This window comes from Accipiter gentilis, chromosome 6 (assembly GCF_929443795.1).
Source record: "Accipiter gentilis chromosome 6, bAccGen1.1, whole genome shotgun sequence".
Taxonomy (NCBI): domain Eukaryota; kingdom Metazoa; phylum Chordata; class Aves; order Accipitriformes; family Accipitridae; genus Astur; species Astur gentilis.
Window position 1 is genome coordinate 36,654,781 of NC_064885.1, and position 121,896 is coordinate 36,776,676.

Here is a 121,896-nt window from a genome sequence, read left to right on the forward strand (position 1 = left end):
AGTAGTTGGGATGACAGAGCTGTGGAACATGAGCAGCCATGTTACTGAAGCACTTTGAAGGCATGCTTTTATTTAAACACATGGATGAACCAGGACCTCAGCTCTGCTCCATTTCCACATCCAAAAGCTAGGGTTTCTTCCCGTCTTTCTTGCTACTAGGAGACTTTGGGAAAGGAAACATAACAAGGGCTATTGTTTAGAAGTGCCTCTCCCAGCTCAAGGCAAAGCCAACTCCCTAAGCTCGGCTCACTCACTGAACAACCTGCCGTAGACCATAACCTGCTCAACTGCCCTGTGTTACCCAACATCCGTTCTTGGAAACCTCCAAAAGCGAGAACCTCCTTCCCGTACGCTCTGGAAGTGGCCCCGGTAACTCTGAGCCCAGCTGTGTATTCGGGCAACAGAACTACAAAGTCTAAAGCTTATCACGGAAAGTAAGGCCTTTCTGCAGTCCCGTGGGGTGTTCGCCTTTGTAAAGAAAGAGAAACAAGAACAAAACAAATGGGGTAAAATTATTAAAGTGTAAATCTGCCAGAACGCACTTTGTAGATTCTGCAGAGCAGAATGTATACTCGGGTGATCACCCAGTCGAGTACATCATCATGTTAAAAATGAGAGCCTGGCACACCGGAGTCGTGACTGAACATTTGCAGAACACTAGACCATGGAAACCTTCAGCCAGATGACTTCAGTTCAGCACGTTGTCACTGCTCAGCAGATGGATGGGAAGATGGCGTTCGTAGTTCGTGTGGGCCAAATAACGCGCACTTGGGGGGGGTTTCCCTCCTCCATTTCTCCCACGAGCTTTTCTGAATGTTATACCTCCCGTTCCTGTTTCATGGACTTCTCACAACTCCTCCCATACCCTTCTTCAGGCCCCGGTGTCCCACAGTCCCCTGTAAGAGGTCCCTTGTCTTCTTTCCTCTTGCCTTAGGCTATGTGCATGCTCCCATTCCCCCTTCCTCCACCCACGGCTATTGCTTATCTTCTTTGACCTGGGAAATAAATCATTCAGAGTATCAAGAGGTTGAACTCCTTTAGAAGCACTGACAGAGCTGAGGTTATAATGCAGGGAGGTGTTAATGAGTCCCTTGCCCATTTTTTTGCCCCTTTTAAATTTCCCCACTTTCAGCAAAGTGGTCGAATTTTGGAATTGGACCAGATACGGTCTTCAAAAATGATCGCCTCTTTACGTACCTAAAGCAGACAACCTACACACCATTACTGAGAAGAGAAAGTTGCTGACTTGGGCCATCAAAATCATTACAGAAATAAATGTTGAACATCTAGTGGTTTGCAATTACAAATATGCTCCCTGGCTTTCTAGAGAGACTTTGGTTTCCTCATGTAACTCAGGCCTCTTCAAGCAAACGGATTGCAGGCCCAGGGCTTTCTCAGAACCAAATGATTTTGCAATGCAAAAAAAATCTGTCTCCTGCCAAGTATTTAAATATTATTCTTCATAAAAGAGGGAAAAGTGCACGGGCCTGACCCTGAAAAAAAATGAGCACTGTGAGGTGATCCTACACCCAGAGACCCACCCAGCTACTTTCATCGAGGCTTTGTGGAGTCGAGGGGTCCCATCTGCTTGCGAGATGAAGCTCAGGTAGGTGAAATCTGCCTATGGCACTTCCCAGCCGTTAGGCTGAAAGGAAAACGCACCCTTAACTCCAGAACTGCCGCCTTAGGACTAGCGTAATTCTCCAGCAACGCCGAGCTCTGCTCACAAACAAACAAACACAAAAAGAGAAATAAGAGCTACATTTGTGGCCCGTCTCTCCGCTTTCCTGTTCTGCCGGCCGCAGTAAAAGCAAGTTCTGCAGAAGGGTGGTGATGCGGAGGCCCCATTCGGGCAGCACCAGACCTGGGCTTACGTGCGTGGAGAGCCTTTGGCACAAGCAGGAATGACATCTGATGGTGCCGTCCGATCTGTGCATGGTTTGTGGTCACTGCGACTCTGCCCGAGTGCCAATGTCCGGACATGAGAGCGTTGGACCAACGCCCGAGAGCATGAAATGCTATTGCAAAAACATTTTAAGATGGAAAGGACTGCCTAGCGACGAGTGTGGTTTCGATTAACAAAGCTCGCTTTAAAAATTAAACCGCCCTGCGATCTAAGCGATAAATAGCATTTCAGTCCCAAAAACGAACAGCACCCAGGTAGGACACAACATTATTGCTGCAGAGGATTATTTTCATTAAATAAAATTACAGGGTACACGCACTAACGGACCCAGGCGTAAGCGCCAAGCCGTGCCGAACCCCGCACCCGCGCAGGACTGGATCCCCGGCACCGCTGGTACCGTTGCCAACCGCGGCGCGCTACGAGAAAAAAAAATAAAAATAAAAAAAGTAAAACCACCACGTTAAATCCTGCATTTACATAAGCGCTTTTATCAGCAGAGAGAAATTAATGGCTTTCTTGGAAAAAAACCTTCCAGCCCCGCGCCACGCCGCCGGGTCGCGGGGGGCCTGCCGTGCCCCACGGCCCTTCCCCGGCCGAGCTCCCTCAGGCTCCCAACCGCCTGGGCCCCGCAGCCGCCGGCAGGCCCGGGCGGCCTCCCTTTCCTGTCAGGGCCGCGGGCGGGCGGGCGGCCTCCCCGCAGCCCGCCTCCCCTCACGCACGCCCGGCCGCGGCTGCGCCTGCCCGGAGAGCGCGGGAGGGGGGCGTCGTGTCTGTGTGTGTGAGGAGAAGGGGAGGGAAGGAGGGAGGAAGGGGGTCCCCCCGCCCCGGCCGCCGACCCCCGCGCCGTGCCCAGGCGGCGGGTTTGTTTTGCCGGGCGGCCGCAGCAGGCCGGCCCCGCTCCTCCTCGCCTGGCCTCGCCTCCCGGCTCCGCTCCTTCCCTTCCCTCCCTTCCCTTCCCTTCCCTTCCCTCAGCGGCGGCGGCGGCGGCGCTTTCTCTGGCGCCCATTTCCGTGCGGCTGGCCACCCTCTCCCCGCGCGGAGTGTCTGAGGGCCGCTGGCTGCTCCGAGCCGCTTGGCTCCTTCCCTTAGTAACAGCTTTTACATTCTGCCTCAATTCCTCCTCAATCTAAATCACACACACACACACACACACACACACAGAGATATTACTTTTTTTTTTTTTTTCCTCCCCCCCCCCCCCCCTCCTTCCTCGGGACTTAATCTCTAACCCCCCCCTTCTCTCCCCACCCTCCCCCTCCCCCCGGCCCCTGGCTCGGGATATAATTGAATATCACAGCACTACTCGCTGGTTATTTTTTTTTCTTCCTCCTCCTGTGTGTGTGGTGGTGTTTTTGGTTCCCCCCCCCCCCTCCCCCCCGTTGTGTTTTTTTTTTTTTTTTTTTTTCCTCCTCCTCCTCTTGGTGTGGACACCTCAGCTAAAAAAAAATATATATATATATTATCGATACATATACGTGTGTACACACACAGACACACAGACACACACACAGATGTGTATGTATATATATATGGCTGTATAAAAAAAAAAAAAAAAAAGGAGGAGAGACAAACAAGGGTGAATTTCTTGTGCCTCCATTCCCAAGGAAGGGGGGAGCAGCCGCTCCGCCGACACTCGCAAGGTAAGGACCGGGGCCGGCCCGAGTGCGGGGCGGGCAGGGGCCGCGGCCGGGCCGGGCCGGAGCCGGGGTGTGTGTGGGTGTGGGTGTGGGTGTGGGGGTGCGTGGGGGGGGGGGTGCGTGTGGGTGGGGGGGTGCGTGGGTGGGGGGAGGGCGCCCTGTTTGTGGCGGTTGGAGGCGGGCGGGGGATGGGCGCCCGCCTAACGCCTGCCGCGGCCCCCCCCCCCCCCAGTTTTTGTTTTTGTGTTTTTTTTTTTTAATTAATGTTTGTGGGGTGCGGGGGGGGGGAGCTCTCTGTGGGTCTGGGTGCGGGGAGGGGGGGGGGGTATGTTGTGGGGTTTGGGTTTTTTTGAAGCAAACGGCCCCCCCCCCCTTCCCCTCCCCCCTCCGCGCCGCTGGCCTCCCCTCCCCCCACCTGGCTTCATTTAAAAAAAAAAAAATTCTTTTTTTTTTTTTTAAGGATTTAATGGGGAGGGGGGGGGGGGGGGCACCGGCCTCGGCAGCGAATGGCACACGGGAGCCATGGCGAGCGGCCTATTTTTAGCCCGATTTGTGTGGAGAAGTACCCTCCCCTCCCCCACCCCGCATATTTACTTATTGGGGGGGTGGTAAAATTTTGGGGGAGGGGGGTGGCCGGACCGGGCTGGGGGCGAACTCCGCCGGGCGGGGGAGGGGCGGCCGCCCCTCCCCCGCCCGGCGGAGTTCGCCCCCAGCCCGGTCCGGCCCTTGTTTTTTGGGGGACACACACACGGGCAGTGCCTGACATGTGTCCCCCCCCCCCGTCCCCCCCCAGGGCAAAGCAGCCAAGTTATTGATCAGTTTTCCTGCGAAGTTCTGGGCGGAATGGGAAATAGCCCGTGGTGGCAGGGAGCGGGCCCGGTTTTTTGGGGGGGAATAAAAGCTTTTTTGCACTTCATAGGGGGTTCTCTCCGCCTAGGCTTGTCCCCCTCCCAAACCCTGGTGCAAGTTGTGCATTGCATCTTCTAGACAGGCTGGCAGGGTTGATGCAATGTATACGTTTTCTTGGTAGAGGGTATAGGTCCTGCAATAGTACAACATGTGGCTTGTTATTGTACCCCCGAAAGGGTTAAACTTATCGTGTTGTTCCAGGTGAATTTAATCTTTCATCACCGAATTTCCTTCTAAGGCAGCTTGAGAGAATAAAAGTCTCCCCTCGCTTGTCTTTTGCTTTATCCCCCGAACAGCAAACTTTATATGTGCTTTATGGCAGAGGCTTGTTGCTGCAGATGACACGTGAGTCTGGAGGAAAGTTTGGTTTGTAGGTCGCTGTGTAGGAAAGTGAAGTTTGCTGGTGAAGTTTTTACTACTCTCCAGTGTGCTCAACTTCCTCGTTTTCCTGTCTGCGTAAATCAGATTCCTAACTGATCTATGGGGGGGATCACAAAACGTACTCCTTCTTTATTATTGAAGCAGGAGAGGTATGATCAGGAGAACCAAGTCTTTGTCGTGTAAAAAAAAAATAATAATATTATGGGCTTGTCTGATTCTCTTTCCTGTTCTGCAGTACTAAAATAAATGTCTGAACACGTTGAGCATACGAACAAGGTCCTTTGGTGTTGGCAGTCTCTACCCTTTGGGTGTTCACCAGGGCTGTGGTTTGTGCCCCTTTGAGGGAGGGGGCACCGTTTACAAAATTGATGTTTGGGTTTTGAGTTGTACCTGAGCTTTTGGGTGCGCCGGGCAGTTTTGGGCCCTCATCTTGCTCTGAGCAACCTTAAGGCTTGTCCGCATGAGGCTCATGCTGGATTTGGGGCCTTCCTTTGGACACACGCGTGTTAACCGTCTTCTCGGAATACATTTCAGAATACATTTGATCCTGCAAACTCTTTTGTGTGTCCTTGAATTTAAGGAAGTGGGTACGTGTTCGTGGATGAGCGTGTGAAGGGTTTTTTTTTTCCTCTTAGCCACAGGAAAAAAAAAAAAAAAAAAGGGCCACGCTGTTATGGTGGTGGTGCTTAGGGTGCAGGTGGTGCCCTGTAGATGATCGTAGAAAACTTTGTGGTTTCTCATAGTGATCTTTTTTCTTTCTTGTTCTTTGGTTAAGATCTAATGGAATGTAATGTATCGTATTATTTACTTAAGATCACCTGAGCCTGTACACTGTCACTGTCATAAGTTTTCTTGGGGGAAGGTGGATTTCTCTCCATGAGAACAGGGTTCATGTGGAACTGTGTCTTGGGAAGTTGGTGGCATGCCTCCCAAACTGTTATTGAGAACACCTGGAAAAGACTTAGTTCTCACTCCACGAGGAAAGGGGAAGGAAATGTAATTTAAATGTATGAAAGGAGTTGGGGTTTGGCTTTTGGGCTTTTTAATTTTTTTTTTAAGACTGTGCAAGAGTTTATGATTTTGTTCATTTAAACGTGCACAGCCATAATGCATGTGCGTAGCATAAAGAATGCAATAATTACAGGAGATTCTGTTGCTTAAGCTTTTTTCCCCTTCAAACAGGTAGTTATGATTTTTTTTTTTCCCTGTGAGTTTTTTTTTATACGAATACTTCTTTCAGTTTTACTCTATATATGGTAATTATTGATGTTTGTGTAACGCTTTGAAGTTGTAAGGCATGATATAAGTGCTAAGTACCCAACAGCAGTACTTCATAGTCATTTTCCCATCATGAAAGAGTTGGATGCTAAAAAGTGCTACAGCCCTGAGCATAAAGAGGCTCTGGATGGATTAGGGGAAATGGTCAAAATTGCTTATAATGTTGTTTTCGGGTAATATTTTTTAGTTAGGAAGAACAGATCTGAATAATGTAAAGCAAACTGAGTTATTTTACCTAACTTGATTTTGGTTCTGGAATTTAATTTAACATGGGCTTCACATTTGAGTCAGAACGTGTTTGCTGTTACGAGTTTTGTAGTGGCAGTAAAGACCCACATCCTACAAGGATGTAATCGTGCAGAAGTCAGGAAGTCCTGTAAAGAAACACACACAACTTTGTGAACATCAGCGGTCTAGTTCAGTTGAATAAGCTCTGCAGATGTCTGTGAAGTTGCTCGCAGAAGTTAAGTGTGTTTTGTATTAGTGGTGGGCAATAGGATGTGAATCTTTCATGACAGCGATAGTCTTTTGGTATCACGGCGCTGTTAAGCATTTTGGGGAAAGCTGAGGGAGAGGCAAGCGTGACACCTTTCCTTCACTAATCCTGTTCCTTTGCTCATCTGGAGACCCAAGAGATAGCCACCTCCCCACCCCTCCCACCCCCCCCCCCCAGTTTTTGCTTGCTTTGCCTGTCTCTTCCCTCCCCGCCCCCCGGACCCATAGCCGCTCAGGATCCTGGTGCCGGTGTGAATTCTGACACCTTGCTGGAGAGGACACTACTGGCAAGCGGAGAAGAACAGACACAGACCCGCCGCCAGCTCTTCCCCTTCTGAACTGGGATAGGGAGGTCGTAAAGCGGTCCGATTTCTGCTTTGGAGAGGAGGGCAAGGACCGGGTGTACTGCAGGACTGTGTTGTGTCAATACTGCAATATTGTGATACTGAAATGTATCATACTGAAATACAACTCGGTTTTAATCTAATGCATGTTGTTTATATTAAGACTTGTGATACTGTTATGTGTACTGACCATGCTTAATGTGTGTGTTTGCGCATGTGTACACACACAGAGTATAGGGTGTAATAATGACTATATTTAAAGCCCTAAACATCAGCTCATGCAAGTAGCTGCAGGTTGGGAGAGAAGTGAAAGTGTGTATGCACACTCTGTAATTATGCATGTTTGGCTCCTACAAAAAGTGAGTGCTGCGACAATATACTCATTGCAGGTTCATTTTGAAATATAAATGTTAAGTGTTTGTGTTGGGTGAAGAAGTGTCAGAAGTTTTCCATTAGGAACTATGATTGACAGCTTTTTTCAGTGTTTTTGAGTTGCGTTGCAGGATTAAGATAGTATCTTCAAATTAACAGGTGGTGAAGAAAATGTTCCTATGTTCCTGCTATTGATTTAGCTACCCCTGTCCCAAATACATGCAGCTTTCTAAGCACTGCAGGTAGACCATGGGGTTAGATGGTCTTAATTTCTGTAAAGTAGCTTAATGAAAAGAGTGTCTACTAGAAAAAGGTTCATCCAGTGATCCCAGGCAGAGTAGATGGAGACCACTTTATTCGTCTCATAATTGGTTTCCTCCGAGATAAAGTATGACAATGAAATGAGGAATAAGAAATATCTTTTCATATGAAATTGTAGGGGGATATTGGCTTTCTTTTAATTCGCAAAATTGAATTAGCTAACTTGAGGTAAGAAGTAGTGAAGACAAGGCAGCATAGCTGTCACTTCATGGGAGTTGATAGGTTGAGTGAAAAAGTACGGAAGTCTGGTCTAGAAATCACTCTGCCAGTTTGGGTGAAAACTGTGAACTTCTTCCCCTCATTAGGGTTCTGTCTTGTGGTGGTATCTCATCCAAGATGAGAAGGCCCTTCTCATAATGAAAACAAGGCTGAAATTGTTTGTACAAAATGCCCTGGAGTCTTAATGACCGTGTTTGAGCTTAAGTTGAGTTTGCCTTTGGTTCTGAAGGATCTATAGAACCGTAAGTCAGCTTGCTCTCTGAGACGTTGATTTTTTTAATACTTTACCACAGTTTTCTGTGACATCCTTTAGACTCTCCTTTTTATATCGCTAAGGAGCCTTACAAAAATTCTTCCTTGATAAGGAATAAGTGGTCATTCCAAGCTGGAGGGTGTGTAACTGCAGGGGAAAACGCACACGCCGGTCGGGTGCGTAGGATCGCGCTGGCTTGGCTAGCCACGGAGTGAAATTGCAGGTGTTGCAGCTTACCCCTGCTCGCTCGCTTTCTTGGATGGGCCGACTGCTAGAAAGACTTTGGAGAATACTTTATTACCTGTAGAAATAATAATGAAAAGGCTTGGTGAATTGGTGTAGCTTTCTGAAAAACATGCTGAAAGAAATTCCGAAGTGATGAGGAGGAGTTTTACAGAATTGTCTCAGCCAATGTACACGGCATCTTTCAAAGAGTCCCCTCTTGGTCTTTGAACGTAAGCGTACGTGGCGTAATTTAGTGCTACATAGAGATACTAAGGTCTTTCTAAACAGGTTAGCTTGAATACCAGAAGTAACATACCTAGATATGCTATCAGACTAATACGTCCTTTTTTTCAGGACAAGTAACGCATGCAGACCGGGTATCAACCTGGCAGCGCTCGGGCTGGTTCAGTGCCGGCATGTGGCCCTTCATGGTGCTGTGTACCGCCCGCACAGCTCCGAGAGAGCTGCCCAGCACGGTGTGGTGGGAGCGGATAGCGAGCCCCTGGATTTAGGCTGTTGTTCTGCTTGGTGCAAATGTGACTCTTCTTAAGAAGAGTCTGCATCTGTAAAGTAAGATATTCATACAGTCCTATTTTCAAAGATGCTGAGTCCCCACAGTTTCATGTGAAGTTGGCAGTCTCTGTGTGTGCTTAGCATTTCTAAAAATCAAGTCTTGCATGTGGTTTGCTGGCTTTTGCAAACTCCCGTTAGGGTGTAGTTTCTGTTTCTTTCTGGGAGCAGTATTAGTAAAAGGCTATGTTGTGTACTCTGACTTGTGTTTATTGTTGTAATTCTTAAGTCTCCATGTTGCAAAGGAGCAATCTTGTTCATTAGTAATGTCTAGCAGTAAAAAATCGGAATCATCCAGAGAAAAAACAGTTGTTTTCTTTTTTTTTTTCTTTCTTTTATGATCCGAGATTCAGTTCAATATCTGTTCAGTGTAAGCGTGTATTACAGAGACTCTCTCTACAACCATGTGCCATATGGAGACATACTGAGTGTCATTTCAGATCGCTGGAGGTGCATTGCTAGAAATTTTAGCTGGTGTGGTGTGAGTAGTAGGCCTTCCCTTCCCCCTCAGCAGGGCAATAGTTTTGCCAACATGGCAAGGCAGGCAAGCAGCTGTCTCTGCAGCTAATGCTAGTGCCCCTTTTAACCCGTTGGTGGGTTTGGGGAATGATTCAGTAGCTTCCCCGGCTGGATGCAGAGCTCCCACTGAACCCCACTGACGTCAGGCCGATGGTAGATTTTTATGAATTAGGACTGTGAAAGTGACTCTGGAAACTTTCCTGTTCTGTACGCAGCTACGTGCCTGCTGGCGGCGACTAGAGAGCGTACAGAAAAGATTTCTGTACAGCCTATTCGTGGAGTGTTTTTCCAAGGTTATGAGTTAAGGGTCAAATAGTTACTATTCATGAAAATGTAGTGCTAAATACTGTGCCCAGTGCCAAAACCACAGAAATTGTCAAGGTTTAGAGCCCTAAATATAACCTATCCTAAAAGTTGGGTCCATTTGACATTAACAGTGTTAAAAGTTCAGGCTCTTCACATGGATGACCTATTGCAGGCAAACTCTGAGCTGGGAATTTGCCTGATTGTGAGCACACACGAGGTGAATTTCAATCCTCTGATGGTTCCCTAAAAGTAGCAGGCAAAGAAGAGACAGTTTGATTTTTTGGAAGAAGTTGCCCAGGCTGGCCGAGGAGAAGAATAACAAGTTTTAGAGCTCTTTTGTGTTTTTTGGACAGGCTGATTAATGCTCAAGTGTCAGCATGACTTCTGAAAATACATTTTTGCCTTGTAAAAATAGTAATAAAAAGATTTAATTATTTTTCATTTATCATTGATATTGGTCTAACTTACAGTCCTGTTGGAACAAATGAGATTTTTGCCATTAGTTTCAGCAGTTGAGAGAGTGTTAAGTGTGGCTGAAAGTTTTACCTTAAAATACCAATTGATCTTAGCAGAGCCGATGAGTCTTTCTGTTGACCCTCCCCCTTGCTTCCAGGTCTGTTTAGCTCACAGAAATTATGAGACCGTTTCCTCTTTTAGGTTAAGTCTAAATTTGTGGGGAAAAAATAGTTTTGATATTGCCTAGACCTATGGGGGAAATAACAAGAGATCTGGGTCAAAAAAGTAGGACGTGCAAGATTTAGAAGCTGTTGAAGTGTATTTATTTGTCCTATATTAGGTTAAAGGAAGTATTGGTCCTTTCAGTTTGGCAATATGTCCTTCAGTCTGCGGTGTTCTGTAAAGGGAAGACAACTGTTAAACAATGAATCACAGCTAATTTTTGTACCGATGTCAACATTCTTCTCTAGTGCAGAAATTTTTGCTTGGATATTAACACAAACATGCATCCCTAAATACAGGCTCTTCGCAGTAAATTTTAATTAGGAAGTGCTTTGTAAAAATACGGATTTTTGCCATGATGATATTTGTGAATCTGTAACATATTTACTTTGGGGTTACGTTTGTTCAGATCTAATACTTTTTAATGTACTTTGAAAGCAAAGTTAGCACAGATGTGGATGGAGGAAAATGAGGAACAGTGTTGTCAAAGCATCTATTAATGTTGACATCAAATAAATTGTGCTAGAAACATATCTTGTGTAGTAATAGATTAGCTGTTTTCCTATAGCTAATGCAGCAGATCTGGGGTTTAGAGAAGTGGGGTCCGTACTTGCTGTATAACACAAATGTTTTGCCGATGCAGACGTGGTACCTGATTTTTCACTTTATTTCAAATGCACAACTAAATTTCACAATCTGGTGTGTCTTGTTTAGACTGTAAATTTCTAGCCCTGTGTAAGATGAAAAAAGTCAGGAGTATGAAACTTCAATATGTTGCATTGCGATAAAACTTAAACAAAAATACAATGAAACAGCCTACTAAGCAGTTTTGGTGAGCTTAATCTGATAGCAAGAACGGATATCTAAATGTAGCTGATTAATAGAAACCAACTTTATTTTTTAAGAGCTTTTGCCATTATAGTAAATATTTGTCACAATTGTTTGAGTTGTAAGAAAAATGCTTTGTATTTCTGTGACTGTCTTCCAGGGCAGATTCTGAATGGCCTTTGATTACATTAGAAATATCAACGTGTTTATCTAAACTGTTGGCAAAGTCCATGTTAGTTGGTTCCTCTACTGTCTACACATGCAAGGTTATTGTGATATGGATTATTTATTTCTAGTTCATTGAGGCCCTTTGTAAGATTCTTTCTTACATTACATATAGTACAGACTAAATACATGTGAAATTAAGTTCTAAGAGTCTGTTCCATTAAAAACAAACAAAAAGCCTCCTTGACTGTTCAGTCGTCCTGTTGAGATGCCCTCCCAGATATATTACTTTCTGGTAAAATTGACGGGTGTTGCTCATGTCTTAAAAATCAACAGTCTGCTCTCTGCATGATTCTGTGGGCTGGTTGTGGAAGCACCAAACTGAATATTCTGGTCGGTCTCCTCTCATTGTCTGAGTGCCTGGGACGCAGCTGGGGTGCCGTGTTAGAGAGATCCTGGTTGCTTGTATGTACTGGGGCACAAAACTGAACTTTTAAAGGTTCTGTGTGTACTGACAGAGATGCTAAGAAGAATTTAAAAAATAATGTGAAGGATAAGGGGATGGAAACTTTCAGAGGTAGCCAGGCAAAACACTTCTGATGTGTTTTGACTTGCTCTTTGACGCTGTGGATGACTTCATATGAGAGACTCGGAGGGTATGTGAAATGCAGTGTCAGACTCCGGCTAAGAGTACGTCCATTATGAGATTCTCTGTTGTGCCAGCAGCAAGGCTTGTGTATGTTGGACATTGCTGAAGAGCTCCGGAAAGCTGCATTGATGGTGTTAGAATATGTAAAATCTTACTTGCGTGCTTAATGTGCCTCCCACTTTCCCAGTTGTGGTTTGTAACTACCCGCTTGTGGAACGGAGTTTTTTCGAGGTGAAAAGAAAGAAATGTACTGTTTTTAAAAACACATGTTCAGAGATCAGGTCAGATTTCATTTGCATTAACGTTACTGTAAATGGTGAAAGTTTGGAACTGTAATGTACTTCCATGTGCCTATTGATGCCTACTTTTATTTGTTAGTCTGGTGCTGTTGGGCCTACTGCTGTTCTGTGTGATTAAAATGACCCCCCAAAGCCGCACTCTCCCCCCCCCCCCCCTTTAATTAAAAGACAAGTAGTGCGAGATCATACTGCTTTTTTCTTTCTAAAATTAACCCCTTCCAACAGTCAGTGTGGTCGTGCCCTCTCCTCTGCTTGGCTCTGCTTCCTTGCCAGTGCTGTAGCGCGAATGTGGCAAATTAATGTAATAATCCGGGGTGTTTTGTCTCAGTCGTGACAGTTTGTATCATTTTATTATTACCCCTTCCTAAGGCTTTATTTGATTTTCTAATCTCCCCCCACCCGTTTTTCCCCCCTGGGCTTTCTCTCTTCTTTTGTCAGTTTGGACTTTCTTTTGCATTCTGCCTATCCATTCTTTTGTCAGTTCTTTAAACCAAATCGGTGCCTTATCATTCCTTTTCTCTGGGTTTTCTCTGCTTTCTTCCCATTTCTCCTAACTTTAGTAAAGTTTACATATAGGACTTGAACCAGAAGGGTTAGATGGGTTTGGACGGTGCAGCCCCAGTCCGTGGTGGAGCGAAACCTGCGGGACTGCTGCAGAATTCTCATTTTGCAGGCTGTGCTGCTGGCAACGAGCTGGGAGCTGGACACCGAGCAGAGGGGAGCGAGGGACCTGCCTGCAGGCAGAGGGGGTAGCTGGGACAGGCACGCAGGGCAGGAAACAGAGAGGACAAATTTTGGCAGTGCCTTTATTTGATAAAAATAATCTTGGCTTTAGGCGTAAAACATTGATCCAATTCTTGATGAAGTCTGAGGGAGGCTTTGGGGGGGAGTTGGTGTGAGTGTTTGGTACAAATGCGAAAAGCTGAGGAAGTTTGAGTGAAAACCTCAGCACACTGTCAAGTTAGCTTTGGGCTTTTTAAGTTAAGGGATTTTATGCAATTTTTATTGCCATTGTGACTTAAAATTAGCAAAAAAAAAAGTCATCGTGAAAGCAGTGGCAGCCTTATCTTATTGTTTTTATTGTGGGTAGTGTTGACAAGTCACATGCCCCATTGTTCTGGGTGAACAAACACTGCTTTGAGACGGCAAGCTGGTACGTGCGTACAGGCGCCTTTGTCCTGCGCTCCACAGATCAAGTGTGTGGAATTGTGACTTTGGAGTTGAAAGATCATCTTTAAAGAGTTCACATCTAGGAACTGCGTAATACGTGAAATACTCTGTTGCTTGATATTTAAACACCGGTTTTATTTGGTGTCTTGTTGTCCAGAACCTAAGAAAATAAACGGAAAAGATTAATGCATCATAAACTCTCTCTTACCTTGTTGCCCAGTGGAACCTATAGATAGCAGGCTTGTATTCTGGCTCTGAAATAGATGTGCTTGGGACAAATGCAAGAGGTGCTTTTGAGAAAGTCAGTAAAAGGTTTTTTCTTAAGTCTTTCAAATACAAGTCCTTTACTTACTGCAAAACTGTTGACACTTGAGATGATAACAGTGAACCTCATCTCTACTGAAGTCACAGTTTTGTGGATCACCTCTAAATTACTCTTGCTGTTTATAAATCCCTGTAATCAGGATATGTGTAGTGTAACTAAGATGGATGCAATAGAGAGCGGCTGCAGGAGCAAGCGTGGCACGTGGATGCTGTGGATGTAGTCATCCAGCCATAGCTGGGGGAGAATCCCATTGAAATTGCTGTGAGTTTTGCCTAAGGAAGAACAGAAAGATTAGTCTTCCCTGCCTAGGGTGATTTTATTATGTTGTTTTTAGTACATCTTAATAATGCCAGTGTAACTCATTTTCTGGTTCAGTATTTTTAATTCATAGAATAAGGTTCTTTTTCTTTTTGTCAGCTCATAGTCTTGCTTTTTCCCCTTTGGAAACTGGTGCTTGCAGTGTATTTTATACCAATACAAGAGCATTCACCAAAATGGTCTTGAACTGTCAGAGCTCCATGGCGTGTATTACCAGGATGCTTTCATATGTAATGGCACTAAAGTTGGTAGAAATTTTCAAGCTAGTAGAAATTGTCATAGCTCTCTCGACTGCGTATTGACAATGTCAGCTGTGTGTCTGTCTGCCTGCTGGTGTTAGAAGGCTTCCCCAGTTTTGGTGGCTTACCGGCCATCTGTAAAACACTGCTTTAATTTCAATACAGAATGAATGGCAAGCTTTTGGTGTCCTAATGTGGGTACTATACAGTAATGGAATATATCCTGTGGGTTACTGTTCAAGGTTTTCAGACTTTTTTTTTTTGAGCATGGCTGCAGTTTGTCTACACAGTCCCTTCATAGGGGCTGCTCGAATAGAGGGAATTATGGAATTACTGTCTGGTTATAAACTCTCTGTCTAAATTTTCATAGACTTGTCTAGATCTGTGGTGGATCCCCAGAGACACACCTCCGCTCCCCACACCCACATTGTGCTTTTCTGGGTTGACCTAATATACCTGTATGTAACAGATAACTGTATTTACTTTATTTTTAGTTTACATCACTGAAGATTTTCTGTCCGCGTAACGACTAGGACAGAAAGCTGGTGTCAGGATTATCTGCTATTTCTGCCACTGTGTGACCTTAGCAAATGGATTAACAAATTTACCCATGCACCAGTGATTTAATACTTAACAGGAGTTTTTTCAGACCAGTTCAGTGGCCTGAGATCTTCTGGTGAAAGGCTGCGTAGCAGTGTAAAGTGGCTATTGTTTTATTTTTCAGCCTCTGCTTACTTGGAGTTTCTGGTTTAGGGAAGTGCTCCTTTTGTATTCATAGGCTTTGTGCTTGGCTTCTAGTTTTCTTTTTATGTCGGACAAAACATGGTCCTTCATGTTGGAAAGATTTTCTGATAGTGTCCATACATGATGAAGAATCATGTTTAAATCAGGCTACTTGGTTCATAATGTTAGGCGTGTTTGTGTCTTTAGTAATGTGGAAATGCAACCTTATATAAAGTTTTAAGATGCCTGTACTTTTTCCAGACCCTGGCAGCTCTTTGGGAGCAGGGAAAGGCTGAACTTTTTTGGTGGAGCCAGTTCAGGGATGGGTTTCAGAGCATGGCTACACAAGCAGCTGCTTGTCCCAGCGGCGGAGATGGGAGTAGGGGTGGTGGGACCCCTAAGCTGATCCTGCTCTCCATGGAATGGAGACACACAACAAAGGTACAGGTGGAGCTCTGTGAACCTCCCTGTCTGCAAAGAAAGTTTCTGTCCTCTGCTAGGGTTTATTGACTCCTCTACCATGCTGATACAGGGTTTTTTTGGTCCTACAGACATCGTCTCTGGAAGGATTGCGTTAAAACCTACTGCTATTTTGGGGGAGTATTAAAATCCAAGTGGTTTTGCTGAACCAGTTTACAGCATGATGCCACAGACGCCTGCGTTGTTACCATGAAGGTGGCAGTAAACCATAGCTTATCCATAGGAATGAACCTATCTATAATAGGTAAGGGTGGGCCGTGAACTTCTTACATCAGCTTTGCTATCAGACAAAATCTTCGCAGGCTGCAGTGGGCCAGCTAATAGTTAAGCCAGTCTGACACCAACCTTTCTGTATGTAGTGAATGCATTACTCATACTGTCTTGATTGTTTGGATTTGTCAATATATAAAGTAGACGTAAGTAGTGACACGATCTTTGTCATGCGCTTACAATTTCATTTGGGCAAGTCTTGCTTAATAACTTCTTAAATTATTCTTTATAAATTTATAGTTAAGCAAATTTACAAGCTTGTGTGAAGATCTTTTTTTATGCCCTTTATTGAGAACCAGTGGTATTTTCCTTGTCAGATCTGCGTACCCTGGGCAGATAGAGCATTACAGCTCTTGTCAAGAGGAATGCTTGTGCAAGATGTGCAGTCCTAACGTAGGACGTTGCTTTCTGGTGAGAGTTTTCCCTGGCAGTATAGGTGTCTCCTAAAGCACATTGTAGTCCTGGCGAGCACAGTTGTGCTTGTGATACTGATGAGCACATGCTTTCGGTTACATTTTTTGTATTTTCCAATGTTGTTTGGATATTTTTCGTCTGCTGGAAAATGAAATTTAAGGGAGTGTTTTAATTTTGGGAAATCTCTTCAGTTTGAGAATAGTACTTAAGGTTGTATACATTTGGGTTTTGCTATTGTAAATCATGCTTTTATATTGTGACTTTTCTTATTTTCACCGTACTGTACACTGAGAAGTATCCTCTGGTTAATTTAAAAAGAAAATCCTGCTAGCACTTTAATAAATCCCTTAAATTTTACAAGAATGTATTTACAGTCGCTAGGTAGCATGGCTTGAAGTTGAAAGTGTGAATTTACAGTGCGTTCGCATTTTTTTGGAATGACTCCAGAAAGAGTCTCATTCCTGTTTAGCGTAATACATATCTATATATCAGCAGATATAGTTGGTGTAATCAAGCCCTAATTGTTAAAAAACCCCCAACTTTTAAGTGTGATCCTTGGGTATTTTTAGAAGAGCTGAGTGAAGCCCTTTCTTAGTTGAACCATTTTCTTGTATTCTGAGGGAGTCTACATGTTCTTTGTAAGAAATATATTATCGTTCCATTGAAGTCAGTTCAGGTTCTCTGGAAATGATCCAACCTCCAGGAAAGAAAAATATTAGTGTGAGTGTTGAGGGAAAGGGTTTCCCTTTATTTCGGAATTTGCTTGTCATGTTTAGCAAGTAAGCCATTTTCAGATGCATTAAGGCTCTGCAAAACTCATTTTCGGGGCTGACAGTTTTGTAGTCTTGGGTTAAGCAAAAAGATTTAAATTTAATGTTTCCATTTCTCTTTTTTTTTTTTTTTTTTTTTTTTTTTTTTGTTTTAAATGGCTAGGGATATGTACATTTGTTCACTTATAATTTGAGTGCTGTGCGTGTTTCAGGAGAACAGAAAAATGAACCGTTTAAAATGACGATGATGACGAGGTAGTGTTTTTTAGCCAGTCATTTGTTTCAGTGTCTGAAATGCTTTGTTGCCAGTTTAAACGTTGAAATTTACGGAAGTAGCCTTTGCTTGGAAGTCTTAAATATTTGCAATGTGTTGTTTATTTGGTTTATGATGTTTTGTGCTGTTTGAATGCTGGTTTTTATTTTAGCTATGAGTTTTGGCAAGACACATTCTAGCATATGTAGTCAGTCATAAACAAACTAGAGACCACTAATGTTTTAGTCCTGCGGCTGTATCAAAGCACGTAAGGTTAAAATGAAAACTGTCTGAATGTCTGTGCGCGTGCATCTTGGACCTGTGCTCCACTGAGACCTTCAAGATGCTCATGTAAAAATTCTGTGCCTTCTATCATTAAAGCAGTAACTATCTCAAGTTATTACAACTTTAAGCTTTTAATTGAGGGGGGTTTTGCAGGTTTCTAGGTTTTGTTTATGGCTGAAGACCACTGCTGCACATACAAACCCGGCTGAGTTGGCTGCCTGTTCTCCAAGGCGAGTGGAGCTTCAGTGATTTTTGCGCTATTTAACGCGCTTCACTCGGGAGGGCAGGGATTTGGCAGAAGGCTGCCCTTCGGTAATGGTATGCTCTTCAAAGCTACGCAAGCTGAATCATTTAGCAGTCGGTTTCTGGAGTCTGCAGACAGGCTACAGAAGGGTGGAGGCAAGGTGTAGCGAAGAAGAGCCCCAAGATCAAGGATTCTTCTTTCATTCAAGGCTGCTGAAAGGCATGTGCTGAGACGCCCAGGGAAGCGGGTGCTGCGTCAGGTTACTGCTGTTGCTGCTGCGGCTTGAGCTGCCCCCGGGGAGGTTTCACAGGGAGGACAGTCCAGACAGACTCCAGCCTGGGTCAAGAGGAGAAGAGGCTGGAGCCTTCTCCCGAACAGAGGGGTTAACCAGTCTGTGCTTGAGCACAGCGCTTCTCCAGGAACCTGCCATGCCCCTGCATCTAGTTGAGACCTGCCCTTCATTGTCTCCTCTCCTCTGATTTAGCTCCCAAACCAATAGTATTTTTCTTGCACCTGTCCAGAGCGCTGCTTTCAGCGTTAGTTCTGAACCAAATGCTCCCTGTCATTGCGATCATAGAGCTGCAGCTTAGAAATGATTTTTTTTTTGTTGTTTCATATTGACACATATTTCAGATTATTTTCCTAAATACTTTGTTTAGACTTTTAACATCTTAATGACTGAAAACCTTAGCTGGTTTTGTTTGGAACTAATCCTTCCTCAGGCAGAAATCAGACCTGAAATGTATTCCTCTAAAGTTTGTGAAGGAAAAACTCTCTGGTAGCATTTCTGAGTTGTTGAGATTAGCTCTGAATTTCCAGATAATGTAGTTTTCTTTTTTAAAAGAGCTCCCCCTCCACCCCCTGGCAAGCCCTAAAGTATTCTTTGTGTGAATGTACTATATGATCTCTAATTATATGATCACATACCATTCCGCAAATAGTGCAATACAATAGCATAGAATTATTTCTGGGATCTTGTAGAGGTCTATTCAGTAGACTACCTTAAACCTTGATCTTGCAAGTTGTTTTGTGTAAATTGACTCCTTCGCCTCCCAGAAGCAGTGTTTACTGTAGCTCTGCCTTAAAGCTCAGGTTCAGAGCTTGTTATAGAATCAGGGCTTGGGATGTCAGTTTTGAAAGTTGCCATTTAACTGCTCTTATACAGCATATGCATATTAAGTAGGATAGCAGAATAACAGTGAAATTGCTCACCTAGGTTTGCAGATGAATTACCATAATTAACTGCTTCTTCCCATGAATTGCACCTAACGAGGGCTGTGCTGTTGGCTGAAAATAAATTGCATAATGCATTACTGTTGACTAAATTATTTACATACCTTAGAGAGGAGATGGTATAAAAAGTCTGCAAAGTAAGTGCTGGACCATTATGAAAATGAAATGGGGGGGGGGGGGGGGGGAAGGAATCACAGATAGTACGTGGTGTAGCCTGCCTTCTCCTGGGTCACTGAAGAATACTGTATCCTATTTGCAATATAGTGTGTGACTTCATGGTTACATATTTATCACATTGCATTGCATAATGTATATGCAGAGAAAGCAGAATTAGATCTGTGCATACAGCCTTGGGCCTGCTCTTAAGAGGACTGTATCTGTGTGGTTATAAATTGCTAAAAATGACATCTGTTTTTTTTTTTTCTGCATAACTGTGGTCCCAAAATATGCTAAGTCAAAAGCAAAATGTGGGTTAACAGAATCAATTATAAACCAAACCGGACAATTTTTGAAATGGTTGCTCTTCTGTGTTGACCTGTGAAGCATCCTTTGTGTGACTGTTGTGTTGTGAGGTGGTTCAGCGTTTCTAGGCTATATTCATGGCCTATTTTTCTTAACATCTTGTTTAACCAAGAAGTATTTTAAAAGCACAGTGTTTGGATCCGGTATCCTATTTTCATCGTTTGGAATCCTGTAAGGCTCTATTTATTGATACTTTAAAAGATGGTTACCACTATATAGACATTACTTATACTAATTTACCAGAAGAATCGTACAATAAATATATGTGTGAGCCACTCCATACATGAGCATTGGCAATACCAAAATAACTGCAAGTGACTGAATATGGGCTGGAGTAGAGGTGGCGATTTTTGTTAGAATTTGCCAAAACAAGGCTTGTCACAGCTTGCGTTTTCGATGGATAAAAGCCAGTCCAGAGTTGTAGACCTTGATTCCTACACTTTTCGGATTTGCTTTTGTTTGAGACTTTGATTTGGGCCGAATCATGGCAATCATTGACAAAACTTGAAAATACTTTTTGTTCCCTGATGTTGTAAATGGAGGATATCAGGGTCTCCTGCGCGTAGGGTTGTCCATCCCTCTGCCCCCTCACAGGGCTTTCCCCTAATGAGAGGTCGTGACTTGGGATGGGTGAAGGAACCTGCAAGTGGGGTCATGGCCCTCGCAGTAATTCAGTTGTTCATGTGATTGCTTGGGGTTATGATCCCAATGGAAATGTGGTTGCAGTGGGGAAAAGCTTTGTGAAAACAACTAAGCTTGGGAAATTGGATCACTTTTTTTTTTTATAAGTAGGCTGAAATATTTCATGATAAGTTTTGTATCGAGTGGACTCCCTTTTCTTGCCAAATCAGCTCGAATAGGTCAGCTGTTGGGATAGCAACAGCAGCAAGGAAAAGTAGTAAGTCATTCTTTTTACCTATTAAAAAGTTTTCTTGAAAAGCTTTATTTCCTGTTTGAGAACATGTGCTTGAAGTTTGGCAAAGATGTGACCTTTGTTTCAGGGGTGGGGCTATTTTTGGTTTTCTTTTTTTTTTTTTTTTTTTTTTTTTGTGGTGGGTGGGGCTGTTCTGTAAAACATAATTCTGACAAAGGCAACCTTAATTTTTGCATTTCTAATACAATAGACTGTTCAGGCTAGTGACCATTTACTGCAGAGAGGTTGTGTGTAATATTACTAAAAAGCTATAAATGACAAAATAGCACTAATTGGTGTGCAAGCAAAAGCGTACAGATAGCAGAACAAGCTTTGAGATAAAATACGTTAATGTTCATCTAATGTTTGTGACATATATAACAAATTATGACAAAACATTTTTTAATGAAGATTAAAGGATTGAGATACTTAAACATTGGCTGGTATAACAAAGAAATCTAACTTATTATATTTCCTACCTGGAGGGACACTTCCCATTAATTTTCTCCAAAATTTCAGAATGCTTTCAAACACTTGTTGCACAATATACTTCATAGTGATGAGTGATTAACACTACTGCAGATATGTCCTGTGCAAAAAATACCACAGAGGAAAAGATTCATTTTCTTGTTGTTGTTTTTTGTCTTTTTTTAAATTTTATTTTATTTTTTTTTTTGTCTGCTGTATTTGCATTTTTAGAGAATGGTCCAAATTTAATTTACAGAAACAAATTGGAGATTTCCATGGAAAAGTTGTGAGATTGCAGTGAACAGAAAGGGAATCTGATTATGGTTAATATAGTCCTTCAGCCATAGGGTGAATCCTGAAGGCACTGCTGAAGGACAGAGCCTTTTCTGCTGTCCTTCTCCTGTTGTTGTTTGTCACAACTTCTGAGCTGTTATTTAGGAGAGAGGGGTGATCAGAAAGGACAGCAAAGACCTTGGAAACGCTCTGCCAGAATCTGAAATCTGAACTGGGGTGTTGCAAATGCATATTTCCTTTTGAGGACTAGGAAGATGTCCGGGGCCGAAAGAGCATAGAGGAAAGGGAGGAGTTGCATTAATTCTGTTTCTTTCTCTTCTCTTTCAAAGCATATCTCGGAGCATATTAATCTCTGAATGCTCTGAGCACTGATTACATGAATGCATTAAGTTCAGTGCCCTGCTTTAACATGGTAGGAACTTCACCAGCTTCCTATTTCTGTTTGTTAACAATCAACTATTTTATGATGATGGCTGTGTTACAGAATGGTGCCACCTGATGTGACACTGCTTATTGCCTGTGGGACAGTGATCTGTCAGTGGTCTGGTCTCACAACAGGGCTTAGTTGTGCTTGATTGTGTGCAGTTGTAACTTCAGTAAAAAAATGAGGCAGTAGGTGAATAGGATTTCAAATTTGTTTGGCTTTTTGGTTGGTTGGATGGAGTTTTTTGAACGCCACAGAAAAGGTTTAAGAGAAAGGTCTCAAAGGGAAAAAACGAACAAATTTTGTGAAGAGCCTTGGGGCAGTGAGAACCTATTATGAAGCATGAGTAGAAGGGGCAAGGCTTTACGTTTAGGGTATAATTATGGGTATGGAACAATTGTAAATTTGCAGGTGAGAAAATACTCTGCTTTGCATCATAGGCTAAGTCCCAGTTGAGCAAGGATGGAATTTGTCTTGGCTCACATCTGTTCCTTTCTGGAATAAGTGGCTTTAGAGGAAGGCATGAAATTCAAATACGATTTCTGTTTACCTCAATGTATCTCTTTCTTTGTATTTTCAAAACATATTTTATTTTATTAGATTCAAAAATACAGGCTACCTATGCAAGCTGCTGGTTCCTTACGTAAGTAATCATATGATAAATACAATTAGATTGAACTTCAGCAATATTGAAATCACTTCCATAGGAAGTTGGCTGGCTGCCCAGACATCTGACATCATCTAGGAACCACACACTCAGTCTTGGATAAATGTCTTTGGCACAGTCCTGTGAAAGTCACTGTGGTTGGGATCTGGATGGAAATAAGCTCTGAAGTCTGAGCGTTTATACCTAATGGCTTCCCAGGCATCTCCCTCCCCTCGGATACCTTACTGCATACGTCTGAGTAGCCCTGCTGTCCACAGACTAGGGGAGAATAATGCCAGTCCTTAGCCATTACACGTTCCTTCATATATGACGAGAAGTTTCCATTCAGCCTTCCAAACTCTTGTTATGTGGTATAATAATATGGGATAAGGACTCGGTTGCGGCCAACATAATTCTTGGTAAACACAGACAAGGAATGATGTCTCATTAAAAAATGTAGTGTGGCAATACAAAAATCATGTTTATTACCAGTTCTAGAGTTGTATAAATATAGATGCTAGACATCTGCTGAGTATTGCTTTAGTAGAAATACTGAAATCACTTTTACTCAAGTTAATAAATCCCAGAGCTAGGAAGGAAGGTAGTGGAATGATGAGTAGAAGCAAGGCAAAGGAAATGAGCAGTGGAAATGAAATGACGGGAGAGTTTTTTGAATATATTTTCACAAGGAGGTAGTTGTATAAGAGTATTCAATGTTTTAGGATTTTATCTACTTAGGCTTGTTGAAAGGACATGACAGAATAAACATGGCTACTGAAACCCTTGCATCGGGCCACTAAGTACACTTTCGCTTTAGGTGGTGAGCGTATATGGGACTGGTGGTAGTGAGCTGCAACTGCAGAGCAAATGTTGTCCAAACAGTGTGGAGTTCCCTGTACTGTTGGGTCAGTTGTAGGGGGATTCCCAAATTGTAGAAGGTTTTCACGTCTCCTCCTTACGCACCTGCAGGATTTGGTCTTGAAAGACCATTAATGCTTATGATACAGTGGGAGCTGGGGTGTTTTTTGTGACTTTTTTTGTTTGTTTGGTCTTTTGTTTGTTTGTTGTTTTTTTTGGGTTTTTTTTTGTTTTTTTTTAATGAATGCATCTCAACAAAATTCTCAAGTGCTCTTTTTGTGTAGTGCAGTTTTAAGCTACTAGGGAACCCATTCATAGTCTAGATTTAAATCCAAAAGTAAGAGAGTAATTTATTACCTGTCTATGCTGTCAAGCTGTTAAACATGAGCAAATAAAATCCCAATGTATTGAAGAATGTTATGAATCTACTTGCACTGGAAAATACAGACAGAAATCTCTCCTGTCAAAATTGGTCACTGGTGGCCTAAACAAGGTAATAGTGTCACCTGTGTGATCGAGTACGTGTTCTTGCAGGATCACTGGTTTTACCAATTGGAGCGAGAGAAAAACAGAAGGTGCAAGTGCCACATAGTGTAGTTCCACAAATAGATGCCAATATTTCTTTTTTTAATATCAAAGTTGGTTGAAATTAAGAGAAACTTAGAAATTGCATCAGGTATACTTCAGATTGGTTTGATAGAGTTCTTATCAATGCTTTGTTTTGTTTTGTTTTGTTTTACCCTAAGATACGCCTAACTCTTTTTCTTTCATGGTTTCACATCTTGCCCTCAGTGTATACCGCTAGATGTTTATCTGCTATATTTGTTTCTTGAAATTTGCAAGTTATTCTGTTGACTACCACCTATCTCTCATCTTGTGAATTTGTATTCAGGATTGTTTTGCTTGTTTAACAAAAAACCATGAAATAATGCTGTGCTGTTTTTCATTCAAGCTCCTCCTTACTGCTGGAGTTTTGATGGTAGTAATCTTATCACCTGTCCCTTCCCTCTCTCGCGTTGGCTTTCCTCAGTAAAAACCCGTACTTCATCCATTTCCAGTTTAACAAGCAGCTCCCCCAACCCATTCAGCTTTATCCAAGTCTAATACCAAAGTAGATTCTCTGTGGAACATCCACCAATTTATACTTTCTGACCCTACTGTTGGTATGATTATTTTTTTTTTAATTTTATTGTTAGAAATGTTGTAATAAAAATCGATTGTGAACAACTCAAGCAGGAGAAGCAGAGCAAGAATATTTTTGATCCCTCCACCCCCCCTTTTTTTTTTTCTTTTACAATGTATATTTTGAGGTGGAAAAATTGTAACATTTTGAATGCTGTCCAAAGGTACCAGAAAACTCCATGGCTTTCTGACTTCTGACTTGCTGTCTGCTTTGATGTTCTGTGGATGCAGATGCTGATTCATGTGTGTAAAAGAAATAGTTGCACTCTGTTTAATTTGAATGGTGGAAATTCTTCTAGTATTTGGTGAACCAGTATAATTACTGGAATGGGGGTGGCATGGGAAGACTGAGGGACCTCATTACTTATGGGGTAATTTTTTATTTTGTGGTTCATTATATTGACTTATAATTAATTCACTGCAAGGTTCCTATAAAATTGCTTTGTGTGAAATACTATTTATTTTACCTTTTAATAAAATGTCCAAACTCCTATGATAGGCATGCAAATAATTGAAATAAATTATATGCAAATAATTATTTAAATAGTATGGAAATATAAGTGTGATGTAATTAAAATGGTGACTCTCATCAGTGTTCCTAAGCACAGTCCTCGTAATGGTGTTTTTCAGCTGCATTTGTCTGTGTCCTGCTTTCACTCTGTTCAGTGTGAAGTTCAGCGGCAACTTGGGTCAAGCAACCAGCGTGTCCCTTCGTGTTAGAGATGTGACCCGGATTGTCTTTCTAGTGATGCCATGATGAGGGTTTTAGAAATACCTAGAGAAGAGGATACTGTTCTCATTGCTGCCCAGATTTAAGCCAAAATTGGAGCGTCGAGGTGGGATTTGAGTTACGCAGTGAACTCTTACTCGGATTTTGATACACAGAGGAGTAAGGAAGGCTCTTTAGGACCCTGGTCGTAGGCGAGCCAGATCTATTCCTTTCTCGGGTATCTCCAGGTCCGGTTTCTTCGCATCGCAGTGTTTTCAAAATAATGTCTTGTCCTCAACTGATAGTAATCATCTTACAGATATTGAAGTGTAGATCTGACTGTGACCCAGAACAATTGATCTTTTAAAATCAGACTTCACTTATGAAAATAAGTGGCTCCCAGAGGAGCAAGGACTTCTGTTTTCATTTATCACTTGTGGTGTTGAAACGTACTTCATAGCTTGAGAAGTCCCATCTTGTATTGACTTCCTCTGTGTCAGTTCATGCTGACAGTGTGATTGGCTTTGATCCCAGCCTTTACTGGGAGAAAATCTCGTAATGGTTTGGGTGGCTTGTGGACAGATCTGATAAGAGACAGTTTCTTGTGTTTTGTGAGCAGGTCAGGCTGGAATTGACAGAAATACAAACTGGCGTAGATTTTAAGCATGGAGAGGGTAGGTATCATTGAAGGGAAGACAGCTCATGGGAAGAATTGAGTTGGCTTTGGGAACGGCCCTGGAGTGAGAAACTATTGAAGTAAAGGCTGTGAAGATTGATCTTTTAGGGGTTATTGCTGGAGGATATGTGAAACATTTTACTTTCATTAAACTAAACTGTATTTGAGTGTTTTCTTACTCGTACCTTATCTCTACACCACAATTGAAGGAAATTATTTTTTTGTCCTTTCGGATTGCAGTGGGTGTGTCTGTTTAATAGCCAGTTTCAGGGGTTTTTTTTTAGTTGAGAATGAATGGCCTAGGATGGTTACTTAAGTAACATGCAGTGCACAGGTTTCAAAGTGGGAAGGGAAAGGTAATCTCTCAGCACGTGTTTGCTCACAATGGACTCGGTAAGAACATTTAATGGTTTCACTGAAAACTGTTGAGAGCTAGGGGAATATTTGCTTAAATTAATTCACCACATTAATTTCTAGATGACATTCAGTAACATGGGTATACAGGATACACTAGTTTCACTGTTAGGCGTGGACTAGTGAATTGTTAAATAGTGATCTTTCCCATCTGCGGGGCAGCCTGTAAGATTGGTTGCCTGTTTGTCAGAATTTTGGACAATCTGTAAGACAAAGTTCCTCTTGTAGAGGAGTCTATTTCTGGCGTATGTTTTGGAGATGGTAAGTTGGGATGGCAATTTTTGTTTGATATTTTGGAGTCTTTCCCGTTGTCCTCATCCTTATTGAGCTGGACAAAATCGTAAAATTTTAAGGCAAAAAATGTCATCCTGTTTGGGAGCTACTGTGTTGCATTATTCAACAGTAGCCTCCAACCAGTTAAACAGTAGTATCTGATGGTTGCAGTACCATGCTTCAATTTATTTGAGATTAAAATAAGTGTGTGTGTTTGTGGGAGAGAATTTCTGGTGCTTTATATTTGATACATACATTTTTCATAGCATGTTTTTCATTTATATGTCAAGTTTCAGACTGAGGCACATTACAATTGTGATCCTTTAGAGAATGTGTGGTCAGAGTTATACTTCTGTGCAAAGGCAAGTGGCTTTCGGTGGTCTTCCCCTAAGAAGTGGGGAACAAGCTGCATGGAAGTCGGTGTAGATTCAGAGCCTGCAACATGATCTTGTGTTATCCTGGCTACCTGCCATGGCAGTTTGAGCTCCCGGTCACTAGAGTGTTCCTTTATTTTTTTATTTCATTTAGGAAATGCGTTTTTTTGTTTGTTTGTTTGTTTGTTTGTTTTTTTATCATGCTAGTGAAAGCAAAATCCCAGGAGGCCATGCTGAATGGTTGCAGTTATTTGTGCAAAATTCAGAATGAAATTTACCTTCCTTTCTCAATGAGCAAGAACACAAGAATTCAACACTGATTGAGACTAGATTTCTCCTCATATATTGTCATCTCGTTAATTTTCAGTTATGGCTTGGGGGGTGGTGGCGTCAGTTTACCCAACAAATTAAGGAAAGAGTAGCAAGTGAAGTGTGGTAACTGGGACAGACACTGAGTCTTTGCATTGTTCAGTCCAGCACATGAAGCGTTGTATTTGTGTGGAGGGGATTGAATTAGTTTTCCTTGCTTGTGACTTCTGGTTCCGGGCTGTCTTGTGCAGCAGTGTGTGGCTGGATACGAAGCAGGATGTGTTCTTGATCAGCAGTGATTCTCTGTTGCATTTTATTGAGCTTGCGTATTCCTGGAAATGATAGGCTTTGAGTGGCAGTAAGAAATTTTGGTATTTTTTCTAGTTATTCTGAGCAACAACTGTAGACACCTGTGCAGTTTTATAGGTATTTAAGAACCCCAAATCTCTACACAACACTTCAAGCTTCCTGCAACAGTTTCCATTTGGCTGCGTACTATCTCATCTGCATTCTCTGTCCTGTTTTTAGTCTGATGTGAAGACTAGATAAGTTACCTAAAATACCTAACAACCCAAACAAAACTAGACTTAGGCCAGGGCTCCATCTTCATGCTAACGGGTGAATTGGCAGCATGTTTTTTGACTCTCTTATTTGCTGGAAATTGACATCAGCATGACATGACTGATGCACTGCCTTTGGAGGAGAGGTAGTGTCTGATTAAACCTGTGTATGCCAGATCACAGCTGCCCCTTTTGGGCTTTTTTGTGCAAATTCAATCTGGTAACATAATTTTGTACCAGCTCCTCCCTTCGTCTTGTGTGGCAGTTTGCTGTGGTGTTTCATGTTCAGCTGAAAGAACCTGGTTCAGCTGGAGTCTTCAGTGTGGTTGCAGAGAGAATGGGAAAAGGCTCATGTTTGTGGCAAAAAACCTCTTGCAATACAAGGAACAGCATTGTCATTGTAAGAATTTCAAATTATTGCAGCATGAAGTGTGAGGAGAAACCATCTCTGGTAGCCAGTACTGGAATAAGACATCATGTTTCTCTAGTGTCCTTCCTGAGCCATTCAGTCGTCACATATAAAAGGAAAAAGCATGTTGAAGTTTTTGTCCTTGCAATCCTTCTGTGGTGGACCAATCTACTGCTGTGTATTTGATGTATTATTCATGAGAGTGCTAAGTGAGATGTATTTTACAGCCATAACCATGGGTCATGTACACTAGATGTAGTTCCTTTGTGTTCTTAGCATGGTGGTAGTCTGTGGTCCCAGGCTCTAAGACCTGAGGCTCCTGCAGATTTATCTGGTGTCCTCTGAAACTTCACAACAGCTGACACAAATTCCATTAAACTTGAGGATAAGTGAGAGACAGTTTGCTTAATAAAGAAACAAACTCTTATGATGTTTTCTGAATGTGAACTTCTGACATAGGAGTGTGCAGTTAAGGTAATTTTAAAGAAATGAAAGTTATTCTCTGTGAATGGTGGACTCTTACATCTCTGTATGATTTGCTCCTTGGATCCCCTGTTGGCAATTCACAATCTGTCCTTCAGGCTTGCACTTAATGGGCGAGTGTTCACTGCATATTCTCCTCCTAACTACCACAGGCGCTTATTTGCTCCTATATGGCCTGTGGCACTTACAGGTATGCCTCTGGAGTGAGGAAATGAGTAGTCATTAAACTAGAGGAAACTCGAAAATAGCTTGCTTCAGGCAGCTTATTGCAAGGCTGTTTAATATTTTTTTTCTGAATAGCAGAACAAAGCCACAACAGTACAAAAGTTTTAAAGGCCCTTTCCTCACTGCAGTTACTTGTTTGATTTTTTTTTTTCTTTTTCTTTTCTTCCTCCTCATGTTATATTATGCAATTTTGGGGCTGTTATCTTACCATAGTTACTGCTTTAGCGAAGATGAAAATAGTAACCTGAGTAATACCGTATGCCAGGGATGGCACTGACACCTTCACTAGATCAGTATATGAAGCTCTCGCTCCTGTTTAGCAGTGGGATAGGTGATACGTCAACCTCTCCTCTGTGTTTAGGCACTAAATCCAAGCTGGGCTTTCTCCCATGTCCAGGGCATTCAGTCACTCTCTACAGGCCCATGATGGGAAGCAGTGGTATTAACCGATGGTCTCTGCTGGGCTGTGCTCGCTGGCCGATTGCACGGCTGGGAAGCAAACTGCATTCATTTAAACAGCAGGCAGAGACAGCCGCCATGTGCTTGATGAGCAGCACTTGGCTTCACAGGAGCTTCAGCTACTGATTCCCACATGGCGATGTTTGGTGACATTAGAGGTGAGGAGCAGCCGGTTGTAAGGTGGAACCCAACTGCTTGGGGTGGCAAGACTTGGCCTGGGAGGGAGAAGAAAGAAAGTGGCACCAGCCCAGGAAAAAAAGCAGGGAGGTATCAGGCACTTGGGGTGGCAAGATTTGAGAACAAAGGAGATGGCAGCAAAGGCCTGGGGGGAAAAATGGCTGGAAAGTGTCAAGGCAGTAGACAGAGGTGGCAGAGGGTAAGTAGCTGGCAGAGGAGAAGCTTCTTTCAAAATGACTGGGACCATTTGGTTTATGTTAACACATTCTACTTCACAGTTTGGGAGGAGTGCAAATAAACTAGGTCATCTCATGCAAGCCTTGTTAAGAGAAACACAAAAAAATGGCTAAGTGTAGTAAGAGAAACTATGGGAAACGTCAAAGATAAAATTGTTTGAATGATTTTATAATTTTTGAAATGATTATTTTTATTGCATGTGCAATGTTAGCTTAGTGAGGCAGCATGGATTTTATTTTCCCTGATGCTGTAGTTAGTGATCATCTTGCTTCTTTTGGAGTCTGAAAAATAACAGTGGTCGAGTGTGGCCGGGGCTTTGGAAATATCTGTGACTCAGTAGGCAGTAGTTCTTTGAACAGATGCGAGACCTCTCAGAAGAGGATGTAAAATTATTTAACCATAAAGCAGTGAAATCATAAAACCTTTCAGTGTGTTTACCAAAGTTCTTACAGGTTCATGCTCAAAGGAAGGAAAACCAGTACTAGAGAATCTCACTATTTTGTGTCTCCGTCAACTTCAAATCTGTACCAAAAATTGATTTCCTGACTTAAGGTTAAATATATGAATTTATTAAGATGTTACTGCTGTGCTGTGAGTATCATGGGGAAGATGCTCATCTAATGAATTAAGGGAGGCATGCATGTTGAACTTCCTTACACAGCCATTCCCTTTTGCTGCCTATAGCAGGAACTTGATCACTTTTTTCCTGCTCTTGCAGAATAAGGAATTGGACCAGGAGGCAGATTAGGCTCTAACAACAGTTGCATTAGAGCTGCTACCGAAGTGCACAGGAACCAGGTCTGTGGCTTCCCTGCAGGTTTCTGGTTCGTCACAGCTACCTCGTCATCCTCAGTAAAGTTCTACCCTCGAGAGAAAATCTAATTCTTTTTTCATGGTAGTAAGACAAGGTGTGGAGACTGAATAACCGTAGCAGCCGAGGAAGGATTTGACGGTCTTCAGTATTCCTTGCTGTCCTTTCCCTTCTGCTGCCATGGGCGATATGGAGCATCTCTTTCCTGGCAGCAGAAATTAGTAGTGCTGACACCCTTCTTTGTACACTGGACTCAGCATCTTATGTCCTTGAGGTAGAACAATTCCAGAAGCCTGTCCTGGTAATGAGAAAACAAGCTTACCTCTTTTTAAGCATTTGCTAGAAACTTAGTAAAGTGTCTGTTTGGGTTCACAAGTAAGGTTATCAGCACTGGTAGAGTTTCACTGAACAGAACAGTGGTCTCCAGTTTGGGTGCGAGGAACCCAGCAACAGCTGAGTTAGGTGATGGGGGAGGTTTGTAAAATCAGGAGCATTACGGTGAAGGTAATGAGGGAGTGATTGTTGTTACTCTAATGCAAACACTAAAGCCATCAAATGAAACTTAGAAAGTGATGTTCAAAATAAATACAGTTAGGTATTTTTTCCTAGAATATTTCTGTAGAGTTCTTTGCCTTGGAACATGGTAATGCTAAAATTCAGAAAGCCATTACGGAAGAAAAATTCATAGAAGAAAATGTCACCTGGAGCTACTGAACACACAGTTTTTGTAGCTGACATGGAAAAGGAGACTTTTGAAAAGAGATTCAAAGGAGACTTGTAAATTTGGGAGCACCTCTCATAATGAGCACAATGTGAGAAAGCATGCTGATGCTCATTTGAAAATACATCAAGTGCATCATTAGCCATTTGGAGGGAGCTGAAGTTAGCCCTTTGGTACCAAATCAGTGATAAGCAAAGTGCAAAGGCCCTTCTTGGCTATTAAAAGAGAAGCCTGGTAAGTGTGTTATGTTTGAGGTATTAGAAAGTGAAGCTGGTGAAGGAGTACAAAGAGATGTGGCAAGACAAAAGATAATGATCTTTTCAGAAGGGTCCTAAGTGGATCTGAGTGGGGCAAGCTTGCTTTTGCTAGAACCAGCATAAGCTCAGGCATGAGATAATGAAAGTCTGGATAAGAAATTCAGTTGTATGGATGGACGGAATAGGCCATGTTTTAGAAGTGCTATGCAGAAAGAATTGCAAAATTTAGATATAACCTAGTTAAATCTATAGTCTATATAAAGATGCAGGCACATACAGCAGTAAAAAAAGTGTGGGCTTTTTAATGAGTGGCACTGGTGTTTTGCATCTTAAGCATTTTGAAGATGTACAATCACAATCTCTAAGCCTACGAAAACGCTTTCAAAATAAGAATACCTTTGTTTTTTATTGCCATTTGCTTAAAGTATAAGGAGTCCTGGAATGTACACTGAGACATCAAGAAGTAAAATGTCCTTGCTTTTCTTTGTGGTTATTTAGGGAGTAGATAGTCTGATTGAACAGGCTTAGTTAAGAGGATTTCTGTTGAAGAGCAGTGGAAATCAAATGATGGTATATGTCAACCTTTCAGCTAATATTCCAAGCATGTGCTTTATTTAACCTTTTTTCTTCTAAAGTGATCGTTATATGAGAGTATGTTGTGAACTGCCAAGTATTGCTTAGGTACATGTCATAGGTTCTTTTTTGAAACCTTAATTTGTGAGTGTTTATGATTTTTTTTTTCTCATTTTTTTATGTTAAGAGATTGAGTTTTACTGTGGGAAGAAATTTTACACTAAGCAGCTACTTAGCTAAAGAGAAAAGAGAGGAGTTTCGCAGATATATGAAAATTCTAGGAACACTATAAACATTACCCTGCCAAATTAAATCTACTTTAACCTCAGGTTGTGGCTTAAACCTTAGGTTTTAAGAGAATATGTTTTAACAGTTCCGAACCTGATTTTTATCTACATAACTGTCAGAAGCCTTGTGCTCATACAATTAAAGTGTGTCACTTAGTTCAGTATGCTTGTCTGGTACATGTTATATCTTGGAATATTAGCAAGATGGGATGGGTTGCAGGTAGGGCTGCTGTTCAAGCTTGGGAAGACATTAATGTTAAAATTTCTTGCCTCTTTTTCTTCCCTCCAGATGCTCACAGTTTAACCTCTAACTCTCTCTTTGTGCAGCTGCTGTTCTGTTTCCTGGCAGAAGATAACTCGGGGCAGGGGGGCATTGGTTACAGTGTGGGCACACGTGCTTAGCTGGCCTTGTGTGTAGGGGAAACAAAGCAGGGCGCTTTATGTCCCCAGTACATTTTGTTTTTCATGCTTTCAAAATGTGCTTCTGTATAAAATATTTAAAAGTGTGTGTGTGTGCATATATACATACATATATATATAAAATAATGTGTTTATATGAACATGTTTCTTGGATAGATTTGCTTTGGTTTGGGTTAGAAATAGCAATTATGTGTTCACAAATTGCCTATTACATATGCCCAGTATACAATTTTTCCAGTAAATTTGTAACAGTTTGCTCAGTTCCAAGTGTGTGTGAGCATGCGCTGTCTCTCCAATGCATTCAGATTTTTGCATGCGGAAAGAAATTAATTTCGTTTTGCGTGTTAAGTACCGTATTAATGAAAATTCAAATAGTCACTTATATTTATGGGACTCTGCAATTGCTTGATTTTTAACATGCTTGATAAGGAATCAAGCATGTTTATGGAAGAGTTAAATACAAATTCAGGGAACTCGTTTGGCAAATGAGCATAGATGCTCATTGCAGTCACGATGTGGTGCTTTTTCATGCGCATAGTATATACTTTTGCAGCACAGACTGTAGAATGTGCCCCTTAAAGTGCCAATCGTGGCTTAATTGTAGACACAGGAATCACAATTTTCAGTTATTTTGCTGAATTCTCTGCACTGGCTCTCTCTGAAGGCAAGAGTGCACGTTTTGGAAACAAAAAATCCGCAGCTAGCAGTACCTACTGGACATGGATGTGCTGGTGTCACGCTTTCTACCAGGGCTACTTTATTTTCAAAAAGAACTGCTGAAATAATGTTACTAAGGTTTCAAAGTCAAATACTCCAAAGGCAGTGGATAGAGAGCATAAACCTTTGTAAGATCAAGAAAGCCAGCAAGTACAAGACGCCGCTGGCTGGTGCTGGGCTTGCTGCCTGCCCAGACCCGCGGGCCGTTCTCCGCAGAGCTGCTCCCTGGCCGTGGGTCCCAGCCTGGGGCATCGCAAGGGCTGTTCCCTCCCTGGAGCAGCACTCTGTGCTTGTCCTTGCTGAGTCGCAGTGGGTTGCTGGTCCCTCTGGATGGCAGCCCTGCTCTCAAGCGTAGCTGCTAGTTGTCCCCAGACTGGTGTTACCTGCAAGCTTGATGAGGGTGCACTCCCTGGCTTTGATAGAGACGTTGAATGGGCCAGGTCCCAGGATAGATGGCCGCAGTCTCCCACGTGTTACTGGCCTCCAGGTCAGTAACTGAAGAACCACTGCCCGTGGAGCCCAACCCTCCAACCAGGTTTCTACCCATCTGGTGGTCTCTCACCCAGATGACAACATCCCGGACTGGATATGTGAATGTTGTGGCAGCCTTTCTAAAGTTGGGGTAGTAGCCTCTACTGCTCTCCCTTTTTTCGAAGATGGCACAAGATCTTCCTTGCTCCAGTCGTCGAGGACCCACGCAATCTCCATAGCTTTCTAACATGATAGTGGCCTTGCTATGGCATTGGGTCTCTGCACCCTTGGACACAGCCCATCTGGTACCATGGGTCCGGTTGTATCAGATAATCCTTGATATGAGCCTCAGCCTTATCTCCGTCTGCTGGCACTAAGTCAGCCACCTCCTTCAACAACAGGCCCACTTTTTCCCTATTTAGCCTTTTACCGTTATTTGCGGCCTTAAATGTCAAATTATTTGCTAAGCATTTTCGTGAAAAGTTGATTTGAAAAGTTATGGTTTATCAGCGAAATGTAATGCAGTATGTGTGTTACACTCCAATTTTATGTGCATTAAATGTTCTCATAAAAAGTCTAAATTGAATTTTGCAAATATTTTTTAATTATAGACTTGCATTGCAGGATGTATTAGGCCACCCGCTAAGAGTGAGGGTGTTCTAGATTGCTCCCAAAGATCTACCGGTTGCTTCGGGAAAACTTAGTTCTCCTTGTCATCAACCTGATGAAGTTTGCAGGAAATTTTCCTACAAAAATGACAGTGGCTCTCCTTTGACTTTTCTATCTTATCTGATAATTTAATTTTAAAAACATATAACCTCATATTTGAAATAACTTCTTGTTAGAGATAAGTATAAATATTTTTCTTTTTTATTTAATATTTAAGGCAAGTGCATGAATGTTTTAGTGTATGAATGTGTGCATTTGTATCCCACATAGAAAAATACTCAGCGTATGTGTGCTTCATTCATTTTACTGTTATGAAACCCCCCCGACCCTGTACGTCTAGCCAGAACAGAATTTTACTGTAAGCCTAATGCAGCGTGTTCATTTGTATGGGTTGCTGCAACTGGAATTTTTCAAATGCATAATGTGGTGGTCATGATAATGTGTTTACAGAGTGTAAAATTTCAGCTTGAACTATGATTGCTAAAATAATTGATCATCAGCATTTGTGCTTTGCATAAGAAGAGTTCAAGAAAGCCAAATATTAAATAAACAGCATGTTGGATGAACAGCATTTCTTTTTCCTCACAACTCATCAATGAAACAAAAACTAAGAGAAGAGCATGTATTCTTATTGCCAATTACTGTCCAAGGAGGATAATGATACAATCTTTATGACCTGCTAGAACTGTATGCTTAAAATAAATTTCCCATTACATTCCTCTCAGTGTTAAAATACAGCCTTTCTACCAACAGATATGTTGTGCTAAAAATAAAACTAGAAAGTTCTGGTTATTAAATCATGTGTGTTCTCTCCATCCCTACGCGGGAGGCTCTTCTGGTTTTTCCAAAGGCTTTGGGAGTTCTTGCGTGAACTCAAGGAGTAGGTAGATGCAGAGAGTGAATGAACAAAATTAAAGTCCTCTCCTTAGAACTTCTCACTGGTTTTGATCATCTTCTTGCAAATGAGTAGAAATGTATAGAATTTCTGTTTGTTTTAAACCGGTATTTACACTGTATCTGGGATACCTACAGTAAAGGATTCAAACATCAAACAGGATCTTCGTTCTGTAGGAATTTTAAGTTCTGTAAGTAAAATGGTTACAGAAACTTAGGTTTTAGAGATACCTGTTTAATTTGTGGAAGTCAGTAGTGCATTCAATATGTTTGATCAATCCAGATTCTGGGAACGTAATCTTCTGGAGAGGCAACTGAAGTACTCTGTAGTCTGCGTGGGCAAGGGAGAAGGAGGGAATAAACAGCTCTGGTCAGAGTGGAAAAGCACAGTGAAACTCATGCTCTGTTTTGATACAGTGCATTTTCTGCTCTGAATGAAGAAATAATGCTGTCTTGGGGCTGAAGCCATCAACAGTGCAATTGGTGGAAATCTTTTAGAAGATGATGCATTAGTCTCACAGAGGTGTTTACGCCCCGGTGTCTTTGTTTTCCTGGAGCACTGTAGCTGTGAAGTGTGAGAGTGATGCAGCTGATGCAGAACCAACAGGTTGCAGGGGTTTGGATGGAGGCGGCGGAGAGGGGGAATGTGTCTAGCATGGCATAGGGAAGATGAATACAGGACTCCCCCCTCTGCCCCCCTCCTTTTTTTTTTTTTTTTTTTTTGTTCCCTTTGGCAGTCTCTACCGTCTCTAGTACATCTCTGTTTGTGTGCCAAAATGATCAAATCAGTAATGATCACTTTCTTGGTTATTTTATAGCTTTTCTTGTTTCTTTTCTGTAAGGAGTCCTTCAGGGCTTCTGAAGATCTCATTTCTATTCTTGTGATAGCAGGTGCCTTTGATAATCTCCTTTTCTCCAGTCCTGATTATTCTTTTTCTGTGTTGTTTGTTTCTTCCTTTTGGCAATTACATCCTCAATTTTGGATTATTTTAAATTTCTATTGCTAAAATCAAAACATAGTCAGTAACCTTCTTTCTGCATTTGCTGCTTTATTTTTGTGGGGCAGCAAGCCTCCTGCCCTTTTGGCATACTACTTGTCTGCATATGGTAATTTATATTGTCTCTTAACTGCAAGATATTTTTTGTTCAGTAAATTATCTGTGTTTGTTTGTGGTTGATTTTTTTTTTTTGTTTAACAGCATTTTCTATTACATGGCACAGCAGTGTCCGAGGAGAAAATGATTTTCTCCTGGTGCTCTAATGAGTTGTTTTCTTAGCTTTCTGAAATGGTGTCCCATTCTTAGAAACAGTCCCTAAGTGTCCTTGCGGTGTGGATGTACATCAGGGTTTGGCAGATTCATTCTGCCTTGTTTGGAAATTTCTCAGGCACTGAACTGAATAAAAGTGTATCCGACAGCAAGTTGATGGAGCCAGAGTGGCAATTAGATGCCAGTCCTGTTTTGCTGGATCCTTTTATGCACATTCTGCTGAGGGACTCCAGTGTCTGAGCTCAGTTACTTCACAGAAGGAATGACTTGGCAGAACGCAAATCCCCAGTGTCTCCAAACCAGGAATGATCTGAAATGAGACTTCGGTGCTATGAGCTAAAGGTTTTTAAAGTTACTATAAGTAAGATCCTTCCAAAATGTAATGAAAGGGATGTATGTGCTGATCAAAGGGTACTGCCCTCTTCCTTTACCATCCCCAACCATTGATACTCAATGCAAAGCAAAATTTCAGAAAGCTCTTTAAAACTTAAAGGGGAGGGGGGGAAGCCCAGAGGTAAATCCTTAGAGATCACATTCCTTTAATAAAAGTTTTTACTTGAAATGAAAAAAACCTTGAATGTCCACTAGAAAAGAATTCCTCTGGCATGCATTCTTCCTGCCACATTCCCTGTTTGAAGATACAGGAGGTTTAGAAATGCTCGATTTATAACCTATTTTGTTTCTTCTATGAAGATCCATTTGATTTATCTTAGTGTTTGCTACTGTACAATTTACCATATTTTTTTAAAAAAAATTTATTGATTTCTGCACCTTAGTATCTTACAGGTTGCATTGATCTTTCAGGATCTTTCACTTTTGAAGTATGTAAGACAGTGAAACCTAAATTCAAAAGGGGGTTTCTGAGATTTTTTTTTTTATAAAGTATGTATTTTATATTATTATTGATTCCTTATTTGCTACCATACAAATGGGAACAACTTTATTATTCTCTGACATTGTTTGTAGTTAAAATCAGTCCTCTTGGTCTAGTCATCAGTGTTTCTTATTGATGTTCCAGAAGGGATACAAAGGAGGAACTGTAAAGAAACTTGTGGATGAGATGTATAACTTAGTGGTCAATGAGTTGAGTTTTTATGATATCCAAAGTGAACTTCTGAGGAACACTTGCCTGCAGAAGCAAGAGCAAGTGTGACATTGCTGCGTACGAATTACGGAAGTGAAGTACAAAAAGATTAGTTTTGAATGCATACCAAATGCAAAAACAATTGCAGGTACGATTAAGATAGGTGACTTTATGTAGCAATTGCCCTCTTATTCTCTCCTGCTTTCTCAGTGTAATTACTTGAAGATTGCTATGGTCTGGATACAATTGTGTGTTTTATTTAAATATTGAATGTTTGCTGGATTAGAATTAAATGAGAAAGCTAAACGTAAAAAAACCAGAACAAAACCTGAAGACTGCCTTTTCTAATTATTGGTAATGCCTAAATATTGACCTCTGTATTTCTAATTTTGTAATCCATGGTGTGTTAATAGCCATCACTGGAAATAAGGCTGCAAAATTGACTATTGCAAAATAGATCAGCCTTATAAATTGTGGATATTTGACAATCACATGTATGTTAAAATTCGTTTGGAAAGCAGTACTTTATCAGGACAGGAGAAGAAGCAATTCTAACACCTCAGAACTTGAGACCGCAGTTTGCTCTTTTTTCTTCAAGTGCTGATTTGATTTCCCCAAGTGTAAAGATGAATGTGTAGAGGTATTAGGAATCTTTCTCTTTTTTGACGTAAATCCCAGCGGGAGCCCTGTCATTGCACAGTCCATAGACTGGTGGCACGCAGCCTTGCCGTCACCGCGCAGGAGGGCAGTGATGCCCTCTGAGGACCCTCTCCTTTCGGTCCTGCGCGGCCTCTGGACCTGCCTGCTCTGCTGGGTGCTCAGAGACTGGCTGCCCATACATCGAAGAGCTTAAACCTGTGTTTGTCAGCAGTGCTCAGTACTAGCAGTGTGGGGAGGTTCGGGCTGACCCGAGAAGCAGAAGCAGCCTTGCTACACGTGCAGTTTCTGAGAGTTCATCGGTGGGGTGTCCGTCGCCTCCCGTTACCCCTCTCGCTGCCCCGTTCACTTCACTGGGCTGGTTCTGTGCTCGTGTTACATGTCTCTGCAGACTTTGCCTTTATCCTTAAACTACAGGTATATTACATCTTGGCTTAGCACGCCGGGGCTTTTATTCACAGTTGGGACCCCGGTGCCATCACAGTACAAATAATTGTAATAGATGCTGTCACTACAGAAATGATATTCTTTTGTTCAGCAGCATAGAAGTTACAGTTTTCCAGAATACCAACATGTAAGAGCTCCTGATCTGTCACTTGGCTGTTAGAACAGAATAGTTAAACTTCCTTAATCGTTTGTTTGGTGCTCGCTGTTTTACCTCTGAAGGAGCACCAGCCACCTCAGGATGTGGGCACGTCCTGCTAGGCTTTTCGTTGGATCTGTTTTCAATGACTTGCATGCAGAAACAGAGACTACCTTTTGCTGCATGCCTTTGCTACCCTATTTAAAAACTTTTTCTTGTGAAAGTGTTGGGCTGCTCTTTGAATATCAAGGCTTATTATAGATGTTGTTTTAAGGAGGTCTTTCAAGCCTTAATTTACACCTTTGACTACTTAATACCAGAAGAAATGTCTGCTAGGCTCAGGGTAGGTCAAAGTGAGAACAATTTAATTAACACGCAGAAGCCCTTGTTTCAAGTAATTGATTGTAATTTTGTTTTGGATTTAGAGAAATCAAACTTTGTCAAGAAAATAACTGTGCTGGAATCCATTAAAATGTTTGATTTGCTACTAGTATTGAGTTGTAGTAAAACTAGTATTTCTTTTGCTAATCAGGCTGATTTACTGCTTTGCTCTGCTTTTGTTAAAACACATAACTTAGCCTTCATTTATACAGATTATTTAAGTTTTCATGACTTCTAATGAAGTTGCAGGTTGATGAATAGCGTGTTTCTTATTTGCTGTGTCAAACTGCATTTAGATGAAAGTGGATATCTAATGCACAAAATCTTCACTTTTTTTACTGTTGCAGTGTACTGGATGAAGAGGGACTATTTATGAAAACTTTTGCATTTAAAACTAGGCAAAAGCACTGTTTTGTAAGTGGTGAAATGAACTGATTTTGTTCTTCAGTATTTCAGAATTATTAGGGTTTGTCATCTTATAATTGGCAGATAAACTTCTCACCCTTGAATGTACAGAGTACATTCATAATACGGAAGCCAGTTGCATACAAACTAGTTGAGGTATTAAAAATAATTCCTATGCCACTGTAAAAGTTTACCACTTAACACTTTTAATAAATGCTCTTTGTGAATGCTATGTCTGTGATTTCCAGCACTTCCATCAGTGGTTTAGCTTTCTTTAAAATTTAATGTATTACTTGAATATTTCATTTGTCTGAAATTATTATAGTGGCTTAAATCAGATTTTGGTATAGGTTGCCAAAATCTTAAATTGAATTTGAAATTAAAATTTAAACTCAATCTTAACAGGTGGTATATCTTCTGAAAACGCCCTGGCCCGAGTGGTGCTGTTCTTGCTGCCCAGGGCTCAGCTCTCCCAGCCTGCAGTGCAGCCTCAAGCTAAGGTGTGGGGGTCAGTGGAACAGGTATAAGGCATTGCTGAGCACACAAAATAGTGCTTTCCTGAGTGCACTGCCTCTCTGTGTGGTTTTGGTCAGTTTGAAAGACCGGTTTTAAGCTTCTGAAGCTGTAAATAGTTTGGTACTGGGTTGTACTCTGACCATCGTTACTTTTCAAAGACGAGAGAGAGGGTCATGAATTATTTTTCCCTGCTTGTCTCTAGCAATCCATAAGCTACTCAATTGAAAGGGGAAATAGCGATGTGTGATTTTTCTGTAAATTGGTGTTGCGTTCCTGAGTTTTGAAGGTTTTCCTATGCTTGAAGGATCTCCCGTGTGACTTGATGCAGCCTTCCTCCCCTCAAGGAGCTTTTGCAAGAAATGTGGTGTGTATCAAGAGCACGTGTACCCTCTCTGACTCAGCCAGCTGTTTTAGGGCATCACTGAGATTTCTGGATTTCTCTCTTTCTCTCAGATCTGGTTGATATCAACCAATGTCTTTTAATCTCAACCTTAAAATGATATGATCCAAGACGAACTGTATTATTGCAAAAGCTGTTTGTTTTCTTAAGACTGTAATAGTCGGCACACATGCTAAAGATGTTACAATGGGGTTCTGTTGTTGTGAAAACGCAGTGAAGAATTTCAATTAAAGAGTAACAAAAGATTTTTTTTTTTTTTAAATAGAAATTTTTGGCAAAGATGAAAAAAATACTCGTTAAAAAGAACAAACAGAAATACTTCTGTGGTGTTCCCTCTTCTGTTCTCCCCCTCGGGCCGTGATTCCCCAGTATGGGGTGGTACTGGGCTGTACTGGAGCCAGAGTTACAGTGCTCCAGTTCTCTTTAGGTGCTATCATTTATTTTTGTTTGGTTCCAGTTGGTTAAAATAACAAGCAGTGAGGTTTAGAATTTATTGTGTGGTATCTGTAGGGTTTGTGTTTTAATCTTTCTTAATTCTAAACATGATTAGTATTGATACCATAAGTGTCTGTGCTCTGTGCCTTTACCAGAATTTGTAAGTTCACCATGCCTCAAGTCTGTTTTTTTGGCTCTCTCTGGACATGAATAACTCAGCTGCTTATCTCAGGCAGTGCCTGTACCTTTCCTTTGCGAGAGGTGTAATGGGAATGCTCCCACGCACCTCCAGGCTGTGAGTAGCCACAGAGAAGACCATCTGAATCTTGGTAATTTTATTCAGCTGATGGGGTAATAGCAAGAGCAGGACTGCAGCTATCTGTTGGAAGGCTTAGGAAACGTTCTCTTTCTTAAACTTGATTTATATCATTGTTAAATCATAGTTAGCAGTGAGAAATGGTTAATTTAAAAAAAGAAAAAAAAAAACCAACAAAAACCCACAGGAGGGTTTGGGTGGAGTGCCTCAGATATGACTGCTGAAATGACCTCACCAGGTCAAGTCTTCTGGTAACTACGGATGAGCAGATAATTTGGATTTTCAGTAGTATCTTCCTGGTTTGTTAATCAAAAGAATTGCAAATATTGCCTTTAATATTTTGCAAATACATCTCTCTTTCTAAAATGTGTCACATGAGATACTTTTATGTGGAGAGTTACATGTGAAATCAAATTGCCATATTGGCAATTTTGTTACATACTAACAAAAGCAAAATAGTGAATCCCTAAGTTGCAATTGCAAGCCACAAAGTAAAACCTATATTTACATTTCCCATCATATATGTGCATATACTGAGTTTCATTACGCCATGTTGCTAGAATTCACCTCTGTTCCCTTATCTTACCGTTTATGGCTATATAGTGTGTGCTGGGACAGTGGAATTTTATGCAGTGATGAGAGGCTTTGTAGATTGCTATCGTACATATATTACTAACACTTTATGCTATTGTTGCTTCTCTGGTGTGAAATATTTGCGCTGCACTGTGGCTGGATGCCTTGATTCACACTCATCTTTGCCCCCTGAGGCCATGGGTGGTCTGTGGCTGGTCTGTGGAGCCAGTATCTTCAAAAATTGGTAATAGTGTTTGGCATGTGTCATATTGAGGACTGGCAATTGTCCAAGTCACTTAAGAATTTTGTAGTAAAGTCTTTACACCCTGAAGTAATAAAAATTAACTCTTCATATGCAGGCTAAAATAAATGAATGTAGTTTCATATTTATTTTTACTGCTTTACAGGAGGATACTATTAGGAACAAAAAGATAGAAGTAGTAATGTTTTCTGAATCATTGCATTAACAACTTGTTTAGTTAAAAATGCCACAAGGAAATTACTTGACAAAAGAACAAATAGTGCTAATTGCTCTTAAACTTTGCTTGTTTAGTCTACAAATGTCCCTAGCAAAATAGCATCCTTTTCATTTTTGTGGGAGAGTCAGTGCGCCTGTGGTGCGCACACAGAGCCTGCCACACGTACAGTCGAAGAGGGTCAAATGCAACTTCTCTGAAAAGGTGTCGAAATCAGTCTAGTAGCAGTATTCCTGTGACAATATGGTAAGTGGACTTATTTCTGGATGAAGTTGGTATAAAAAAAATTTTCTATGTGTTAAATGGGTCAGAAGTGCTAGTGTTTGAGACATTTTTGTAATTCCAAGATTTTGCTTGTTCCTTAGGCATAAGAATGATAAGACACAAGAAAAAGTCTGATAAATTATTGCATTTGTAATGTGAAAAAAAAATATATAGACAACCTTGGTTTTATCTGATCTGGTAAACAGTCTCTTCTGAAGTGCGGCAGCTTGTAAACCTAGGTTATTACTTGTGGTCTGATGGAAGATACATCATTATTGGGCTGTCAAGTTCTATGCATTTGTTACACAGTGCTGTATAGGTTCTGCGTATCTATTAGATAGTGCTAAATACATCATATTGCTCCATTTTAAAATCCTGCTGCTGACTTTGAAAAGCGTGCCAAAAAAGCATGCTTGAAAAGCACACTTAAAAAAGGGAAGAAAAACCCTTGACTAGGTGTGACTAAAATAATATCTACAGTGTTCTGTTTGGAGATGAACCAGACCCCAATATTTGACATGTCTGACACTGAGGGGAAATACTTTTGCTAGGTGGAGTATTTTTGACAAACATGTTTGTTTGATATTGCTCACCCGAGCATTTGTCGGTTGTTTTCTTGGTTAATGAGTGCGTGTTAGCATGATCACAAAAGAAAGTAGCAAAATGTACAGGCCTCCAATTTGTTGCTCATCAATAAAAAGAACTAAATATCTGTATATTCAAAAGGAAAATAGAGGCATAGCTTTTTTTTTGTTTTAATTTTTTAAAATTTATAGACATTCATCACTTTTTTTTTTCTTTTTAAGAAATGAAAACCGGGCTAGTCTGTGGATGCTTTAGTAAATCTATATCAGAGCAGCAAAAAACATGCAAGGAGCAAGTAATTTCAGTGATGATGGCTATCTAGCAGATCTTAAAATTAATGCATGGGTAAATTTTCTCTCTTTCACAAGTTGGAAGATTAAAGAAGGGTTTTTTTCCCAAAGAGCAAGACTAGAGGACTTGAGTCTTTATTTTCTGTGATGAGTCTAGTAGATCACATTGATAAATATGAGATGATTTAAAAAAAAAAAAAAAAAAAAGCCCCAAACCCACCTTTTTCATGAAGTTCTGACAGTAGTTGCAGAGAATTCTGCAGGCAACTGCAGAGGCAGAATTCTGAAAATGAAATTTCCAAATGGTGAAATCCTATCTTGAGCCTATTCTAGTTTGAACAGCGAGATTTGCAGGATGAGCATCTCAGCCAATTTCAAATTCCTGGTGTGAAACAATCAAGATAAGAATCAAAAAGTAAAGAAAGGGAGAAGCCGTGTTAGATCAAACGCTATACACTAGATGTCTCCTTAGGCAGAATTACTCCTTCCAGAGTCCTTGCTACTCTTGCTTAAAATAACATGAGCCCCATAGCATAGGCTGGTTCTCGTAACTATTCTTCAGCTGCATGATTTTGTTTTGGGGAAGTTTTTCTGGGTTATATTCAGTAGATTTATCTAAAATGTAGATCTTTTCTTGCCCTTGACTTTTGCTCCTGTTAAATTGCTGTGTGTCTTCTCCTGGCTGGAGATGTTACTTACCTGTGCCTGACACCTGATCCATTGACAGCTTTCCAAATTATCAGGTAGACTTTCACTGAGATTAAAAAGACATTTAATGCAGAAGGTAGTAACTAGTTCAATTTTTGTATTGATTTTGAAAACAATAAATAACATGCTTGACAAAATTCATTTTTTCTGGGATACTTTTGAAAATGGTGAATTTAGTGTCAGTTCTTCAGAATAGCTTAAGAAAGCTTAAATTCAAGTCATTCTTGATAGCATTGACATATCCTTTACAGTTACTATTAGGACATACCCATTACAGAGAAAACAAGATGCTATTAACCCTGTTTACAGGGAGCTCTGCTGAAGAACAGAAGAGAAAATAAGAGTGGAAAGGTGAGACACTGAGAAGAGTATTAGCCAGATTACTGTGGAGATAAGATTTAGAAGTTAATAGCTTCCTGAATTAAAACCTAATATGTAAGAAACTGAGTTCTTTTGTAGGTGTGAGTTTATGCTGATGAGCACATATTGACCGATTCTCTTTCAAAAATAGTCTTGAAATTTAATGGCATTATTTTAACATTTACCATGTTAGATGCTCAATTCCCCATTTCATAGAGGTTCCTTTTCTCTTACAGGAATGTCAAGTTAAGCTAGGAAGAAGGAGATATATAAAACTGTAAAGACAGACACAAGCTATTCTTTTTCTGAGCAGGGAGCCTGTAAAACTGCTTACCAGAAAAGGTAGATGCTAAATGTTTATGGGACTGAAAATGTTAATGGAAGATAATTCCCTTGAGGTTACTAAATACAGAGAAACCAAACAAATTGTGCTCTGAAAAGTCATCTGAGTTGAAAATAGCTGGAGGCTAGGAGGTTATTTAGGGGACCAGATCATGTCGGTGCTGTTTTCACTCTTCCTTTAGGCATCTGCCATTGGGTCACTGCTGGAGAGAGGGTAATGGGCTGGGGAGCCCTTTGGCCTGATCCAGTATGGCCAGTCTTTGGGTCTCATTCAGGTCTCATGGAGTTTTGTTCAGTTAAAATCTTTTATTTTGTATAAAGGAAAATACAAAGTGCTGGGGAACTAACATTAACAAGTTTTTCTTCACTTTTTTAAATTGTTTGAAAAGCAGCATAATAGGTTATCCAGTCACACTTCCACTTGTTTATAGGATAAACACCTGCTATGCGTTGCTCTGTACATGTTATACGTTATTTCAAAGGGGCTATAAGTTGAGCTATACAGCTGCAATGACTATAGGAAATTCAACAGAAAACATTTCTAATGAAACAAAAATACTGACTTCATTCATTTTGGCAACAAATTAAATTTGCTTAGGTTTTTTTGCACCCATTTGCAATAAGGAAAAACATTTTCCTACAGTAGGAGAGCCCAAAGTGTTTGAAATGTTAATTAATGTAATGAACAGCATTTTTAGGATTTTTTTTTTTTATTTCAGAATAGAGCACCTAGGGCAGAAGGTACATAGTTTAATATTTTAACTGTATACATTTAGATAAGCCTTACTTTACTTAAGACAGACATGAATAAGGGCACTGTTAGGTTGTTATCAATTAATCATAGCCTAGTGACGGTCTTTATGTCAGACATCTCTACTGTGGCTTCATTTCCTGATGCTCATCAAATCCTTTGAATATGCTGTCATTGATGAATCAAATATATTTGTTTTCCTTGATCATGCTTAGGTCCTGTTGTTAAAAAAAAAAAAAGGTGAATAACAAGTGGCATGATTAGATTAGTCTAATGCTGCTGTTGATTAATGACTTTAATCCATTTATTTAATAAAGGCTATTCTCCTTGACCATACTGCTCCAGTAAATATTTTGCTATGTTTATCTGTACTGTAGGCAGCTTATTCTTTGGAACAGGTTTTGGTGTCTCTTACTCTGTGTATAAGTCTAATACCGATGCAACTATTTCCCTATTCAATCAGTGTGACAGACAAACGTAGTTTCTCAGCTCTGGTATCTAAATGGTTTGAAAAGACAACAGAATAATATATATATATAAAAAATACAGTTAGTGTCTGTGTTATTTCTGATATGCCTCACATTACCTAGTACATCATTCCGTGTTTGCTGTGAGATTTTTGTGCTGGGATCCCTATCATCGTCCAAGGCACCAGCCATCCCTTGGAAACAGAGGTGTATTTTGATGACGGAGCTATAGGGCAGTGCTGTTCCCGCATTTCTTCCTTTTCAGGGCTGTGTTCCCTCTTCCTCACCTGAGCCAGTGCTGTCCTCTTCTGACCCTGCAGCGGGATGCTTCAGGAGCTGAGTGGTAGACATTATTATTTTCCATTTTTTTAGGGGAAAGGAAGTGGCGAGAGCACTCAACTGCGAGTGGGTAGATGGGGGGTACTAAGGTCTCTCCGTAGAATAGCAGGTAGGTTTTGGCTAGGATGTGGCTTGAGAATAAAACTTAATCAAAACCTTCAGGTGAGCTAAAGCCTCTGAGCTCTAATGGACAGCTTATTTGGGAACGAGTGTGCTGTCCCCTCTGCCCTCAAAGTTTTTAGCCCCCGCTGCAGGGATGACTTACCTGCTCGTGGAGCAGGAAACCTTGCCATGGTAATGAGAGGCACGGTCTTTTTTCCTATATCCTAGCCTGCAATTTGTCACAGTTCAGTAGCTGCTGTGTTAGAATAAGTTGTTCTTTTAGCAGGGATGGCTGGACAACCAGTGCATGAACAACGGCAGCCCTCTCCGGGTAGGTTTTAACTCCTTGTGAGTCAGAGCCCTCATAAAACGCTGTAAAATTACCCCGTTAAGAGAAACGATGGGAGCATGGGAAGGGCAGAGGCAGGAGGATTTGTAGGAAAGATCATACTGTCTACTGGTGGTAGGGTGTGGAGGTTTGAAAAAGGGAAAAATTCCTTGTATGTTGCTTGGTCTTGGGCAGCTTGAATTGCTGCTTAATCACAGGGTTTACCTGTACAGAAAGAGCTTAATCTGTAGGTTATTTGTGTGAAAATATGACCAAGTCACAGAATTTTTGTAGAAAGGTGGTACTACTGCATGAGTACATCATGTGCCAAATGTCACTCAGTTTTGAAAAATCCCTGGGGAAATGAGAGGGGACTGTAAGCAGAAGTGCAGCAGCTTTTGATGAGCAGTATTTTTTGAAAAAATATTTAATTATTCCTTGATATGCTTAATGGATGATTTCAGGGCAGTCAGTGTTATGTCTTTTGGCAGCGTGAGATGCTTACGTTTTTCTCTGGCTTTGCACAAAATAGTAATAATAATTTTAGGAAGAATCTGGAACGTGTTATAAACACCTTATTTTAGGGGAGCTGCATCCCAGGAACATCTGGAGTATATGAGCCCAAGCTCCACCACAAACTTTACTTTTGACCTCCAGTATGACTAAGTTTTCAGAAGAATGTTTTCATACCTATGGATTTTTAAATGCTTTTGAGTATTAAAAGTAACTCATAATTTTGAGGGTTGTATTAAAAGAATTCTTGGATCCCAGTTCTTCAGACTGTGCTATTACTTTTACATGCCCAGTATCACAAGTAAGGTGGATTTTTAGAAAATTTTGGTATATATCTGTTTTTAAACCCGATACTTTGCTGCGAGGGCAAATACCCTGCAAAGTGCTCGTGCAGAAGGCAGATGGAAGGCAACCAGCCTTCCAAATGTGTTTTCAGATAGGAAGAGAGCCACAACTTCAACAACACTGGGTGTACGTGATGTTCAGGGTCAGTGGCCACAGCAGGACTTCTTGAGCCTGTTGACGTCAAACTGTCTGCAAACGCCGTGTCTTGCAGCAGAACCCAAGTCCCGCTGCATTGTCTAAATGTCCTCTGCAGCTCATTAGCTTGGCTTGACAAAAATGTAGATCGAACATTTACTCTGGAAGAATGCCCCGTTTGACTTCTGGTTGCCCAAAAAAGTAACGGTGATAGTGGTACCGATATTGAGAGAAACACAGGCAGGGCTTGAATGGTGGTTAACATTCATTAGGGTTGAAAATAACACAATGTTGTTATGTCTTCTTGTTACTTTTGGAGATTTTCTTATTTAAATGTTTTGAGCCCAGTTCCAAACGTGATGTCTAGTTAGAACATGTATCCCACCTCCCAAAGCATGGCACATTTGAGACAGAATTTTAATGAATTCAATAAATTAAGCTCCTTAAGAAACATGTACAGTTGTGCTTTTGCCCCACTGTAACGATTTCCGATGCTTGCCATAATCTAGATACAAGACCACCATTAATCCCAAAGCAGAGGAATATTTTGTTCCAAATATTTTAAGAACACAGACAAGGCAGGCACTGTTAGCAGGAGCAGGGAAAGGGAAAAAGGTATTTTTCCTAGGGAAGCAGTTTGAGCTTTGTTCCATATCCTCAAACTGGAGACCAATTTAAAAGTCCTGGTAACCTTGCAACTATCAGTTCCCTACAAACACATTGGTATGTTGACAAAAGCAGGTGCCTGCCTCCGTTCAGCTGTGAAGGCTCATTGAGTTAACGGGCTCTGCATGGTGAAGGGAAGGGTTGTCGCTGAACAGCATGGCTGAGTCGATTTGGCAAGCTGGAGCAGGCTGAATTAGTATCATGGGAAATATGGCTCTTCCTACTTTGAGGAAAGGGAATGGAAAAAAAAATATTCTGGGGTTTTTTTTTTGGGTTTTTGTTTTTTTTTTTAAAGTGGTATATTTTGTTTGTGTCTTGATGCAGTTTTTAGTATGTATTTGAAATCTATAGTAAACTTAATGAGAATAACAGTGGCCCCTAAATGCTACATGTCAGATTTTTTTTTTTTTTTTTTTACACAAGGAAAATTTTTTTCTCTTTCCAATTTGAGGTAAGTCTGCTGAGAGCACACAGTTTGACAGGCTGTTATTCTCAGTCTTTTCTCTGATTAATCTTGCAGTGAGGAATTTAAATTTAAAACTCAGTTCTAGAATAAACCCACAAAAAATTACTTAATCAATGTGCTACTATTATTATCAGTATGTCACTAGTCATCATGTCCACTATTTTCAGAAAACAAACAAGCACCACAAAGTAGAAACTACATTGAATTTACATAGGTGGGCCCCCATCCTAGATGTAGCAGTCTGTGAAAGTGGGATTTTGTGACTACTCTAGAGGCCAATAGTCCTTTCACATAACACTCAGTGCCTTGAGTAATAACTGTTTATACTCTTTCCCGGTCTAGACTGGATTTAACTTCATTCTCTAGGATCTTTTAACTTCCAGTTTATGTGAATTGGGTTACTTACTAATGAATTTCATTTAAATGCCTTGCAAGTGAAATCGTGCTGCAGCACGGCTTGCCTTCCCTCCTTCCCCAGTGCTACCAACTGATTGGTATTGACAAGATTACTCTGGTGCGTTATGTATTTTTAATAGAGCTGGCTAAGATGGTTTCCTCTCCAGTAATTGAGCTTCCTTTCCTTTCAGTGGGCTATTTTCTGTGATTGCCTCAATTTTTGACTTTTATAGAAATTGGTGTTTAAACTTGTACATGGCTGCTGCAATAATCTTTTGCTCTGGTCTGACTTTTCCTATCTTTCTCATTGCACAGTGAAGCCTGTTTCTGTGCTCTTCTGAAAAGTGGTTCCTGTATCCAGATGATCTTTTCTCCAGAATAGTGTTGTCTGCTTACCCAGTTCTTATTCTTTATCCCCTCAGATATCCCGGTTTGTTTTAATAGTTGGTTCATATACGTCCATACGCATACAGGAGCTTGTTATATGAAAGAGTATTTCTAAGTGTGGAAAGTTGTGCAACTTTTGTGTGATATGAATATGTAAGTTAAGCATTTCTTTTTTGAAACATCCAGAAAGTTAGCTCGTGTCGGGTTTTTCCATATTTCTGAAGTAGTGAAGGCCTAAAGACAGAACAAAGATCAGGAAATAAAAATTTCTCAATTGACATAGAAAAGCCGCTTCAGATGGAGTTGAGGAATATAGGTGGATATGTCTCTGGGCAGGTCTCGGATACTTTTGAGTGTTCCCTGTTGAGGCTTCTTGTAAAATACCCTCGATGATTTCCCCCCCTCCATCTGAGCATACTCCCAGTGCTGTGCCACTGCATGCTCCCAGAGTGGGGTATTGGAGCAGTCTGCGTGCGTTATTTTGTCACTAGGAACCCTATTGCGACCAACTAGTTGCAGGTGATGACAGTTTTTAATGCTGTCTTGTGTGTGGTGCTGATCCCCCCCCCCCCCCCCCCCCCCATTTGTATTTGTTTCTCTTGAATTTTTTGAGTTGGTATTTGTCTCAGCTCAGCTTCTGTGTTAGATCTGAAAAGCAGATGTTATTGTAGAAGTGCTGAATTGTTTAAAAAAAATTGCCATACATCGCTGTGGAGCTGTGATTAAAAGAAATAATTTTGATTTTTCTCTGTTTATGTTCCAAGCACGGCAGTGGTAGAATCACCGCTAGTTTTGTATACGCCTATTAATCAAATGAAAGGAAGGATTCAATGGAGTGATTAGTTTTCAATTTAGGCTTTGTCTGATGCTTTTTGCAGCCTAGTTACTGAGGGGAATATCCAGGATTTAGTTATTTTTAATTCTATTTTGATTGGGACGCTCTTTCCAGATACTGAATCCAGATAAAAGCAGGATACTCGAGGAGAATTTAGAAGAAAAGATACTGTGTCCTTAGAAGGCTTTTGTAATTCACAAAGCACAATATCTAATGACTAAATTTTGTTGTCAGAGCTCAAATAGCACCAAAATCTCAGAAAGTAGTATAAACAGTGTGATCCTAAGAGGATTAGAAGAAAAACATGAGCGCACAAGTTCACATGAGGAACAGAAGCAATTCAAAGCTCATGCAGAAAACGTTGTTTTAGCCATAGCGTGAATCCAGTGTAATGGATGGGTAGGAGAAAAGAGCATAAATGATGGTGTTTCTAGAAGAAAATGGTTAAACGGTTTTGCAAATAGCTTTTAGAGAAATCCTTGCTTTGAACTGATTATGTTTGGAAACAGGTAAAGAATAACATTAGTGTACGTCCGTGCTATGTGTTTATAACCAGATTTGTCACTGCGCGGTGCCACGGTTGTTTTCATCTGTGGTTTTGTCTTTGTACCACGCGATTATTACTTGGTTGATAACAGCAGCCCAATCTGTGCTAGCAGCACGGATTGGTATTTACTTTTTTGGTAGCTGCTTTGGCGTGTTAGTTTTGGCCCTGCAGATGGGAGCTGCCTGTCTCGTGCAACCTATTGCCTGGACCTTTTTTGCCACCTCTGCATGCAAGCGGGTCTCGAGTTTACGGCTTCAGGGCTTGCTGCTGCTCCGTGCGCCGCAGCGGGATGCTCTTCCCGAGGAGATGTTGGACACTGTACCGAGCATTTTGGCCTGGTGTCATGGGGGGACACAGGCATCAGGTGTGTCATTCTTGTGCAAAAAGCTGGTGAGCGCTGGCTGGGAGCAGCTCAGTACACACGCAGCAAAATCTTACTTCTTTTTAAGTTGAGAGCAGCAGTGTTCAGTCGATGCTGAAGGCATTAGTCATCAGTCAGTGGTCAACCCTCCAGCCCCTCCAAGATGAAGGATCCAAACTCACAAGCTACTGTGCATTCCCCAGGTGTGCTTTATCAACTTCAAGGGCATCTGGTGGATTATTTTTAAGTGTCACATAGTGTAGCTGTTACTATACCTGGTCACCTGTTTAAATCACGGTAACAGGTTGGTATGTAAAGGCGAGAGATAGTCTAAAATCAATAAATTGTAGCTGTCACCTGCATTGTTTCAAGGTACATGCCAAAATGACAAAGTCCAATAGGATAAATTTGGAACGAAAAAAGCTGCTGAGGAGGCATTTGTACTCAGTACTTGTATTCTGAAGAAGGACATCGCAGAGTTTCTAAATGTTTACGTGTCATTTCAAGCGCCCTTATTTAAAACTAGAGCCTACAACCAATTAACATGAGTGAGGAATGAAGCAGAGTCAGTGAACCCTTTCTTTTCTCATTCTCTGCTCTCTTGAGTCTTTGCTTCCAGCTTCTTTCCGTGTCACTGCCCTGTTCAGATACAAAGCGAAGGACAAGAAGCCTCTTCCACAGATCAGACGGAAAGGTTTCCTTCTCTGGCTTCGGCGATAAGTACTGCACTCAGAAGATTGCACAAGGGCAAAGAGGTGTTGGAAGGAGACAGTTTGGGCAGTGTATACTGAAGAAAGCCTTTTTTCATTGAAGAAAATGGTTTATGTTTGTGCAATCATCCTTTTATTTATGTTTGCCATGTTCCTTCCCAAGTGAAATAACCCAAACCACGCGGCACACTTGGAACGGGGCAGCAGAGCCCTCCTCTGCCTTTCTCTGCACACAGCTTTCATAGTGATTTAGGCTGTTCTTAAAAAAATATTGGTCAGTTGGTGTTTTGTTCTGTTTTTAAGGAAAACTCTGGTTATTAGCGAGTAGGGTTTTTTTATGGGGTCTGCCAAACGAGGTGATAAAGCTTTCTCTTCTCTGCTGGTCTGCAGCTCTGGGTGTGGAAAAAACAACCTTTCTGAGGAGCTCCGCGTAGGAAACTGTGCCACTTGAGGAGTGGAGTTTTCCTCAGCCTATTTACATAATTTCTGCGGCACTAGTCAACTAAGCAAGGAAACAAGACGATGTTTGCAAATTCTTTCAATTCCCAGCATTCCTGCATTCTTCAACATCCTCTGCAGCGCCTCTCCTCTTGCTTGCACTTGCCTTGGTGGTGCGGTGAGATCTTCTAAGAATACAATAAGCCCAACTGCTGCAGCTCTTTTTTTTTTTTTTTTTTTTTTTTGGCTGGGTCCAAAAATGGCTTTATAATAAAGCATTTCCTACTGGCTGAGCTTGAAAATTGCATGCAAGAACTCTGTGTTGATCATGAGCCCCCAAAACCGTAGTTGTTATTTGCTCATAGTAGAAGTTTTTGAGCACAGTTTACAGATGCTTTGTAAATGGTTTAATCTAAAAATAGTCTGATAATTCTTCATTAGTCACCCATGTCCATCTGTCCCCCTTCCTGCTCTTTGAGTGGGCGATTAGATTATTTACTAAAGAAAAGTAGTCTGGTGAGTATTTGCATGGAGAGCAACCACTCAGAAATATTAGTGTGAATAAAAATTGTTTGTCATTACTGAATAAAAGTGGATGTTACAGTGGCTGGAGTTAGCATGTATTTGGACATCAGAATGTGTTTGCTTAACTACTTTATTGTTAGATGCATAATTTATTATTGATACGTAAAGAAAATTACTAAAATGTAGGAGAACATGGATTTTTTTTTTTTGACTTATGTTTTTGTTCAGTTTTTGAAGATGGGAAAGATTTCTCTTGAATAGTGCGCTAGGAAGACTTCTGTTATGTACATGTTGTCAAATGTCGCCAGCAACTAGTATGAGCGGTTTTTTTTAATTACTGAAGTCACTGCAGGAGTTGGTAACTATCTGGATGCGTAGGCACACCTGTGTACATAAAAGGAGTTTCTTAGTGCAGTATGTGTTAGGAAAATGGATTTTTTTTTTTTGTTTTTTTTCCTGCTTCATAGTGGATGTAACTATTTTGGAAGTCAAACCACTGGAATGTTGATTTTTGTTTGGGGCTTTTCAGAGTGTTTAAGAGTTGGCAGCTGAGGTTTATTTCCGGAAGAAATTTGGCATGGGCAGAAGATACTGTAAGCTGCCTACTTTTCCTAGTTAGCTTCCCGAAGCTTTTTCTGGAGAGCTAAGGCAAAATCCAGACATCAGGATTTTTATACACGGGTTGTTTTGTTTGTGTGTGCTCCTGCTGAATGGGTGCGACTGTCTTAGAGGTCTGATGGTACAAGTATTCATTCAACAGGCTTATTTGTTCAAAGGTTTGTGTTTCAGGCTCCCCACGGGAGCAGTTCGTGTGATGTGGGTAGTGACAGGATATATGCAAAACCCCAGCTCTGCCTGCTCTTCTGTGCCTGATCGCTGCTGCTTTAGGCTGTATACAAATTCAGTGGTAATCCCTCAGCTCTGTGAACAGAGTAGGCTGCGAGAGCTACGAAGGCCCATACTAGATAACATTATATTGTGTTAACACCACCGTTTTCAAAAGAATAAATATTAAAGTTTCCTATTTTGTCTCCTTACTTCCTTGTCAGCATCACCTTTCTGTGGCAAGAGGCACCCGAAAGGAAAACTTCCGCATATCAATGCACTGCCAATGGTAAGTACCTTTTTAACTGACTAAAGGTGGTGTGGTTCCTTCCTGCAGATACGCCGTAAGCTGTCTTGTATTGGAGATAGTATTTTTAGAATACCTACTTTTTAGTACACAAGTGGATTATTTTAATTTTTTAAGAAACATCTAGACCATTATTCTGTTTGATAAAAATACTAAAATTGTATCTGGATTTTGTCATGTGGAAGGTGGGTTAGCATGTTAATTTTGAAGCAAGAAGTGTGACTTGACAATAACACAGCTCATCCTGTTGGTGACTGGTTTTGCTTCCTCTTTTGGCCAAGAGCCTGTTTGGGGCAAGCTGTAGCCCAGCTGAGTGCTCTGTTGCCCCCACTTGGGTGCTCTCTGCAGTTTGTTTCAGTACTAACGGCTTCTCCTCTAAAAAACCTGCGCAGTGCCAGGTGTATTTTGCTTTGGCACGTTTGATGGCATAAGACTAGTGAAGCTAAAAAATCTTAGCTTCCTTAGAAAGGGGCTTGGTTGGTGCAATCTTCTTATTCCATCTCTGGAATATTACTCAATGTTCTAGACTATTGGAGGTTCGTGTTTGCAGACTGTCTTTATGGTTTACTTATGCTTCCTGATAGTTGTGTAGATGGAAGGCAGAGGTGAGGTCTGAAGAGAAGGATTGGAACTTACTGCTTCAGCTTTGATCAAATAATCTTTTTTTCAGCAGTTTTGGTAACTTGTGTTGTCACAGTTGAGGTATACGAGAATGGTAATTGCGGCATTAGCCTTAAGAAATAAATTCATAAAGTGCCAGCCTGAGTTTTGTATTTCAAGCATCTCTAAATCATTGTGCTCAGTGCAGAAGTTAAAGGGATAGTATTTCTAAGCACTAGCTTTGAAAACTCAATTTGGGATATGAGAGCTGAGCTGGGTTCCTTTGGTTTGCGTGTGGGCATGGATCTAAAGAATATGTAAATAAATTATAGCCTTACTTACACCTTTGCAACTCCACTGTCTGCCCTGTGAGTGAGATGACACTCCAAGAGAGTTTGCTTAGATGTAACTGCTTTACTTTGAAGCGTAGTAAGTGATTCTGTTGACTCTTGAAGACAACATCATGGAGTGAAATGTAATGCAGCATATATTTGGCACTAAGTAAAGCAAATATAACTCTGAAATCAGAAGATCTGCACCAAGTTGTGTATGTCATTTAATAGCCTGATGTTTAGGCTCAGAGTTCATATGTGTGAAGTTTATATTGATTTGGGATGAAGTTCAGCTGGTGGGAATGGATTTTTTGAGTGAGAAGGCATCGTTTTTACCTGGTCACTTAGCCTGGTCTTTTAACTTTCCAAAGCTGAAACTAGAAGTGCTCTCAGGCTTTTCTATTATTGCTAAATTTTCATTGTTGTTGACCTTTTTCCAACAAAAACCTACTTCGATTTCTTTTTATTTTGTATTAGTTGAGCATGTTTGTAGTTACGATTTAAAATACAGGTCTGTGTTACTGCTTCTCTTAAAAACATGACTCATTCCATATTAACCTAGTCCTTATACTTCATAAAATTTTAAAATACTGAGAGACTGTACTTGAAATGTTACTGCATTTTGTCCTAATTTTCCCCCTACAAATTATATTAGAAATTCAGAATTGCACAGTCTCAAGGGCATGCTAGTTCTTACAGTGATCATAAAACATACTCAACTGTTACTTCTGGTGAAGTGAAATACTCCCCACTCTTTTCTTTAAGGGCTGCTTTTGTGCTATAAGTTGTTATATTTTATTATTCTAGAGATTTCTAAACAATTACTCATCTCTTAATTAACTTTGAAACAGTTTGAATGTGGATTTAAGAGACAAGCTAGTCACATTCTTCATCATCCCAAAAGTAATCATAACTTAATCTGGTTTATAGTAAAAAAGACTTTTATGGGTTTTTATTATGTTGTTTTTCTCGCTGGTGTTTGTAGACAAAGTATGGGCCAGAGGTTGACCTGAAAAAAACCAGTTTGTATTCTTCTCCCAAACAGGACTTGGGTTAACTTGGCCACCCATGTTCAATACATATATTTGAATCAGAAATTAATTTCTGATTCCCTTGAGAAATGATACTAGCATTTTTGATCATTTTTTAATCATAATTGTCAGTTCCATTTCTTAGTACTAAAAAAAAATAGGAAAACACAGAAGTTACACATCCTCTTGTGTTTTTTCTTTACTTTGCTATTTTAAAGGCAATGAAAAGATGCTCTTTTTTTTGGCATCATATATGATATGTTAACCAACAACTAAATAGGGTAAAATATCAGTTACTCCTTAAAAATATATTTTAATTTTTGGTGATTTTTTTTTTTTTTTAAAATAAAATATTTATACTGTGGTATAGCCTCCTAAAAGAGAGCATGACTGTGTTCAGTTGGTGTACGTTCTCCTTCCCATTCTTCCAGTCAACTGTAATGTTCCTCACAGTCTCAAACAAAAGATGCAAAGGCTTAACAAAAAGGGCCTGTTAAGTGAAAGAAAATTAGCGTATAATGCTACTTTTTCTAGGATTTCAAAGGTGCATTTAGAGGCCCATAACTGGGTACTTAATGCACAGTCACAAGGATTAATGAATGTGTTGAAAATAAAAATCGAAAGTCCTGGACCTTTGGCCTAAGCAAAAGATCACATTAGGATTTCCGCAAAGGCTTTAGCAAATTAATTGTTTTTGTTATGTGATGGAGCAGGTAGCTTAACGGAGAGGGATTTTCCATCATACCTTGCAAGGCTTCTCTTGGAAGTTTTAGAAGCAAAACAGTTTGCCTTTGTCTTCTACAAGTTATTGAAGCAGGCCTGTGTGTGTGTGTGCATAAATATGTGTGACTATATATGGGTGTGCTTGTGTGTGCATGTATCTATCTACATATATATGTGTATCTACATATATAAAAAGGAATGTGCAAAACCCAGAAACTTACAGAAAGCTGGGAAGTATCTGTTTGTGACTATCATACAGCAGCTTGCTGTGACGGATTTAATTTCGCAGGATGTAACCAAAAAGGGCTATGGAAGAGGCAGCATGGTGGCCTTCTGAGAGGCATCCTGAAAAACGCTCTGCCTGGGTTCTTGGCTCCATCTCTTACTGCATGGTTAGTCTGACAAAGATCAACACACTGATCAGTTAAAAAGGTCTCCTGCAGAAGAGAATCGAGGATATTACCATTTATTACAAGCTGACACAGGCAAAGTCTGAGGATAGGCAGTGAGCACAGTTACTTAGTCTCCAGGAAAGCAGGCTCGTCAACAGTTAAGTCATGTCCTCATAGTCTCCTGAGGGGAATACAAAGTAGGTGTTTTAAATCCATTCGTTTTTAATGCTGTCTACTTTTAGGTGAATATCTCATACTGTGTTTTGAAGGTATACTGCACCCTTCTTGTGTTACGTCAAGTATTCTTACATGTGAGAGACTTTTTATAGGAGAACAACTCTGCAGGCGCCAAGTCTCTTGGGCCGGGAAGTTCCATGGGTGCAACACTTCAACGTGATTATCTATGCAGCGGATTTAGCCCAGAAATGGCAGGAGTGTTTGGAGGAGCTGGGGAGGTTGAAGAAGTCACTCCAAAGAAAAAGGCATTCAGTGAAGAGATTGGAATATGTCTGCAAAAGCTTCCCCAAGACTGCAGCAAGACTTTTTCTTTGAACCCCTTTGTGGTGCTTTCTGTAGTGTCGTCGTGTGACCTTACCATTCCTTAGAAGACAGCTGAAGGAATAAAAGAATGTAACTATTAGCCTGTGGTTCCACAACAGCTAAACCCATCTAAATGCTGATCTGTCTGCCAGGTTAATCTTCTGCCAGTCTGTTATGTTAAAATGGTTTCATGCAGAGGAAGACAAGCAAGGGAGAGGGCAAGAGCCTGCACTCAGAACTGGAGGAGTTGGGTTTGGTGTGGAAGCCCTGGCTCTGGCAGCACCTGCCAAGGGCAGGAGGAGGTCTGTGCCGTTAGCTCCAGGGTTTGCACGGGAATTGCAAAATTGACTTTATTTCAACAGGAGTTGAATGTCATATCACAGCTATAAGTATATACGAAATAATATCCGCGGGTGGGCAGACCTTTGAAAGATGGTAAAGGTGAAGGTTGGTTTTCATTGTACTGAGAACAGGGATCCCTGCTTTCAAGAGTTTATGAAACTTGACAGCACTTAAGATGTTGGCCGCAAAAGACATAAATAGTTGCTTCAAAATAAATAACCCTGCAAGACTAAGGCGCTTATTCTTCAGATACATACGCATGTCCATACCTGTAACTTCAAGTGTAGGAATAGTTCTTTTGAGATATAGATAAGGAGTACTCGCATGCATAAAGCTAACCAAGCTTGAAAGCACTTTCAACGGCAGGGCCTAAAAGTGCTCATGAAATTTATTGTTAAGGCTGTTGGTTGTATGGTTTATGGAGTACAGCTTTAAAACAGAAAAAAACCCCGAACCATTTCTAGCAGCTTCTGTAGTAGTCTAAGTGACAGCATGAAATTTTGGACTGTTTTGCTCCTTCTGAAATCAACGGATGCTATTATCAATGAAGGAAGGTGAAGTGCAATGTATTTTTGTCTGATAATTGGTTACGGCTGAACAATTATATTTCAGAGTGTTCATCCATAAGTTCTATTTCTTGGATCAGCATGAATTTGCTGATCTAGTGGTATAGGTGTTGAAGAGGAAGTGCTAATAATGTGATACAGAAGAAAAATTGTGTGGTGTGCTAGGGTGCATACTGTGATAAACATTACAAATTGTATGTACTACTGCATTCTGATCCATTTTTGGAAAGGTTTTTTAATTTTCTATATTTTTTTTTTTTTACAGAAAGCAAGCTAAACACACTAGTAAGATCTTTTTCTGATTCAGAGGGAAAACGCTCCTTGCCTCCTTTTTCAATCATTAGTTAAAGTTCACTATTGAGTGAATCAACTGAAAGGGAAGCTACTGTCCTTAAAATTTTAAGAAGTGGTGGCTCTATTTTGAAGTAGCATTTGTCAGAGAACTTTCTCTGCTGATTCTCTAAGCATTTTACAGTTCCGAAATAAGCTTTGACTAAGAATTCTCGGCAGAATCATAAATATGTAATTATCTAAGCAGCTGGGATATTTAGCCCCTGGCAGGTGCCCAGTGCAGTGCTATCACAAGAGCAAAGGGAACTGGGCCAGTATCTCAAATTAGGGAAACGTCCTCTAAAACAGGATGGGGGCCATTGCTGTTCCTTGCCTATTGCCATTCCTAGGTTATAAATCTTAAATGTACCTGAAAAGAGGCTGTTTCTGCTGCAATAGGGTGTCTTATGTTTCAGCTTTTTTACTCCTTTTTTCCTTGTTGTCTCCCTCTTCCTTCACCTCCCCTGCCTTGGCATTTTTTTTCTGTCTTTATACTGGTTTTGGTTCAATAGTTAATAGCAGCAGTAGTAGTATAGCTAGCATTACATTATATCTTACTTGATCAGCATGCCATCTGCTTTAGAGGAGAAGGACATTTTATGTTTCTGCTGTGGGTTCGCTGCCATATGCCTGTGGTGAAGTCGCATAACCTGAAATGACCCTTTTCCCCGCTCTATTATATGAAAGAATTAGAAATACAGTGTTAAATGTTCTTGACAGTGACTAAGTTTGTTGCATATTTAAAAAATTAAACTGGATATTAGGTGTACGTGAAGTAGGATATTGTAGAGAAGACCCAAGGACAGGCTCTTTTGTGTCTTAGCATGAGTGTTACCATCTGGAGAAGAGCAGGGCTTATTTCACAAAAGACCATGTTAATGCGTTGCACGTATTGTCAGGTCTTGATCCTGGTTTCCTTCTTGTCAACAGAAAGTTGATGTTAGTTCAAGTCAACAACAGTAAAAGCTGTCCTTAGTTTCAGTGGTGTTGATGCTGGGAGATAATGAGTGTTGCTGCAGAACAACAGGAGGTCTGTAGGCTGGAGGGAATGATACTGAATATACTGATTTTTATGTACTTGGGAGAAACTGAGACCAAAGACCAGGGACCCTGCATCTGTGTGGCCGTCAACATAGATGCAAGATCTAGAAGCCTGTACTTATATGCCAAGTCTCTAGTTCACCATATGAATAGAAATAAAGATCATAGTGCACTATGTTAGTGCACTCATATTTGTAAATGAAGGTCATGTGTGGTGTTCTTACTGTGGTTTAATGAACAGATACAAAAAAACTATGCAAGACAAGGGATCTGAATCCTCCTGGGGCTGATATTGGGCATATGTATATAGGATCAACGTACATGAATTTAATATTCATACAAGTGCAGGGTATTGATGTCAAACGTGAGCCATTGTTGGAATACTTGTCCTCAATAATGATATTAATGAAATTTTCCCCTTTCATTTCTTTTGGCTGTAGGTGGACCAAGTTTTATTGTGGTCAATGTGTGTTTTAAAAATGTTTTATCATGCGTTTGACATCTGTTAAAAAACCCCACACCCAAACATAAACCCAGTAGCGTAAATTTAAGTTCAATTCCATCATAACAATATGAAAAGGAGAGTACTTTATTAAAGTAATAAACTGGCAAATAAGCTTTTACACAATCAGCCATTTCACTCTTTTGTAAGCTTGTTTTCTCTATTAGCATAGTCGACGCTTTTTGTGAAAACAGCCATGCACTTCTGGTAAAGAGAATACAGTAAGTGAAACAAAATGCATGTATGATGGACTATGAAGAAGTGATTTTAAGTGCGTGCTTATTAATGAGAATCTAGAATAAAGTCAGCAGTGGTTAAAATGAATAAAGGGCAGATCAACTATCAGAGCGGATTCTTTTTTTCATGAATAAAAGAAACAAATTTAAAACTATCAGGTACATAACACACAAATTAAGGGGAAAAATAGATGGTCAAAGGTTAAAGAGGGAATGAAAACACAAGTTTTATGGTCACAAGATCAAATGAGGCATTAGTTAATTTCCCTTTTTTTGGTGCAGTTCAGCAGGAGTTCAAGTAATTCAGCTGAGTGATTGAACTGGAACAGAAAAGAGTGCCAGAAAAACTGATTACTAATAACATAAACAGAAAAAATAATCAAATGAACTTAAGACTTGATGTCAGCATTTTACATTAAAGTGCATTTGAAAAGGCTGGAATTCCACCCTAGTTGCATGGAACAACTGATTTACATAGAAAACAAATTTATAACAGCTATTCTTGCAACAGTTGAGAAACTATTATACTAATGAGCCGTCAGAATGGATTTAACCAAGAAGTGGATGAGGTGCAGAAGATGTTTTCTGGAGACTGACCATATGGGAAGTGGAAGTAACCTGAGGAGTAGGTAAGGGTGTTTGAACCCAAAGAAACACTGTGAGGAGGTGACTGGTAATTACATATATTGCAAATGGAAGCAGCATTAGAGTTGCTGGGTTTTTGCTCTAAAGACAAGATACAATACAAATTATTATTTCCTACCATTGGTGCCCCTGAGGTGATGTGCTGCTCTCTAGGCAAGACCATTACTGCCTTTTCTCCTACAGATTTCATGGGTTTTATGATAAGCAAGTAACTAGTATGTTTATGAGTTTGTGAATGTGAATGCAGCTTAGAACAGATTGTTGGCATACCTTTCCACTAGCCTAATTCTTAGTTTCTTTTATATTTAACTTTTTCTAAAACCAAAATCCTTTTGTGCCGAATCATTCAATTTTGGTTATTACTAAGATATTTCCTATGCTGTTGCAGTTTACTAGGTTCCCGGTTGAAAGTCCACCCCAGTCAGTGGGCAGACTCTTGTGTGTCCTAGTTTCTGGCTCAAGCTGGAAGCCGTGGTGAATAGGCTGTTGTGGAGCAAAGTTGTTTTCATTGACCCATCCAGTTTTGTTCTGCTTTTCTCTTTACCAAAGCTGACTGAAGTTTCTCAGCATATCTACCTCCTCGTAGCCTACAGGAATAAGCAGGGCTGCCCTTTTTTTTTTTTTTTTTTTTTAATTGACACGTGCAGTGGTTGTCTCTATGGTGGTCCATGTATTTCAATTGAACTTCCTTTTTCTCCCAATGCAAACTAAATAAACTACCGATTTTTGTCTTGCAGTATGACTGTGTCATGGCTGTTGCAGGGATTACCTTGTTGAGGTTGACAGTACCCCTTGGATTGTTACTGCTTCTCATTTTCATTGGAGTGCTTTTCAGTCATCTGCAGTTGGATGTGGATTGCAGCATATTTGGAAAAAGAATGAATGTTATATGGCATAACGTAACTGCAATCCTCTGAAATATCTTAGTCCTAACATCCCAGTGCCTGCTGGTCACGGGAGCTCTGGCTTTGCATTGAGAGAGAACAGAGAAAGGGTTGCTAAGCTGTAGTGTGTGTGTCTATATATTTATAACCACAATAGACAAGACTTAAGCACATGGTCTTCATGGACACCTATAGTGGGATCTGAGTCGTCTGTGTTTCGTAATGTTCATTTTTGGTTTAGGACAAAAGAATATGCTAGAGTTAATCTATCTAGACTGTGGTATGACACTTGCTCCAGCAATATGTTGGAAATTATTCATTAAAATACTGATGAAATGTTGTAGAAAAATTGTGAGGTGAATAAGGAGCACGTTAAAGGGAGGTCACATCATTTTGTGCTCACAGGGGATGTGTTGTGCCTAAAGGAAGTTAGTTGTCCTAAGAATTGGTCTTGGCCTGACTTTAATGTATTCACTAATGAACTTGGCACCAAAACTAGGAGTGTGCAATAAAATTTGCTCAGGGACATAAAACTGGGAGGTGCTGTCGGTATAGATGAGGATCAGAGTATCCTACAGGAAGAGCTCGATGACCTTTAGGACTTGAGTGGAAAAAGTGGACTGAAATTTCATAGCACATAATGCATGGTTGTGCACTTCTGGATAGATGTGAATTTTGCCCTAGCCTGGGTGCTTATCGCTTGAAAATGACAGAGGAATGGAAGGACTTGAATATATTAGCTAGGAAAATCCAAGGATATCTTTTCACTAGTACCCTGTGGCTCTGAAAAATGTACTCCTGAGGTCTGTGAGGTAAAGAGGTACTTAACGATAGAAATAGGAAAGTGTTAATGCTGCTCATGTGCAAGGCAACACTGCTAAATTCCTGTGTGTAACACTGGACTACTCTGGTAGACCACTTTCGAGAAAGATGAGTGTTAAGTAGAACAGGTGCAGAAGAGGACTATGGAAATGGTGAAGGAGCAGCTGAGTCCGTCTCGTGGGAGGACACTGTGAGGTTGGTTGGCTTGTCCTGGTAAAGTGAAGACTGAGAGGGAATATAATTGCTTTCTCTAAATACATGAGGGGTTGATAAAGACTTGAGCGACTACAACTACTTTCTATGTTAAATTGAAGACAGTACTGGGACAAGAAGAAATGTGTGTATCTTGGCAAGGAGCATATTCAGGCTGGAAATTAGAAACCAGATCTCATCCATCAGGGGAGTAAGATTTTGGGATAATCTTCCCATAATACAATGGGAGGCAAAGTAGCCTCACTAGTTTTGAGATGGACACTTGCTAATACGAACTGGGCTCAAGGGGGGAACCCAGTGGTCTTCCGAGCAAGCGTGGTTTGTTTGTGGGATAACAGGTTTTGTCTTTGAAAGATAAGAAAGCATAATTTTGTGTAATCTGGAGATAACATCAACAATCTTTCAGCTGTGTTCTGTTCTGCCAGATTAGCAAGTTTGACATGTATAGAAGTAAATCATGCCCTTCTGTTAGGGACATGGGACAAAACCTGCTGCCTGGAAGAAAACAATATAATGAATGTGCACATTATAGTTCAGCAAATTCAGAAGCATGAACTAGGTCTTGGACTAATTTTTTTTGTCTGATTTGGAAAACAGTTTACATTAATCTGTTATATAAAGGTCTTTAAATTTACACTTTGAAAAGGAGTGAGACGTACATAAATTCTGAAGCCTTCCGAAGAGAACTCGTGACACCTATACATAGCAAACCTATGGAGGAAGAAGTATTTGTTTGGGGTTCCTAAGCTTCTATTGTTAACCCAAGACTGATCTGGGACGTTTTGCACAATGCTCAAGTGGAGAAACATCAGCAAAGGCAAAGTTTGAGCAGAGTGTTACTAGAAGAGCCAAGTTACAGCTGCGGTGGGTGACATCTACTTAAAAAGATCTCAACTATGCAAGACTCATAAGTTAGGAACCCCACTGCTTGCTTTTGAAGAAAAAGCATTGCAGCTTAAGCAAAGTTAATTGTTCCACATGTTTTTGTGACTTATAACTCGTCCGGTGGAAAATCCGCAGCGGTTTGTAGGCATGGTGCTCTGGGCAGGGAAATGAGCTTGGAGATCCCAGGAGGAGATCTGGGTCAGAGAAAAACACACTTGCTTCCTTATTCTCTTGCCCTGGCAGAATGTCATTTGTGTTTTGAACAGTGCTACCTCCCTGGGAATCTTCCATTGGAAAATGAATGCATGTCATAGTAGTTTAGATATATTAAAAAAAAAAAAAAAGTTAAATAAATCTAGCCCTGCCTTGCGTATCTCTTCTGGCTACACCCATGAAAATTGCCTAGACGTCAACTAAAAGGGCCTGTTCGGGAATAGATGTGGGTGAAACGTGACTGCCTGGTGAGAGGTGTTTGTAGCCTTTCCTTGGATGGTTTATGGGAGCTGAGTATCACTTAGGACAATTTGGAAGATAACGCTGTGGCTCATTTACACAAGCAACTTGCTGCACACTGTGTCAGGGTTGAGAAATGATAGTACGCTGTTACCATGTGCCTGGTTTTAGTGTGTTTGAAGAGCAATTTCACAGCTATCTCGACTTTAAATTCACTGTGCTATACAGCGCCTCTGCTATCATATGTTAAAATCCTGTGATAAGAGTGCTATAATTAGAAGCTTAGTTGAAGAATTGGGTGCGGGAAACACTTACATTCCTTAAGTACAGTGGATTTGTCAAAAGGTAAAGCGTTCCCTGACATGCTGTGTATTGCTAGAAGAGTTTCATGATAGACATCTTGGGTTAAATGAAAAGAGCAATGCTGTTGAAAAGCAGGAATATACTGAGGGGGGGAGGGGGACAATTGTTTCTGTAGTAATAGGTGAATGCCAAAAAATCCTCCAAAACTGAGCATTTTGAAGACAGGGGTTTTGCTTCCTTTCCCCTGTACTAAGTTTCAATGAGAGAAGTGGCTGTAGGATCTGTAAAATACGGACTTGCATCTGTTCATCACTTCTAACCAAATCTAGGTGAGCTGTATGGATTTTTTAGTAACACCTAGAAAAAGAATTTGTTTTGGGAATCTTAAATCGACTAAATATTTGCTGAATGAAGAAAGAATCCTAGACAGGCAGAAGTGCATGTGTAACGTTTTGCCTCACACTAGGATAATGGCTGCAAATTTCTAGAGCTTCAGCTGTTTAATAAGGCATTCCCTAACTCAGCCCAACAGCCAGAGCCAAGAACAGAAACAGTGCCTGTTCCTGTGATGCTTTTTCCATTCCTCTCACAGCCTGTTCCCTCAAAACACTTCCCTGCTCGCTAGGCTCTAATCTAGCTCAGTGCCTGTATTTCTGCTGCATTCGCTGGGGCTGAGCAAGGACCTGTCTGTAGGAGGCTGTTTGCTATATGGTTAGAAAATAAGAGAAATCGCATTCTCTCGCTACTAGCTGTATATAGGTTCTTTTTTCCAAACACAGAATAGACTTGTTATATAGCTCTTTATCTAGGGTTTTTTGCACATAAACCAAAGGCTAGCATTTAATCCTTGTTCAGTATTACAAATACTGCATTTCACTGACCAGAGAAGAAGTTATTGAATTTAGATAAAGATGGGAATATTCAACATTGTATTTATCCTAACTGAGAAACAACTAGCACTTTCAGGAATAACTAGAAAAGCTATGTTACATCTGAGCACTTTCATTAGCTTTGAAGACTCTTTGGTGCTTTTTGTCTCCTGCAGAAGAGGATTTTTTTTTTTTTTTCCCCCAATGGGATGTGCTAGGAGGACAGAATCAGCAGCAGCAGTGATGCAGACTATCTGGAGGACCTTGGTTGGTAAGAAAGAGTAGCAGATGGTCTAAGGAAAATATATTAAAACAAAACAACAAAAGTCCTGCACAGGAGGTTTTTTCGTTGTTCTTGACATTTTAGTTTTATGTTGTTTATCGACCTTGTCTGGTTAGATTACAGTCTCTTCAGCACAGGAACGAAGTTTTACGTGTTTATGCAACGTTAGCACAATGGGGCTCCCATTTTAAAAAAGGATCTTTTGGATGCTGCTGTTACTCAAATCAATAGGGGTAATATTAATGTTCATAATGTCTGGGTTTAATTGTTGCGAAGGCTCCTAGAACAAAAAGAGAGGTGCCTGAAACAGAACAGAAAAATTTTAAGTGAAATGAGTAAAATCCCCGTAATCTGTTGCATGTGTTGTTTTTTAATTGTGTGTGTGTGTTTTCTAGATCTTTTTGTACAGCTCCATTTTATCCAGGTGTGTATAACCACATCAGAGTTTTTACAAGGGTTTGTATCAACGCACATTGTGATTTATGCTTGGATAGTAAAGATGATGACTACCAGAGGCTTTTTGGTTTTATATAATCCTGGCCTTGCAGCCTTGTAATTCACTTGTTGTCTGTTTTGCAGTGCAGAGAAGTGATATAAACTCTGTACATAGACTCATTTGGCTTTTCCTTCTCTACAAGTCATCGAGGCACACCTGCAGGGGTTGCCACCCACTCCCCTGCATACTTACCTGCTCATTTTCCTCCGAGGCACTGATTTGTAGTAGCCTTGGGTTTTTTTCACGTGTGTGTTACAAATGGAATTGAGGGGCAGGGTGAATAGGGATGAACTTGGTTATGTATGGCTATGCTGTGAAAAACACAGCTCGTTTGTGTCTAGAAATCGGGTCAGGTTTTAATTGCGTTGTCGGGGGTAGTTAGCGCTTAAATAGTTTGCTTCTCAATATAAAAGGGAATAAAAATGGATCTGCTATTATCATTTTCTAGCACTTCTAAAATATAATAAATATATAGTATGTGTCTATAAATGTAAAGTACAATAGGTCTAGAGAGCCCTACAAACCTTCAACTACTTGCAAGTGCTCTCAGTTTTCTTGACAAAATGAGATTTGTTTGTTTTTTGTTTTGTTTTGTTTTTTTTTCCAGTAATGCATGTTGTGGCATATCTACAGTGAATCTTTTTCTCATCTGGGTGTTGCTATTCTGAATAGACACAGGTTTTCTTCACCTGAGGCAGAAAATAACATTTTTGATGTATTTTTAATAACATTCGTTAAGAGTCTAGCAGACTTAGGAGCCAAAGTTAAAGGCCATGATCACTTGACAATGCTACCTCATTCTTCTGCCTCTGACTGCCTTCCATAGCCTAAATCATGCTTTTGCCCTCATCTCTATCCACAGAGGTTGTATAAGTGAATAACCGTGTCTGCTTTTCTTGCTGTACTGCACGGGGTCATCGGATTTGGCTCTCTTCCTGACTGCAGTTCAGGTGAAGGATATGAAGGCAAAGGATTTATTGTGTCTGTGGTTATATAATAGAATATCCAGTTATAATAATTTCAATTCCGTTAATATATTAACAGAATTAATTTGGTGAAAGTCAGCAGAAAGGCAGCTCCCCTGGCATTTTTGAGGGGGAATACTCTTACCAGGAGACGGACCTAGATTGACCGTGAAGTCTGTGGTTTGTCTGGTGGAAAGCAGCCCTCAGCAGTGGCAGGGAACCTGTGGGATGTGCAATAATCATCTGAAGATACAGTACTTAGAAATGGGTGTTCATCTGTCAGTAATAAGGGTTAAGTGTCCGTTATTGGCTTGTTCTTTTTCTGTGGTTTGAAGAAGTTTTTGTTGTGGATTTTTTGAGTGGTCTGCATGAGCCAGGACTTCCCAGAAAACCACTTGCCTTCATCTCCCTAACATACCCAAACCTCTAAATTCTATCCCTATTTCTATTAAGATTAATCAACTGTAAAAGTCATGTCAAATGTCTTTCTGTAATGTCAGCTTTGCCTAGGATAAGTGTAACTAAAAGTAATTTTGAAATGAAAATAATCTTTTCCTTCTGCTGATAGTGTTTTCATGTTTTAAGATAAACTGTTGCAGTAAACTGATTTGGAATAGGAGAAAAATCAAAAGATACAAACTAGGTCTTGACTTGGTGCTGGTTTGATATAAAGCAGGCAGTGTGAGATTGATTGCATGTTACAGCAACAGAGGCAAATTTGCTTGTCAATAGCTGGGCTCCAGTTTTTATTCATAGCCACAAGACACGTGGATCCTCACAGCTATTGCTTGAATGAAATTTGCTGGTAGTGAAGACTTTCACTTAGCTGGTCAAGCCCACCCTAATCCTGAAAAATTTTAAATGATCTCCTTAAGCTTTAAATATTTTCAGCATATATAAAGGAAAAGCCCAGCAAGGGATGGATGGGTCTGCATTCATCTTTTCTTTCTTATCTCCTTTTAAAGTAGCTTGCAGCTTTCCTGCTTACATATGTGACAGTTATTAGAAAAAATAAAATGTGCAATGGATATAAAAATATCCCATGTGATCAAAGTGGCTTTGGATCCCAGCTGGCTTCTTATTTTGTTTCTTCTTGCAGCTCTTGTTTCCTTTTCTCAATTTTGACTCCTCTAGTTTTAAATAGTTACAGTGTTAAAGTGAATTTTAAGATAAAAGGAACATTTAGGAAATGGAAAAACATAGACAATCCTGTTTCCAGATAGCAAATGACGATCTTACTGATTCAGGATTCTCTTCACTCCCCATGGATTTAAAGGTGAATCGGCAACATGCAAAATTAGTTGCAGCTACAGTTGATTTCTTTGTACAAATACTTTGGTATGCATAAATACATGAGAAATTAAACAGCTGGCACAGGGGCCCTGGTTTTGTGCAAATCTTAAGGCTAGAAGGATGATTTTTTTTTTTTTTTTTTTTTTTTTTACAAGAGTAAAAGAGCTAGTTGTAGAAGGAAGTTGGGTAAAAGGTGTTACTACGAGGGGTGTGCTCCTGCAAGCTGATGGAAAGTGATGTGCTTTTATACCAAGAGGAAAGATGAGCAGCAATGATTACTGTGTTTCTCTTCAAGTCTATCATTCAGACATTTCTGAGTATTCCAAATTAATCTCCTATAAAACTGTAAAATAGACTATTATTCACCAAAATGTGAGCACAGGTCACCTTGTTGAGGAGATGGTGTTCCTTAGTCTTAAGTTTGTTTAGAGAACTGTTTCTATGTAAATCTTTCTCTATTTCTGTTTCCTTTCTATGGCAGAAATACCCGAAACAATGAGTCCTGCTTCTCTCAGCAGAAGGCTTGAGGCAATTCAGTGTGCATTGCCAGGGTTTCTCCTGCCAGCTCTCCATCTTCAGTGAACCTCTGCAGGATGCTCTTTTTTCTGCTTTTTCTGCAGATAATGTCAGGCATCTGGAGAGCGAAAGGGAGGAGAACTGTTTTGAAGGCAAATCACAAAACACAAACCAGAAGAAAACCCAGTGGAATAGGCCATATTCTTTAAAAATGTAACTTACCACAGTGACTTTTCACCTCCTCTGAAATCCCCAACATGGTCTAGTTTTGCCAGAGAAGTCCTGATGATTACATCATTGGCAAAAGCTGCAGAGAAGAGGCATCCCATGCTGATTGTTTTCCATTCATTTTTTCCATGATAGAAGAGAAGCCGGAGAGGCCATAGAGGGACCGTGGTGTTTCAGTAGGTAGCCACGTATAAAGCGTGTCTTCCATCTCGGTGAACTGGCAGTCACTGGGGGACGTGGTCTGGACTCTGTGTGGTTTTGTGCAGGGTGTCTTATGCAGGTGCATACAGCACCCCCCACTGATTCGTAAGATGTATTGTTAGAGAGGTTGTTTCCCCTTTGTTGGTGACTCTTCCATGTGAATACAGTCTAAAGATGGAGTAGTATGTCATATTGCATTTTACGGAGCGTTGCTTGTAGTACTAGCAATCAAAGTTAGTCTCTGGATGGGAAATAATAAAATCCAATCAAGAATTTCTTATTACCATCTCCTGGCACCTCACTCCTCCCAGCATCACTTCTGTATGGGACCTTCTAAGATACGACCATCCCAGTGTCCGACTGAGCTTCATACCGACGAATTATTAAACACTACTTTTTTTTTTTCTTTCTCTCTGTGTAGACTTCTATATGGAAAAATGTTTGCACCAGCTCATGCGACTTAATAAAAACTATTAAAATCTAATATAACTTTTGTACATATAGTTGCCTATAACGCAAGTTAAGTGTTAATTTAGGAAGGTACACAATAGGGGTATTGTAATTTAGCAGTGGCTGACATGTCTCTCAAAACTCAAAGTAGGTTGTACTATAAATACAGTCTCTTGTTTTGCAATTGACATTTTGCTAGTGGGTGGCTAATTTGAAGGGAAATAGACCAGAGATCTAATATTAATAACTAATTAATAGTTATGTGGATATTTTAAGTCTATTTTTCTGCTTATTTATAGGCATATATTATTCATCTATGCTGTGTATCCTTCTTTGCATATATGTTTAATTCTGAAACTTTTGCTTCAATAATATTCACACTTACATTCCTTTGCAATCAAAAGCTTGAAAGCAAAGTCAGTCGTATTTCTCAAACCACTTTCTGAGGATGATGATTTCAAAGTAATGGCACTTAAACTATTTTAAGAAAAGCCTCCCTCTTGAAGCAAGGCCTAAGAGGAAAGCTAACAGTGTGTTGCCTACATCTCACCTTAATTTGTGAGTCCTACATCAGCGTAAGTAGTATATGTTTTCCTGTGCATAAAGTAAAACATAGAGCAGTTTTTAGGCCTGCATTGGAAGTGGGCAGTTCATAGACAAACTGAAAAGGAATAAAATATGAAGAGGCATCTCACAAGAAGCTTGATCCTTTGGGATCGGAGTAAAACATGCATTCAAGTGCACACCGCTTCTCACAGCACATGTGTTACTATACCAAAGAGATGTTACGTTCTGGTTTGCTCTGACGAGACAAGTTTCCACATAGGTTTGTATCTCTTCTACCTTTTTGCCTTCCCTCCTGCCTTCTTTCTCACACTTACACCCATCTGTAAATTAATAAGCGTGTGTGATACTTGTCCTTTTAATGAATTCTTAAATGAATTTATAGTAAGGTGGGAAGATTATGAGAGAGATGCATTATGCTTTTCATGTGCTTGGTATTCTTAGATCTGCTTTGTCACATAGCCAAACATTTTTAAATGCATTCCACTAAACTTGATAGAGCAGTACTGCGATACCCCAGGCTGTGGCTGCTGGCTGCGGAATTTGTGTGTGTCATCTTTGCATCTCGTCCCTCTTGTGTGACTAACTTTGCTGTGAGCACTTAGCTCGTGGGGGACAGCATTTTTTTCCCCTCTATCTATAGAGTTTATGTTATTCATTTAGCTAGCTGTCCTAGGAGGTTTAAGTTGTGTCCTAGAAAGTGTTTGCTATTGCTGGATTAAAACCCTGCTGGCTGTTATCTGTGAAACTCACCTGTTGGTGGAGACATCAGCAGTACCTTCGACCACACACTGCATCTTCTGCATTAAGGTCTTCTCAGAATTCGTTGCAAGCGTGAGGAAAAACGCGTATTAGTGCCAAATTTCTAACAACAAGCAGATGTACTTTTTCTGCCTTTTAATACCCTGTACTTTGGAGGGTAAGGTGCTACAGCTGTTTGCCTGTTGGAGGGCACGGTTATCGATGACAGAGGAAGCATAGTGTGGGGCTTTGAGCTTTCATAGCCCTCCTGGCAACTGCCAGGGTCCTTCCAAAGGTGATAAGCTCTTTGTATTTTATCTCTCCTGCTGGTCTCCCCAAAGCTGTGTCTCCGTGTGTGTTTCAGCATAGTTCATAGCGTCGTAGTTGTGAAAGAAACAATTAAGGATAGACAGACTCTCTGCAGCAAGCTTCTTGCTTCCATTTTCTTGCAGATACCCAAAGATTTCAATTTTAAGGTTTTTGGGTTTGGGTGGGGTTTTTTTTCCTGGCTCTTATGTACTTTACTGTGCACAGTACCACTCTGGGCTGAGAACCAACCCAAAACAACTTGTGTTACTCATACAGCGAGCTTAGCTGGAGAGATTGGTGTTTCAGGCATCGCTTGGGATCCAGGCCATTTCAAGAAGTGCTTAAGGTTCAGTTATTCTCCATTGATAAAATGCAGCCGGTAGCGTTTGTCCAATTCACAGCAGTCTGAGGAAGACGTGACACCGGTAAAGAACTCGCCTGCTCTAGTGATGGAAGTTGTATATGAAGGCAGATAACAAGGCCCACGTTTAAACTCTGCAGGACATTTGAAGCATGATTTCTCTCATTTCACAGTCAGTTTGAGGCATGTTGGGAGTGACTGTCAGTGGTTTGTTTTGCAGTTTTTGTCCCTGTGTGTTTTTCTGACTCTTTGCATGACAGTACTTGTTTTTATTTTCAGTTCCGTGTGACTCGGGGAATATTGTATCTATGCATGTGCTTATTGCATATAGTCCTGTATGTAATGTAGTCCTGTTGATTTCACTGTAATCATAAGAATGTGTCACCAGGTGCACACTTAATCCGCCAAGATTTATAGACAAATTTTAAGATTCTGTAGTAGTTGTAAAAAAAAAAAAAAAAAAAAAATCTCTAATACATTAAAAACTTACAAAAATTCTCTTGCATTTCAAGTGGCAGTGTTTTCTCCTCCACTAAGAAGCTTATCTGCATCTGGACAATCCTGCTCGTCCTTGTAATATTTCACTTTTCTATCAAAAATAGTAAACCGTACTTGTCAAGGTACTAACATAGCAGGCTGCAACACTTAAGCATCTTTAAAATTACCTGTATGCCAGTCCTGGTACTGCAGTGAAAGCGTCTGTCAAACACCGTGCTCTGGGAATATTAAGCAATGATTACTGTACAAAGTTCCCGTGTTTTGAACTGCTGCTGATCTACCCACAAATTCAAGGAACTTCAAATGCCCCGTGAAGGACTGCAGGCAAGGGCAATAGTCGGTTGCATATGTTGGAAGTAAACAAGTTAAGTTCATGAGTAACTGTCACAGCTCCGTAAGTTTTGAGGTACAGGACTTTTTAATGGCTGGGTTTCTTGTTTGGTTTGGATTTCTAGACGTGGAACGTATTCTTCCACCTGAATGGATATTTGACCTTTCTTTCTTGAGTTTGTCTCATGTTCCATAAGTATCTCAATACATGCTTCTTCCACATTTACGGGTCTTGAGATGGTATTTTCCTACACAAACACGTAACTTTCTGAATAGCACCAAAAAATTAGTGTCCTTTTGCGAACATTTTTAATCTCATATTATTAAAGGCCCATTGAGTCTGAAAATTAATAATGCAACTTTCTGCAAACACGCATATTTTTCAGTGTAATTGGAAGATGTTTTGGATTACTGTCTTCAGGCCTATACAGCCAAGAAACCAATTATAGGCATGGTTAGAAAGTGATAGCATGCATTAGTCAGATTATAACAAGGTTCCAATAATGTAAAATTGCTGCACGACGAATTAGTTTGTATAGATTTTGACAGTTGTTGCCTGTAATAAACTAAATTATTAAGCAATACACAGCTGCAATGCTTCCAAAATTGGAGAAAAAGAGACTCTCATTTCCTTGTCAAAATCTTTTCCATAGAGTAGGGCCATGGACGTTGGTAAGCCTGGTTTGAATTGTTTGGTTGACTTTGAATTCCTCTGTCCCGAGGTGATTTTTGTCTCCATAAGTAGATGATACACAGATTACAAGAGCTACTTTAAAGACTCTGTCAGGCATCTTTTTGCTCTTAGTCCTGACAGATGCATTCACAATCTTTTGGGCTGCTGTTTAGTAAACTAAGGTTTGGGGTTTTTTTAAATGAAATTTATGAATAAATGGTGACTAGATTAATGCTACCTGTTGATTTTCACTACAAACCTGAGCCAAGAATTTAACTCAAGTCTCATGAGAGAGTGCAAGAGCTATCTATGTTGTAACTCCATATACCTACTGAATTGCAACTCTGATATCCAAGAACCTGTCTTTCCCTCTAGTAAACTGTTACTACAATGCTATAAAATTTAAGCAAAATCTACCTAAATTCTAGAAATCAGGCTATTCAATCAGTAGCTTTATTATGCTTTCATATCCTGAGCTATATTCCAGCTGCAGATTTGAGAACGACAGTGGCTGCCAAATGACGTTTGTATCTACATTGGTGAGTCTCTACTTTAGTGGTACAGACTTTCATTAGATATGACATAATTATGATATAACCTGCTTTTGGCCCAATTTAGGACCACGTCTCACTATTTTTACATGCATGCCCAAGCAAATTGAAGCCCACTTTGAGGTGTGTGCTCCATCCCAGAAGTGCCACTTTATTGGAAAGCAACTGAGGCTCCTGCAAGACGCGGTCACTGCCCGGCAGTTTTGGCTCTTCCCTTCTCACAGTCCAAGAGCAGCAAGGACAGACCTTATTTCTGAGTGTCCTTGGCCGCTGTTGCTTGCGGTGTTTCAGCTCTCACACTTTTCTCCTGGGAGAACATGGTGGCACTGACTTAATGGGGGTAAATGGAAAGATGGAGGCTGCTCGCTTTCTGTATTTGTGGTGTGGATGAATCTCTGGTCACGAATTCAAAGGCAGGCATGAAGTGTGTAGCAGCGTTCTGCTCTGGGAATTGTGACAGCGATGGTGGTTGATGCCATAAGATAAGCTCCTAGAGATTGTGTGTAGAATGGCAAGAGGGAAAAAAACCAAAGGAGATACTTTTGAACTAAATTTTAGAATGGTAAAATTGAGGATTTTCAGGAATGAGAAGGAAGACCAGCTTTACAATGCTTTTGAGTAGCTTACATTTTGAAGGCTGCTTTTTCAGAAAAAAAGAGATGCAAGCTCCAGAGATCATTCTTAATGATTATGCAAAGTAGTGCCTGTAGCATTTGCAACACCAGTTATGAAACAATACTGGTGGAGGCAACTTTTAAAAAATGAAATGCTTCTGCCCTCCAGTTTGGTAAAAATCATTCCTGTGTTTGATTTTTTTCACTGAGAATATACATGTAAACCTTAAAGGATTTAAGCCAAGTAGTTTGAATTATGATCAGGGCAAAGAATTGGAATCTCTCTCAAATAGAAAGAATGAGAATTTCAGTGTCTTGTTTCCAAAATAGTCTGACCAAGTAACTTTATAGACACGTTTACAAGTAGCATCCTGTAATAGTACCTAAGCAATTTATGAAAAAAGAGCAACGTGCATCAGCTCCTTGGAGATACGCTACAAAATACAAATACTAAAGGAAAAACAAAAAAGGGAAAAAGGAAGAAAAAAAGCCAATCTTCCATGCATAAAGAATAATGGGACAATAGGAAATGCAAGTCACTTTGCTCCAGTACTTTAATTCTTGTGTTGTTTTCATTCAGTGTTTGAAAGACATACCTCATCTGAAGAATGCACAACACAATAAAGCTCAAAAACCTGTCTGCTCAATATATGCACCCGTCAAAGCTCATATAGGTGCGCATACTGCTTCTTCCTTGATGGGCCCTCTGCAGCTAGTCAAATATAAGACTTTTTTGAGCACCATCAACGTACTCTGAAAATATCCTCTGCACTGGTAATGTATGACTTTTTAAATTGTTAAAAGGAAATGACAGTGGATAAGAAAGAGAAGAAAAGATGCGAGTTCACTTTTGGGACATCGTCTTGAGGTAGTCAAAGCAGAACATTAATGTTTTACAGATAAAGATCTTAAACTTCCTAGTTTCATTCTCAGAATCTGGCATAACTGTTTTGCTAACGAGTAATGTTTAATAGTACAGTTACACTTGAAGATGCGGTACTGCTGAAGCTTTGCTTGTCTGTAGCATTTTAATCCATGTCTGGTTGTCATCTACCTAGGGAGCTTTATGGAAAATGTTAGTTGTCTGGGCTATAAGCTTATGGGATAAAATTTTCCTGGGTTTTGGTGGGTTTTTTTTTGTTTTTGTTTTTGCTTTTTTAACCTGACTGTGGTTATGATCCAAAGACTTTTAAAGTTTTGTGATGTTCAAACTTCCCTGCCTATGTTTTTCAGTATCTGATTAGTGTCTCTCAGAGTCTCTTTTGGCAGGATTAGGGCTATTAGCGGTTTTGGTGTCTTATTCTGCGATGAGTGTTTCTGTTCTCTCCTGAAATTACTGTGTCTGCTGTTATCAAGGAAGTACCACTTTTATCATGTTTACATTGTGGTCATAAATATTATTCAGTGAATTATGATCTTAAACTTTGCATGTGATAAATGATTGATGCTGTGTTTGGTTGTGCTGTGTGTAAGCTTCTGAATTACAACAAAATATTTAGCAATCAATGCAATTCTACTTGAAAATTAAACAGATCTGCTTGCATTTCTGTCGCGGTTTAACCTCAGCTGGTAACTAAGCACCACGCAGCCACTCCCTCATTTCCCCAACCCCACCCCCAGTGGCATGGGGGAGAGAATCGGAAAAAAAAAAAAAAGGTAAAACTCACGGGTTGAGATAAGAACAGTTTAATAGGACAGAAAGGAAGAAGCTAATAAAGATAATAGTAACAATAATAAAATGACAATAATAAAAGGATTGGAATATACAAAACAAGTGATGCACAATGCAATTGCTCACCACCCCCTGACTGATGCCCAGTTAGTCCTTGAGCGGCAATCCCCCCAGCCCCACTCCCCCCAGTTCATATACTGGACATGACATCCCATGGTATGGAATACCCTGGTGGCCAGTTTGGGTCAGCTGCCCTGGCTGTGTCCCCTCCCAACTTCTTGTGCCCCTCCAGCCTTCCTGCTGGCTGGACATCAGAAGCTGAAAAATCCTTGACTTAGTATAAACACTCCTCAGCAACAACTGAAACCATCAGTGTGTTATCAACATTCTTCTCATACTGAACCCAAAACACAGCACTGTACCAGCTACGAGGAAGACAATTCACTCTATCCCAGTCGAAACCAGGACAATTTTGTAGAGCGTTTCTAAGACACCAATGTGACTTTTTCAACCCAAGACTTTGGTTTTCTCTAAGATACCTCTCCTGTTGTGTTTTTCTCTCAGATGCAGCAAAAAGGGATCTGTGGTGCTGCTTGCAGAGTCAGAATGGAAAAGCAAGTCTTGTTTTGTAGATGAACCAATCCTAATTTTGTTAATACTTTACTTGTATTTCAGGTTTTCTGCTGGTGACATTTGTTGGTTGGATGGTCTTTGAAATAGAGGGATTAGAGGGAATAAGTTGTAGCAAGCAGATCAAATATCTCAGTGGTAACATTTGGGTTTATGCAAATGCAGAGAGAAGCAGACCAGAAATTATGCTGCGCTCATAGGACGGACTAAAAATAAGGCCTTATTCATGCATTGAGCTCTCTGAAGATCTAAATGCATGCATTGCTTTAAGTTCAAGAGAGACTTACATTTTTATTTAATGTCAGTTTATATCGAATTCTTTTTCTGTATGCATGCGTTTCATCGCCTTAGTAGCAGTCATCATACAGAAAGAAAACAGCATCAAATAGTATTAACAGGTGGTCTACTAGGGAAGACAGCAGTAAACAATACTTCCGAAAAGTAGATAATTTCTCTCTCCCTGATGGGCCACATTCAATTTATAAAATGCACATCAGTACTTTTTATGAGCACATAATTTACTTTTTTATCTTTTTTCCCTAACTATACATGATTTAATGTCAAAACAAGCAAAAACCCTAGACAGTCATTCAAAAAAACAATGTTACTTGTTTGTTGAAAATCCATTTTGGATTATTTTTTAAAAAATTGCATTAATTTAAGGAGTCCCAATCTAATAGTATTAAGGATTTCAGTTACAAGTCATGGAAGAGGACAATCTATAATGGAAATTGCTGCCCAAAAGCTTGGGAGAGTTGCAAACAAAGCAATTTTAAGAGAGCAAGTCAGCCTCGTTTGTATAGCTATATTCCTTTAATTTAGAGAAGTACAAGACACACTTTTCCCTATATTTCTTTCAGTTAGCAAAATGAAAAAGGTTTTGGAAAAAACCCCACCCATGAAATGGGCTGATCAAGGAGCCCTAGTGGCAGGTTAATCTGGTGGGGCCTTCTTGGGTACCCTGTCCTCCAACTTCACCGACATTAGTCAACAACTACTTCAAGAAAAAGAGTGACATTTTCACAGAATCTTTTTAAATTTACCATTTCTGTTGCTGTGCTGTGCCAAAACAAGTGCAATAGGTTTACATGTAGCATCATCTCATATATTGGTGGTAGTGTGATGATAAAATGCCTGCTTTCTAATTAATTTTGGAGTGGGGAAGTAATGTATATTTTTGTATACATTTTTTAAATGCATAGATATTTTAAGCTGCAGAGGCAAAGATTTCATGCTCACGACGCACAAATTCTTACGGAGTGTGAGCATTTTAGTAACAGATACAGTCACTAAGCTTGCCAGTTAGCATCACATAAAATGTTGGGTTTTCAAAATCATCCACATTTTTTCAGTGTTTTCTGTTCTTGTCCTCTCCCTGAGGCTGGTAAATCTCTTTATCCCTTCCCCTCCTGCTCAACTCTTACTTTTTCTTTAATGAGACTGTAGGTTTGCAGTTTGATCCTTCTCAGATTCTTTGAAATACTTGTAGATAGGCATCTTGTAAGAAAGAAAAGTAGAAGACTAAGCGTGTAACTATGAAGCAATCCACAGCATTACTGCAGAATGAAAGTTTGAAGAGTGGATATAGTAAGGGAAATTCTACCCTGTGATTATAGGTGAGCACCCTGTGATGTCCTTCGTTTCATCACATCACTTGCTAGGAATATAATTAAATGTGAAGTTTTTATCCTACGTGGTAAAAATTCTGTTCATGTCACTAAATTATATTAAAAAAACTCAAAGGGAACATATTCTGTCTGTGTAATGTGTAAGTCTTTGCAGCACATGCAATAAATTTTACTCTTATTTATTAATTTGAAACAGGATAAAAGCATTTCCAGGATAAATATAATTTAAGGGGTTCTCTGATGGTCACATTACATGATGCAAGTGACTGCAGAAGTATCTGGCTGTTAGGATCCATCTGAAAAATTACTTTTGTCGCTTAGTCGTTCTTAAAAGACCTGTTAAGTTGGGCTGTGCATTTCATTTTTGCTGTGTGCATGTCGGCCCTCTCCATCCCATGGCAAATTAGCTAACCGTAAACAGGTTTCCTGTTGTTGTAGGCAGGCTAGTGCAATGAAGAATTTCTAGTGTTCTGTGTATGTTGTGCTTTTGTGTATGCTCTGTGGGGAATTACGGAGAGTAAAGGAATTCCTCTTAAAGCGGCTTCTGTTGAGGGTGTCGTGGTGCACTGCTCTCCTGTAGGGCCTCCTGGTTCTTTCTCCTGTTTGGCATCATTTTGGGGGTAATATCAATTATTTACTTGAAACAGAGTTTACTCTAAATGAATGAAAAATACTTAATTTAAACGTAAAATGCACGAAGTTCAAAACGTGTAAGCATTGAAACTTACTGCTCCCTCTTGTTTGTTCAACCAGCAGGATCAGCGTCTCGTTTTAATGACCTTTTGCACTATCGCTGATCTTAAAATTTTATAAGTGTTTTAAACTTTGCCTCTGATTTTTTTTTAATTAGCTTTTAGCAATACAGTTGATATATACAGTTAGGATCGCAGAAGTGATCAAGGCAGTACGTAATAGCCTAGCAGAGAATTAAAATTACGTTAATATAGGTCAGGACCTTTTCACTTATCTTGTGAGCTACTGTCAGTAAGTGTTACAGAGAAGGACCAGGATGCTTTTCAAGTCCAGTATGGTGATACTGGAATGTTTTTCTTAGAAATGCAGTAATGAATAAACTGACTTTTATTATGAGGAAGCTGGCGATCTCCAAGTGATGCTTTGTAGCATTTACTTCTCACACCTCTGCGTCGTAGTGTTTATATCTTCTCATTCTGAAAAGGAGAACTGTTAATATGTAAATATTAACTGAATATTAATTAAGCAAATGCTGCAGTTTCCTATACGGGGAGGAGTGTAATGCCATCAGCATTCATGGCATTCTCCCTTCTCTCGCCCGGGGCTCTTCCCATAGTTCTGGAAACTTACGTCCCCTCAGCTGTCAGAGGCTCTGCAGGAAGGAGGGAGAAGTTTATTTGCTTCACTTGTGAATTTAAATGTGGAAAATGATTGCTGACCAAAATATTCTGCAGTTCCTCAATCAAAACAAGGAAAAAACATTTTCAGGTCTTACTCAGCTTAGTAACAGACTAAATAGCAGAGAGTTTCTTAGAGGTCAATGATTAAAGATGATGGAAAGTCTTAAATGCTACATGCTGTTTAAGGCATGTGTTGCCTTCCTTGGGTTTAGTCCTTGTTTTAAGGAGGCGTTTGGGAATTTTCAGTGATATTTGTAATGTATTTTGTGAGCCTTTGTGGCTGGAGTTTAGAAAATAGTTTGCAGTTTTCCTGATCCTCTTCCATTTGGGGAAGGGTCATCTGTTTTACTATTAAGTATGTCCTGCTTCAAACAGCATTTTTTTGATACATGGATTCTTTTCTTGCAGTGCCCAGACACCATTCCTGTGCTCCTACCTGCAAACCTTTCTCCTTAATCCCTTAGTTTATGTAAGATCACTCTGTAATGATTTAATCTGTAATGAATATTGGTGGTAGGAATCACTATGTTATACAAATACAGGATCAGTAATTGTTCTGATCACAGGTGCATAATGTACTTAACTCCTAGGGAGTGTTTTAGTTTTGAAATCGCTTGTGGTAATTAACTCCATGAGGGTATTTTAAGGATTCTTTCATAAAACATGTTCTTTTTAATTTATTGGTGTTAAATTCAGATCCAAAGTGGTCAATTTTGAAAACACTGGGTGGTTTGATCATGGCATTGTGTTTCCTGTTTTTTATCTTGCTATTGAATCATTTTAGTTGTACACTTGAGCTAACACTAAAATAAGCTACTGCATCAATACTCAGCTGTTTATAAACTTTAATCTGGATTCTCATGAAGTTCCCCTTTGTCAATATGGGCAGCCAAAAAGAACAGAAATTCCTTTAAAGCTAATGCTCTATTCTGCGGTAGGGTTTTGTTTTCAAGTAAAAGAGTGAGAAGAGGATAGAGTTGAAACTGTGCCTGTAAATTTTTAAAATAAATTCCATGTAAGTAATCAAAGGGTGGTCTTTAATTTTTGTTTGTTTATTTTCTTTTCTAAGCATATATTGTAATCAGTAGGAAACTGAATGTTGTTTTAATGCTTTCAGTAAAAAGACTGGTAGAAAAATAGCTTTTATCCTTTTTTTCATCCTTTAAAATAAATATTGATAGAAACTATCATAATATGGTTTGTGTTACAGGTGGTGTAATACCAAGGGCTGTACTGCTGCCACATCACAATTTTGTGGGGTTTCAGAGAGTAGTTCTGGTAAGGACACTCAATGATTTATCTATTTATTTGTCATAAAAGTGGACTGAGAGTTTAGTACAATTTAGCATTAGTAATTGCAATTACGTGCGTTCACAATATTTGTTAGGTATCAGTTTCTGCAGTCCACTGAATCTTTACGTTAAGTGTTCTTTTATTCAATGGTCTTTAACAGCTCCTTTTGGAACTGTTATTGTCTCATGTGTAAATCTGTATTCATTTTGTTGAGAGTTGTTGTGATGTAACACATCAATTCACAGCATGGAAATATTACTAAATAGACCTTTTGACAAAAAGCCTTGTAAAAACTGTGCTGTCTACTTGAAGGGTAGATTCACTATTGCCTTAGTGTGTATCAGTTTTTAAAAAAGGTGGAAAAGTTACTGTGTTTCAATTATAGTATGGTTTTTTCAAGTACTAAAGGCTGGGCTTCCTAAAGGAAATTCTGAATATGTGGATCATAGGGCAAATATCCAGACCGTGTGCTGTTACTAGTCTTCTCTTCTTAAATTTAATGTACAGTCACGATTCTGCAATTGTTTTCTTTAAATGTATGTAACTGTACTCCCTCTATCATTTCTTTTGATTTTGTATACTTTCCATAAACATATTGTCTTATCTCTTCTCCACGGCTAGAGTTACAAGGGAGATGAGATTACCTTGCTTTTTCTAAGAAAGGGAAAATTCATTCTGAACCAGTCTACCAACAGCCATGCTTAAGTATTGTGCAAGAGCACAACTGAGTATTTGTTCTTTCAGCAGTAGATAAGCAATACTACATTTGTATCTGTAGAATTTTTAATATATGCTGTAATTTTTTTAATTTTTTTTTTTTTTAAGAAATCACAATCCCTTAAAGTTTTTGCTCTATTTGTGCACTATCTTAGGTCTATAGAGGGCACTCAAAGACAGAGGGAGTTTGTTTTAATAAACCTTATCTTGCAAGTAGACCCCCACAAGCTAGAGAAGGATATTGCTGACTGTTCTTTATGGCCTTGCTCTTGCAGGAAACTATTGTACTGGCTCTGCTCCAACAAATCACTTAAGCAATAGGAGTCAGTGGAACTAGAATATGTTTAAATAATCTTCTGGATTGATCTGTATCTATGTATACTTTCACAAGCTCTTTTTTTTTTTTTTTTTTTTTTTTTGTGATGGGGTACACAAGAACTTCTTAATGGCATTCTCTAGTCAACCTAAGAAAGTAGTAGTAGGTCTTTCTGTGTTGGAGATATTGGGGGAGGCGTGCTTGAGAAGGCTCTGGAGGCTGATAACTAGGGAAGCAAAAGGATGCTATTTGAAGATGCAAGTGAATTGGTGTAAAGACTGAAGCCATTTTCCCTGCTTTCATTGGATTAGATTGGTCTATCTAAAATATTTGGGCATGGTACTATTCACACTGTATGTTTTCCAGCCCTATAGGTATGCAATACCTTGAGCATGCACAAATCATGTATGTAGACTTATCTTAGTTTCTAAATCTCAGAGTGGAAGAAAATAGGCTTTCAGATTTATATGAGAGAAATGGCATTGTGAAGTTTTGAGTAGTATTACTCAAGTATGTTAAACGGCAATTCTGCAAAGTAAAGACATCACAGCTTTATAAATATTGTAAGGAAAGAAAGATGATGGCAGCTCTTTGGAGTGTGAGAAATACTGAAAAATTTTCAAAATGTTGTGAGCTATTTGTGCAGTACTTATTAAAGTATAATGTCATCTGGAGAAGTCATGAACTTCTTCCTCTCTATCATCTCTTTATTTTCAAATAATGCTCCTATTACTGGAAATGGATGAGCAGAATTTTTCATGCATGGTACCTGCTAATTCCAGTGTTTGAGGTAAGGTAAAGATAACCTAACATGGTGGGTTTCTTTTTTTGAAAAGCCATCCTATCTAATTTGTTCAAATCTGAACTAGCAGAACTAGGTACTGTGATTGCTTAATTCTGCAAAAGATAGAGTAGAGGTCATTTGTGGGACAATTTGAAGACCGTTTCAGTGCAGCTGCCTATGTAATAGTAGCCTGGAGTTATAAAACATGGTGTATTTCCATCTCTGCTGATGTTTTAACTTGACTAAGCAAAAATGTTTTCTCTACACAAAGCTATGATCATGTTTCCAGCTGCACCAGTAGAGGAGACTGTTTAATTCAAAACAGCGCCTTCTAATGGAGGGGGGTGAGGGGGTGGGCGGTGGATCCTTATCGGGCAGATGATGTATCTTCAGGTTTTGAATAGTTTGCTTCAAAGGGGATTAATTAAAAAATTAGTGAGAACAGATGTCTGATGTTGGCCTAAGCAGTCAGAAAGAGGAAATGTCCTGGGTTTGAACTTTTTATCTTAATTGGATCCTTTGTGACTTTCAGCCCATGTGATAAGAGTTTCTTCAGTAGACTCTCCTGCTTCTACTGCATAAAGCCAACAGTTTTAAATTTTAAGGTTTTTATGTGTGTGTGTGTGTATAGGCACTCACACAAGCATTTGCATACAGCTTTGAAGGATGCTTCCCCTGCAAAACAAAAACTTTATATGCAACAGGCTGCTTTGCTATAGCTTTTCTATATCCCATGTGCTATTCAGAAAAGCAATAGTGTTCTTTTAGACCATCTTTTAATATTTTTTTGAAACTCTTTGCGTATCCCTCTACAGATGTGTTCAGGTTCCTTTTACTAGTCAGACCCTCGGTACAGTGCCAAATTAGAAAGAAGAACATCTGGTTCGCTTCTTTAATCTTCTAAGATCAACAATGTAATTGCTCCTACAGATACAGGTTATTTTACAATGTGTAGGAGCTGTCTGGGGCTGTGTTATGGCAGGCATGTTCATCGGATCTCTGGGAGTTTTTCCTTCACAGCGGTATAAATATGCCTCTAGACTTAAACACTGATGAAGTATCAGAACTTGGCATTCATTCAAAGTTGTCCTTAGTTGAGGATAATTTGAGTTAGGTAGAATATTCTGTTTTCAACAGACAAGGAAAGAAGCTTGTTTTTATTTTTCAGGACGTTTTGTAGAAGAAAACCTGCTCTTGACAATTCAGATACTGGAACAACTCCCATTTTAAAAAAAAGGATATATTGCAGGGTATGGAAAATCTGGTCAAGGATGATGACTGTATTGCATGTCTTTTCTATGTATTATAGGCATATCACCTCAGCATATATGCTATTCTTAATATTCTGACAAAAGACCCTTGATACAGCTTCATTTAGAGAAAAAAATAAGCAGATGCTGAAGGCAGGAAGGGGGACCAACTTAATGTCTAGACAACCTTTGGAGGCATGACTGAGTTTTTCATTAAATGCATATACTTGAAGGGAAAAATCAATACTATTTCTTATGGAAATTCTGGTATAGCTAATATAGATGGAAACATTCTCTGCCAAAATACATAGCACTAAAGCCTAGACAGTATAGTTTTTGCTCATGACAACTTACACAGTCAAACTTTGAGACGTGGTACAGAGTAGGATGTAGAGATGTGGAGATTGAATGTCTGCCTTGAAGGTGGTTATTGTAGCAGAAACTGAAAATTATATAAATTAAGGAAAGAGGTGCTTGCAGGTTTGGAAAACAATCTGTCCCTTGTCACAGGGTTACTGGGGAGTGAGGTGTTTTTGTTGGAGCTACCTGTGTCCCAGCAAGGGTCTTGTGTCTGCAGCTCAACTTCTTGTGTAGTTGAGTGTCCAGTCCCACAGTGGGAGCTGGGGGGGCATGGGCTACACAAGTCACGTTATTGCCTCGCTGCCTCCTAGACCGTGTGTGGTGGAGGCAGTGACAGCCACGAGAGACCACCGATGGCAGAATGGTGGCTCAGGAACGCCCAATCTTTTATTTCAGTCAAAGTAAAGCAGTACTGTTCCCTCACGACCTACGCCAACAGCCTTTATAACCTGCCGTTTCCAGCCCAGCTGCCTTGGCTGGTGCAGCATCTCTGAGATGTTCCTTGGATTGCTGTTGCTTTATTTCTCTATTAGTTCTTAATAGATTGCATCTGTATTGCAGATTGGTATATAGTGCAGGGAAAGAAGAAATGACAATTTGTGTTGGTCTCACGTTTTTGTTATTTTAGGTTGTAAATAGAAAATAGGACAAGTACGTTGATGGTGCTGTGTCACAGCCTAAGCCAAATGAATCATTGCGTGCTGTCTGCGCCTGCAGTCGGTCCTGTTCATGAGTGGCTGTGCCCAGTCTCCTTAGGGCTAAGATCATGGATATTATACTTTTACTCTAATACTCGATTTAAATTTAACAGATGAGGGGAGCTTTGACTCTGAATACCAAAAATGTTTGTCAGACAGTGTTTCTTCATTTATTTCATGGCTTTTGAGACACGCATCAACTTGGTCTTAGGAAGTACCCAGAAAAGGCAAGTACTTCATGTCCTGTTCTTCATTAGAAGGCAATTCCGATAAGGCTTCTAAGTGATTTAGGTGCTTCTGGAAAATTTAGCTACCTAATTTCAAAGTCCACCTGAAGTTAAATCTTGAGGTGCTGAAGTAAGTACAGTTGGTTTCTGATCCACTTCAGTGGTCCTTTTTCTAAAATAAATGTGTAAGCATTAGATTCATTTTAATTAGTACATCTCTCTTTTCTGAAGAATCCTCTGATTTAATCAGTTTGCCCTGCTAATTAGTCCTTAATTAGAAAAAAAAAAAAAGCCTAGGTGAAGATGGTTTCATACAGCCCTTTTGCACTTGATCTTGTTTGCATTGGTAACTGATTTCTGTCCTTTAAGCTCAGACACTGCAATTTGATTATTCTGGACCAAAAATGTGCTACATTCCTAAGACAGCTTTTAAAGACTCATAGCTGTGGTTTGCACTTTTTAATACTGTTGTTGCATTTGGTTTTATTTGGGAACAAAAGAAAGTGTTGTTGTAGGTGGTATTGGTGGAGCGGTTATGAGGAAAGGATGTCTTGTTTTGCAGATTAGCAATCTAATAAGGCAGGGGTAGTGGAGGAGTGTGGGAGTAGATATATCTAATGTAGATTCACACGCCGTTCTTTTTTTATGTTCATATGACCAATTGCAGAAGCATGTTACCTATTATTTTTGGTTTTATGAAAGGTGGGGTTTTTTGGTTTTTTAAGGTCTTGAACTGATAATCGTTATTTACCTGCAGATTCCCACAGGCTCATTTCAGGCTGCTTTAGTAAAAAGGGCTGCATGTGAAAATGCTTGGGTAAAGGAAAGAGTTGAGTTTTTAATCTGAGGGTAAACTTTCTTAAGCCTTCTTTAAAACTCTCCATTCATGCATAATGCTGCAGTCAATCATGAGTTACACATCTTTAAATCTTTTAGGTGAACATCTTGGGGCTAGAAAGAACTTGTCAGTTTACATTTAATTTATTCTAGGCTTTAGGATATGTTTCATGGCTGTAGAGAGCTTTGAACACTAAATATGATGAATGTTAGCACATATTTTCAATACAGAATTCTGCTGTCCAACTGCAGTTAGATTCTCAATATGTTGAATATCTGGGTTAATAGAGAAAAACATGTCTAAAGCTAAGTGTATTTCCACTATTAACGTTTCTAAGTACCAGTCAACCTGTTTGACATCAGTCCACAACTCATGAGTAATATTGGCCTTGTCCCAAGTAGTCAGAAGTCGTCAGGTCTTTTTATTAAAAAAAAACCAAAACAAAACACCAAACATAACAACCAAAAAAACCAAACCAAGCACAACAACCCCCTGCATTCTTAGTGTAATTAATTCATTGTTTTCCCTATCCAAAGGGCACTGTTTGCTTTTTCTTCATCCCAATTTAAATAAATAAATAAATCTGGCCTTCTCGTCAGTAAGTAGCAGGTTCTGATGTAGTTGCTCTTGATTAATGGCCACTAAAACTGGAGATGATCTTTCCTTGTTAACAGTTTATATTTTCCTGAGTTGAAATTGCAATAACTTGTAACTGAAGGATCTTCTCTGTGTCCTGTGAGATTGTTAGGGGTTTTTTCCCTTTTTTCATCCTACTATGGTATTTTCTTACAGGGGTTTTAAGTTTCATCCTTCATTTTTCAGAAACAGTGGACTTGGAGCTGTTAGTATTCAACAAAACATCTGCCTCAGGAAAAAATTGGCAGCTTTCATGCACTCGCAAAGGAATTTCAGAAAAAATGTTTGTTATCCCCAAACTATAATTACCTGAGTAATGATAGCTACCTTAATAAAACATAAAAACCTAGCATTTCACAGAAAAGACCCAATCCAAACCCATGAGGCAGTGGTGGCCTCCGACGAGTGCTTCAGGACTCTAGCAAAATTCATCGCTGTATAGCCGAATGCTCTCGGATCTCCAAGGCAAGGGCTGTTGCGAGTACCAGGGCACACCACAGAGGAAGACTTGGCGTCTTTTTGTTTTACTTTTGGTTATGGAAAAACTGCAGATGTGCAGTATGGGATGGACTTCAGCAAGGAGGTGCCCAACCTTACGCTAACATGAGCTGTCGATGGCAGCAGCATGGTGCAGAAGGGTACTGGGAGAAGATGCTGGTTGTCTCTGGCAGGCGTGCTGTTGTCCCCGTTTCTGCACTTGATCAGGTGCTGCTGACTCTGATTTCTGCTGTGCTTTGTTACTCTGTGTAGGTATAACTCCAAATCACCTCAATTTGTTATGTTGTTATGGCAGCATTAAAAAAAACCCTTCCTAATCAAGAATGAGGGTTTACCACTGCGGTAAATACACTGAAGCGAGTCACACAAAGAGACAAAGGCCTTTCTCCTGCAGGCTCTTCAGGACGTGACTCGGCACAAGGCTAAACAAACAAGAACAAATAGAATGAACAGGGCTCATTCAGAATAGGAATCGCTGCTGTTGAAGATGAATTGAATTTTTTTCAACCACCAGAGTTTATTTGTGCAAAATGTTAGTAATTCCTGTGTTGTAATGGAAAAGTAGTGAAAGAAGAACGTAGGAAAAGAAATGCTTGAAGGAAGTACAGATAAAGTCAGTGCTCTTGAAAGCAGTTGCAGAGATGAATTCAGGAGTGCAGAGCACATGTAGGCAGTGCGTGGTGGAGAGGTGAAAACCAGGGCAAATGTGTGACCACAGGCTCAGGATCGTATGTCAGGTCAAGGGACGAAAGCCAGAAGATGGATCACCAGCTTGGGGAAGGAGAGCAAGTACAGCGGTTAGGAACTGTAAAAGGGTGACGGTACTAGGAAATGGAAGGGGAGTCCCTGCAACTGTATGAAAAAATCCCCACTCAAGATAGGGATGCTATTGTAGGAGTACAGAGATACCTTTCCACAGATGCTTTTAAGAACTGCATATGCTGTTTTATTACCATCAGGTAGCAATATAAATATATTAATCATAACAAATAGAATCCGTGCCAGGCTACATGCTCACTAATCACCGTTCCACAACAAGATTTCCAGAACACACAAAAAACCCCACCAAAACCACAGACAGTTGAAAACCGACTAATTACGAAAGTCCGCCCAAAGTCCAGTAGTTTTTCATTGACAAATAAGTAGCATTAGTCCAAGCTCAGAATGAATCTTTTTTTGTAAGCCATCAGTATGCAGGTCAGCATCAGCAGCATAGTGAAAAACTGTGTCACTGTTAGTGCACCAATATCCATCAGCTCAAGCGATTGATGTAGATGTAATCACTGTCTCTAATAGAAATAAAGTCAGGGTAATGGAACATTGTCGCAGGATCAATGTCTCCTGTTTTGAAAATAAACCCCCTCAGCTTTGCCTTTGCATTTGTGTACCAGCAGGCGACCACATCATTCAATTCAATTGACACAGTCCCTTAGAGCCCTGAATGATCTATTGTGGGAACATCAGGAACAACGTATTGGAAAAAATGAAATGTTCTTGATCAGACTTACAGGCAACGTTATTTGGTGGGTTTTCCAGCAGTGAAAAGGAGAATAAATCGGCTGAGAGCAAAAACTTAGCACAGTATGGAGATCTTTTAACTCCGTTTAATTGTAATTTCTACACGTTCTTGATCAAAAAGCTTGAACCATAGTACTTGTGCTTATTTTCAATGGAGCGTGGTCACAAATAGAAGACGTTTCTTGGATGTTGCCCCCTCCCTTACCTTAGTCTCAGCAGAAGCTCTCGATGGGGCTCATTTTGACCGACTCAAGAGCTCTTCTCGATCAGTTATTTTCTCTGAAATTTTTACACAGTTTGATCCAAGCAAGGATTAATGGGTGTGCTCCCACATTCATCCATAATTAATTTTTTGCTAAGGCTTTAATGCAGCAGAGGAGATTAGCAGTTGTATAGTTGCATGCTTAAGACTGGGTGCATGCTGAAGAGGTATATTGCATGGGATTTTAAACGATGTAACAGATAATGCTCTTCCAGTTTTCATCTTTCTTGCACTTGATTCCAGCAACCTACTGCTGTTCTGTGTCTAGATCCAGAGAATATTAGTAGGCTGTTATTTTAGCACTTAGTAAAGCCATTTAACAATTTTACAAAGCCTTCTTGAGACAGAGTCTATAAGTTTGACTGCAAAAGTCTTAATTTATTTAAATTACGTATTCCTGAAGGATTGTAGCTCTGTCTAAAGCGACGTCCTTCTAATGGCCTATGAATGGAAGCTCTACAGCTTGCTTGATGTTACCACTGTTCCCGTGATGGCCCCTCCAATAAGAAAATTTTCCCTTTCGGGGGACAGATGTCTCTCCCTGAGGTAATGACAAGCAATTGGCTGATACTTTGCTCTGCATTACAGAGTCAGATACATTTAGCGTACAGAGCCTAGAAGGTGGACTTAGGTCATTGTGAAGTAATCCATACTGGCCAAACCTATACCATTGCTTCCCCAGGTAAATGTGCCAATTCCGGTCATCAGTCAGAAGCTATCTGTTTCTTGTCAGTTTTAGAAATGCCACATTTCCAGTTTTGTTGCCGTAGACATCTGCCCCACTTGTGTGCAGGTAGGACAGCCTGACCCTGAAGGTCATCCCATCAAGCCACAGGTTCTTCCTTTCTGAAAAATTCCTTTGGTCTGGATTTAGGTGTTTGATCAAGGAGAATTTCGTAATGTTCGGTTATATTTCCTGGTGTGCTCTGAAAATTATTTAAGTATTGAAAGAGGATGGTGATTTAACTTTTTAACTACTACTTCTGGACAGTTTTCATTTAATCCTGGTTTGCCTGCATCAGTGGACTTGAGCTCTGTGATTAAAAGCCCTCTCCTTGGCCACCTTCAGCGGAGCCAGAGGAGATGTTTGGGCTTGGGATCTTGTGGGGAGTCAGGAAGGGATGGCTTTCATGAAGGAGTCAAAATTGAGGCAGGACTTTCTGCTGGTGGTTTTACTGGCATATGGGTGCGTGTTCTGAGCAGCTGGGTTTGGCTTTTAAGTTTTGAAGGAATAGCATATTTGCTCCTGAAGAAAGATGTATCAGAACTACTTCCATTTCAACAAGGTGCTAATTATCATGTAGAAAAGTTGTGCCTGGAAAGAGATGTCTATTTTCATTGTTCCCCAAACATTTGAAAAGTCTTGAAAATACTAATACATAATACCTTTTTGCTATTCTGATATCGGAAATAAGGAGAAAAATCCCCCCCAAACACATAGTTTCTTCTTGTGTAGCACTGTAAACAAGGGGAAAAAAGAGGTTTAAGAACCTAAAGAGCATTGAATAAAGTGTCAATACCAGAAACATCCCTGTTTCTTTAGTCAGTCTAGGGATTTACAAAATATGGCTGCCAAGAATCGCTGCAAGATGCCCTATAGCTGTCGAAGAAGATGTATTTTTAACTCTAGAAAGCATAGAAGTTTGCAGATTTGTAGCCATAGCCCTGGAAATATGATACTGAATATACATACCGTCGCATGTCTCTCTGCTGTAACATCCGGAATCCCAGTCTCCTGGGTCACGCAGCATATGACTTTGGGGAGGAGATTCATAGTTCAGTAATTAAATACTACTTTGCTCTAGGCAAAACCAGCAAATGGGCTTCATCTGCAGCTTATTTTGTAATAGTACTCAGGACTGTGCTTGGCGTTTCTGGGGACTTGAGTACTTAGATAAGTAGACAGTAACTTATTTTTAGCTAGGGTTCTGGGTGGCTTTGTGTTTTGCTATTTTTTCTTTTTTTTCTTTTCTTTTTTTTTTTTCCCCCTTTCAGGGTTGTAATTCTATTTCTTCAGAAAATTTCAAACTGGCTTTGTCATCTTCTATGCTTCATACTCTCAAATTGGCACGGAAAGATAGAGACTGTTGCCATAAATTAGGTCACTAAAGCTGAAGTACAGAATACAAATATTTATCGCCTGAGCTAAGGAAAACAATTCAGATGAGGGAAGTAAAAATTATTTTTTTAGTATTCGGAAATGAAGCTGTATTCTTGAGATTAAAAGCGAGACAGTAGAGGTAAAAGATGAACATGAGAAGCGTCTCTTGTTTTAAATTGCTAGAAGGAAAACTAGCAAAGCTTGATCATATGGGAAATCAGTAAGAAGGTTCATTAGGTAGAATTACAGATAATTTTTTATGCAAGTTCACATTTGACATAGATTATTGAATCTTAAAAAAAAGGGCACATTTAAATAATAGCAATTCAGAGACACAGGTAAAAATGCAGAAAATGAGATAACTTTCATTTTGAAATATATTACAACAAAGCTTATGCATTTAATTTAAAAAACATTTGCCTTTAAATTCAGAAGGTTAGAAAGAATTCCTAATTGCAGATTGTCAGATAGTAAGAGAACTTTAATAAGGGCTCATTTGTATTATGCCCAATATAATATTGGACCCCATCTCTCAAGTGAATATGTGAAAGAGCAAATAGGAGTCTTTAGAGCAATTAGTTGATACAGTTTAAGAAAACTCAACTTTTTTTCTTATTTTAAAGTGTGAGAAAATGTTCATTTTGATTGAAATTGATGTCTAATAAATTCTTACACAGAAGGACACACAACGTTGGTCGCACACTGCGTGCTTGACATACAGGAACCACTAATTTATTTTATGAGTTTTCCTTTATAAACCGTTTCTGAAGGACTGTACACAACTCTTCTTTGGATGTAGGTTTACTGAGTTCAGCAGCCGTTTGGGGTGGATCCACTATGCCGTTGGAGAACGCTTTGGTAGAACAGCAGCCACCAGCAACAGCGTTTTGTGGAGCCCGGGATTAAAACTCCAGTTCTGCAAGCTACTTGCGGGGCAGATTTGGTATCTGAATGAGGTCCTGCTGAAACCTCGCAAATCCAGGAGTTTGGCTGGTCTGAGTGGTTGGATTTAAATAGCACCCTTTCCACTTCGTTCAGCACCTCTGAGGTGATAAAGCAGACTTGGTGGCATTGGTGCCTCGCTATCTTAATGGACCGGGGTGCAGTTGGAGAAGCGGTGGAGTTCAGTGTGTTGGCACTTTCCTGGGCTGTGGGGTATCGTCTGTCCCCTGAGCCACCGGGACAGCCATCCCATAGCTGCCAAGTTCAGCAGGTAGGTTTGCCAGGCTGAGGGACTCCTAGTGTCAGCTGCAAAACTTAGTGAAGAGGAATTGTGTATCACACACAGGACTTCATTTTTGAGAGAGGTAATAGAGACGTAAACCAGAATTGTAATAAAACTTTCCAAAGGACTTGCATGCACCTTTAGGGTTTTGGGGTATGCACCTTTAGGGTTTTTAGGTGGACTTAAAAAAACTACGCATTCCCAAGTTGGGTCATATAATTTGCTTTTTTTTTTTTTTTTTTTTTTTTTTTTGAAAACCATCATGGTCATTAAATAAAAAAAGATTCTTAAGCAGCAATATAAAAAAATGGTATCGCTGTCTATGTGCACACGTGCTGGCAAAATATTTGTCCATATTTCTTGTGAAAGAGGAAAAAATAAAAGGACTAGTGACAGTATTTCTGTCGTAGGAGATTTATTGTTTCTGTAGCCAGACTTCTGTTTTCCATGGATAAATGTAACAGTCTGTTTAGATGTGAACATTAAACATTTTTCAGAGCTACCCAGAGCATTAGCTGTTCCCTTTAACATATCATATTTGGTATCAAACTAATGAGTGGTATGTTTGGGGGAATTATTATTCACAGCAGCCTGCCAGGTTTTTCTGTTATCCTACCTAATTAGGATGTGTTAGAGCCCACCTAAAACTGCAGAAATATTACTTTCTTAGGCTGTTGTTTGATGATACGCTAAATCTAACTGTAGTAAATCTACTATACGTTATAAAGCTGTGATTAAGAGATACAAAGTACTAATCTGATGTGTAAACTTTCTCTGCCAGTTCAGGTTTGTTTAAAAAAAAAAAAAAAAAAAAAAACAAAAAACAAAAAACCCCAAAAAACTATTAGGCCAGGGGCCATATCGGGCTGCATCTGTTCTCTAGCATTTGGCATGAACCTGGAAGAAGAGTGCAAAGCTAGCATAAACATGCAGAGTAGAATAATAATTTGTCAGAAATACAATCAGATTTGTACTGTTGGGCACCATTAGCCTGCAGATCTGGTGTTTGTGATAGTGGAACTTGATCTCGTTATAACGGGTTTTCTTTGTAAATTTTACCTGAAGTATGAAAGTGTGTGAATTGTCCTCAAGGGGTGGGAGAAGCCCGTGTGATACCTCGCGTGCTGGTGTGTCTGAGTTACGGTAGGCATGTTACAGAAATACAGGCACATTTTTGCTACGTGGGAGCTAAGTCGGAGTTGGCGTGTTGGCTCTGGGAGAAGAAACCTCGTTTCCTTTGAAAAAAGCAGTTTCCAAATTACTTTTTGTGTGATTTCTGACATGAGTTCAGAGTTGGAGCGAGTGGGTCGGTATGTCTAAAGCACAGACATGTGTCTTGTCAGTTCCTGACCTGCGGCACATCTAGTTCTTGAGAAGATCTCGAGGCCAGCATCTGTATGGACAGTTGACTTCTATTTTATGGCTGATACATTTTACGCCTGATAAATTTTGGGAGTTCGGGGACTGTCTGCAGTGAAATTAAAAATTACCTGGGATGTCTTGATACTATGCTGATTCTAACTGAACAGTGGTGTTCTAAACCACAGGCCCGTCCTCCAAGAAGTGGATCCTACGGATAACCAGTGGCTCTGGCTCAGTGGGTTTGGAGGATCGAGGGAGAACAGGGTGACAGGTTACCTACGCTGTAATACAGTTTCGTTGGCACTACGGCATTGCCGAGCATCGCAGGGGCACGTGTGGGTTGAGAGCCTGAGAAGAGGCATGCTGAAGTGGACTTTGTTTTGAGCAGTGAATATCAATCCTGGTGTGGTCCCAGGGACTGGAAACCAGTGAGCAATTTGGGCATGGTTCGTAAGCCTTTGTGCACATCCTTTTTTTAACCTGTTGGTTTTTGTTGTTTGGGAGGGGGTTGTGTTGTGTGATTATTTATTTATTTTTTTATATATATTATTTAATCCTAGTTTTACTGGTAAGCAATCTACTTCACATGCACTGCAACTGCTCCAAGGTGCAAAACAAAAGTAGAGGCAAGTGGGAGTGATTTCCTTTAAAAGCACACTTGGAGATAAAACAGTAGTGTGGGTGCATCGTACTTTGCCATATTTCCTGTAAATCCACAGAAAGTTTCAAGGAAGACTCGGGATTTTTATGAGGGCTGGAAGAAAGGGCCTCAAGGATCTTGTTACATTTTCAGAATGGATTTGGGACGTACAGGTGCAAATATCTTGAGATATTTTTAATGGGCCCTTTGCGAATTAGGCTAGAAATCTAAGACTGGTAGGAATTATGTGTCACTTCTACTTATTTTTGGCTCATTTTTCTGTGTATTTTTGGTTATTTAATTGCTGTATCTAAAATTAAGAGCGATATTAATATCTATTAAGTGCCCAAAGTGAATCGTCAATTGCACGTGGAAATAGTGGATTTGGGGGAAATAAACCAGCATTAATGAAGTAGATTTGTTAGTGAATGGGGTATGCGTGTACATGCGTGGGTGCATACATGAAGATAAATTACTTTTTTTTTTTTTTCCCCTCCTCTAATTTTCTTCTTTTCAGCCTTTCCTCCTCTATTTGTGTTTCCATTTACGTGACGCCGCTTGTAAGAAATCTTCTCCGTCACCTCACAAACAAGCCCTGGGGCCGTGTTGTGGCATTAGGGAAAATGGAGTTCACATGGTTCGTAGGTTAGCAGGTTTATTTTCTTTCCCATTACTGCTTTTCTTTGGCAGACATCCTCAGCAAGTTGTAACTTCAGCACGAAGTGAGGGAGCGGCCGTGCGTGTTGAACGCTGAGAGCAACGTGGTCGGTGGCTTCGTGGTCAGTGGGTCCCCTCTCCGTCCTTACCTTCTGCTCCTTTTCACCATCATCTGCCGCTGTCTCGGGTCATTCCTGCTGGTTACTTCCTGGGAAGCTATGAGCGAGGAGGAGGGAGGCAGGATGGTCCCCACGGCCGGAGACAGCAGCAGCTTCTCCATCACGTGCAATGGGGATTCACGCAGGTCCGAGCTGTCTCCAAAGTCTGCTCCCAAGGCTGGAGGTGGCCACGCTGCAGAGCCCGTTGCTGGGGAATGTTTGGCTTTGCCCCTCGTTTCGAGTGTTGGCAGCATAAGCCCGGTATCAATTTCCAAATTTGTCAAAGGGCACTAACTATTGAATCCTCTCCTATCTGTACTTCTGCTGTATTTTCTCTTTATTGTGATAGTCCGCTTCTGGTATGGGAAGGAAGGTGGTTCGGTGTTGCTCGTTCTTCTCACAATTCCTCACTTGCCTTGGCTGCGTGATAGCCGGGGGTGACGGTTGTCTCCGGGGCACTGGCTGAGCAACTGGGCCCGTGATGGGGGGTAAATACGTACAGAAATGAGTTTTCAGAAAATTTAAATAAGCCCCGAAAAAATGGATAAAGCAATATCTCGGTAAAAAAGTGGAATCTTTTGCACCCTTTTCAATTTCACGTCCTCATCAGGCAAACCGTGTATTTATGGAACACATTTCTGTGTTTTTCTAGTCGTTACTGTACAGAAGCCAGTGTTGCACTGCCACCGCTTGATAGCCGGGCAGGACAGCATGTGGCAGTGCTCCTTGCCTTAGCAAAGCATGTTGTGGAAAACACTTTGAACCAGCCTTGAAAAATGATACTCATTTGACTTGGGCAGGGTGAATAACACTTTTGACAGACAAGCGAAGCGTTAGCTTTTTTTCTTGAGCTATCCAGCTACATAACAGGTGAATTTATGTGACATCTCCACAATTCTGCTTTGAGTGGGGAGCCCTCTTTATATTAATAATGCAGGTCTTCCCTATGTAGCAAATAGCACTTTCATCTGATTTCTGCATTTTGATCTATCTTTTCGGATGATGCAGCAAGATTTTAAAAATCAGAAACAGACCCATGTTTGTGTGTGTATGTAATGTAAAAAGGCTTCTTTATTAGTCTTTTCAAATTTAATTACCTTTTTTACTGAAGAAGAATATTGTTCCTCTTGCTACAGAACTCCTCTGTAACAAGGAGTCTTAAATAAAGATGATTTGCACCAACAAAACATAGCTGAATAAAATTAGCGTTTGGTCCTGCACATGGTAGAATTGGTTGCTAATGCATGAAGTGGCTAAAAATGACATTCATTTCACACACTGCTCAATAAATGAGCCCTTAAAGTATATTGTAATTTGGCAGGTACGCCTTGTATGTCAGGCATCACTGGAGGCTGTGGGTGGGTAGGGTAGGGTGAGTATCAATGTACCTTTTTTTATGAATTGCGTTGTACTGGCTAGCAGTTACTGTACTGGAGCAATTATTTTTTGCTTTAGAAGTGAGAAGGATTTAAGTAGCTCTGCATTTTTATTTATGTCCATAAGAAACTAAACCCATCTCCTCGCCTTGGGCAGCACAGTATGCTCGAGCTACTCCATAAGCACAAGATCTGGCTTCTGTGGACGTGTCCAGCATTGTAGACATCCCCCCATTTCCCATGCAGGATAACCCTGGCTCTCCCACTGGGGTCCCACTGGTCCCAGCTGGGTCTGAGCCCTCCTTGCACAGCTCTTGGACTGTGTCATTTTTCCTGTGCCCTCTCCAAATGGAGTGGGCAGTGTGTGCTGCCCTCTCTCCTACCCCCGGCTGTTAGCTGCGGTGGGTTTGGGGGTGTCCATGTGCTCATCGACTCGCCAGGGTTCATGCGTGGTTTTAGGCAAACGCGCTCCTTTTGATGTCCGAGTTTATCCTGTAGCCTCTCGTCTTCTTGAGGAGTTTAATTGGGTCTTTCCTCTTCAACATTATAGAAGCATAGAATCGTTTAGGTTGGAAAAGACCTTAAAGATCATCGAGTCCAACCATCAACCCAACACCACCATGCCCGCTAAACCATTATGGGACTTGTAGGAAAGTTACATCTTGGAGAGCTCTTCCCACTGTCAAATTTGGTTGCAGTTTGACTGGTAAAATTCAAAAGTTAGATGATAAGGAAGAGAGTGTGGTCATTTTCTCCTGTTTCTTTGAGAAATCTTGCTAGGAAAAGATGACTGAAGAGAATATGTATGGCAGCCTTATAAGGCTGATTGTAACCTTGTAGTTGTTACTTACTGCTGTGGTCACCTCTTTCCCACTTTGAGCAATAGTGACAAATGACCTGACCATGTAGCCGTGTAGCAAGACATTTTTATTTTGAACAATACAAGAAAACTTGTTCTCTAGTCTTTTTTTTTTTTTTACATCAAATCCAGGTCAAACTTTGTCAAATAACAGTAGGAAAGTCACTTACCTTCTCAGACTCCAGTTCTGTAGAAGAAAACGATGGTGGTGGGCGACTGGGTAAAAACCTTCAAGGTCTGCTGATAAAAAGTGCTGGGTGGATACTAGGAACAGGAGATGGACCTTATTTCATACTATGTTCTGGAAGCTGATGTTTTTACTTTTTTATTAGATGTCGTGGAAGGATCAGGATTTTCAAACATTCAGAAGTCATGAGATTGCTCTCAAAAATGAGGCTCAAAGTTAGAAAAAAATACTGTATTCTGTCTCTTCATCTTCGTGTTTTAAAGACTCTTGTTGCTTCATGTTTTCAAAGTTTTTCATCAAAAGTGTATATATAGTCTGATACATTATTTTTCTTGCTAAATATATACTATTAATAAAATCAAGGGAAAATTGTGTGTATGTATCCATCAATATTTTTAAAGCATTGATTGAAAGCCTAGAGAAATATTACTAAAAATGGTCTGTTTAAAGTTTGTCTCTAATTTCAAGGATTCCTTTTGCAAAGCATAAGTGTGTGGCTGAGATGTTTTCTAATTTTTAGTTGAAATACCTGGGCTTTCCTTGAACAGATACAGTGTTGTAGCCCATATCGCACCTTTTTACTATAGCAGGAGTACCTGAAAATTGAAGTAGATTAGAAAGTGAAAGTGAGAACTTGCCTGGATACCAACGTGAAACCAAGTTCTCCGTCTTTGTTAGCCAGGCTGGAGAAATCCACATTTTGAAAAATGTATTCCATAGCAATAATATGGCTTAGATGAAACTCACTTGATTATTTTTTAAAAACCTGTGAAATGAGGCCTTTCTAGTACTGGTATTAAGTGTCATAGCTCCCCAGTCCATACCAATTTGTATCATTTGAGAATCTGGCCCTTCAATATTTAATTTACTGACCTTTATGTTGTGGACACACAAATGACTTTTTAATGACTGCAGTAGACTTATTTGCATTATAAAATAAAACCATTGTCTATGCTGCCAGGGAGCTAGTTACTTTATAAATATATCATTTGTTGAGAAATACGTATTAGTTACTAAAAATATTTAATTGACCTACTTTTTTATTTTCAGGGTTGTGTCCTTTGTTGTGACCTCATGGTTTAACTGGGAATAAAGATGAGTATAAGCAGTGATGAGGTTAACTTCCTGGTATATAGATACTTGCAAGAGTCAGGTGAGTTTTTACAATTCTGGTTGTTAAACAATGCATAGTTTATTTGGCATTCATCTGCAACTGGCTTTAGCAAACACAGACTCATTTAATCATTTTGCCAGTAGGCATGTGCTTCTGTCTGAACTGTTTCTTGGTGTTTCTTCTCAATAAGAGAATGAGTTCCTGCCAAGTTACTTTCTGTAACTTAATCAGGTTTAGTAATTTGGAGTCTTCAGATGGCAGTCAACCAACTAAGGACTCACTTGATTGCCAGAAGCACATTTTCCTGGAGATCACTTATCGACAGGGTGACGATGACACTTTGCACCACTTTCTTTGGGGTTACTTGAAGAATTAAAAAGAATGACCACCAAAATACTGTATTTTCCTGTTCTGTCTTGGAGTGATGGTGCTCCCGCGAGCTGGTCTTGCGTGGCCGAATTCCTTGCCTGAATGAGACTGTGGGAGGGCAGATGTTGCTGTATTTCAAAGGAAGAAGTGGCAACTGTGACCATATGACTTGTATCATTTGAATCTGAGTACAGATGAACAGATTTTTTACAGGAATAACTCTTGGGTTCTCAAAAGCCGCCCTGATTGCAGGACACTTTCTTGGAGGATTTTGTCCTTTGGCGTCAGGCTAGCCAAAGCCTCCTGCTTCTTAGGAATAAGAGCAAAAGGCAGTTGAATATTGTCAAACTTGAAAAGAAACTTCCACCCTGTCATATTTGTCCAAACTGACTGTATCTGTAAAACACAAGCAAGAATGCTTTCATGTGATTTCCAAGTGTTTCCTCGGACAGTTTATTTTTAAAACTTCCCAAACCCAGTCGGATTAGCCGTTTGAGTTTTTGTTCCGTGTTTGAGTTTCTAGATGCAGCCATATGGCTGTAGGGGGTTTTGTGGTGGTGGTTGTTCTTGAAGCTATGTAAGAGACAACATTATCTTTTGCTCATAGCTATGATATTGATTGCTTAAAGCAGCCTACATTTAGAACAGGTAGATTTGACTGGAAATTGGGGCATGCCCCAGTAAACGAACAAGTGATGATTGTCAGCTGGCAGGAGTGAATACGATCTTAGCAATAAATAAAAGAAGTCTGCATATTAAGGGAAAAATAAACTCCAATCTTAAGGTGCCAGTGTAAGGGATCAGCTTTAACGTGTGTGTTACCTTGCTGTTTTAACATCTACTGATTCTTAGTTTTGTTTAGTGATTGCTGATGGGTGGCTTCAGGCTTCTTCAGAATGCATTTGACCGATGCAATATCTGCCCACTGTTTATGTCCACTGCTCATGGACTTCTCAAATTGAGGCAAAAAAAGCACCAGAAGCAATGGTGGATGGCAGAGTTTTTCAGTCTCTGCTTGTCAGAAGAAAGCAGAAACTCATTGTTCCACCTGAATTTACTGAAAACTATTACGCGTTCTTATTCCAGTTGCAGATTGCTTTTGTCACAGAAGCCAAACTTACGAAATTGCTTTATCTTCATTTGAAAGTTTGCAGGCAGCTTTTTAGTTACCTGACAGAAAAAAAAGTAGTTTAAGAAAAAATTCCGTGACAGTAAAGTTAATTTGCTGAAACAACTATTTTTCTCTAGGTTAAATTCTCCTTTTCAGGGTGATAAAATAAATAGCAAGCACCAACCAGTGCTGCACCATAACATGCTTGCCACTTCTCAATCAGTGCACAATATTGATGTAGTTCTAAGTGCCAAAACATACACAATTATGACAGCGCTGTACCATGAAGTGAATTCTGTTCGACATAAAGATCCATTTCATCTTCATGGGTAACAAATCAGTGAGTAAAAATAACAATTGAGTCTTGGTGTCTTGGAGGTACATATTTTACTAAATACTGTGTATGATACAATACATATATATAGTTTGAGAATATAGAAATACGTGTAAATGCTATTGCAAGTTGTATATTTTATATTTTTATATTTGCTCATGCACAAATGTTTTGCCAATGATACTGTGTGTAATAATTGCTGTGTTTATATATAAACTTCATTTTTTTTCTTTTTTTTACATTTAAACTAGAAACATACGAGGGAAACAACAGAGGTGTTTTGATGAGGGTTTTTTGTAGTTCATAAGCATGCTGTAACTTTGTATAATTTGCCGAGGTTTGTAAACAGAAGGTCCTACAGTGGTACGGGAAGTAGCATTGTCTATCTATAAATCCATTCTGATGTCTTTGCCTTGTCTTTAGGGTTTTCCCATTCAGCATTTACCTTTGGTATAGAGAGCCATATCAGCCAGTCTAATATAAATGGTGCTCTGGTGCCACCAGCTGCTTTGATTTCCATCATCCAGAAAGGTCTGCAGTATGTAGAGGCAGAAGTCAGTATTAATGAGGTAAGGAGGCTTTGCCTGCAGGAGCATTATGTCCTTGCTTACAGTAAGTTTGAATGTTAGTATTTTTTCTTAACTTTCTTGTATCCTATTTATTTACTTTTACTTCAGATTCCTTACTGCTGGTGTTCACCATGACTCCAGTGGTGGAACCAGAATGGAGTGACATAACTGGGTAGGGGTTCTGCCCCGTGCAGCCACACAACACCAGGCATGGTGTTCTGGCTCATTGCTTAAAGGTCCGTTGTCTGTAGAGTTTTTACCCTAATATAATGTTGTAGTAAATCCAGACAAGTGCAATAAGATAATCATTGAGACAAGTAACCTCTTAATCTTTATTCTCATAGACTTGCACTAAGGAGGTGGGAGAGCGCTATGCAGCTCTCATTTGGGTGATGTGTCGTTATAATGAAGTAATGAGAGCCCAAAGGCAAGGTTTCCAAATAGAGAGAGGGTTTCAGTTTGTGGCAGGAAGGATGAAGGTATATGCCAGTTTGCTTTTTGCCTCTGCTGGCTAATTCATCTTGAGCAGGATCTATTAAATTTGATGTTTAAATGGTTATTCCAGCAGTACAGAAAGCTATGTATCTTCCTGCCTGATGCTGCAGATACTCGCCCTCAATTTCCATTCTCATTTATGCCTGGAAGGTTAGCAGCCTTTGTATGTGTCAGTATATTATAGAAGGAAACTATTTTTTTCACTAATTGTGCTCTATTTCCAGTCTCCCTTATTTCTGCTGTTTATGTGTAGTTTTCGTAGTCCCAGTGAAGCAAATCCTTTCCCTTAGGAAGCCTCAGAAAAATAAAGCAAGTGATTGGAATAGAAGAAGGAGACTATATTTATTGCAAGGAATCCTTCTAGCTCCTAAAAATAGATCCTTACAAAGCTCTAGCATATGTATAAGGGTATTTTTAACTGGGTCTTGTCCATTTCAGGATAAAATTCTTCCTTGTTGTTTGAAAGCATGCCAGTACTGTTTAAAAAAAGGAAGAAAACTAGTCAACTCTCCAGATAATATGTTTATGGAAAGTATTAGTCTAATAAGATAGAATAACTTCACAAGCCAGTGACCCGACTTGCAATGTTTGCAGCTCTTCAAACAAACCATTAGATTTTGTTGCAGCCACTCATGTTTGAAATCATATTCATAGATAGCTTACAGAATTTTTTGCTTTAGCAGACGATTTAGCAGACTCAAAGCATATAACTTTTGATTCCAGAAGCTCTGCCAGAGGCCTGCGGTGGCTTTTTTTTGCATATTTATGGTGGGCACTTAACTTTAGACTAAAATTCCAATCCTTACCACAACAATGATCAGGTATCACTTCTAGCACCATTTGTAAACTGTGTTGTTATATTAAATCAAAATTTTTGCTTTAGTTTTCCTTGGAATTTTTTGCCCGTAATGTTAATTTGTACTTGGTGTTGTCTTTTTTTGTTTTCTCCCTCTGCTGTAATTTAGGATGGTACCTTGTTTGATGGTAGGCCGATAGAGTCTCTCTCACTGATAGATGCAGTAATGCCTGATGTGGTACAGACAAGACAACAGGCCTACAGAGATAAACTTGCACAACAGCAGGCAGCAGCTGCTGCAGCTGCAGCTGCGACTAACCAACAGGGATCAGCAAAAAATGGAGAAAATACTGCAAACGGAGAAGAGAATGGAGCACATACTATAGCAAGTAAGTTGAGACAGAAATGACCTTAACCTACGTTAACGTCATTTCCTTGTTGTAGTACGAGCTAGCAGACAATGAGATAAATGCGTAGAGGTACTAGTAACCCCTCAGCTTACAGAGGATACCTTCGTCATAGCTGACACTTTAACAGATGGTGTCTCACCTTTGACTGTCTCCAGTTTGCTATTTGGAATTGCAGGAGGAGATGCAAACTTCTGAATTCATTAATTCACAATATTGCATTGACTGGTGTCCCTTCCAGTACTGCTCCTTTCCCATCATCTGAAAGCTCTTGCACAAAGAGGAGGGGAAAAAAATAATTTAAAAAAAAAAAATCAGAGACAACTATTTAAATATTGCTTCTCCTTTGCTTTGGCCCCTATACAAAGAATAACAAAAGGAGTCTGTGAATCCGCAGCTGGTTAAAACTGAGCATTGCTTGTGAAGCTCTGCAAACTACTTTCGACAAGTTCTCGGAGAGCTGTAACCGGCTCTCTGTAGGACAGACTTCCTTGTCAGGCAGAGATCATCATGGCTGGGGAGACAAATCTTCTGCTGTTGGTCTCCTTTATCAGGATCAGTTTTCATGATTTGCCATTCAGAATTACTCAAAGCAACTGCTTACAGGTTTGGCTTATTCATTGGTTCCATTTTAGTTGTGATTGGTGAAACAAGTGAGTTTTATTTGTCGTCACAGGTCAAAGGAACATACCTTACGATCAGCTTTAGTATAGAAAAGTTCGGGTTGGGCATTAAAATGTGATTTTGAAAATATTGTTGTGGAAGTCTGAATTACACTTTTGGGGGGGGCGGGGGAGGAGTTACAGCTCTTGCTGTAAAAGCCCCTGAAGAAAAGACATTTCTGAAAGAATATTCATATCAAGCCGTGTGCAAGTTTTGCATTTTACAGCTGGATTTTACTAGTTTTTTTCATTATCATAGATGTTAAATAAACTGGAAATATAATCTTTGGCTTAAACAAATAAGCTCTCTACTTTGATGCTTTAATTTAAAAATTTCAAAAGAATATTTACTTGCTAACTGTGAAGTTGCTAGAGTAAGCATAAACTTCAGATCTCAGCCACCCTTAAATGTGATATACCAGCAACCCCTACTGGCTGGTACACCAAATTATACTGGCATTGATTCTCTTCAATTGACACAATGTTTTATATGGTGTTGTTTCTTAAAAATATGCATGTTCTAATAGCTTCTTCTGTTTTCTCACACATACAAACAGTGACAGAAACCCTTAATGTTAAATTAAGCAATAGGTTTGAAATGGTTTGTTTTACCACAGTGAATAAATACAGAGCAGGTGAACTGTTCAGGATATTTTATATTCTGCATTTACACTCAGTGTGAATTTATTTTTAATAATAGAAAATGATTGATGGTAGCTGCCAAGAAGACTGTTTTGTTAGCTGAATTACCCCCGGTATGTTTTACAGAACAATATGAATTCAACGTCACTTCCACGCAGAAAGCTATGTATTGCCACAATTCTACAGTAATTGCTGATGCAGTTTAAAAAGCTCTGTTATCAGTTTACCATATCACCAAATGTTATTATATTAATTAGAGCCATTTTGTAAATGAAGTGACTGAGATGTGGATTTAAAACCTGTTTGACTGCAATTGGTGAAAAGAGAGATTTTTTTGAAAATGGATGTGTCATAAATGTATTTTTAAAGCACAAGATAGACTAGTAACATATTGTACTATGCAGTATTGTGCCTGAAAAACTGTGAGTGCTTTTAACATCAGCGTTTATTTTTTTAACATAGCAAAAATTAACTTTTGGCCTCAGTTTTGAAGTTTCAAAATTAAATCCATTTGGATGGTGAGGTTTAGAAGGGCTAAGAGTTTTCTCACATTTTTGAAACTTCCCATCTGTTTATAGTACTTCATAAATTGGAACTGGAAAAATAAAGGAACGTTTCAGCTTTGTCAAATTTTGATCCACGTAAATTATGAACTAATTGTTAAGCGCATCCCAGAAGAATATGAACCATACAGTAGTTACAATGTATTGTCCCAAAATATTAAAATCCACCTCTCTCTACTGTTGTTTCCCATAATGCAGATAATCACACAGATATGATGGAAGTAGATGGAGATGTTGAAATCCCTCCCAACAAAGCAGTGGTGCTGCGTGGCCATGAATCTGAAGTATTCATCTGTGCCTGGAATCCCGTTAGTGACCTTTTGGCCTCAGGGTATGTGCATTAACCATGTGCGTACGTAATATCAGTGGTCGTTGGCGTACTTCTGTATGATGGTAACAAGTTAAAATAATACCTGCCCCAACACCCTCTACGTCAAATGGCACAATGTTTGCTGTTTTGAAAGAAACACATTTTAAAATGGAATTAATTGGGAGAAGGGGTTATATTCTCATTAACTGTTTTGTAGATCTGGAGATTCAACAGCACGGATATGGAACCTCAGTGAAAACAGCACGAGCGGCTCTACGCAGCTGGTACTTCGACACTGTATACGAGAAGGAGGGCAGGATGTACCCAGCAACAAAGATGTGACATCGCTGGATTGGAACGTAAGTAGAAATGGCAGTGCTCAAAATACTCCAAGAAAATTGTAGCTATAATTTTGCATAGTCAAATTTTAAGTGACAGCAACTGTGCATCCTCTGCTACGGCTCCTGAAATATTTTTAGTTCTGAGTTGCATTGTAATTTCCTGTATTGTAGTTTGGGGACTTCTTTTTAATAAGTTGTAGTCAATGGAATAAATATCATAAATCTTATGCAGATGTATTCTATCTGAAATTTGCTTTGTGCTCTTTAGCTTTGAGTTATACAGTAAAAGTAAATAAATGAAATAACCTTTTTTGCTGGCAGAGTGAAGGTACACTTCTAGCAACTGGGTCTTACGATGGCTTTGCAAGGATATGGACTAAAGATGGTAAGTGAAATACTTTTAATTTCCAGTATATTTTCCTGTATTGTGGCTCACAGCATAGATTTTTATTTTTTTAATGTATTCATATCAATATAAATTTTCAGGTAATCTTGCCAGCACCTTAGGGCAACATAAAGGTCCTATATTTGCGTTAAAATGGAACAAGAAAGGAAACTTCATTTTAAGTGCAGGAGTGGACAAGGTGAGATAATCTTTGGTAAAATTAAAATTCTTTCCTTCACCATTATAATCTAATTGTAAGCATAATAGCAAAGCTATAGAAAGTAAGTAAATTAAACTAAAGGCATGGGACTTAAATATGTACTTACAAAGAACTTGTTATGCTAGCTATGTTTCCTTGTGTTTTATAGTAGTTTATTGAGATATTTTAATTTATTAGATTTCAGTGTCCCTGGATCTTTTCCCAAGTAGGTTAGTGTAAGTTGGAAACTTAAGTGCATTGAACACAGGAACATTAAACCTTTATAAAACAGAATCATCTAAAATTTAGTGAAGCACTTTATGCAAAGCTTCAGAAAAAAATCTGGAGGAATAGGTTCAGGCTGATTGGGATATCAGTGAAGCCTGAGAACAATTAAAAAGGTTAGAGCTGGAACATAAGAAAAGTCAATATATCTGTCTGGGGAGGTGCCAGTAGTGTAATGCCATGAAGCTCATTGTTTGACTGTGTTTTATTTCACATCTCTAAACAAACTTAAAGACTCACGAGGTCTTTAAATTCAAAGCTGTTGTTAGCGTGAGAGATTTTATGAATCGTAGGAAGGGCACATAGTGTTGAAGAATAGTCTTAAGACTAATTCAAAGATTAGAATAGACTATTCAAAGATTAAGAAGAGTTGGTTTTCCTCTGTAACCGATTCATGCTGCAGAAGTAAACACAGGCTTTGTCTTAGTGAGACTGGCAAACTGCAAGCTTAGCAAGAACACAGGCCCACAATACTCAAAACTGTCAGTGTCACTGTAAAGTAGATTTTCTCAGGGTTTTGGGGGGGTTTGGTTTTGGGGTTTTTTTCCCCCTGTGCTCATTTAACCTGGTTTGCTTCAGTGCCCAGCTTTATAGATGCTTGTGCTGGCACAAAGGAAGGAAAAGTAAATGTCTCAAAGCATGGAAAGGATGGGTTTCTTCTTTTGGCACCTGTGATGGCTTATGCCATTTTTAAAGTCTTTGTGAAGGTACAGCTTTTAATTTGCAGAAATGTACTCTGGAGGAGATAGAAGCCTCATTTCAGTCAATAAAACTCCTTGGACAAAGCAACTGAGATAATGCTTTGAAAAATACTCTGTGTTAGCAGAAAGATTGACCCAACCTTCTGCTTCTTTTCCGTAAATAATTTGTGTGGTCAGTTCATGCTTCCACTGAATTCAGTGTCAAAATTTTTATTGATAGTTGAGGTAGGTCAGGGATATTGGCATATAATATAGTGATTATAAAATACTAATTTTGTCATATAAGATTACTTTCATCAGAAGGATATCAGAAGTATTGGCAGGGAACAACTCAGAACAAAATTACACCCTTAAATCAAATCTTTCAGATTCTTTAGCATGAGACTAATTGTTTATATAAAGATCTCCATAGGGACAAATTAGTATTTGAAATTACAATTTGAGTCTACAAGTATTTGAAATTGAAATAGGTGTATGGAGTGGATTACAAGAATATAAATAGGACTAAGGACATAAATTTATTTATTTTTTGTTTATTAAAAAAAAAAAAACCACCCACAACCCCCTTCTTCCCTCCAGGCCCTGAATGTTGTGATTAAACATATTGTGATATATTAAGGTTTTCTACTGTTGTCTCTACATCTACTACTATTTCTTTTAGTACTGGGTAAAACACTAGAAATACATACTCAGGAGCAGGTTTGGGCAATGGGGAGTAGGCTGGGTAGTCTGATACATTTGAATGGTAGTAGTTGTGGGGAAATTAGCAATTTGTTTATTGTTTGTTTATCTGTTTAATACAGACCACAATTATTTGGGATGCCCACACTGGCGAAGCCAAGCAGCAGTTTCCTTTTCATTCTGGTAAGTCTTGATTTTGATGATTCAGGATTGTCATCTGAAAAGATGAAAAAAGTGTTATTTATTAAAATAAATTAAAAAATGTGGAGTTTATGGTGCTTATTTACACCATTTTGAAGTCTTTCAGGCAGTCTTTGGATACTGGATCCCATATTTGTAGTCTTACGAATTTTGAGAATGTAAACAAAGACAGAATTGTTCTGATTTCATAACTTTTAACACTCACAATTTTATTGCAGTTCTGTGAAAGTCATAGGAGATAATCCAAATATTACTGACTTTCTGTAGTACAGTGGCAGGCAAATCAAGTGGGTGGGCCACAAAAGATTTGTGTTTATCAGCTAAGGACTGCATTCGTCATCTTCCTGCTACAGTAATCCCAGCTCCACATCCCATTGTTCTGCGCTGCCTGCTGTGCTGTCCCCAATTTGTTTGGCCACAAACCAGCTGAAAGGCTGTTCACTGGCCAGCTGGGATGAGAGTGCAGCCTCTCAGGAGGTCAGACAAATTGCTTTGTAGGCTGCATGCTATGCAAGCCTGCCAGAATCAGCTGGAAAATAGAATAGAGAGGATGACAAACATGTCATTGAAGGGCCTTTAAGAAATGTGTCTCGTTTCCACTTTTTATTGTGCTCGCACTAAGTTTTCAGTGGCATGACAACAATCAAAACCATCAATTCTTGATTTACTCGAAGCAATTCTGTGTGCTATCTGCCATAAATATCTTGGCTTGTTCAAATGGAACACGTCGCCCATGATTAAGCTTCAAGTTACCACACCTTATAATGCTGGAATTAAGAAAGGAAATAAATCATTACCTTTCACTGGCTCCCATCTATCAGCACAAGCATGGACTGTTAGTGGAGATGAGCGCGTGCATGACGATGTGTTAAGTTGTAGGAACCTGTTCCTCATGCTGACTCTTGAGATTTATTTATAGATGACTTAACTACAGCTTGTTGTCCTGCTGCACTGTCTTCTGTATAACTGTTTCATTCCAGAGCTGTTCCATGCTTTAATGACTTCTATTAAATTTTGTCTCATTTCTTTGTGCAAAGACTGGTTTTGGCTGCATTTCTCACTGTTCGTAGCATTTGCTTATCTTTAGAACTGCGGTAAAATTAATGGTTGCTTCCTGTTGGCATTTTTTCTAACGTGGTGCATGCTAAATTTGCAAATCAAACACCTGCAGAATACATACCATAGTTTTAAATATCTTTCTTTTTCTTTTAGCACCAGCATTAGATGTTGATTGGCAGAGTAACAACACATTTGCCTCTTGCAGTACAGACATGTGTATTCATGTCTGTAAACTAGGACAAGATAGGCCCATCAAAACCTTCCAGGGTCACACAGTAAGTACTGGAAAGTTGGGGGTTGCTATGTGATAACTTTATTAATGAGAGATTGGGGACCAGGTATATTTGCCAGGATACAGCACTTGTGTAGTGGTTGGTCTTTGGCAACAGTCAATAGATGCACATATGCAGGTAGTTGTAGTAAGGTCATATGGTAACTGTAATCCCCATCATTATTAGAACAATTCTCACTCCTATGTGCAGCTTTTTTAACCAATGCCAGGATGGCATAGCAAAAGTGAGCTTTAGAAGAAGAAACATGGTAATTTTAAGACACAGCCTATGTTGTGTATGAGCATGCATGGGAAAATGTGATGAACAGGTAGCAAATGTTGTTATTGATGGCAAAGCTAGGAATGCAAATTAAATGTTAAAATACTGACAATTATACAAATACTCATAACTGCTGTCCAACTTTATCTTTTGTAAGCTGTCATTTGTAATGGAAGTGAAGACTCCAACTTATTCTCACTGTTCAATTTTAGAATGAAGTAAATGCAATCAAATGGGATCCAACTGGTAATCTTCTGGCATCCTGCTCTGATGATATGACTCTAAAGGTAATGGGAGTTCTGGTACTGGCTCTTGTCTTTGCAGGACTCTGGAATGCACACCATTAGCTCAGGCAATCCAGCAGTATCAGTGTACTTGCTGTGTCGTCTAATATTTGTTCTTTTTTAATATAACAAGATTAGGCAATCCTAGCAAATCCTTGTTAATCAGAGCCAAGCTTTGGTCCAAAGAACTTGTTACAGTCTGCCACCCTGAGACTTGAAGCATGATTTATTAGGTGCTTTTAGCTGTTTACAGAATCAGGTCATTAATCATTAAGCTGTCACACTTGATGGTTGCTTTTGGTTAAAAGGAAGAGTTGGAATGCACGTCATGTAACGCATATAAGAATGGGTGACTAGCTCCGTTCCTGATTTTCTTCTGTTTTCCCCTTCTTTCTAGTTAAAATCTTTGGCATATTGTTTCTTAAGAGACTGTGTGTACTCCTTGGGTTTTCCAGTTCATCAGGAGTCATTCTACAGTTTTCAATCGCACCTACACTTTTCCTCCAAATAATTCCTAGCAACATGCTTTCTTGTAGAACTGGGGCGAACTTGTGAATGCAGAGGATACTGTAACTTATACGTATGACTTGAAGGCACAATAGAGATCCATACAAAAATACCACCAGGTTAGATGCATGAGAAGAAATGAGGTTGTTCATGTCTGACAGGCCTGTGCTGTTCCCATGGTACAGGTGCTTTTCTGTTACTCCCATACTGCTTTATATTTAGTGGGTGTTTTAGCACTATATTTGGTAGAGTTTCAGGATATGTTTGTTTTTGTTTTGGTTTGGTTTTTTTATGTTGACAGTGCTGTCCTTGGGACAGCCCTTGGGACAGTTATTTCCATCTACCTCACTGTTGTTTAATCAGAGACAGGGAATGGCTGAATGAGTAGCCAGATATCCCCTCCTGTGCTGGCACACAGTCAGGCACTTGCAGTGGAAGTCACCTTATCTAAATATAAACATTTAAGTGTTAAGCCTCCAGTCTAAAGCTGGATGTCTAGACATCTTTGGTCAACAGAGTGTCTAGCACCACTGAAGAGCAATTCATCCTTTCCTAAGTTAAGTGTCTAAGTCAAGTGTGATGAGTAAACCCCTGAGAGCATCAGTCGTTCTCCACTGGCGATGGATGGAGTTGAAATAGCCAGCTTAAGCTGGGTATTTAGTACTTAGGCTTCTGAAACTCAGGTGAGATGAGTTCCAATCCAGAGCTCAAGCTCTTGGTGCTGCGCCTCAGTGAGTGGAGAGGTGACAACTGGGAACGAGTTTGTGGGCTCAGGCAATTAACTTCTTGGTTGCTGCTTTGAATTCAGCCCAGCCTGGAAAGAATGTTATCTCTTTGTTCAGGATAACTGGTAGACTAATTGCTTGTAGATAAGTCTGGCACATCACTAATCACTTGTGGATCGCTTACTTTTCAGTGGCAGTAGGAATGAATGTCAGGTTTTGAAGCATATGGAAGATGCCTGTTTATTTATTTATTTCACTTTCTTGTGATGCCAACTTGATATTCTCTAGGGCAGCTAATATGGACTTTTTTCATCTATACTAGTTTTGGGAAGAGAAGCTAGATTTTGATCCCATCAATTTAAACGGGAAATACAATTTTAATTCTGCCTGCACATTGAAAATCAATTTCTGCTTCAGTGAGGCACCAGTCCTGAAAAGTATCATTCACTTAAACATACATCTGAATTGCATCTTGAATACAGTTGGGCTCTAAACATGCTCCTGTTAGCTTTTTCTAACAAAAGGTGAGCTAAAAGCACTGCTGAAACAGATACCATTAAAAAAAGTGTTCAGATGATTAGGTACCATATCAAGTGTCAAATTTAGGAAAAGGTATAAAAGCCTTCCAAAATCCCTTCTGTAGTGGCAATGCAAACTCTATTCTATTAAGAGTTAGTTTGTTGAAGGTTATCATGCAGGAGTTGGGAGTCCTAAGGAACTGTGTGAAGTACTGAACAAACACCTGGCAATACAAATCCTAATAAGCCAGGAAAATGCCATAATGCATTTTGCAGTATGCATCTATGACTTTGTATGAAAACAGAAAATTGTTCTGCTATCCCTTTATTTCACTCAGTCTGTGTAGCAAGAAGTTCATATAAAAATAGGACTGTGGTATGTTGTCAACTTGGACATGAACATATACATACTGCTCTTCTCGGTTTAGCGTCTCTTCTCATCCCTGCACTTTTCAAGGTGCTTGTAGTCAATACATGCAGATTGGTTTCTATAGACAGTACCTTTATTACTCAGTAACCCCATCAGGTACTTGTAACTCAAAGAATGGAGGGTACTGGAATAATACTTGTCATAATTACTCTAGAAGCCCAGCAGTCATAGCAAATGTTTTGAGTGGCCTAAAATGTAGCAGTCAGACTACAAACGATAGAGAAGAAAGATGTGAAATATATTTTAGTACAATCTTGTGCTAAATGTCTTTGTGTTTTCTTCCGTTTTTATCATAGATCTGGAGTATGAAACAAGACAGTTGTGTCCATGATTTACAAGCACACAACAAAGAAATTTATACTATCAAATGGAGTCCTACAGGACCAGGAACAAATAATCCAAATGCCAATCTTATGTTAGCAAGGTACTGTTTAATCCTGGTTTTATTGCATTTATTTTAATGCCTGTTAAGCATTATTTTAACTTCACTCTTTGTTCATGTAGGCTCACAGAATGTTTTGAAGCATGTAGCATACTTTATCATATTGTGTTTGTATCAGTAACAAAAATACTTTGAATTGAGATTTAATTAATCTGTGTTTTTTCCCCTTGGCAGTGCGTCCTTTGATTCTACTGTTAGGTTATGGGATGTAGACAGAGGAATTTGTATTCACACTCTGACAAAACATCAAGAACCTGTGTACAGTGTAGCTTTCAGTCCTGATGGCAGGTACCTGGCCAGTGGCTCCTTTGATAAATGTGTACACATCTGGAATACACAGGTATAGCTCTTCTGTCTGTTTAGAAGTTTGTGTTTTGGTCTTTTCCATCAGCACCCTTCCAGCCTTTGTTGCTCCTTCATGTTTTGGCCACAAAGAGCTTTGCCATTCCTAACATGCTGATTCACTTTCTCTTTGTTCTAAGGTTGCTTCTGTTAGTGTATGTGCGTTTAATTTCTCTCTTTGAGTCCTTGCCTATGGTGAAGTAATAATTGTCTTTACATTGTCTTTACTTAGCAAAAAAAAAGCCAAAAAACCCCACCAACCAACCAACCAACCAAAAAAACCCACCAGCCAAAAAACACCACCAACAACCGCCATGAACAAAATATATTCAACAAAGTGTCTCCAATAACATGTTACATCCAAAAATTGTCTTTGTTAGCTCTGAACTTTAAACTCCTGATAAAACAGGTTTGCTGTGAAAAATTATAACTGGATGTAGACATACAAATCTGTTAGCTATTTCACTGAATTTCACTGAAAAAGAAGAGAATGTAAAGTAAGAGAAGGCGATGACAACAAAATGTTTCTACTTAACTTTCTAAGAAGGGACACTATTACTTGTTTTGTGTTTCTGGCAAAAAAAGGGCTGATTGCAAATGAAAGTCTAAAGACTTTGTTGTTAACGCAAGGTGTGATCTCTGGCTACGGGGAATTGGATATTAGTTTTTGAAAGGCTCATTTCAGTAATTGGAAGTAGTCATGACTATCCCCCGTTTTTCCTGTCGACCACAAGAGATCAAGATGCGATAATTGTGTTTGCCACGGTCTTTAACACAGTGCTGAGATTGTCCACAAGTCTCATCTGGACCATTTCCTCTGAGAATTTCAGCTTTTAAAAGCAACGGGGAAGTTTTACATGCTGTACAAATTTTACTTGTTCATTTGGATTTTGTTATATTAATTACATGTTTTGTCCCTTTTTAGACAGGTGCCCTAGTTCACAGTTATCGGGGAACAGGAGGGATTTTTGAGGTTTGCTGGAATGCAGCAGGAGACAAAGTTGGAGCAAGTGCTTCAGATGGTTCAGTAAGTGCTGCTTGACTTGGTTGAAATTCTAAAACAGGCATCTTCTGGACATCTTTTGACTAACAATGGAGACAAAATTTCCTTCTGTAGCTGAAGTTTGAATACAGCCAGCTCACCTGTAGATTTTCGCCTATAAGGGTGCTGTAATGTTGTAAGGAGAATGTCGTTGTTCGAGCTTAATGCATTACCGTTCTGAACCCTCCAAAAATCTCAGAAGGTGAAGATGCCTCTAATTTAGATTTTCTGTCCCTACTGGGACTTACTATGGAAATGTGTTCAGTGTGGCTGGTCTTTTCATTGTAGTCTGGAAACAAGTTCATTTTTGCCTCTTTGCCCTTTCCGAGTGAAAATGTTCAGTGTAGGTGATGCTATTATAATGCATGATAGGAATGAAATATCTTCTGCATTGCATTCAACAGAAAGTGCAGCAGAACAGCGTACAAATTTCTGAATGCTCGTAATTAAAAAGTTCCTAAAAATGACAGGAACTATACGTAAACACCAGTCTGATTACTTTGCTTAGAAGAAGGTAATAAAACCATATGTTTTAACTAATCATGAATGCATCCCCTATCAACTTATAGTGGTGTGTTGTAGCATCACCTCCTAGCTCTTCTGACATTGTGCTGCAAAGTACTCCAGTAAAATATAACATGCAGTTCTTCATAACAAGTACAATACTTGGTTTTTTGCTTGCCTCTCTTTTGCCATGGTTTTAAAAGAAAGGAGAAGAGAGCCTAAGGAAAAGCAAAATTAGAATAAAATAAGAGTGATAAAGGAATTGCATTTTGAAGTGCTGTAGCTTAAAGTAACAAATGTCAGCAAAAAGCAATCCTCGTAGCTTTGTAGTCCAGAGTCTCAGGTACCATCTTAACACGGGTGTCAAAGTGTTCCCCTGTCCTGCGTGCTCCATGCTGGTAAGCAAGATTGCTTTGTTAAATTCAGACCTTCCTGCATTCTGTTCTGAACCCTTAAGTAGACTAAATTGTAGAGAATTAATTTTGATTGGTCTTTCATATCATTTTAGTCTTACAAGTATAGACAATATCATAAAAAGAACAAAAGCTCAAGGCATATCCTCAGTAGAAATTCATTATCATTCCCCCCTAGATGACCCTTTTATATACATGCTGTGTAACCTTTCCAGTCTTCCAGTTAATTTGGCCCAAGAGGCTGATTGTACTTGCAACAAATTTGTTTTCATTTAGCTTCTGCTCTTTTAAAACTGTTGGGTTTATATTGTTTGCTAGTGAAAGCCCTTCTCATCTCCTCTGTTTTAAATGTACTTAGAGCTGGTAATAACTAAGCAAATATAGGCACTTTTGAACTGTTTGGTGACTGAAAGCATAGCTTGTATATGATTGTATTTTGCTAGTAGATTTCTATATCTAACAGGACTAGAAGCACTACTTAGTGAAGATTTTGAAAAGACTAAAACTGGAATTTGTATACCATTAACTGTTTTTTCAGAATTATTCCAATCAATTCCAGTATTAGCCCACACATTTTTAATTTCTTTTTACTATATTTTTATAACCTAGATTCAAGTAAGTTCTTGGCCTCATAATGTTAAATAACAGGCAAACAGCTTACATAAGATGTTGTTAATGTTCTGATGGTAATTCCTTAGGCAGCAGTACCCTTAGCACCTGGGTCTGGCTGGGTGCTCATAAACAAAGTGCTCACCTGGTGATTCCCCTCCCACCCAGTCTATTGTTAATGGACACAAGATTAAGCTTACACAATCTGTTTCATAGGTTTTGCTCAGATACCTCACACAGAATTGTATAAATGTGCAATATTGTGCAATGTGCAATTTCTGTATATGTATTTCTTTTTCTTGCAGGTTTGTGTATTAGACCTACGGAAATAGCGCTACTAGTTGGAAGCCATGGACCGACTATGAATGTGTACATAGCCAAAATGACTGTCCCTGACCCATGTACTGCTATAGTCCCAATTGAACCATGGCCAGTCCACTACAGCCAAACGTAAAAGAAATATATACATATACTGTATATAAAAAGAGAAAAAAAAAAAAAAAAATTACACCCTGAAGAGGATGACAGAGTTTTGTCACAGCTTGTGAATCCTGTTCACCAAGTGCTGGAATCTGCTGTGCCCCAAAATAACATTTAAAGGTTTTGGATATGAAAAACAGAAGAGAGAGCGAGAGAGAGAGAAATATACCATATACAAGAGCAGACCCATATACATACCAAATTCAGAAGATACTAATGGCAGCCTTCATTACCCCTTCCCCCCTTTAAATCCATTGTGACAATGGATTGTGGGGTATTTTTGTTTCCTTCTCAGTAGTTGAGCAGTTTGTGTGTACAGAGAAAATGGACTTACAGAAATCTGCAGCAGTAGTTTTTTCTTTGCTTTTAAACATTGGGTTTTCTGTTTTGTTTTGGTTAAGTTTACGGATGCATGAAGTAAGGGAGTGAATTAGTTTCTTGTTTATATTTTTTTCACCTTGGGAAAAAAAATGTTTCTTTGAAACATATTGTAATGCATTCTTTGAAAAGGTAGATTGAACCTGATAATGTTTGGTACATTTTGTGGCTCCCAGAGCACAATTTTGTGAACAGAGGGAGGGTGGAAAAGGGATTATGGAGAGAGAAGAAAAAAAAATCCTTCTTCGAGGCGTGATATTTCACGCCCTGCTCATCTACGAAGTATGACAGTAATGGGTATAATGCTATGTTTTATTTTCTGGTGACATGGCTGAAATGCAGTAGTTTCTTATTTGGGACATAATTCTGCCAAACTTAAGAATAGAAGGGCACAAAAATACAGAAAAGAAAAATACAGGGATGCAAAAAAAAAAAAAAAAAAAAAAAGGACAAAAAAAGAGGAAAAATTGCATCTTCTGTTGCTTTAAGACCATAGCTAAAATATGGTTAAATTGTGCACTATTGTGAAAAGGAGCAAAGTATAGCTGGGGGATTTTTTTTTAAGAGGTTAAGATCTTTCTGGACAAGGGTTCATGCCACAGCTTCTTTGAGAGTTGTCCATCGTTATTTGTAGGAGCTTAGATGTATAATTGTAACCAAACTCCAGTATTAAAAGTATCTCATGTAATTTTTCTTTATTAAAATAAAATCTTTGGCATATATTTGATAACACTGCCATTAAGAGGCAAAATGTTTACTACCTTAGATTTAAAAAAAAAAAACTTAAACAAAGGACTTGCTTCAAGTTTATTTTAATAGCAGTGATTCAGCTTATTTAAAAGATGAATACTTGCACTAATTCCCCTGCTGCTCCAGTCCTGCAGTTTATTGTATCTTGTGACTACATTTTTTTCCAAATATAGGGTAGATGTAAGCTGCTATTTTTTTAATAATCACTACTATATAGTGTCTTTTACTCTGTTTACAATATCAAGTATTTTTCTTACAATGACAGATGTATATGGCAAACCTTTTTCTGCTCATGTGATTAAAAGTATACTGATAGTGATTTTATTTGTAAATGATAGCATGAGGTTGTGTTTACGCGTATGTGTAGTCAAAAAGGTTGCATCATGTCTTGCATAAGACTCCAAGAGTGTAAATTTATAAGAGAGGTTGTCAAATTTATGTCACAGGCATTTTACTTAAGGAATGGTTTATATTACAGAGCTTTGCAAAGTTACCAGTTTTATAACACTATTGCAATCACAAATAATTTTGTGGCTTATGATTGCTAGTCTCTAACCTATTTTTTTGTTTTGGTTTGATTTTTTTTTTTTTTTTTTTTTTTTTTTTTTTTCCTCTCCAAGTTAGGTCTGAATTGATTTAATTGAGATAATGCAGCTTTGACATTTTAACCATTGTTCTTTAGGCATTGATTTCTGCTATTTCCATGGAATAAACACGACTTGAAGCAAGTCTGAGTTTGGCTAAGGTAGGGTAGCAATTTGCCAGTGGTAAGGAGAAGTCAACAATACATTCTTTATATATACCCCAGGATTATAATACTATCATACACAGCATTTAAAACCAACAAAAAGTCATATCCGTAAAGACAGTCATCCGCGGTGGTTCAGTGCCAGCTATTTTTAGGGTTTTGGAACATAATACAAATGTTTAGAGCAATTACCCTGTGAGTTACAATATGTAGGAAACCTAATATATTGAGTGTCTGGCACTTGAAATATTGCTTTTATTGCTGGAGGTCCATGACTGTGGCTGACCTCTGTCATTTAATGAAAAAAAAATAAAAATAAAAAAAAAATTCTGTGCAATAATTTTAAACTGTGCTCCCAGGAATAGACACAAATGTTTTGAGTATGTTTAAGCTGCATTTTTCGTTTAGCAATGCATTTGTCAATTGCACTGAATTTAAATCTGAAAGTCAGAAGTGATTCTTGATAGTACTTTTGTATTTTAATATGGACAGTTTATTCATTTTCATAAAAGTTATTGGATGATTCTTTCAGCCAATCTAAACAATCGTGGTGGAATTTTGTGACATAGCTGCAAAATCACACAGCCATGTTTTAGGGTATTGCCATTTTCCTCTTTCTCAATCATCAGCTCTTTTGGTTGTAATTCTAGTTGCTTAAGCATAGTACCACATATTCAGACATAGACAAAACAGAGCTTCAGTATCACAGGTCCAGGGCTTTCAGGTGCTCGAAGCACAGTCCAGCGGGAACGTCAGATCTGTTGACTTGAGCGCTCTGGACGCGCAGGCTGAGACCCCCAACCTGGTGTTAATCAGCAGTGCCCCACTGTAGTGGAATGACGCCAGTTTCCACTAGCAGAGGATCTGGCCAATAGATATTTTATTGTTGTCCTTTACTAGCATGCCACAGTGCTGCTCCTGCTCACACCTCTTCTCGCCTCTTGTTTTATACACTGTTAAATGCATGCATGCAAGGTGTGCTAGGTTCTGTGATTATGTGAAGCAAAAAGAAAAAGAAAAAAAAGAGAACCATGACATTAATTGTTACCTTTTATAGCACAAAGACCTCGTATTCAATAGTGAGGTAGACTATCCAAATTGTTCCTTTAAATTGAGTATGCCAAATGTCGGTAAGACCCTAACGTTGTATAAACATATGCACGTGCTTAGTCTTACAGAGTAAAATTCTGTTGCACCTGTTTTCCAAGTGTAAAGGCAGACGTGCGCATAAGCCTTTGCATACATTACAGTTCCTATTTTTTCCAGTTCAACACGTTAATGGGCAAATATCCAGATAGAGGAGAAAAGGAAGGGGAAAAACTGGGCTCAGAATTAATGATGGAATAAGAAATGAACTGCTCTTGAGTTCGCTGTCTTTCTATGCATCCATCTCAGAATCCCGTTTCTCATGTCTGCATAATTAGGTCCAGGTTTCTGTAGAGTTCCTCTTTTTCTATTTTTGCTTTACCTTTTTTCCTGCATTTTTAAATTGATGTAAAGATTCCCAACCAGTGGACTTTTTAGTGTAGTTAAGAGAATATCTAGGTCCTCATAAAAGCTTTTTTAGACTCTTTGTAATGTTGATAAACTCAGTTTATTCTGGGACTACAATTGTGCAGGGTTATTTAGCGTGTCTACTAGATGATTGGAAATCTTATATGAAACACTAAAAGTGCCTCTTTTTCTGGGTTGGGTGGAGGGAGGTAATAGTTACCAGAGTCAGAATGACATGGCATTTTGAAGCATGTTTCTTGATTTCATGACACTTTAATGCATCTTGAGAGAAAGGCCAAAGATTTCTACCAATTTTAATTAATTTTCATTTTAAAAAGCACTCCTTTTTCCTTACACTGCTTACCTCATGCTAGGGTATTTAATGGGAGGTTGTACCTTTGAAATGTTCTTTGTGTTTAGGAAGAATAGTAGGTGGCATAGGGCGGTTGTGCCAGTTTGCTTACAGAGCAATCTTAGCAGCTGATGCATTTAGTTCTGCCGAATGAAGGAATTTCATTAAAATCGCAAACTGGGTTTTTCAGCTTGTAAATAAAAGGTTGTATGTTTTTGTCTGTTTAGCAAAGAGGAGCCTTGGGACCCGATTTTTCCAATCTTTACTTAACCAGAAATCCCATTGTCTTTCACTTCATGAGAAAACCTTGCCAGAATAAGCATCGGAGGCGTTGGGTCTGTGTAATACCATGCAGCGTGCCGCGTAGGTAAAACGAGCCACATCTCACTCGAGCCGAGACTCCCCTTGGCTTTGGGGGGGGGGGTTGCCAGAGCAGGATTGCCTGCCGGATTTAGCCCAGTGTTCCTTTTCCATTGACAAGCGTGATAGCTTCTCCCTTCCCAAAGTCATTGACAAGCGTGATAGCTTCTCCCTTCCCAAAGTCCTGTAGAGCCGTTCCCCAGTGGGATCAGTTTCACACTCTCCAGAAGTCTGAAGAAAGCAGAAGCAACATTGTGGCATGTTAGAAGCAAATATGGCTTCGGGAGACAGCAGTAAATCTCCATCAAGATCCCTGACATTTTCCGTAGGGAGAGAGCCGTGGAGCAGTCTTCACTTCTCCCTCTAGAGAAAGCTCTGAAATACCACGTTCTGTGAAAGTGTGACTGTCTTCACTGTCAGTCTGATGGAAGGCAGACAAACCAGGAAAATCTGCCGTTTCTTGCGGATTGCAGATTTAGTGTTAATAGTGCTTCAGATCAGTAGTTTTGAGTACATAATTCGCTTTCTCTGCCTTTAAGTTTGAAGCTTGACAATAACTTGAGGCATGTTTTTGTTTTGTTTTCTTTTTAAAATAATCATTCATTTTTACTTCATAATGTTTTTTGACATTTGTGGGTAAATACAAGAAAACAGTCTGCATGTTGTTGCTAGTCCAGTGTACTTTGCAATCTTGTCCTCAACAGACTGCAGTGTGCAGAACAGTAATTCTAGAATACAGAAGTAATTTTCTCTCTCTCCTGACATTGACATTGTAGTTGTAATGGTTTCATTTGGAGTTACAAATCCTTTGGGTCTAATTCTGTGAGCCTACCTATAGCACTGGATTAAAATGTCTGCATCATTTCTTCAGTTATCCAGTTAAATTACAACTGTTGTAAAAGTGTAAACCAGCCCATGACAGGTTTTTTTGTACTTGTTTAAAGGACTTTTATTGTTCAGTTTTCATGATTATTGTCTGAAGAAGACTGATATAGATGTTCTATACTGTCCTGGACCATGTTAATTACACTTTATGATGTATTTTGGTTCTACATCACAATGATTTGTCCCCAAGGCCCTTATATCCCTTCTAGGCACAT

At 39.7% G+C, this 121,896-nt stretch overlaps 1 protein-coding gene across 6 annotated transcripts; it reads left to right on the forward strand.

Annotated features, from left to right (window-relative positions):
• Nucleotides 1-3,326: 3,326 nt before the first annotated feature.
• On the forward strand, nt 3,327-117,557 carry TBL1XR1 (TBL1X/Y related 1). 6 transcript variants are annotated; one of them, XM_049802601.1, is made up of 17 exons: nt 3,327-3,546; nt 54,514-54,578; nt 81,892-81,959; nt 99,694-99,796; nt 101,995-102,140; nt 103,601-103,820; nt 105,904-106,036; nt 106,233-106,374; nt 106,678-106,741; nt 106,843-106,940; nt 108,730-108,790; nt 110,021-110,142; nt 110,631-110,705; nt 113,179-113,306; nt 113,499-113,664; nt 114,592-114,693; nt 116,540-117,557. In XM_049802601.1, the coding sequence occupies exons 4-17, from the start codon at nt 99,739-99,741 to the stop codon at nt 116,564-116,566; spliced, it is 1,542 nt and encodes a 513-aa protein (XP_049658558.1). In that variant the 5' UTR covers nt 3,327-3,546; nt 54,514-54,578; nt 81,892-81,959; nt 99,694-99,738; the 3' UTR covers nt 116,567-117,557. The 6 variants fall into 6 exon arrangements, with proteins under 6 accessions (XP_049658558.1, XP_049658560.1, XP_049658557.1 ...); XM_049802603.1 differs by lacking the exon at nt 101,995-102,140; XM_049802600.1 differs by lacking the exon at nt 81,892-81,959.
• The last annotated feature ends 4,339 nt before the right edge of the window (nt 117,558-121,896 follow it).

Excerpts from the sequence above, each read along its gene's own strand:
- TBL1XR1 (XM_049802601.1), top strand. The coding sequence starts at position 99,739 with ATGAGTATAAGCAGTGATGAGGTTAACTTCCTGGTATATAGATACTTG. Across the intron at positions 99,797-101,994 it reads TAGATACTTGCAAGAGTCAG|GGTTTTCCCATTCAGCATTT; the intron begins GTGAGTTTTTAC and ends CCTTGTCTTTAG. Across the intron at positions 114,694-116,539 it reads CAAGTGCTTCAGATGGTTCA|GTTTGTGTATTAGACCTACG; the intron begins GTAAGTGCTGCT and ends TTTTTCTTGCAG.